Source organism: Vigna angularis, chromosome 4, assembly GCF_016808095.1.
Source record: "Vigna angularis cultivar LongXiaoDou No.4 chromosome 4, ASM1680809v1, whole genome shotgun sequence".
Taxonomy (NCBI): domain Eukaryota; kingdom Viridiplantae; phylum Streptophyta; class Magnoliopsida; order Fabales; family Fabaceae; genus Vigna; species Vigna angularis.
The window spans coordinates 39,030,369-39,174,547 of record NC_068973.1 but is presented as its reverse complement, the minus strand read 5'-3'; the positions used below and the strand labels follow the sequence as shown (position 1 = coordinate 39,174,547).

The following is a 144,179-nucleotide window of genomic DNA, read 5'->3' as shown; positions in this document are numbered from 1 at the left end:
CCCAATGTTTTTTTATCCACTTAAAACATGTCCATAAATCACAAGACCAGTTACAAATACAAACTTCCGAGGGATTAAAAAGAAAAATATATTAAAAAATAAAAAATTTATTGGGAAAAAATGATAAAAAATAAATCATATTCAGGCATTTATTATCAATTAATAAATAGATAATCACTTCACGACTATCATTAAATAATAGATTTTTATTATTATTATTAAGGACCAAACAAGACAAATATTAAAGACCACATACAGAATTCACTAATTTATGCAAATCAAAAAGTTATTGAAACCTTAAATTTTATTAGTTATATTACCTTATAGTGAATATTGCATATTTTTAAATTTGTTTGGCTGGCTTTTTAGTATAGGAAGGTATATATAAAATTATTTCCAATAAGCTAGAGAAGAAATTGAGTAGTAAGAAGGGGGTAATCTAAACTTATTTGTGAACTAGGATGATATAGTATTTTTGGATTATAATATATATATATATATATATATATATATATATATATATATATATATATATATATATTATTTATGTGTATTAGGATTATTATTTATTTAGTTAAAATTTTAAAGTAACAGTAGATTTATGATTAAGGACATAATTATTGTAACATCCCAAAAATACAGTAATAAACTATATAATAGAGTAATTACTTTAATAATAATCTAGATCAGTCTTACATTAGAGTCGAGCGTACGCTCATGGCCGAACGGCCTTACAAAAAGGATTACAAATTTAAAACGTACAAGATAAGCAAACCTGACCGAACGGTTTACAAAAGAAAAATACCGAACGGTCATTCTTAACGAAAGGGAAGGTGATCGAATGACCACCTCACTATAACTAGACAATGGACCGAACGTTCCACTGTTCGATCTTTGCTTCAACTTCTTCCAAATATTCTTCTTCCAGCGCCTCTTCCAACCGCTCGTCCCCTTCTGCTCACATCCACACGGATGATCATTGCAATGACAAGGACGGACGTACAAAACCAGACACGACAGGAAACGCAGGGTAAGCTTATGTAATTTAATTCAAGTATAAACATACATTTCTCACATTCAAACACATAATATACATTTCAACATATGTTCAATCAAATCCTATTACTAGACTGACTGTCCGGACGGTATGAAATCTGTGTAGCTACAGGCGTTCGTGCACCCGAGTGATGTAGTAACTGGAATACTCTCATCAGCTGCCACCCGAGGTTAGTCATATTCATCCAAAGTACCCCTAAGGACGGGACCTCTTGTCGTTTCCACACATGACCTACCCTCCTCTACATGAGGACGAGTACCCACGAAACATCAGGATGAACTGCCAGCACTAGCATAACCACAGTCATACTTTACAAATCTCAATTCTCAATCCTGAGTCGTTCCTCCCTGGAACGCTCGTACAAATCCACAACATTCCATTCATTTCATATTTTCTTCATCATTCATTATCAATCATCTCAAGTTTGTCTTTCATTACCAATCATTTTAGTTTCATCTTTCATTATCAATCATTTCAATTTCCTCTTTGATCAAAAGTTTATAAAAGACACCAAATATCGAACGTTAATCCTCACTCAGAACGAGGACGAACACTTGAGACAAGACAGATAGGTCTCCAGTTCCATAATAGAATAAGACCGAGAGGTTTACTGTTGGTTTGAGAGAGAAACTGAGTGTAATAGATATAGCAAGGAACGAATGAACTGAACGTTCGTTACAAAGTGAATCAATTATATGAACTGACTCTTGATAACTCTGACCGAACGCTGAAAAGACCTCGCCAAAGGCTACGACTCTATGCTGGAACCAATCGATACAGACACTTCAAGATATTCCAATAATAATACTTAGAAGAATTCTCATGAAGAAACCGAACGCTTATGAATATTTAACTTATTTGATTTTACATCAAGAAATCCGAATGCCAGTAAATGACCGAGCACGGTAGAGAAGAAAATTCTATTGAAGTTAGACGAACACTATTTTCATCAAGATAGATTATACAAGAAATGAGTACGAGCTCTTGGTGTAAGACCGGGCACTACTCAGTACGAGCGCTTGGTGTAAGACCGAGCACTACTCAGTACGAGCGCTTGGTGTAAGACCGAGCACTACTCAGTACGTGCGCTTGGTGTAAGACCGAACACTACTAAACTTATAATAAAAGGCTTGATAAATATAATAAGATACTATCGAAGTAGTGTTTACGAACAACGGAAATATACCATTATATATATACATATATATATATAGATATATATACATATATATATATAGATATATATATATATATATATATAGATATATATATATATATATATATATATATATATATATATATATATATAAATTGAGTTTATCACATGATACCCAAATACAACTGTGTTTGACCGAACGCTCAAGCATAGTATTACCACCCGAGGACGCTCGTCCTCAACTAGGATTCTCTCCAAATGAAAGAATCTCGTTTCAACTCGGTTCACCAGGAAAACCAAACGGTCAATGACCGTTCAGTAACGAACGTACACTTTTATATGAGAAATTTCATACCAGACTCATTTATTTTCAAACTCATTTCTTAACATATAGTTTCATAACTTTATTCATTCATATCATAATCAACTTTCATACTTCATACAATCCATATCATATAACTTTCATATATTTCATACATCAGAACATGGCAACCATCATAGATCATATAGTCAAATATCACAATAATCATACTTCACTTTAATTTAGTAACTCAACGAACGTTCATGCAGCACAGGAAACAAACTAAATTAAATTAAATAAGCTTCCCTTACCTCTGAGCATGACCGAACGTTCCAGACGCAGAAATACAATTTCACCACTACCGGTTTCCTAACCTTAACGCTCGAAAATTCCAACTACACCAAAAGACAACCCAACACTATTAGAATCACTCATTTTAAGAATGACAATCAACACACGAACCCGGAACTGGGTTTGCATGTTTAGGAAAACGAACAACAGAGCGAATAGAAAGACTTACCAGCCCAGCTTCACAAACCGAACGGTTTATCTGGAAGCTCTTGACGCCGGAAGTGCTTCTACGGTGTCGGAATAGTGATCGGAGGAGAGAAAGTAAGTGTTTTCTTAGAGAGAAGATGAAGAGGATGTAGAGAGAAGGAGGAGATAATGGGATTTTTCAGAAATTTGAAAAGAGGGTGCATGCAGAGAGTGGGGTAGATTTTTCTGAAAATTCACGTTTTTCTCCACACGTTAGAACGAATGTCCCCTCTTCAGTCGACACCTGTTTTTCACTAACAGATTTTCGGATCCTCTTCGCTTGACACCTGTCGTCCGTCATTTGAGTGTCGAGCCTCCCTCTTGACACATGAATTCCACTAAGCGATACGTGCGTGGATTTTACTGGTTCTGACAATTATCATAATAGGTTATGATGTAGATACCATAAAATGATATTCTAACTTGATGAGAGATGAAATTGAAATTATTAAAATCTGAAAAGTAATTGACAAAAGTTACCAAATGGATTATGGTCTTATTTGGAAGGAAGGTAATATTACAAATTTTATTCTATATCTCTCTTCATCGCCGCTAAGAGAGAAAAATAAAAACTATTATAAGAATGAAGAATTGATTTGAAATATTATTATCACAATTCAATAAATGTACTTGATGTATGAGGATTTGGATATGTAATTTTGTTTTTCGCATATATGAATATTTACTGGACATTTGTGGATGTAAGTTAAAAAACTAAAAGCTTATATGTAGTGGTTTTATTTATTTTACTCTTGTACACGAGTGGGTTTAAGCCATGGAGTAGAAGTATATGTGATCTTTTATAGGAGGGTAGAAAAGTATATGGCATTGGTTCTTTGAAGTCCGACCAAGGGAAATCAATGATTGGAGAGGGACACTCCCGCACACTGCCATAGTTTATCCTACACGTCAAAGGTGCAGATCAGACCTAGAAATCACAAACTTTTTATTCAACAATACACTGCTACTTGGTTACTTTTTAAAGAGGAAGGTAAACTTTTTAAGACCAAATAAGAAATTTCTCAGGCGTCAAAACAAATAACAGTTGTGTATTGGTTGTTAAATGATGAGTTATGAAATGGAAAAACTGATTAGAAAAAAAAGTGATTGGACCACGTAATATAAGTTATTGATAGAAACGTTTTGACAGTATGTGGAGCTTTGTTTTTTAAGGAAACGTGATGTGGAAGAGTGCGAAGGGAAAACAAAAGAAAGACGAAAGTATATTATTTAAAAAAACTAAAGAGAGATGAGAGGTGGGTGAGGCCCTACGCTTTGAATGTGTATCAAACGCAACTATCCTAAACTCCAACTTTCCCATCACTCTGACAACTGACTGCCTCACTTTCGGATAGACCCACACTGTTCTCCGCCTATCTCGCATATTCTTTTAACATAATTCAAATATCAATTTTTTGTGGGCTGCTTTTCTGCTCAATTCTTCCTTATCTCCATATCCACTTGTTACCACTCTTCTCTTCTGCTACTCCTCAACTCAAACATTACTCTTTCTTTCTTGGGCCACTGCTGTTCTCATCATTTCCTCATTTTTTCACTTCTCATCCAGATAACACACGCAGGGTTCCAAACACTACATATGAATATCAAATTACCCAATTTATCACTACATACATATATGCATAAAGAAAATCTGCAACAACAATAATTTCATTTCGATTGTGACCAGTCCAACCAACAGATACATATCTCGTTACATATTACATGTTTACAACACACCACCGACCTAGAAAAGACCACATCCTATGCTACCAGTCTACGACTTCGGCATACACATTGAAAAAAAAGGAAAAAATCTGTTACACGATCTCATTCGATTGGTTAAGAGCTAAACTTTGTTCTTCTAGAAGTGAGCGATACATGTATGAGTTACTCACTCACCTCATGAATAAGTTAGCCTCGTCTCCGGTGTGTGTGTGTGTGTATTTCTTCCTAGAGGTTCTAATTTAAAGTAAAGTGGAAGAAAATATGAAATATATACCCAGATATATGATATGAGAATAATTCTATATAAAGGTTTTGAAACATAAAGGATCGCTGGAAACTAATCTTCGGGTTTTGGATACTCGTTCAAGTCTGGTTTGTCAGAGCTGACGTGGCTGGAATTAGCGGAGTGGGACGACGATGATTGAAGCGCGGTTTGGAGCGCGTCGACTCTCGCGCCGACTTGGGTCGCTTTCTTGCGTATACAGTCAGCGGACATGTTGCCCTCTTGGGTTGAAACGTCGTCGTCTTGGAACAACAGTTCGGGGAAATTGAGTCGGGCGGAAGGGCCTCTGAGGTAGAAGACGGCGGTGTCGTAGGCGCGTGCGGCAGCGACAGGGGTGGCGTAAGAACCCAGCCAGATCCTGGACCTCTTGTTGGGTTCTCTAATCTCCGCCACCCACTTCCCCCACTTCCTCATCCTTATTCCTCTGTATGGTTTGTCTTGGTGTTGTTGCTGCTTCCGTTTCTGGGTTTTCCTGGTGGTGGTGGAGTTGGAGGAACAGCAGTCTCCTAAACCTTCTTCCATATCTGCTATGGAAATCCCCTTGACAGCTACCACACCTACCGACTACCTATCGAAAACCATGTTTCTGTATATGATAATTTCTGTGTGCAGCTGGGAAGTGGAAGGAAACGGTTTTGATAGGGTCCGTGAAGAGAGTGAAACGATGTTGCTGTTGTATTGGTTCGTATTTATATGGAGGTTGGAAAATGGGAAATAGTTTGTGTGGAAAGGAATATTAATATTATATTATTGAAGGAATGATGAATGAATGGGGGAGAAGAGGGTGAAGAGAAGGGAATGAGTTTCCCACTTGGCTTCTAGTCTGTCGTCTGGTACGGCCGCCACGTTGAGCTTTCTTTAAGATAAATCCAAAGATGGCCGACACAATCCATCACACCTATCTCTCTCTCATTTCAAAGCCCCATTTTTTGTTCCTATTTCATACATTACACGTACCTCTTCTGCCCAATGTCATCCGTTGCCGACGTGGACGGGTCACGCCTCTCTATACTCTCTACTCTCTCACTCTATCTCATCACTCATATCTTTTCATATTTTACTTTACTTATCTCTATACATTTTTTTCATCTTCGATACTTAATATATTCAATAACTATTTAACAGGTGTTACTTCACCACATCAATTTTAAGTTTTAATATTTTAATATAAATACTTAAATATTGTTTTTAGAAAATAAATTGTATTCATAAAATGTACTAAAAATTTAAAAGTGTTTATTTCACAAAAAAATACAAATTTAATATGATAGTTTCATTATACTTTTTTTATTCACGTTATGTTTAGGCAAATTTGAGGTCAAGCAACTTCAATACCTACATAATTTCTTTTAGGAAGTCGTTTGGTTTGGTTTCTAATCTTCGCTTACATTCCGTCGTTCGGATGTATACCTGTCTAAGGTTCTCCGATGTTTAAGTCAGTTGGTTATCCGTACGGAAGCTCAATGCAACAATAGTAAATATGTAGTAAATAGGAACACTTATCTTTTATCTTTGACCTGTATTTATAATTTTTAGCATGGGCTTGAGATTAGCGAAATCTTAATCAGGCCCAATCTTAGCTCAGCCCAATATCTATAGTCATTGATTACCTTAATCTGTGTGAGAACCTAATCATTGACTGAGATCGGCCGTTCCACCTACGACCGGATAGTCATATCTACTAATTTTGTTGTCACTCAGTTACTCTAGCGTATTCCTGTCCTGTAAAACCGTCCAAACCAACTTGGTATCGTGGTGTCTGTGTGGCCAATCCGGTACACATATTTTATCATATAATAAAATTATTATGTTTAAAAGAATCGTAAAAAAATCTATACATATTTTATAATCACAAAAAATATCATATAATAATAAAAGTAATAAAATATATTTTTAAATGACAAATATAAAATCTGGTAATATTTTAAAGACTGCATGTCAGAAAATTATTAAAAACAGAATGCAAAATTTAAAAAAAAAAAACATATTTTAGCTTTATTTCATTATATGTTTCTTTTCATTTGTCGCCAGAGTTCATCTTCTTTCTTGGTTTTTAAAAATATTACGGATATCTTTTCAAGAAGATTCATTTCTTTAATTGTCAAATAAATTTTAGGATGTCTTCACAAAAAAATATTGTGAATAATGTTCAAATTGCTTGGAAAGGGGTGGTAGCGTTGCTAAACAGTTGACTACGCAAAGAATTGAGAATTCACGAATATATCGTTCCCTAGAAGTTTTTTTTTAATTGGTTACAATTTGAAAATATATATATTAAAAAGTATTGGAGCATTAAAATTTAGGTCAAATGCGAAATTTTAAAATTAAATCAAGAGTAAAACAAGAAAATTACTTTTGGTTCAAAGCGTTGTAATTATCATTTGGATAATCTTATACATTTTTAATTGATAGAAAAGAATAAATGCATATTATGTTTTGAAATCAAATATATCTTAAATATATGATGAAGATATAACATTTGTCTAGAGGTAAAAGTAGATGGACGATGGATAAGTCTACGGGTTTGAATCCATCTTTTAGAAAAACTAATATATTAATTTGTTGATAAAAAAAATACTAAATGTATAAATTTAATTTAAAATACATTTACAATATAAAGAGTAATCTTTCATTAAATTATAAACTATAAAGTGTTGTGTATGTTAAAATTGCTATTTTTGTATGATAATTAATTACTTCAAATTTTCATATATCTTTAACAATACTTAAGTAATTAATTACAGAGAAAGAAAACATATTTATTCAGTATTAGGAGCATCATCTATCAGTGAGATATTTAGAAGAATAGAATATTAGTGAATGATTAAATAAGGGATTAGTTAAGCGTTTGTTTGTCGGAATGATACAATATGATGTTGGTGGATGGGTTGACGCTTAACTTAATGGAGAATCGAACGGATGAAATAAAAAGTACGACAATAGTCGGTGGCAATGGACGGACGGATGGGTGCCAATAGAGGAAGACTTTCCGTCCACGCAATATTAAAAACACTCTGTTGCATAATTGCATTTCTTCAAATTTCTTGGTTGACAGCTATAATATGAATTTTTCTTAGTTCAACAATTTAATTAATTAGCAAGAAATCGCATGCAATGACCACTCCAGGTTCAAGCTAACATAAAAATATTTAGTATCCGAAATTCTTAACATGCACCACAATATTTACTAATTTTTAATTATAATATAATAATAACGTAAATTGTTTCTTACTTAATAACGATGGAACAATATAAAAAGCAGCAATAAACAATTTTGAACTCTTTAATTTATCATTAGTCTCAGTTCTTCAATAATCCTTTCATGTTCTAATATTTTCAAATTAATGTTTCCAACGCCAACTTGACTTTCATTTTTTCATATAATTAGTTCTTTATAATTAGTTAGGTTTAATAGGTTCGGAAGTCCCTATATTTACGGTTTCGTTTCAATTGGGTCCTTCAATTTTGGAAGTGATCAATTGAGTCCCCACCACCGACCTAATTTAATATTTTTAATAATTTCTAATTATATTTTCATTTATTAATATATTTAACAATTAAAAATGTTAAAAATTCATCTATACAGTTCAAACGGTGCCACCTGGAAGCCATCAATATTTAACGAAAATGCTATTATTGAATCAAATTGACCAAAATTAAGGACCCAATTTATCACTTCCAAAATTAGAGGACCCAATTGAAACGAACCTGCAAATATAGGGACCTCCGAACCTATTAAACCTAATTAGTTATTTATAATTTAATTTTTAGGTATATGACTGTGTTAAAATTTTTCAAACAATATTATTTTTTGCATTAAGATCCTTGTATTAATGAGTTTTGTTTTCTAAATTTGCATAGTAATTCCTCCAAACTTAAACGTTGTGAAATTCCAAAATTATTTTGATGATCAAAGTCTACATTTTCTACTAGGAGTGTAAGTTACTTTATTGCCATACCAAATTTTTTAGCCATATTTAATTACACTAAAGTTTTGGTCGACCTTAGAAAAAAATAAAACACGCATCATCAACCATCCAATACAAACACATCTTAACTAATCCTGTTATCAAGTTTTCGTTTCAAATTTTACTTTCTATGTTTTAAAAAATAGTTTTCCATATTTTCAATTTGCTCCTGTTTTGGTTAATTGTGTACATAATTTAAATTGTTTTTTAACATATGTTTATAAATATATTTTACAGCTACAGAGAAAAGACAACCTAGAAGATGTTTACAAACTTTTAAAGGAGAAATGAAATACATATACAAGGCTTGAATGTTTGTTTCTGCAGATTTGGTCTCAAAAGATAGACAGCTTCTTAACTGATTAACGGCTTGTTGACATCAGCGCCATTAAATTTGGTAAGCATGGATTGCCGATGAACCACAATTTTCTCACCGACATACTGCTAAATATGTTGACTTCTGCATCTTATAAGCACTAAAACAGCCGCCACCTTAAAAGACTAAACTAAACACTGCATATACTTTGCGGCAAAGGAACCACAAAAACCAGCGAAAAGAGCTTTAACTAAACTATTAAAAGACACGAAGATGGAACATGATAATTCCATTTAATAATTGGAATACATGATGATTTTAGGGACCTTAAATAATTTTAAGGGGATAACTTACATATTCTCATTTTTTTTTCTTTTTGCAATCCTTTTAATACTCGATTAATTTTGTTCATGTCTGTCATTAAATGAGGAAGAGTCAAGGAACTTATAACACAAAACAGGTTATTAATCAATTTTCTAAAAACCAATTAATCTTTCAATAAGGATTTTGTTTAAACGAACCAATGCATCATTTATTAGCCGTCTTAATTAGTTAAAAATATAAATAATGTATAGCTTTAATTTTTTTTAAATTAAATAGTTTATTTTTTGTTTACAGTTTACTATGCGTTGTAAAGACCTGTGTTACTAAGAAATTTAAAACAGTTAATACGTTTGATAAATAATTTTTTTTTTCTGAAAGACGTAGGATTGAAGCACATATTATCATTAAATAAAAAGTTAATATATGTGTATAATATTTTTGCAGTACAAATATATTATATATTTTTTAAGTAGATATTTAGGAGTAATATTATAATGGTTTCATAAGAAATTTTTTCACAACTTCTAAGGGTGTTTAGAAAGCAATTTTGGATAGTCTATGACTTTTCAAAATGTTTTTTTAATAATATAAACCCTAAACCGACCATAGACTTAGGGCTTTTTAATGCCGTGCAAAGAATTAATCATCAAAACTGTGACTAAAATTACGCTGGTATTTTAAAACAAATCATAAAATCGAATATTGTAAAAATGATAATAATTGGGTGAAGAAACTTCCTTAAGAGTGATTGATCAGGTTTTAATTACAAATAATCAAAGATTAATAAATTCAGTAAACATTTTTCATTAGTATAATAATAAAATAGTCTATTTATGAATTTGAACATGTTTAATTCCACTGTTTGTTTTAAAAAAATTGGTTTGCAAGAAAAGATATTTACGGAGAAAATGTACTTCTAGAATATTATGCTATTTTATTAAGAATATAAACCATATTTAAAATTTTTTTAATCCTTCGTAAACTTGACAATTTTATTAACAGTCATTAATAAAAAAATCATTTTGATCTTGAGATTGTATTTAACATCTGTCTTTAGTAGTATTTATTAAGTCATAAGCTTTTTATTAAGTGACTTGACATCAACTGAGTAGGACTACCGCTTGTAATTAATTTGATTGCCTTTGTTTCCTAGAAACTTTTTAGATTTTGTTTCTAGTCTTCAATAAATTTTTTACCTTTTTAGTTCTATAAAATTTTTGTTTTTGTTATTATTTATTGGCATCTTTTAAGTGGTAATTTGCTTGTTAAGTGAATATATATATATATATATATATATATATATATATCAGTGACTAATACGATTGATGCCTCTAATATTTATTTATTTATTGTATAAAGGAAGAGAATTAATAAATATGTGATGCAAAATATGTTATTTTTCTTCCACTAGAGTTTGCATCTCTTTTTCTTCCAAATTTTCCGATCTGACTATGAAATGGAAGATGAAAATTAAGAGGCATAAGACTTTATTCAAGATTTTCTATTTTTGTTACCGTCAATTTGGGGAAACTAAATAATAAGATACCCAAACTCTAAAAGAATGGAAACAAGACAGATTACATTATATTCGATATTTAAATAAAATTTTATTTTACAAAAATACAGGTATCAGTCTTATTTGATCACTAAGCAACTCATAATTTAAAAGATGTCAATAAATAACATAGATCAAAACAAAGTAAAAATTCATAGATAATCAGAAAGAGAAGAAAAAATCAGAGGAGAAAAAATATAAAAATTATTGGAAATTAAAAGGAAAAAAATTGTGCTAGTCCTACTTTAGCTAGTGACATTGTCACTCAATAGATAATAGATGGTACACAATTCATTACTTAATTAAATTTTGTGAATAATGACTAAAACAGAAATAAATTAAAAATTATAGGATGATGAAAATGAAAAAAAAAATTATTGAGTGTTATAAGATGAAAGATTTACAAGTTTATTTGGACCGAAAATAAGAAAACATGCGTTAATATTAAAAAAATCAAGAATTAAATAGGATTAATCCTATTTAATTCTTGATTTTTTTTTATCATCCCAGTTTAATTCTTGATTTGTTACTTAATTAGCAGATAACTCGTTACTTAATAGAACCATTAGAAATAATTTTATACTAAAAGCCAAAACAAATTTCATTTTATTGAGAATCATAACCAAAATCTGCAAATAAACGGGATATCAGAAAATTATTTGGACCATTTTAAAATAATGTGATAAAAATTGAAACATGTTTTTTACATACGTGACATTGGATTAAATATGGATTTTTATTGGGTAAAAAAGGAAAAGTAAATTGAGTCAAGGTGATTATGTTAAGAAGAATGTTACTCTTTCGTGTAAAAGAATAAAAAAATATCAATACAAGAAAGATTTTCAGCGCTACAGATACATCAGTACGAGGATGAACTATCTTTATAAATATTCTATCTCAACTACATAGTCACAAACAACTATACTGTGCATATACTCAATGATTTTCTTGTACAAATACCAATAAAAGAATTCATCGTTCATTAAACTGACGACAATCCAAATACTAAGGTTTGGAAAGGATATTTCTTTTCTCTCAAAGATGGTGGTTACTTTTCCTCCGACGGCATTCAATGATTAATGATCTCAAATTGATTCAACAGGATAAGGACGAGGAGATGATCGATTTAGAATTCAACGTTCCACTAACGACAATATCAAAATCCTGCAACTACATATCCATCAAGAGTTAGGTTAGGATCATACAAAAAAATTTCGGCTTGGTTAGAACAATTTCTGTAACAGTTAAAATAAATAACTTCATTAATAAAATGTATTTTGTTCTGATCCAAGAAGGAGAATTAGAATAGGACCTTGTAGACGTGAGTTCTGATGAATAATTAGAAGATTAATGAGGGAATACATATCATAAATCGGCTGAATTGCTAGTGTGTAAGATGTTGTGTCCTTATCATGGAGATAAAGATTCACCAAAACGATCACTCCCAACAGCAGACATCCTTTTCTTGAACTCCATTTAGAAACAAGTGAATATATTATCTAGTTTGATTTTTTAATCTTTCTTTTTCTTTAGATTTTTAGCTTGTTCTATCGTTTACAACCTGACAAAATACTTTGGAAGAAAAAGAAAAAGAAAAAGAAAAAGAATCAGAAACAACTTTTACGCTATGTTTGTCGAGCCTCACGAAAGAACTGAGGCCTTATGGAAAAATTGATAAAACCCTAGCGAGCTAGTTTGTATTTTTCCCTTGTAAGGATATTGACAGATTGAATTCAATGTATGATGTAATAGTAAGAAGAAGGAACGGTGGAAAATGAGCTGAAGCAGAAAAGGTGGGGTCCACCTAACTGTCGAAGATGGAGGAAGTTAACTAGTCGGCAGTCCAAGTTGTCCACTAATTAATGACATTATTATATTAAAATTCTGAAATTATTTAACCTAGAAAATGATGACGAATTTGACATTACCATCCAGTGTCTTTGTCCTTGGCTAAACACATCCAATTCAATAAAGGAAAACCAAACTTGGCTTCTTCCTAATTTGATACTCAGGATTTGCAGCAGCAGTATTAAAGAGAGATGCATGAATTGGAAATAATGGTCAAGTCTGCAAGTTGATGCAGTTGCTTCAGAAACTGAACATATTAACCACAATGGAACAATCCAACAGTCATAAATACATGAAAACGCATGTTTCGCGGCGACGAGACAATCAGAAAAATCCCATATTGCTATCAGGACAGAATTTGAACATGGCTAGTCCCCACCCAACTTCTTCATCAATTAATGTATAGTTAATACAGGGCGCATGTGAATACATACTTCCTTTGTTTTTACACTACTTTTAGAGTTAATTTCAGTGCCTATTTATTTCACTAATTTCCTTTTAAATGTAATTTATAAGATTATTTCTGAATAAAAAAAGATAAATATAAGAAAAATAAAAAGGGGTATTCTTTTAATTCACAAATTAATTTACCCAGGTTGTTTCCTGAATGTCGGTAAAATCAACTGAAAAATCAATTGTATCATTTTTTTGTTTCATGTGTATGGAAGCAATTAAAAGAAGAACGAGATTAGATAAAACTGATAAAGTCAGCATTCGATTAATGGAAATTCTACAAGAGCAATGTTGTTGTGACATTGAAGGAAAAGAAACAAACACTATAGCCGATCAAATAATGTAGGTTTGTAACTAAACTTATGAGATTTAAAAGTAAGCTTATGTTACACTTCATTAGAATTTCACGTGTACTACAATTTACTTGAATTAATTGGCATATGCAAGCCTAAAAAATACACTTAGAAATTGGAAAAGAAAACATTTTATCGTCCAAAATGAAAAAAACAATAATAATAATTAAAGTGGTATTGTTTTCTATTTCTAAAGTCACAGGAAGAATTGTCCAAAACATTTTCTCAAAGCCTAACTTGTCTATTCTTTTTAAAGTCACACAGGAAGAGTTATCAATAACATTTTCCTTTTCTTCCATCGATTTTTGTACCTGGTTTTTTTCCTTATTATTTTTTCTTTTATATAATATTTAAAGAAAATAAAGTAAATTATGATACTTATATATTGAATTAAAAATACATTTTTTGTTGAAGAAGTAACTAAATGTAATAATACATTATTGTTCTTATCGAAAAGCAGTGTGTGACATGATGGAAAAAGATTGACCATCGAAGGAACACCAAATCAAATTTTTTTTTTATTAACTAAGACACCTTAAGAGATAAAAATAAAATAAAAATAAAAAATAAAATAAACTCACACATCTATTATGAAGCAATTCAGAAGGCTAAAATTGATCAAACAATTTAATATTTAAAAAAGGAACTCTAAAGAACGACATATTAAGATTATATGTGGTCTAAAAACTCATAAATAAATAAATAGATAATATAATTACTAGTACTATAAAAGCACATATATTAGACAATTGAATATTAACATTATTTATAACAAATTAACTTTTAGATATGTTATATATAATTGTTTATTAAATCTCACCAACTATCCTCCCACGAATGCACATCTTTCTACTATACTAATAAAGAGGCCTTTACAAATAGAACTACTAACACTTCTATGTTTTCAGTGGTTACCGAACAAAAACTATCATAAAAATCAAATGAAAATATAACTGTGGTCAAAAGACAGTTGTCTAGTTTTTTTATTAATATCTTAAAATTACTATAACTAACGGGTTAAAAAAAATTAAACATATGGATATGTTGTGTTTTAAAATTGAGATTGAATTATGCTTTCAATTTTTTAAATATTTTTTCTCATAACCTTTAAAAAAAATTAACCTTAATTATCATTTTTATTATAATAAAAGATAGATATGTATTTTCAGTAGTTGTTTATAATGAGTTTAATGTTCTTCTGGATTTCTTTTCTTAAAAGTAGTGGGCTAGTGGGATAGGCCCGAAGGGCTGCATTCGACTAGCGTAGTGTTTGTTTGGACATAAATTTATGCAATCCAATCTAAATAGTAAGGGTGTTACTCCCTCCACCACCACAACTTGCTTCCTCCACCACCCCATTCCTTTTTTACCCTTTTCTTTATTTTTTCATTTCTATTTTACCCTTATTAAAATTTTAGGGTTAATATTATTTAAAATCTCACGTGGACATTCATTCTCTTTATCATTCTTCCCTCTTTCTCTTTATTATTTTTCCCAGGTTGTCTCTTCCGTTCCATTACCCTTGGGTTGTCTCTCATGTTCCATTTCTTCTCTTTTATAGAATTGTGACGTGAGAGTGTGGTGGACTTTGTGTTTAGTAAGATTGAAAGTGGGGAAAACAATTCATCTTCAGCCATGAGTGTGGTGGTGCTTCAAGGTGATGGTTCAGAGGCGTGAGAGGTTCAGAGGCGTGAGAGGTTCAGAGGCGTGAAGGTGCGTAATAAAATCCTAAAATATAAACCGTATAATCTTTAAACCGTATAATCTTTAAACGGATGTGAGCATCCGTCGTTTAAGGGAAAACGGATGTCGACATCCATTTCAGATCCAAACGGATACCCGACATCCATTTTTGGCCTGGTTATCTTCTTCCTTTCTCCCAACACACGCACACAACAAAAAATGCAGAGCACAACACAGAACACCGCATATAGATATATGCATTGCATTTTAAAAAAAATTAAAAAATATCATCACTAACCTTGTGGGAGAACGCACCGCCACACCTCACCGTCGCACCACCGCGCCGCATCGCTGCACTGCCGCGTCGCGCACCGCCCCCACCGCCGAACCGCTGAAGGAGAAAGAAAACGGATATGGAGGAAAAATGGAAGATGAGAAATGGATGTGATGGAGTTTGGGTGAGAATTTGACAGGGTTGGGAGGTGGGTGAGAAGGGGTAGAAAGATAGATTTTAGGGTTAAAGTAAATAATTAGGATTAAAAAGTAAAAAGGTTATTTTTGTAATTATAAAAGGTTAGTTTTGTAATTCAAAAAATATGTAATAGAATTGGGGAGGTGAAGGGAGAAGATGTGGTGGTGGAAGGAGAAAATGTGATAGTGGAGGGAGTAACACCCAAATAGTAATAACTACCCCAAAAGTGACAATTCATAATTTTTTTTATACAAATCTCTAATTATTTTTAACTTTTATTTGATCAAATGTTATTGTTTTTAAATGAAAACCTAAAGTTACGGATTTGGTAAAATGGTAGAATGAAAATTATACATTTTTTTTCTTTTATATTGAAGAAGTTAGTGTCTGAAATGAGAATTGGATAGAGTTGTTTGTAGACGCTCTCACTCGTTGACCTGTTTAAAATGTCGGGCTACCATTACCTTTCTATGGGCAGTTATTTTTTGCACCTCCATATCTTTCTTTCTTCACCTCATAAATTTCGTATATTATATAACTAACTAGTGAATGTTGGTCAAGTTTCGTATATTATATAAATGTAAGTTCAAAACTTCACGCTAATATAAGAACTTTATTGGCGGACTTGTAAGAGATTCTGAATTTGAAGACATATTTAATTTTAATTAGTTCTAAGAACCTAATTTATCAAAATTTCAAAAACAAAACATATCTATGATATTTAAACAAAATAAAAGAAATAGTAGATAAGATTATTATCTAATAACACTTTTTGTGTGCACTCATTACAGATTGTTGGATGAAGTAGCTCAGATACACTGGTAGCTTGTACTGTATATAGTGCTGTTTGGTATTCAAAACTCGCACTCTCATTATACATATTTTATGCAGACAGAGAGTGCATCAGGTACTCATGCTCGTTAATTAACCCTTCTGCTGACGCATACGTGACATTGATTAACATGTCATATTCTTTTATTTTGTTGATTAATGTTTTTGAATTGGAAACCCATCCTTTCTGCAACCAACTTCAGCATTTTTGGTCTGCAAAAGAGGAAGACAAAGGAGATAATGAGCTCTTAAAATGCTGTAACATTTTGAAAGTTCGAGAGAGAACAAGTGACAGAAAGAAATTATCTATCTGCGTTGCAAATTATGAACTTGTGCATACCATCTCATAATTTAAGCAATTAGTTTATGAGTTACACCTATTACAGATGATATCTAACATTTTAATTCTGCTAGGAAATAGCCCTTTTTCCATATGCTGCTCTGATCATTATTATCAGTTTCCCTTTTGCTTTATTCGAAAAAGAAGAGCCTTTTGTTTCATACTTTCATTTTCTTCCTTTGCATGTGACTGCGATTCATCTTTCTTTATACTTTTATTAGTCAGAATCTGGTCTTCAAATATTTGGGAGACTGCACCCTCTTATGATGTTCATTTCTTTTGGCAGTTATCTGTATGTTTGTAAAAAGAGTCTTTACATTTATATAACCAGATATTGTATCTTCCAATAAATAAAGATGCAAAAAGAACATTAAAAAGTGGGTAGTAGAATAAAATTATCATCTTGACTTCCGACTCGCATAATCACATAGTTATATTAGTATTTTTCTTTTTTTAGATTCGGAAATATGATGTATTGAAATAAGCAATTACGTTTCAGTCAAATGAAAAACACACTACAAATTAGTTAATATTTAACTTTGAGACCACCGATTAAACTAAAATAGTTATGTACTAAACTATAGACTCCAAAATTAATACTTATTTCTAGAAAATCGTTGTAAACATACATAAATAAATCAAATAGAAGATACAAGTCAAAGGTAAAATAAGTATAAAACTAATGAATGAAAGATAGAAAAATTTATGTAAAAAGTAACTTTAAGTATAATTCAATTAAAGTGAAATAATAAACTCAATAAATATTAAATTTTTGTTAAAATATATTATAATTCATATTCTGATATCGAATTTTAAATTTAATTTTTACAAAATTAATTTATTAGATAATATTATTCACTTCTATATTGTGAATTAGTTTTATACGAAATTTTCAACATGTTTATGATTCATATCTACTAAAATTAATATTATATATATATATATATATATATATATATATATATATATATATATATATAATTTGGATATACAATTTGAACTTTAAAATTAACCAGATAGCTTTTATATTTTAAATTAAATCCCTTTATAAATAACAATACCCTAAAGAACGAATGTAACTACTCAAGGATTAAAATCCTATGTTTAACTGATATAAAGATGTTACCATAGTACATTTGAATGTTCTACTTGGGTATTTTCGAACCCTAAAAAATCTATACGTAAATCATTACCAAAAGATCATCTTTAATTATTTTTTCTAAAACTAATAAAAGTACGATATAATAGCACATACATGTAGGAAAATTACACGTGAATGATATTATAAATTTATAAGTTAAAATACATGTGTGCATATATAAGTATAGTTTATAGATTATATTGAAGATTTTTCATACGGATTGGTACTTTATATTGAGTTTGATGTACTATAAGGTGGTGCGTTTTCATTGAATATTGAACACTGTTTCTCAAAGTATTAGGTTCCACCAAATTTCAAAATTAAATATGAAATCTAATTCAGTTCAATAGTATTACATTCCACCAAATTTCAAAATTAAATATGAAATCTAATTCAGTTCAATAGTATTACATTCCACCAAATTTCAAAATTAAATATGAAATCTAATTCAGTTCAATAGGATTTTTTTTAATATTTAAATTATTTATTTTAATATTTTATCAAATTGAAAAGGATCATAAACAAATGACACGGTGATTGGCTTAAAGTATGCATAATGTAATTGCTCTCTTTAAACTCGACTAATCTATCAAAAGGGAAAGTAGGATATAAATATATGCAATTAGTATTTTTTTATTCAGAGTAATAAAAAGGAAAAAAAAATTAAAATATTGAATTAATAATAATTATTATTCTTAACAAGTATTTACTTATACTCTTATTAGGTTAACGCAGCATTCATTGACAGTGCACAATAAATAATTAACAATAGGTTGGTAGAATGTAGCGTGTTTTTCTTCCGGGAATGGGATAGTCCGAAGAAATTCTCATGCAAAAATTCTCACTTATATGCATAATGTTTCTATATGGTTTTTTTTGGTGAAAAATTAGAGTTATAACAACGATACTACAGATAATTTTTTTTCTATTATTAAAAGATTGGGTGTTAAAAAAATTAAATTTTAGAAAAGTATTTAAACTAAACAAGTAAAATAAGTCCGTTGGTATAAAAGTGTTTTTATATTGATTATAAGTTAAAGTTATTGATCCTATGTATTTTAATTTTTTTATATGCTCCCATAACACGTGTGTATATATATGTATATCATGTGTTTTTAAATATTATACGAAAATTCAATAATTAAATATATTATTCATATTGCACTGAAGTTATGCTATATTAAACAAATTAATTATATAAAATCATACATTATAAACTTTTACAATTCAATAGTTACTTTCTTTTTAATCTGAATTTATCCTTGTTAACAAATAGGTTTTTCTTTTCTGTTCCACTATATTTTAATGTTATTACATATTGAAATATTATTAAAAATTAAAATAGAAAAACAAGTAGTGTATATTAAATTGGAAAATCTCTTATACATATTGTTATAAATTTATTTTCGGAATTTATATATTGTAAGATAGTAAATACAAAATTAAGATGCATTAAATGTAATAATTAATTAAAATAATGTTATTAAAGAATTTGCTGTCAGAATACTGATATCAGTTTAGGGAAGAAGAAAAAAAAGGTTTAGTCACTTAAACTCTTGCGTTGCTTAGTAAGAATTTTTTTTATACACTTAATAGTATCTTATCCTTTAAGTATTAAGATAAAAATAATTTATAAACTTGGCTATGTCTTTGAATGACAATTTTACGATGAATTTTTAATGTATATAAGGTGAAAAGTTTACTTTTTTTTTTCTATTTGATACATAATTGTTTTTTATTTTGTGAAATCAACTTGTTTAAAGACAAAATGATATTATAATGATGATTTTACTTTTTAATAAAAAAATAAAATCTCAACTTTTAAATCTAATTGAGAAATTCCAACACCTAACCATTTATGACAACTACTTTTGGCTTAATGACTAGCCATTGGCATCTCAAAAGTTTACAAAGGCACACTACCTGTATCTGCTGCCTCATAAAAGTTCTTCTTATCTTCACCTTCTTCATTTCATTCTTACTTTTCCTCTTTTCTCAAATGATTGCAACCCTCCCTCCATTTGTCAATTCTTTCAGTTTTAGTTATAATTCTCGAATTTGTGAAAGGAAAATAAAATATATTATAGTATTTTTCATTTCAAATTTTAAAGTTTGATATAATATTAATTATTAATCACAATTTTATCAATCATCATACCATCTACAAAATAGCTAAAAGTAAAAGTGAATTTTCGAAGATGAACTTGAATATTTATTATTAAAATAAAAGTTTATAAATAGAAAAACTGATTGCTCAATTTTCATTTTATAAAAAATTTCATTTATTTAAGACTTTTTTTTTCTTTTTTAAATTTATTTCTAGATGTCTAATATATTTCTTCATTTATTTGAATATTAGAGATTACCATCAAGATTTTGGTGTAAAGTAGAATGATTTTGTTTTTATTAAATTTTCATCAAAGTAAGTCTATCTTTACCCTTTCTCTTGAGTATTTTAAAAAGTTTTGGATGTGTATGTTATAGAATGGTTGTATGTGGCTTAAAATGGTTAAGATGAGCCTTTGTTTGTTTGTGAATACTAAATCATGTTCGGATTGTTAGATTTAAGTTTTTATTATGTGTAAGTATGGACTTTTAAAACTCAAATAAGACCAAAAGACTTAATTCAAATAAGGAAACTAATTGTTTGTTAATAGTACTTTATGTTTTTCTCAGCATTTATCACTTATGATACATTATCTTAGTCAATTAATTCTATCTTAAGTGGCTTTTTAACTAATTATAGAAATTTTAACATGAGAAAATAATATATTTTCTTAGATAGACCAATTGATTGATTACATATATTTGTTAAGTTTCTAAAATTATGCAAATTTGTTAAGTGAATTAGTCATTTTCTAAGCAAAATTCTTCAATTTATGGAAATTCAAAGAGCTCAACTTACTTTACTTGTTAAACGAGCATTTGAGAAAAGTTCCAAAATGTTTGGCTTGCTAAGTGAGTAAATCATCTGTTGAGAAAAAATTGTTTTATATAAATTCAGAGAGTTTAGAGTGGTTGGGTCACTGTGTGAGTCAGATTTTGAAATATTTTGATATAAGCTCTCAGTACTTGCTTGTTAGGTGAGTCAATTCACTTTAGCAAAATTCATTTAATTAAATTCAAAAGGCTTAGGGGAGTTTAGTTGTTAAGCGAGCTAAGTGTTTGTTAGGCGTGTATACCTCTAGAAGTGTCTTACTAAGTAAGTAAGGATGTTCAATATGAGTGAGCCTTAGTTTTAAAATTCCAAACTCTATGTTGTTGGGCAATTTTATATGCTTGTTGAGTGAGAGGGAAAGATTTTGGACATAAAAATAATATTTTTGTAGTCTATTTAAAATAAAAATGTGTAGATGTCAAGGTATTATCCATAATCTACTATTTTGTGTGGGTGTGTGTGACTGAGTGGAGTCAAAGTGTTGACCATAATCTACTGTTGCTATGTGTTTGAGACTGAGTATTGCTAGCACATATGTTATAAGATATTGTAGATGTTGATGTGATGTAAATATAGTTATTTTCAAGAAGAAAATTATACATTGTTGTAGTTTGTGTATTGAATGAAGATTATCTAACTCACAAAAATAAATAAATTGAATGATGAGATTTAATTTGCAATGTAAAAAATTGTGTCTAATAGATCATAAAGAATTTACTTTGTCATATGAGGAGAACATACTCTATGTGAGTGAATGTAATATGATGGGTACAAAACTTTTGAATCTAATTCAATACACTAGTTTTTTAAAAGAATAGTCAAGTGTTTATAATGATGCATGAGTAAGTTAATTGCACTAATAGATAGACAAATTATTTTGATTATTTGTGATTGATAGTCTATAATACGTGAAATAATTAAATTAAATTGTATAATATTTTAAAAATAATTACGGTGACTTGTCTTATAATCTAATAATTTATGTTGATTTCCATTGCAAAGATAATGTGAAATGAAGTAAATGATGTTTTATGTTGGAGTGTTATGTAGTAATTAGCTGAGAAGAAGTAATATATATATATATATATATATATATATATATATATATATATATATATATATATATATATATATATATATATATATATATATATTATTCTCATGAATGAATAATGAATTTTTATTTTAAAAATTTGTGCGTGTACATGTTTCGGAGATAAATAATGTAAGACGTTATAGTTATTTTTTTGTATTTCATATTTATCTAATTTACACATATTATTATGGTGTAAAAATGAAAAAAACATAAAATAAAAAATTCCGTATACGTATTTTTCAATTGAAAAATATATTACATTTTTTTATTTTTATATAAAAACTTAAAAAAAAAGAACGGTAGGAGTATGTATCACAAAAATTCTTCTATATCTGTAACAACGTGTAAAATTTTCTTTTAAACAACAATCACATGTAACGTGATTAATAGGAGAAGACAGAAAGTATTTTTCTTAAACTTATCTATCCATTGAAAAGTAAACATATTAACATGCAAATAACTCTTATTGGCCAAGCCTTTAAGATAGATCACTGTCTTAAGAAATATATAACACCATAAAGTTGTTAGCTATAATTTAAATAATACTTAAATGGGATTTTACTCTCAATAAATTAAAAAATGTATATTCATTTAGGTATTTACAATTCAATAATTAAAAATAAAAAATGGTTAATTTTAAGTTTTCTAAAATATATGAATTTTATTTTTACCTTCTCTATAATATTTTTTTCTTTTTTCTAAACCTAAATAATTGATTTCATGCCTGATGTCTATTCTAGAGTAACATATATATTTTATAAACTTTAATTCTTTTAGAAAAAGTATTATTTACCTAAGTTATATATATTAGTTAAAACGATATTTTGACTCTTCATTCAATACACAAAAAAATTACCTAATATTAAAATTAAAACAATACTTTTTAATTTTAAAAAGATTAAAAGCATAAAAGTATTTAGCAAAAATGAAAATAAAAGAAATAAGAAAACGCTCAGGACTAACATATTTACGCCTATAATGATGCGCACTTTTCACGGCTGCATCAATCTGAAAAAAGAAATTAAATTATGTATCATCATCAGATTAATTGGCCATAGAATGATTATCAATTATTGGGTTCATTCCTCCTTCATGCTTTATATATATATATATATATATATATATATATATATATATATATATATATATATATATATATATATATATATATATATATATGAATAAAACCAATATAAAGCTATATTTTGACCAAGTTTAATTTATATTATAATTTATGAAAGTGTTTTTAATTAAGACTAACACTTGATTCTTAAATTATAAAAAACTATAAAATAGTTTACTTGACATGAGAAGTTAAATATTAGGGAAACTTTTTTAAAGCGTGAAGTATAAGATTTAATTTTAATTTATTGATTTTTTTTTTAAATTATCAAACAAAAGAGAATACTTCAACCTATAGCCATTAATAAACCTTTTGATTAAGTTTGATTTCAAGGTCAGAAGACGAATACGCTAATATGATAGTAAAACATAGTAAAACATCGCGTTCCATGTTGAATATTTCCTCCAAAGATTTTGTTTTGACAGTCAAATTCATTAAAATTGGAACACAAAATATGATTTATCAAACATAAATTACCGTTACCAGATAATCCCTGTTACTGTTATACAGTGTCATAAAAGTATATGAAAAAAATAAGGCAACAAAAACCCTCCGGCAGGCACCCCATATTTCACATTCCAAAATTTTCAATAATCCCTTATTTGTTAGAGATTGGGGAAATGGAAATAAAAAATAATATCATAATTTGATTTAGAAAAATTAGAAAAAAAAATATGTAATTCAGTTTATTATTTATCACCTGATTTAAGAACATATTTTACTTTTTCTTTATTTAATAGCAAATTAATTAAATTATATGCTTTTATTTTTTTAAAAAAATCTGTATTTTTCACCGACCACAGTAACCATACCTATCTGTCCAACCTTCGTAATACAGAAGTCGTATCTCTCTGTCGATCCTCCAAATAAATAGTTCATGTAAGACGACTGATATATTCACATAAAAAATGACTTTATAACAACCTTTTTTAATCGAGAAAAGTAATAGTGATAATTTTTCTTTACTCACAACCATAATTATATAATTTTATTATTAAAAAATTATCTGGATCAAAAAATGATTTTCCTTCATTAATAAAGTCATAGTGTTATATTTATTCGGCTGCTTCAAATTTGGGCCCACCACGGTCCATGCATGGCCATAATTTAAGGACAGTCCCTCGCAATGAGTTTGCCATCTGGAAGAGAGAACCATTATTCATGGAATGAGACAAATTCTACATGTGAAAGTGTTTTTCTCTCAAACCTTAATTAGTTAGTATTAAACATATAACAATGAATTATGATGTCAGGTGCATCAGTGGCAGAGTGCATTCACTCGAAAAAAAAACCTCCACTGTATTCAAATGGAATGTTGTAAGTCTATTCCTTCTCGAATCATTACAATTCAATTTTTTTCATAACTAAATTTTATATTCGATATTTATGTTGACTATATTTTTTAAATCAATTATGTATTCAATAAGAGATTGATTAAACTACATATTATCCTTCTTAATGACAATATACAAAACTATAATAATTGTTTTTTAATAATTAATGAGAAAAAACAGTTTTTTTTAATACATATACATTCACGTCTCCCTTGATTTTTGTTGCAAATTTTATTTAATAATAATAATAATATCTTAATACACACACACACACACACATATATATATATATATATATATATATATATATATATAATTAAGCTAAAACACATGTTTATTTGATGAAGACAGAAAAGGAAAAAAAAAAAGAGAGAAAAAAAAGTGTGTTGGATAAGTGTTTGCAATATGTGAATCATTGTCCTTTCATGTTATGGTGTCTTTCATGTACGTTCTTGTATTTTTTTTTTTTTCAGTTTTTATTAGCCTCGTTTTTCTGGCATCCTAGTGGACCACGAGTTCTATGTGAAAATCTGTTTTTTTCTTTTTATTCAAATTATTTTGGTTGTAGAAGACTATTGGACCAGTAGACCCAGAGAACAGAAGTATTTGATCAAAAATGGTAATACAAGATGGAGAGAACCCAACCAAAATGTCTGTGCCAGATGAATAAGAACTCAGAAAAAACAATCATTAACATTTCCAACTTTCTGAAAAGCCTACGTTCTCTTGCCATCCACAAGATAACAAGAAAATCGACATTTTCTTTCATAAATTTCGTGTTTATTTTAACAGGTAAAAACTGTCATCTTTGCTAATAATTATAATTATTTTCTTACATTCTATAGTTATACTCTTTTACTTCTTCATTATTAGACCTTTCTTCTTTAATCATTGCGTTTATTATTATGAAACTATTTTCCTATATCTCTCTTCTCTTCACATTAGTAATTTTATTCCTCAATTCTATTAGGATAGCCGTGCTGCTTATTTTAGTTCTTCCTCACATTCTAATTTTTACATTTATTTGTTATATCTTTTATGTTTCCATTTTCATTTTTTCTTCTTCTTCTATTTTTAATTGATTGGCCTTTTATTATTCAAGTCATGATCAATTTTTAAAATATTTAATAAAATATTAAATTATTACCCTAATTTAATAATATTTATTTAGAGTACTTAAAAGATATTTATAAATTTTATTTTATAAATTGATTTTATAAAATTAAGTTAAATTTAAAATCTGGATATAAGAACTTTTTGGTAAAAATTATATACATGAAATGTATAGAACTCAGTTTACTGAACCAAATGGCCTCACTTTACAAACAATTTGTTAAATTTGCAATCTCTGTAGATCCTTAACTTGTTTAATTTAAATACGGGATTCGATCTCCAATTAGAGATAGAGTGGCAGCTGAAGATACGTGTATGTTAAATTTTTATTCTGTTTATGTTTTCAAGAAGAATAATGTATTAAATAAGGTTAAAAAAACTTTTTATTTTACTGCCTGAGGTCATAATTTGAGTTTCTGGAAGTGCTTGCTAATGGAAAGCAGAAGCAACTCAACCACAGTTCTTATTAGTCTTCTTGCTTTGCTCTCTCTCTTTCTCTCTCTCCTTTGAAATGAGAAGACACAATAAATCGTCAAACGCGTTGTTTGCTTAACGAGGAGAGTTTGTCGGTTCCCACAGTATTAAATTATAGGGAACTGCCAAACAATTCTTAATCAAACAAAAACGCTACCTTACCCTTACCTCGTCGTGTGTCCTTCTAGTAGTAATGCTACATCTCTTCTATTCTCCCCTCTTCTCTTCTCCTCCTGCATGCTTTCTTTGATTGAACCGGTCTTAGTCCACGCCCGCCTCCACGCCACCCAACCCGTTTCATAATTTCAATTTCCCCTCTCTCACTCATTCCTTTCTCCCTTACCCATCACTCCACCTATTCTTTTATTTTTTATTTTTTATTTTCTCATCACACCAACAAACTATCTATGCATACAACCCCGCAAACCAAACAAACCCAATTCAAATCCAACACTTGAAGGAACAGATGAGGCAGTGGATACACGTCGCGGTGGCCGCAGCCGCCGTCGGATGCGTCTCCACCCTTACGTTGGTCTTTCTCTTCCGTTGGTGTCGCAAAAGAAATGGCACGAATTTCGTTGAACCGACTAGTTTGACCAGGGTGGAGAGTGTGCAGGGAGGGATTTCAGTTTCCAGGATCCATCAGCAACCTTTTCAGTTGGATCAGGGGAGCAAGAACGGCAACAAGGGTAATTACAATTACTATGTTTTTCGCGGCGGTGGGGTGTCGGGGAAAAGAAGCGTCTTCAATTGGGGTGATCATCCATCCATGGCTTCTGATGCTGTTGAAAATGGATGGTCACGATTTGCCTTCACGGGGTACAAGAGTTACACGCCGTCTCCTTCGAAAAGATCGGCACTTTTGGGAGCGTGTGCCGCACCGGGAGGGAGTGATTTTGGGAGAGAATCAGAGGCTGAGATAAGCTGGGAAGTGGCACGTGGATCTGCTGAGTTTATGCAGAAGGTCAGATTGAATCCTGGTATAAAAAAGTCTCATCAAGGCAACAACAATAATGGTTCTCTGGGCGTTGCTTCTATCATTAGAGGGGCTTTGCCTTTGCCTGGCCCTCCCCTGGGGAATTGTGCGTTCCCACAAGAAGCATATTTTGAGATTACCATTTTGTATTCACGTGGCGATGAGTGTGAATCTGTTGGAAAGAGTGGGGAAGGTGAGAAGACCAAGCTTTTGGTTCAAGGGAACTCCAATGGCAAAGGGAATTCCGAAGCTTTGGTTCATGTTACCAGTGGGAATGGAAGTAATAAAATCAACAATGTTGAAGGAGAGAGTGGGAAAGGTGAATCTGTGATGTTCTCGTTGGGGTTAACAGCAGGGGGTTCTGTTCCTTTGAGAGTCCCCGGTAGCTATCCCGGCAGCATTGGCTTCAACTCCAACGGTTCTCTCTATCTTGATGGTAACCATTAACTCATAAATCATTAACCTGCTATTAGATTACTGATTCACCTTCGTTTGTTTGCTACCATTTGACCAAATTAGGTACAGTTTTGTAGACCAGATTAGGTGAAGTTGTAGTAGTTTGTAACAACCATGAATTTTTTTTTCGTTTTGTTATTTTGTTTTGTCTATTGGGGTTAAAACAGCGAGTAGAAAACGATACATATACTCAGGGTGTCTTTCAAAAGCTGTCTGTGGTTTTCGGAATGCAATGATTAAAGAAGGCTGTTTACACAACTGATGGAGGGTGGTGTGAGAGATAGAGATGCAAGAACAAAACGGGCTGCTTTTGCTTTTTAGTTTTGAAAAACTTATTTTAAATACAATTAAAAAATTAAGAACTTTTGGATGAGAAATTGGTTGTTAAATGGTGGCAGATTGTTTAGAAAATGGCTTTCAGAACAAAAAATCTGTGAAGGGAATCAAAGATGGTGTTACTTTTACTTACAACATGCAATTTATATTTCCGGTATGTATCTTTTTGAGACATCTAAGTATGAAAATTGGTTACAGGAATGAAACTTGTACGTGAATCGGAGAAGGCAGAGTGGGTGGGAACTGATAAAGTGATCGGTTGTGGATTTGATCCAAGGCAGAAGAAGGTTTTCTTCACAATAGACTCTGATCTGATGCATGTAATCCACTGCCAGACAGAGGAGTTTGGCACACCACTTTTTCCGATCATGGCTGCAAATATAGACATTATGGTGTTAGTTAATTTTGGACAAAGTGCATTCAAATATGCACCTGCGAATGCCCAGAGAACACCAAATCCATGCTTCATAGCCCCACTTGTAAATTCCCCTGCAGCTACCTTGGGCTACGATGACAGCAAGGAGCTATTCTCAATGGGAAGGATCGATTCTCAATGGCTCAATCGCTCCACAACCAAAGGAAGCCACAATAATAATAATAACCATAACCATAATCGAACATTGGATTTTGACGAGGAGTCTGAGGCTGATCTGTTTGAAATCGTCATAGATGGTTCTGGAAAATATCCGAACACAATATCATAGATTACAGCAAAGAGTGCACGTTGGTAACATCATCGTTCCTTGCTGTTCCTTGCTGATCCAAATGGAACATGGCTTTGCTGCACATGCATTGTGTAGAAGAATGTTTGATGTACCACATCTGAATGGGATCTTCGGCATGGGTTAGTTCTATACAAATATAGAGAACACACAAAGAGATATTGATACACATGAAACAGTACTTTATCTATCATCAGCAACGGTGGAGGCTTAACATTGACTAACTAGTCAGATACAGTTTCTTTCGTTTTCTTCTTCTTTCTGAGTTCCCAGGCTTTTCATTTTTTACATTTGGAAGAGAACATCACATAAGCACTCCCCTGTAAATATTGTATTCTCATATAATAAAAAAAAAATGTCCAGGCTTCTACTGTCTGTGAAAATTAATATTATTTTGCCTTATCCAGTGAATGGTTAATAAAATCAATATCTAGAAATAAAAAGGAACGGAATGGTTATAACTAAATTCAACAACTTTTTTAGCTTCTAGAAAGGACATGGTTCAATGTTCCATAATTAGAGATGGAAAAACTAGTTAGGATCTGTGGATTAGTCTTTCAAATTAGTGAGCCGTCAGCCTATTTTTTTAAAATAAATTTTATATATTATTATTTAAAAGATATAAGTATAAAATAACATTATAATTTAAATGTACTTAACAATGTTTAATTTTAATAGAATAATTTAATTTAATATATAAAGATAATAATTATTTTATTTAAGATATTAATTAATAATTAAAAATTAAAAATTAAAATTATATTTTTAGTATATATATATATATATATATATATATATATATATATAGAAAGGGATTTTCTTCATGTTAATCTTTACTTTTAACTTTTACCATTTAAATAGTTTTTTAAATTAAAACAATTATTTTCTCAATTTTGTTTTTTAAGTAATTATTTCTTTAAGTTTAATCGATTTTTATAATTTTATTGTCTTTTGAACTTAACCATTTTTTAATTATACCTATAAATAAAAATAAAATACCATTTACAATAAACTATACAAATTATTTATATTCAATTTTATAATTATAATAATATACAATAATAATACATTTATATTTTTTTATTATTTATCTATTATCTATTATTTTATAATATAAGAAAATAATATAATAAGAAAAATATTTTTTTATCCATGTTTATTTAATTAATAAGTGTTCCAACTGTTAATTTTTTAGTCATTTGATATTTTTAATGTTTTTCTTTTTCTATCACATTAATCTATAAATGTAATTTACGTTTTTATCCATGATTTATATTTAAGATATTTTTTTATAATTATTTGGTTATTTAATATAATTTTTAGTTATTTGATTATTTACGTTTTTATCCATTATTTATATTAAAAATATTATTTTTTTATAATTATTTGTGCGTTTGATATAATTTCTAATTATTTATTTATTTACGTTTTTATTCAAATTTTATATTTAAAATACTTTTTTTATAATTAGTTGATCATTTAATATAATTTATAATTATCTGATTATTCAATATATTTTACTTTTATTTCATAAAATAATATAATTTTTAAATTAATTATTTTTTATATTACTTTTTTCTATGATATTTCATTACTTGATCATTTAATAAAATTAAATTAAAAAATATCTTTTAGTTCTATTTTGTAAAATACTATTATTTAAAAATAGTAATAATAATTTTATCTTTAAAAAATTATCAACAATCTATATTAAATTATAATATAAATTTTCTTATTATCAAATATGATTGATATTTTAATATGTAAATTTTAAATTGATATTATATAATAAATAATTACACTTATAATGTGTGCATAGAACTTTTAACAAATATTGTATTTAGTTGATTTCAAAGGTTAATATATATATATATATATATATATATATATATATATATATATATATATATATATAATTTTAATTTTATTTTATTATCTATATTTATTTTGTGTATAAGTATTTTAAAATTTATTTTCTTAATTTATTATTTATTTATTTATATTTATTTTGTTGTTAGAGTTGTTTACCTTCTTTAATTTTAAATTGATTTGTCTTTAATATAAAAATACATTTATATACTATTTTATTTTCATTCTTAATTTTATTTTTTTATAATTTTTTATTACTTTGACACTTAAGAAAAATATGTTAATACATTACTTAAAAGATTCTTGAAACACTTAGATGTTTATTTATTTATTTATATATATATATATATATATATATATATATATATATATAAATTAGACAAATCTAACAATATATTTTAGAGTATATTTTAGATGATTTTATTCATATACATATTAGATGAATTTATTAATATATATTAAACAACTTGATTCATTATCTGATTAAATTATTTTTGCAATATACATAATATTAATTAGACCAGTCTAACAATTTACATTAAACGAGTCTAATAAAACACATTAGATAAGTGTGTTTATATATTGATTAGACAAATTTAACAATACATATTAAACGAATTTAACCATATATATTAGACGAGTTTGTGAGTACACTAATTAGATAAGTCTAACAAATATATATTAGATCAGTCTTTTCATACATCGATTTATATTTTTAGCGAGTTTTCTCTACATATTTATGTATATCTTTTATATTTTTAGAAGAGTTTTCTCTACATATTTATGTATATCTTTTATATTTTTAGAAGATATACTCTATTTTTGTGCATGTTTTATTCTTTATAGTTTTACTAAATCTACTATTTATATTTTTTAAAATATATTAACTTTTAAAATATATAAATTAACTTTTATGTTAATTCTATTCAAAATTTATTTATAAACTTAAAAATATTTTTTATTTATTTTCTCAATCTCTAATTTTTTTTAATAAGCACTGAAACAAACACCAAACACCCACGTATGCATAGACAAAGTTTAAAACTAGTTATAAAAGAAAGTCATGCAGTAACTTTTATATTTTCACTAGTATATGTAACTACTTTCGAAATTAAAAAAGGTTCACAAGTCAATTCATCAACTTAATAGTTTATACTTTAACACATATTATCTCACTTCATTTTTAAGGATCAATAACAAGTAAACCAAAATGTGATGGACTGACTATTTTTTTTTATCTTTATCTAAAAACCGGTTAAAAAACTGACTTATAAGAATTATTAAAAGAAGATGTAAAAAGAAAGATGATAATATATATAACTACTTTCAAAATTTTAAAAAAATAAAAATTAACAAATCAATCCCACATGCTAGTTTATATTTTGATACCGGCTTGTCTCACTTAATACCAAGTAAAATAAAGTCTTAAATGCTTACTTCGTCTTCATTAGGTGAATTTATGTTTAGTACTCGGCGTTAAGTCCATGGTGATGTGACCTTACTTTTTCTCTTCTCTCTTCTGGTGTCTAGCTGTTTTTTTTCTCTTCTTTAGCTTTTTCTTTGATAATTTGTTAAACTTGTTTTTTTTTGTGGACCTTATTGATATTTTTTTCATAATATAGGACTCAATGTCTTCATTTTAAAAACCGGGTATTTAACAGAAATTCAGCTCTTAACATAAAGACGAAGTAAGTATTTAAGCCTAAAATAAATGAGATGAATTTATTACTATTTTTATCCCTATCAAAAACTGACTTATAAAATTATTTAAAAAATTAATTAAAAGCTCAAAACTCGTAATTAAAATGATTAAAGAAGACGTGAAAAGGAAGATGATTTGAGGATGATATTTAGTTAATATTTTAATATACTAAATATTTTTTAAGAGTGATTAAATTATATCTTTTGTTATTTTTAACAAATTTTATACCATCGATAATTTTATATTTAAAAATAATCGATCAGACTCTTAAGTTATATTTGTACCTTATTCGAACTATCAATGTTATTTTTTATTAAAATTAAAATTGACGATCAAATATATTTTAAATTTTTAAAAAAGTATATTAAGTCAATTTTGATATAAAGTTTAGTCTAATATAATTTAACGGTAAATTTTTATAAAACACAATTCAATAAAAAAATATTAACATTTATTTAAAAAAAATGTCTGATGTAATTTATTTTCTCTCCAATTTTCTTCAGAGATACCGTAAGTTAATAATAAAAAAATTGATTTAATTATATTTGTTGAGTTTCTGTGTCCTTAAAACACTGATTAACATTTGCTATTTTGTATTCTAAGAAACAGATAAACAGATTAAAACTCATAGGTGAGTCTTAATAATCGAACTTTTCAAAACAGTCATTTCAAACAAACAAAAACTGAAGAGAAACTTTAAATTAATACAGAACATTAAATTAGTAGTTTTCCAAAAAGAAGGATTTATGATTCTTTTCCTCTTTCTTCTTTTTCTCATTCTTCTTCAGCTGATGGAAATGTGGTGGTCGTGGATATTTGTGGCTATGACTTTCAATTGGTAGAACATTGAAGGAGAAGCTGAGGAAGCATGAGCACAGAAAAAGGCAAGGATATTCATAATTATAGCAAAAGGTATTGTTACTCAAATATATATTCTTTCTTTAGTGCCATTGTAATGATTCATATGTTTGGTAAAAATCGTGTAACTTTGAATCCAAAACTAATAATTACAGTCTGAGTTAATGAAATTAAACTATATAAAATAGAGTTTTAAAATACTCAAAAAAATAAAACAAAAGTAGCGTAGCTGTAATATTTTGCGTGAGAAAACCTATCATGGAGAATTGATTCTTTCACGATTGATTATTCAATCGTTGAAATTTCTATTTTATTCGAATATTAGTATTTTTCAAATTGGAGAAGTATTTTCAAGAAAGATAATTTCTTTTTTTTTAAAGATTTTACCTTCCACAACACAATTAAAGGACACATTTTTAAGTGAATTAACGAGATCTATTTTGATAAGCCAACCCAATTAAATTTAATTAATCTCTTCATTTAAACATATGTTCCATTTTCCTAAGGATGTTTGTAAGGGCTTGTTGGAATGAAAATTCTTCTTGAGTTTTGATGTTAGATTTAGGGTTTGACTTTGATGGCCACATAAGAAGAATTTCATAAATTCTACACCTGTGCCTTTCATGTTTGGCAACTGGGCATCTATTAACCTACACATTAAACAGGATCATATACCAAAGAAAAAAAATAAATATAATTATAAAATTATCATAAAAGAAATCACGTGTCAAACTATCCATCCTTAGTTAAAATTCGTCAAAGGTCAGAATAAAGTTTTTCCTTTCTCAGTGGTCAAAAACAGAATAATAAAATAAAACTACTTTCTAATATTTTATTTTTACTATCAAAACCACTAACCTAATTGTTCTACTCTCTTGTCAATTTTTTCTCCAAAAATAAATAAAAAAATAAAGCAGTGATATATATATATATATATATATATATATATATATATATATATATGTTTAATTTGGACCTTTATATATAAAAAGTTGTTGCATATTTATAGGTTTTTTTCAACGATGGAGGTATAAACTCCTGTTAAAGATGTTCTTAAGGTCTGCGTGTGCAGTGTAATGCACATTAGAGGGTTCAAAACTTCTGTTGCCTTATTAATGTGGTGTGTGGTTAAATTCTATAATTAAATAAATATGAAAGTAAAATATGGTTAAAAGTATATAAATAATATAAATATTATCACATCGTGTAAATAAAACAAGTAGTTAAAATAATAATAATAAATTCAAAATATCAAATATATGATCTGTTCTTTTTGCACTTTCCTTTAGTACTTTATATAGTGCGTAAAATAAATTTACACAGCTTGACAAATACATTGACATGACTTATCTATATGATTGCTAGAATTGTATTTAACTAAACATATTTTCATAATTTTCTTACAAACTCCAAATATTTTTTATTGAAGATAATTTTAAGTTGAATAGGACCATTATAGATGATAGAACTCTCACTGTCTCCCTCATAATATTTAACTCATCTTCTTTCTCATGATCCAAAGACAATACTCTTAAATTAGAACAATCTGCCAGTTGGTTATAAGAAAAGGAAATCATTAAATAGAATGTGGGACTCACAAATGTTTATAATATTTAATAAATTTCAATAAATTATGTTCAAAAGAGTAAGTGATGAATTTCTAATATTTTCCTTATCATTAATTAATAAGTACTTATTAATTTATAAATGTGTAAACATGTGACATGAGATGGATTTATTAGTAATCTATATCTATCTATCTAAATATGTAAATTTTATTATTAGATTGAATTAAATGTTTTTTAAAATCATATTCAATGTTAATTATAATTGAATAAAAAAATGATTTTTGGTTTGTCCATTTTTTAATTTATGTGATTTAAAATTTTGTAAACATGGCAGAGTCGTTGGATAGTGTCATTTATGAGAAATATCAACCAAAAGAACATTTAAGGTCCTTTCATTTTGCTAGATGTGACATGAAGGCCTCTTTTGTTTTTAGCAATAATAGGGTTTTTCCTAATATATTTTGTAGATGGGATAGTTTGTATTGTTGGACTGTTTGGGTACAAATAAAATCTCACATCGGATAAAATAAAAGATGAACATTGATTTATATACACATAAGAGGTCTTTTGGAGTGGTACTAAAAATAAATCCGTGAGGGCTTGGTCCAAAGCAGACAATATCTTACCAATGTGGAGATCTGTATGTGTGTGTTGTCCCTCCCTACATGGTCACTAAAATATCCCAAAGCCTTTATAGATACAAAGTAGAAACCCTCGATAGTTTGCTAAAGCAAGATTGATAACTTCTTTGCCTTTAATTATGGGCCACTAAAATACCCCAAAGCCTTGATAGATACAGATATCTATCACTGATATGAGTTTGTAGAAAACCTCTTATGACATTTATATGTTAACCAGTTCTTAATATAGATGATCTTATTGTTTAATTTATGTGACATTTACATGTCCGGACTAGACATTTTTAAAATTAATATATTATTTGTTTTGGATTGTGGAAAACTTATTTTTTCTATTTCAATATACTTGATTTTTTCTTTCATTTTAAAAATTTTATCTAATTTTTATTTGGAAATGAAAAAAAAAAGTGTGAGGATAATTATAAATGACAAAAATATATTGGGAATATAATTTTAGAAAAAATGATGTAAGTTGAAGTTCATTTTCACCATGTACTAGAAAATGGAATTCTAACATGTTACCTTATATATCTTTGAAACATAAAGAGATTCCTATTAAAAATCTTATTATAATTGTTTGGTTTTTTTCATAATACTGTGATTTAGTTTTTTATGCAACAAAAATAAATTTGCACTTAAGGTATTTATATTACAAATCTTTTTATAACCGTTCAATTTTCATGAGAATATTGTGATTTAGTTTTTGATGTAGTAAGTGGGAAAAAATAATTCTTAATTGTTGGCTAAAAAAAGTACTGCAATAAGAGTTCATTACAAAGTAGTAATGCAATAAGAGTTTGTTACAAGGTAGTAAGACCATTTATGTAGGTTAACGTATGTCTAGTGCCGCAAGGTCAAGGAAGTTAGTGACTTGATGACACTGACGATTTGGACACTGAAAAGAAACTCAATGACATAAAGCGCCTTGTAGGGTAGATGGAAGAATGAGTATTATTGAGAATGGTAGGATGAATGTTTCATTATCAGTCCCATAACTCGATGACATAAAGCGCCTTGTAGGGTAGATGGAGAAATGAGTATTATTGAGTGTGGTAGGATGAATGTTTCATTATCAGTCCCACATTGGGCATTGATGTTCTTATTCCAAGTTCACCCTACATTGGAGCTCCATCACGATTTTGTTCTTAAAAGACATGGGAGAGAGACTCTCTAAAATAGACATGTCTTTGAACAATTTTTCTTAGGATTGACTTTGGACTTTTCTTATGAAGAAATATTTAAATTGCCTTTAACCTCTATTTTTAGGCGATATGAAACTATTGGTAAGAACACATAAGTTCCATTGAAAGACTTAAGAGATCGAATATTTCATTATCGGTCTCACATTAGGTCAACTTTCCAATCCCAAGTCTACTATACATTGAGATATTGTCTTCTGGAACTTTCAAATGATCTATTATCGGTTTCACGGTAAGGTCAATATTTCAATACTAAGTCTAGCATACATTCGAGATTTAAAACTCATTATGATTTTGTTTAAAAGACACCTCAAAATGAAAGAAAAAATAAATATTTAAATTGCCTTAAGCCTCAATTTCTAAACTATGTAAAACTATTGGATGTGAAAGGAGTAATAACTAATTTTGAAAAACTAAATTTAAGAATAAAGAAACTTCCCTCTCTAACACGAGTGATTCATACTGCATTTCTTTTATCAGAGGTGGAATCAGGGTACTGGAACCCATTCACAGCATAGCTCATCTATTTCCTGAAAACTGAAGGCACAACTTTCTAAACACAAACACACCAGCTCGACGGATTTCAAATCGGTGGTGCAAGAACTACAACAAATAATAACAGTATATTCTGGGATTCAAGTTACAAGCATTAATATAATAGTACATGGTAAGTTATCAATTCACAGATGAAACGGCAATGAAAATAAAATTGAGAGGATGAAAAAGATGCGGCTAATGTGCATTCCAAAACTATAGCTTGCGCAGGAAGAGCTTGGAATGCTAACGTAGGGTTCGTGAAATTGTAGAATGCAAAAGCCTTAAACCTGATAACCTTGAACTTAGAGTAAGTTCTTTTTACCACAAGAAAGACATGACAAAGGTATGTGTTGTTGAAGGTTGGTGCTTCTTATCCTTCCTATTTTTTTAATTTTAAATTATATATCTATAAAATTCATTATTTTCGCTTTGGATTATATGATAAGACTAAAAATCGATTTTATTTATTTGCAGAGACTAATATATTAAACAAATTAGAAGTGAAAAACAAAATCTAAAATTCAGGAACTAGAGAAATGAATGATTCTAAAAAAATATTTAAATTCGAGGATATATGTTTAAATTTGTTATATATGAAGGAGCTTAATGTTTTTTGTAAGTATTTTTACCTTTTAAACACGTGTGGCACTGGCACAATGTTGGTTTTTTGTCTAACATTATACTGGGCCGGGTTGTAATAGTTACCCATGAATTGAAGAGAGTTGTTTCCTTCACCACCACCAACCACTCCCTGCACCATCTCATATCTAATTTGTCCTTTTATAAAATGGATGTCAATATCCGTTTCACCTTCAACGAATGTTATTATCCGTTTACATATTTTATATTTTAATTTATTATTTTTATTTAAAAAAAAACTTCAACGGATGTGGTCACATCCGTTTAATAGATTTTTAAAAAGTATTTTATTTATCATTTAAATAATAATATATAAATTAAATTAATGATTATTATTTTATTAAATAAAATAAATTTAATTTATAAATAATTAAGTAATAATTTTAAAAATTAAATAATATTTATATATTAATTTAAAATATAAAAAAATAAAAAACTAAAAACTAAAAAAAAAAAACTAATTCAACGGATGTCGCCACATCCGTTCTGTTTAGTAGATTTATAACAAAATTTTTAATTATTATTTAAATAATAATACATAAATTAAAATTCATAATAATTATTTTATTAAATAAAATAAAATTAATTTATAAATAATTAAGTAATAATTTTAAAAAAATTAAATAATATTTATATATTAATTTAAAATACAATAAATTAAAAAATTAAAAATTTAAAAAAAAAAGGAAACTCAACGGATGTGACACATCCATTGAAGAATTTTTTGTAATGTTGATATCCGTCGAAGAAAAGAGGTGGGGTGTAGGATATTTTAAAATATAAAGGATAATTTTTGAATTTAAAAAAAATGTGATGGTGCAAGGAGCAAAGTAGGGCGGTGTAGGGAGTAACCCTCCGAATTGAAAAGTCGGTCCAGAATACAGAGTTGTTGGATCATGTCAATAAACCACAAAGCCAGACTCTAGATTAGTCTACGCCACTCTTTTTTTTTCTCCACCCCCAGAATTTCTAACTGTTCTTAAAATTTAAAATGATCAGTTTGTCTTCAGTAAAAGTTATTTATGGATTTCTCGTTATAAAATTTTTCAGAAATCGTGGAGCATGATTTTCACAACAAAATACCTAGAATAGGATTTCTTCAAACGCATTTTAGAATGGATTTCACGGAGTAGAATTTCAAAAACATATATGATACTTTTCAGAATAAACTTTCTAAATCGAAATTTTCTAATTATTTAAAAGTGTTCCATAATGAGTTTTTTAATGCAGAATTTTCAAAATAAACTTTCTAAAACATAAACGATAGATTTTAGAACAAGTTTTCCAAAATAAGCTCTTTTCTGGAACAAGGTGTTGCTTCTCATTTTCTTCCCCTCACAGAATGCAAAGGAGAACTTAGGTGTAATGGCTGTTATGACACAGCGACAGATATAATGGTTTTAACTTTTTTTATTAGTATAAAGGTGCATTTAATAATAAAGAGGTGCAAAAGAAAACAGCGTCATCTCGGACAATTCTTATAGCCCAAACAACTTCTTCAATGTCCAGTAACAAGGATTATCCTAACTCGAATTTTACTAGCCCAATATTACAAATTTAACAGACCTGGTTCTTCACCCTACAATATTTTCCTTCAGTCGGTAGCTAAACATGCATACTTTTAGACAAAATAAGTTTTTAGATTACAGCGTCTATTAAGAATGTTGGTTGTTAGTGTATGATTTCTGAGTGTGCATGTAATTATGCTTTAATTTGTTAGACAAAATTCATTTTGATGGTCCTTATTTTTTTTATTTTTTATTTATTTATTTTACATTTCTAAAGGAATTCATGAAACATTTGAAAACTAGTTTGAGTTTAACAAAATGATTTATAACCTTCCCTTGTAGTAATTCTTAGATTTATGTTAACGAGTTCCACGTTAATAAGTTAAGCACTTGAGGTCACGAATAAACCAATATTTATTAAAAACTTATATACTGCAAGTACTTAAAAAACTGTAAAATGCATTCCTAGTATGTTTGCGTATGGAGTTACTTTCTGTATTAGATTTTTTTCATAGAAAATCGCTAATGCTTTGTATGTAAATATATGTTCATTGTCACAAATTGTTCAGATATAACGCATAAAGTGTGCAGATACTCTATTACTTAATATAATATTTATAATCTATACTATACAATATTCATATTATTCTATAAAATATAATAATAATATAAATTATCCTGTTAAGATAACTGACAATTAATGTTAGAGAGGGTATAATAGTTAATTTACCTGACTATGGTTGATGGAAAACCTATGCTATATTCATGCACTTTTAAAAAGTTAGCCCTAAATTAATTTTAATTACACACTTTGCCACGTGGACCCAGACTGATAATGATTACTTCTTTTTTCTACCAATCTATGGTTTCTTTGCATTAATCCCATTAGTTTCAAAGTTACAGGTTTTTGGTTAGTTTATGATTGCAAACCCCCGTGTTTGTATTTCTATTGCAGCAACATTTCTTTCATTAATTGCTCACCATGCTGGGTGCTATTTAGGAATGAACATCATTACTAAGATTCTGTTTTCAAGTTCTTGTAAGTTTTTAGGTTTCGATTTTTAAGCATAAATTCAAAACAAAACCTGTTCTGTTAAAAGAGGAACGAAATGAACTTTAAAATATATTTTATATATATTGCAACTATAAATGTTTATAATAAAAATATCACAGTAAAATCGATTAATTTTAGTTATATAGAGTTATCTTGAAGATTATATTATATATTGGCGATTTGAGATTAAGTTGATGAAGTAAAATCTTTAATGAAACTCATTAGTATAACCAAATAAAAATATTTAATGAAGCAATTCATTCAGATAATCACAAATTGCTACTAACTAATGGATGGATAAATTGGAATATATATATAGATTAATCCACGCACATCAAATGAACATGTAATAAGAAAAAGGTTAAAATTTTGATTATATTAACTACATAATAAATGGTTGTAAATTTGTATTTATGAATTCTCAAAATTTCTACCCGATGATAGATTGCTTGATAAAATTACTAGATAAAAAAAATCATTTAGCAACGTAACTGTGAAGTTAGCATCAGACGTTGTAATGATTTACTTGATCATTTTAATCCTTGATAATAAGGGTATAGTAATTCCTCGAACTTCAGTAAGAGTCATCTTAATACATAACTTTGACAGGTATTAATTATTTTAATCATTGACATTATTACATACTAATTAATTTTACCAGGCACCGGAACAGGGAATAGAAGTTAAGTTTTGGAGACAAAATTTGACAGTAATAATTATCCAATACACGAAGGAATTCAATTGATTTTGCAATGATAGGAACCGAATTAATTGGTATTAGCAATCTCAGAAGTTACGGTGATTAACAAACATGAAAGTTAAGAACTGTTGATGAAAATTGTCGGTAATGAATGGAGATAATTGTCTGATCCAATTGACAATGATTGTAGAAACTTATTTTGTTGAAGCAAGTGTGTATTGGAGTTATTAGGGGATAAAAATAGTTGATAATGAAACTGGTGCATAATAAGGTGGAGAATGAAATTAAGCAGTGCATACCGACGAGAGAGAGAGAGAGATAGACGTTTGGTTTGTTGTTTAGTGAGCATTAAGGACAAAAGAGATGGTTTGGTGAAGGTTTTGATGAGAAATGAATAAAGAGGTGTATGTTTTATGTTTAGTTGTGTAGATTTTCCATTTAGAATGAGATACCAAGAAGAAACAGTGTGAGAAAGTTGAGGTGATGTTACTTGCATGTGTGGATTTAACTACAAGAGCTAAAAAGGACGTTGGAAGCTGAGATAAACAGTTAATGGGGACCACTCTCTGGTTGCTTTCTTAATTGCTTCTCAGATGCCAAAATCCAATGAATGAAGAGTTAGGTTGGATTGCAGGGAAGCTTGAGGTTGGGGTTTTTACGCACCCACCCTTTCCTCTTCTTGTAACAAAAATAATAATATTTTAATAATATTTTTTTAACAATATTTTAATATTATTTATGAGTTATTACGTGATTGATCTATGTTAATATTTATAATTATTATTATTAATTTTAAAATAATTTTGAATCAATTATATAATAACACATAAATAATATTAAAATATTGTGAAAGAAACACTATCAAAGTATCGTTATCACTGAAAAAAATACCTTTGCTTTCCTTGCAGTCCACCACCACACATGAACATAAAATTAAAGCCACAAACAGAGGAGACGTCATTTTCTCCCATTTCTCATTCAACAATAAAATAATCCAAAATCTTCTATCAACGACTAAGCTACAACTACATCTCTACTACCAGTATTCCACTAAAATTATTGCCCAATGTTTAGTTTTCAAAACTATCCATTTCAAGTAATTTCATTATCTCTGCTCAAAAATGTAAGACACACTCACCAGCACAATCATGCGTTCATTGGAAACTTTGGTTAGACCTCTTCCTAATAAGAATCATTATTTTAGTCTCTGTCTACTCAAATTCACTACAACTTCATTGCTGAATAATTCAATGTATACTTACATCATCAAATTACCTTCAACCATCTCATTATTAAACCACCAACATTATATTAATAGGTCAACATGCATTTAAATCGTAAAAAAAAATAAAAAAGTGAATATGCATATATGGTGAATGAATCATACATTATAAAGGTAAAGTAGTTATAAAAATGTAAATATATTTTATATTTATAAAAATAATAGTGAATGATATTATCATAAATTTGTTATTGGTCTCGCAGAAGGAAGTATCATTTGGGCGAGTTTGATTTACACATATTTAAGTATGGCAAAAGTATTTTATATAGATATTTGAATTCAACTTATTATTAAGACTTCGTATTAATAAATAAGGTGGTAAAACAATTAAATTGTGTAAAAATAAGTTTCATATTAAACATGTATTTATATCACAGAGTAAGCTGTGTGAATCTTCTATTTAAAGCACATGGTGTATAGGCATCACATACATGTCAAATACTATTAAAATGAAAGTCACTGTTTATTTATTTGCTTATAGAGGTCCTCTGTTTATAAAAGACAAGATTTTCGTAGGTTTTTGGTTGTCTGCAGGTGATGGACCTGCAAATAAATGTAAAGAAAGTTGTTGGATCCACATGTCCATCATGCATATGCTCTCTAGAACTACGTAACTATAGCAGACACAGTATTTGATCAAACTTAGCTCTGTTTATCGTGCAAAATGTTAATGTTGTATTATCATTAAATTTTGATATATTTGATTATGTTGCAGCACATAAATTTATTCTGTTTGAGTGAAGTGGTTCATGCACCCGAAAACAAAGTCAGAAAATTGTGTTAATTTGTGTGGATTAACAGTTCTATATTTGACTAACATTGTGCTACAACCAAAGATAAAGAAATACACCTTAATTGATCAAAGTTATCTTAATGTTATACCATTAACATAACTAGAAAAACACCATTAATAAATATAGCTGCATTACAATATTTTCTATTTAAAAGCATTTAAGTTTAAGTTGATATGATATTTGGAGATGTTTTGAGTTTTTTTTTTTTAATTTGTATCTTTCAAATTGAACATAGAAAATAATAATTTATAATATGAATTAACTACAATATTAGTGGATATTATTAAAGAGTATTTATTGAGAATTAATGTGAAATTTTGAGGATTTTATTTAATTTATCCTATAAAAGGATATACTTGTAATACAATATAGACATATATAAATTTTAATAAAGAAATATTTTTTTTATTTATGAAGTGTTGTGGATTGAGTTATAAGAATTATAATTTTGATCCTATGGGATAACCTATCAATCCCATTACTTATCATTTATATTCTCATTTGGTATTAGATTTTTGGCTTTTGATATTAAGTGAGAGAAAAAGAAAGTATATAAGAGGGTGAGAGAAAAAGAAAACAAAGAGAAGTTAAAAGAAAAAGAAATTAAAGAAGATGAGTTTAGAGAAAAATAAAAAATAAAGAAGAAGAGTTGAAAGAAAAAGAGATTATAGAAGAAAAGAAAAAAAAAGGAATAAGTGGAAAAAAAAGTGACTAGCAAAGAAAAAAAAATAATTATACAAATATTGTTATTTTGTTCATTCAATAACTCAAGAAAAAGTTATTTATTATGAGATGTCTCAACACCTAAAACACATCATTTAGTTTCAATCAATCAATTATCATAGATTTTAATTTTGGAAGGAAAATCAATAAAAAATAAATATTTAATCTAAATGTTATGTTTCTTTTCGAAGTAGTGTATCCATAACATTGGAACATTTACGTAAAAAAGAGAATATAACAAAAATCTTTTATATTTGAAGGATTTTCTTTAATTCATCCCATAAAATGATATACTTACAATACAATATAGACATACATAAATTTTGATTGAAAATTAAACTTTTCTTTTATGAGAGTTTTATAAAATTTATAATTATCAAAACTTTAATTTTGATAAATATCTTACCTTGAAATTCTTGGCATAAGTAAAATAAAAAGAAAAAAAACTATAACTACAGACAAAATTAACATGGACGCATTAATTATAATTTTTTTTACAACACATCTATTATAAATTATATAACTCATGTTTTTTTAATCTGTATTGAACAAATAAATTTTCCTTTTGTTATATCTAAGTTTGATGAAAGTATATACACCAATAGTAACAATAAAGGAGAATTCATCCCATAACTTTCATTATATGAAACTAAATTAAATATACATGTAACTCGATTAAAATCATTTGTCTCTATTTTGTGTTTCCTTCTCTCCCTCCAATAAATTTTCTGTCGATATGATTGTTAAATTTCATTTGATATTATATATCAATTGATGTGGGAAATAATTTTCTCTCCCTCCAATAAATAAAAGCGTAGAGGAAGCATGATGGACCCATAACCCATAGGTACAGGATCGGGACTTGGCTCTGATACCATATTGGACCTGGCTCTGATACCATATTTAAAATGATTTTTAAGCCTAACTCAATCTTACAAAATTGGTTTTTAAAGTAAGGTTTGCATCTATTTATATATGATAAATTAATCTTATCTCTAGTCAATGTGAGACTTCCAACACACCATTTTCACGCCGAGATATAGACACCTCGAACATAAGAGTAGAATTAATGGGTGGTCTGATAGCCCCGATAGCAAGTGGAACATAATGTCACATAGATCTCGCTAGCATAGGCTCTAACCATGCTCTGATATCATATAAAAAGTTTAAAGAATAATTCTTATATATTATTTCAAATAGTAGAGTACCATATCTATATATATATATATATATATATATATATATATATATATATATATATATATATATATATATATATATATATATAAGATCCTATAATCTTTCCTCTGTTAAAGACACGTGTACAAATCTGTTAAAGACAGGTGTACAAATCTGCACAAATTATAATAATATATAAATTATAACTAACATAATATTTAATTTTCTAATATCCGTTAATAAAATATTTGACATATCTTAAGACAGGGAGAAACAATTTTAATCCATATTAATTAATATATGTTTTATTTTATTAATTTCAATTTTCAAATGCTTAAACTAATTTATAATATGCCTAAACTAATTTCAATTTCAATCCATATCAGAGGCACATGTATGTATGCATACTCGGACGTGCACGGTGAACTTTTAATTTAATGTGTTGCATAAAATTGAATGGAAATATCATATATGTGGTCTCAGAGACAAGATAATGGGATGAAGTGGACTCATTCAATCCAGATATATGTTTTATTCAGATTTTCAACTTATCTTATATTATCAACTTACATCTAATTTGTTTATAATTATCAATTGAAAAAAAAAGGTGAGAAAAAGATAATGTTACACAATTTTTAACGTAGAAATATAAAAACTGAATATAAGACCAAAATACAGTTTTTTGTATTCAAGAATTAAAGTTTTGTTTGTGATCAGACCTCTTTATCTTCTATCACAAAAAATGGACATTTAAACTTTTATTAATAGATTCCTACAGTAAAAATTAACTTTTTAAAATATATAAACTAAACAAAAAAATTTAAGAGACATCCACTTCTATACATGGGAAGTTGATTCCTACTTCAATAACGTTACTTGCGTACGTGCCGAAATAATTTGTGTCACATAGTAATAAGTAGACAGTTGTACAATGAAAATGATATGTTTTTCCACTTGTGAACATGTGATGTGTGAATATAAAGGGAATCACGAATGAGCAACAAATGTTAGAAGAAAAGAAAGAATGAAAATTGTCTATCTTATTTCATAATAAGGAGAGACTATAATTAATATATAGCTGTTTAAAACAATATAAAAACAAAATATAAATATAAAAATAGAATATAAATATATGAACATAAATGCACATATATGAAAGGAAAATAAATTAAATCTAATATCTCCCTCAAGCTGCAGTATATATATCCTTAATGCTCAATTTAGACAATAAAGATTGAAATTGTCTGGATGCAAAGCTTTAGTATGAATGTCTGTAAGTTGGGCTGAAGTAGAAATGGGCAGGAGCTTAATTACACCAGCTTGAACTTTATCCCTTATGAAATGACAATCAATTTCAATATGCTTTGTCATTTCATGCATGGCTGGATTCTGTGCAATTTGTATAGCAGATTGATTGTCACAAAATAGAGGAACTGGTTGTGGTAGAGGTTGTTTCAAATAATGGAACAAATACAGAAGCCATTGAATTTCACATGTTGTGGAAGCTAAGGCTCTATATTCTGCTTCGGTTGATGATCTAGATATAGTACCTTGCTTCTTGGATTTCCAGCTGATTAAGGATGCACCATAGAACACATTAAAATCAGTCACAGACCTTCTAGTGTCAAGGCAAGCAGCCCAATCAGAATCAATAAAAGCTTTGAGAGCATGTTTTGTGTTGGAGGGAAAGAATAACCCTTGTCCTAGATTGTTCTTGATATATCTCAGGATCCTTATTGTTGTTGCATAGTGTTCTTCCAAAGGATTGGAAAGAAATTGACTAAGAGTACTAACAACAAAACATAAATCCGGTCTCGTGTTGGTTAGATATAATAACCTGTCAAGAAGTCTTCTATAGGCATGCACATCTGAATAGAGTTTCCCTTCTGTCTTGGAAAATTTTGTGCCTGACTGTATGAGAGTAGAAACAGATTGACATCCCAACAATCCTACATCTTATAGTAACTCTAGAGCATACTTCCTTTGTGACAAATTAATGCCCTGTTGAAATCTTGCAATTTCTAAGCCCAGAAGATACTTGAGTTGGCCTAGGTCTTTAATCTTGAACTTTTCATTCAATAGAGTCTTCAGAGTTTGGATTTCCTGTATGTCATCACCTGCCAAGATTATATCATCTACATAAACAAGTAAGATGGTGATATGCGCAGAATCACTTTTGACAAAAAGTGAATAATCTAATTTTGATTGTATGTAACCCAAAGAAAGTAAAGTAGTTGTCAACTTATAATTCCATTGTCTAGAGGCCTGCTTGAGTCCATATAAAGACTTCAGCAACTTGCAAACTTGTCTTGGTTTTTCTGTTTTGTAGCCAAGAGGAAGAGACATGTATACTTCTTCATCTAGATCCCCATGTAAAAAAGCATTATTTACATCTAGTTGATGTAAATACCAATGTTTAGAAGCTGTTAAAGCCATAACCAATCTTATTGTTGTGAGTTTGACAACAGGTGAAAAAGTTTCAAAGTAATCTAAACCTTGTTGCTGTGTGTAGCCTTTGGCTACTAACCTTGCCTTGTATCATTCAATACTTCCATCAGCATGCCTCTTTATTTTGTATACTCCGATAGGTTGCTTTCCATAAGGTAGATCAGTCAAAATTCAAGTTTTGGTATTTTCTAAAGCTGCAATTTCTTGATCCATGGCATTTCTCCAACAATCATGTTTGATGGCTTGGTTATAGGTTTTAGGTTCACTAACTTGGGAAAGATTAAGGACATATGATTTATGAAGAGATGATAATGCATCATATGAGAGATATGAAGAGATAGGATATAAGGTACCTGTGGATGACTAAGTGGCAGAAGAAGTAGATAACATGTTGCAATGATAGTTCTGCAGATAAGATGGTTTATGTTTTGGCCTGGTTGATTTCCTTTGTGGAGTAGCAGTGGCAGGTTCAACAGAAACAGGTTGAGAAGGAGGAGATGTAGGTGGTAAAGAGGGTTGATCAGTAACTTCTGAGAAAAGAGGTGATGGAGAGGAAATGATTTTGGTGACAGAATCCAAGGAATTTTGTGTATCAATAGGTGAATGCTTGTCACTAATAAGAAAAGGAAATATGTTTTCATAAAATACTACATTCCTTGATAAAAAAATTTCCCTTGAGTTGAAATCTAACAAAAGGTAGCCTTTCACTCCGATTTTAAAACCAAGTAAAACACATTTTCTTGCACGAGATTGAAATTTTGTTCTATGAGCTTGAAGAGTTGAAGCATAGCAAAGTGAGCCAAAAACTCGTAAGTAAGTAATATTAGGTTTAACATTGTGTAACAGTTGAGATGGAGAAAAATATGCCAAAACTTTGGAAGGTAAAAGATTAATGAGTTGCACAACATAACGAACAGTAAAAGACCAGAAAATTATGGGCAAATGGGATTGAAACATTAAAGATCTAACAACATTGAGAATGTGTTGATGCTTTCTCTCAACAACTCCATTTTGTTGAGGTGTTTCAACACACGATAATTGATGTTGTATCCCTTTTTGTCTATAAAAATCTATCATTGCAAACTCATTACCATTATCTGATCTAATAGCTTTTACATCAATGCCAAATTGTGTTTTGATATAAGAAACAAAGTCAATAAGTTGTGATCTTGTATCTGACTTACTTGCCATCAATTTAATCCATGTGAATCTAAACCTATCATCCACTATAGTTAAAAAATATTTGAAACCATCAACAGAAGAAGTACCATAGGCCCCCAAATATTAACATGAATTAAATCAAAAGGAGCTTTTGAAACAGTAGTACTTAATTGAAAATGCAATTTTCTTTGCTTAGAATAGTGACAAGTATCACAATGAGTGTATTTTGTATCAGGTAAAGTGGCATACATGGTATGTAGTTTGATATAACAAGAAGAAGAAGGACGCCCTAGTCTAGAGTGTCAAATATCTATAGAGTTAGGTCTTATTGTAGAGCAAGCAATAGAATTCTCAGGAGTAATAGCAGTTGGTGAACCAAGGGGTGCGGATGCAGGAACTATCATGACATACAAGCCATCTCTTTCTTCAGCTTTCCCAATCATCTGCAAGGTTGACTTGTCCTGTATTTCACATGAAAATTCAGAAATGGTAATTTTACAAGAGAGAGATTTAGTTAACTTTGTAACCGAAATAAGATTGACTGAAAAATTAGGAACAAATAAGACATTATGTAAAGTAAGGTGTGGGCCAAGAGAAACTACGCCAGAAAAATGAGCAAATGAAGAGTTCTTATTGGGTAGAGATACTGTAATTGGTGAGATTCTATGATAAGAAATAAAATGAGACAAAGAACTGGATATATAATCAGTAGCACCTGTGTCTAGAATCCATTGGGAATAGATATTACCTTGATCCTGAGAAGAAGTATAAACATTATGAGAACTCACTAGACCAATAGAATGCGTGACTGTGGGATTAGATTGAGGAAGAAGTGCCAATAGACCATGAATTTGCTCTTGAGAAAGTCCTAGAGTTGAGGAATGTGACTGCGCCTGAGAATTATTAGAAGAAGGAACAACGGTAGATGCCATTGATTTTTACAACCTCAAATTGGACAAAAATGGCAGAACCCGAAACTCCGAAAACTCCTTCAGATTCCTCAAAAATCAATCCAGGTTACGAGAGATGAAAACCGGCTTGTAGAGTGAGGTTTGCACCTCACTTATATATTATAATTTGGTCTTATCTCTAGTCGATGTGAGACTTCCAACACACTCCTTTCTAGGATAGGCTCTAACTTGGCTCTGATACCATGTTAGAAATGGACTTTAAGTCTAACTCAATCCCACAAAATCGACTTGTAGGGTGAGATTTGCATCTCACTTATATTATAATTTGGTCTTATCTCTAGTCGATGTCGAACTTTCAACAATAAAAATTGACTGAATTTTATGTTTTCTTTATACATAAAATAATAGCGACGTAGACGTTGTATGACTAAAGTTTTATATTGGTCGGTGTTGGAACAGAACCGTTGGAATTTTTATGTTTTGGGTGATTGTAAGTGTATTTTTTGGGTATGCTAATTGTTGTTGAATATTACGTGTGGAATAATAAAGGATGAGAAAATGAGCTGGTTTTACAGGTATACATAGAGGAGCGAGGGTTGAGGGTGACACCATGCTTAAAGTGGCACACTACAAAGATGAATTTATGAGCTGCCACTGCCACAGATTGTGGGGTCCATCAGTGCCCCTAATGGGCCCCACCATATCATTGAGACTTAGCTTTGAGCCATGTGATGCAGGACACTAACCTAGCTGGATGTGCCCAATCTGTTATCCCAATCCAAACCTTTTACATCATACTCTTGCTTTACCTGAATCGAAAAAAAAAAGTAATTAAGACCACATTTTCAAAATATAACATAACCCACCAACAATCTATTCCTAATATATTTTTACATTCTCTCTTATAATGTCATTTTAGATGTAACTTTATTCTTGATTTCTAAAGAGATATTCACTTTTTTATTTATTATAACGCATTTTAATATTATCTCCATTTTTCACTTTTAACTTTTCAATATATATTTTTTCATATACAAGTAAGAATCTAAGTTTTTAAATAAAAAAAGAGTTTTATTATAAGGAAAACTATTGAGCTTCTCATACCAGATCGTTTGGTGCAGTAAATGACTAAAATTTTGGGTCAAAATACCACGTTACATTTAATTAGTAAGAAAGTTGTATAAACATTTTTTTAAAAATATTTACCATCACACAATCCTAAAATTATAATTTATCTATTTAATTGATTCATAATAATCACGATTTTAATATATATGTATAAATTCTTCACATTAAATACTAACTGCCTTGTTGTTTAAACATTAGAAATGCCTTTTTTCTTTAAATTGTCAAAGGAAAAAGAATAAGATGAGTTTGGTTCAGTCTTTTTTATGAAGTCACTTAAAAAGGATAAATTAATTCAATCTTTTTTTAAATGGTCCATAAATTACAACCTTTTATTATCATAATATCTTTTTGTCCATATCGGTCTTGTACTGATGTTTTTTTTTCTTTCTTTTTAGTTTAAATTAGTATAAGATTGATTGGGAGTAAAAATATGTCATTAGATCCAATGAATGTGGTAAAATCGTATGTAAGACTATATCAGGATAAGTTAAAATCAAACACTAGAATCTTATAAATAATTTAGTGTCTCAATTTAATTGTAAAAAACGGTTAAAGTCTTGTGAATAGTACGCACTTAAGATTAGGTACTTAAAATAATAATAATTTTTTAATTTTATAATATAAATAAACCCATTTTAGATCAGACAACATAGGTTGTAATTTTTAACTCAAATTAATTTACGTATTTTTAAGGTGAATATTTGACTAACCTTATTTTAACAATCTTATTATTTGGCAGTAGTTGACCCACAGAATTTAACTATAATATATAATTACACTAAATATATCTTTAATGGTAATCTTAGTAATCAAGTAAAACTGTATGTATCTCACAGAAGCTCCATATGTAAATTTATGAAGTAACTACTCTTTATTAAATTACAAAACAATAACGTCATGTTTATTTATTTTAATTGAACTTCTCTTTTTGTTTCTTTATTATTGTCTATCATGTCTGATTCGTGTAAATAATTGTTTTTAAAAATACTAAAAAAGTATAATTATAACATGTAAGATTTGATATTTGAAATATTAAATATAAAACATTATTTAAAATATTTTCAACTTAAATGTCAATCTTAATCCGTGCTATTGTTAATTTCACGTGAAACAATTCTTTGTCTTATTTTCAAGTATCCTCATTTTTAAATCTTTGTTATTATTTAACTGTTGATTTTAAAGGTTCAAGAGATAATATTAGTTATTTTTCTTTATTTATATTCTTATTTATTACTTAACAATTACGTTATATATATATATATATATATATATGTTCATTGTAAAAATAAAAAATAAAATAGAAAAATTTATAGATATGTTAAAGTAAAAAAATATTAAACGATAATGAAAAGAAGACAGATTATCTTTTCATAACAGGCAATCTTGTTTGAATGAAATAAAATATTATAAAAAATAATTTTCTTTAAAAAATTTGGCACATTTGTAGAGTTACTCGTAACATAAAAATAAATTCATTAATGAGAGAAAGACAAATTAAAAATGTACCAGCATGTACATGTTAACGTGTACCCAGATTCTACGATAGAAAAATCTGGGGGCATATATAACATAAGTGCGTGGAAGTAGGATGAGAAGTTAAAAGCATAAAATGTTTTTCACCAAGCAAAGACGGTGAGAGAAAAAAAAAAAAGAAAGAAAAGAAAATGAGAAGGATGTACATATATACTATGGCACCTGTGAAATGTGGACGTGAGTGACGATGACTGGGTACCGGCAAAGACGCAAACCTCCCTCCTTTCTCTCCATAATGGTGTCTGTATGTGGTTCCGCGTCACGTGGCTTTGTGCGTTGCGTTATTCCTTTTCCTACCTTTGTTCTCAAATCCACATCCCAACTAGATTACGTTAGCTTTCCTCCATTTTCTCTCCCTTCATCTTTTTCAAGCTCTGCCCCTTTCATTTACTTTTTCATTTTCTTCAATGTAAAAAAATTAGGTGAATTCATCTACCATTTTTCTAAAATTTGGACCACATCCAATATTCTTTTTTTTTATAACTTTTTCAAAAGTAAAAGAATAACTATAAATATACCCCCCAGTTTGGTTTATTAATAACAAATCAAGAGTTTCTTTAGTTTGGTAATAACATAAAATGTTTACGCGTAACCATTTCTCTTAAATATATATACTGTTTGTGCATATAACGTGTAGGCTTGAGAGATGTATTTTTCTTACTTAACATGCTCTGCTCGCTTGTATTCTTAATCATGACAGGTATATGCAAAAGACACGTTTAAATCTGATCATAGGAAGTATATGCAAAAGACACGTTTAAGTTAAGAGTAATTTAGTAAATTGTTTAATATAATTGAATATTTTGGGTCTAGTCGTTTTTGGTCTTGACTTTATATTTATAAATCATCTCATGGATTTTAAACTAGCACAAATTCAATAAAATAAAAATAAACTTACATTTAAACTCGATTAGTTACTAATAAACGGTTTATCAATATTTTTAATCAGATATCTTTGATTATTTATCGTCTGCTCGATTATTGGTCCAATAATAACTTAAACGCTGATTCAATTATAACCCAACATTGTTGATGTAGGTCATTAATGTTAACCATTCGATATATATTATATACTATACATATACAATTAGGTATTTCATTGCTATATTATTTATTAAAAAAAATTAAGGTAAATTTGTCTAATGCATGTGTATATAAGAAACAGTATCTGTCAAAAGAGTTTAATCAGTTAATTACTTTGTATAATTAATGCCTAACTTTCTGTTAAGAAATAACTTTTTCGAATAAAAAAAAACAGTTCTTTTTATTTTCTTGGCGTTTTCTTTCATTTTCCTTCTAGTTAAACAGGTAGATGAAATACATTATTATGTATATTTAAATTAATGACGTTAATATTTGAGATATCTATTTAATGGCTTTTTAGTTGGACGTACGTACTAATGGGACAATTAAATACGCTTTCATACACTAAAATGATTGTTTGGTCATTAAGAAAATGAAGGTGTGGGTAAAATGGTAAAAGCGGGAAGAGAAACTTTGATGCGGGAGTACAGTTGGAGAGGGTCGTTGTGGAGGGGTAAATTGGGAAAGAAGGTGAGAAAAGGTTGAAAGCACGCGACCACAATGCAGTGAAGGTGAAGGGAAAATGATGGTGGTTGTTGTTCTTACAGATGCCTGGCGCGGCTCGCTTATGAGACCCTTTCGTTTCCACAACTACCCTTTTTCCCACACGCCCTCTCTCTCCACTTCTAATTATATTGCTTTCTCTCTCTAACATTGTCGGAGAACACACACTCTTTTTTTTTCTCTCTCTCTCTCTTCTTCACACTTTCTTTCTCGAGCAACTGAATTCGTCTCCGATTCGCTCTCCTCTGCGTCTCTCTGTTACAACGCTGCTTCCCCATGGAAGCAGGGGAAGATTGCTGCGTTAAGGTCGCGGTCCATGTTCGGCCACTCATCGCCGATGAGAAGCTTCAAGGATGCAAAGATTGCGTCACCGTCGTTTCTGGGAAGCCGCAGGTTCACTTACTTACTCACTCTCAGCTCAATGCTGTCGTTTAAACTTCGCCATTGGCGAATGTGAAAATGAACAGAGCGCATTGTCGTTGACTGTTGACACTGTTTGAGTTCCGCTGTTAGCTACTATTAATTTCCTCTTACGCGAGAGATCTGGATCCGAAACTGCTTACGTTATCAAACATGTGTTACAGAGTTTGGAATTGGAATTACTTTTGTTTGTGATCTGACAAACTTACCTAATTTGGATATTTGACTTGTGTCTATTTCTGACTCCTGACATTCTAGCCTAGGCTTGATTCGTAAGTTTCTGAAACGTTATTTTGGGGAAATAGACAGGGTTTGTTTTTGGTAACTATATTTCGACTAGTGTTTTCAATGAGAGAAGGAGAAGAAGGCTTTTATCCAGTTTTACAGTTTCACCTTTTTTTCGTACGATCCATAACCCGTCAGTTACTAAGATACAGTGTTTTAAACAGTACACATATGTGTGTGTATTATGATAATAATTCGCCTATTCTTCTCAACTTTGGTAAGGCACACTAATTGAACATGATTCATTAGCAAGGGCAGGGAGATTTAGGAAATAAAAATAGCTCTACAGTTTCTCTGTGTCATCAGAACCTCGGTTCAGTTGCTTGCTGCATTATTTTTTTGCCTTTTTCTCGGTTTCCAATTTAAATTTGCACTGTATGCATCGTGTCTGATATTATCATCTTCATTTTTTTTTCTGTAATAGTAGGTCCTAATTTCGTCTTCTTATTAATAAAGCTATTACAGTGGAATATGTCAGTCATTCTCTTATTTTCAAAGAAATCTAGCAGCTAGCGTTCAGTATAATTTTCATGTAACTTACATATTTGCATAGACCCAAACTGCGTATGGTTTATTTTCAAGTCACTGGGACTCCATCATCGGAAAATGAACCCACTAATAATAATAATAATAATATATTTTTAAGTGGCTAAAAAATTGGCTGGGGATTCATATGCTAATAATTGTTACCACAATACAGGTACAAATTGGTGCTCACTCCTTTACATTTGATCATGTTTATGGAAGCACTGGTTCTCCCTCAAGTGCCATGTTTGAAGAATGTGTTGCTCCCCTTGTTGATGGTTTGTTTCAAGGATATAACGCTACTGTTCTCGCTTATGGTCAGGTATACTTACTATGAAAGTGAACGGAAGTTACATGCCACTACAATGGTCTCTTTTTGCATTTTACAGTTTCAGTCTACTGCAGACAGGTTCTGGGAAAACGTACACCATGGGAACTGGCTTTAAAGATGGTTGCCAAACAGGAATAATACCTCAAGTTATGAACGTTTTGTTTAGCAAAATTGGGACCCTAAAGCACCAGATTGATTTTCAGTTGCATGTGTCTTTTATTGAGGTTTGTTGATCAGTTCATTATTTGCAGCATGAGTTTCATAATTTGATTGTTCTTTAGTTAATGAAGCTAATAAAAAATTTATATGTTAAAAAACATTTAGATTAAGTATTTGACAATAACCTTTAATTGTGAAAAGATTCTTAAAGAAGAAGTAAGAGACTTGTTGGACCCCTCGTCCATGAACAAACCAGAAACTGCAAATGGACATTCAGGAAAAATTACCTCTCCTGGGAAGCCACCAATACAAATTCGTGAGACATCAAATGGTGTCATCACCCTTGCAGGATCCACTGAAGTCAGTGTTACAACACTAAAGGAAATGGCTGCTTGCCTGGAACAGGGATCATTGAGCAGGGCAACTGGGAGCACAAATATGAACAACCAATCCAGGTAGACGATTCATTTTTCTTCTCTTCTTTGAACTACCTATAACTAAATGTTAAAATTGGATACACCTTTAAAGTGTGCCGGCTGTTTTTAAGCATCTGACGGTAAGGCTGACTTTGTAATAAGCCATGTAGAAATGTTTTAACTTTTGGATCTCTGGTTACCAGTGAATAGCTGAATAGTTAAATTTCTATGCACTAAATGCAAAAATCTGACACTGTCAATCAAACATAAATTATCGTTTTTATAACTTTAAAAACAGTTATTATAAAAGCCTATAAACTTATTATACACAACAGTATGTGATTGAATGATAGTGTGAAAGACTTTTACATCAGAGCATACAAATTTTACTTCGTGGTACTAGTCTATGATAAAAAAAAATGCCTTAAACGGCTGTTCCTGTTTATTCTACTGGAGTTTTATTACTTATTCTTCTTTTTATGTAGTCGATCTCATGCCATCTTCACCATCACCCTAGAACAAATGCGAAAGCTGAATAGTCCTGGTGAGAGTGGTTTAAATGATACCATGAATGAAGAGTATCTTTGTGCCAAGTTACACTTAGTAGATCTTGCTGGATCAGAACGAGCTAAAAGAACAGGGTCTGATGGTCTGCGTTTTAAGGAAGGTTAGTTTGGGACATTTTTTTCACCTTAAGTTAAGTATGTTTTTGAGAAAACATATTCACCAGTCATTTAATCTTTCAAACAGGAGTTCACATTAACAAAGGCCTTCTAGCCCTTGGCAATGTTATTAGTGCACTTGGTGATGAAAAGAAGCGAAAGGAAGGTGTTCATGTTCCTTATAGGGATAGTAAGCTTACTAGGCTTTTGCAGGTTTGATATCTTTATATACACACCTTTCAGTTTTCTGTACTCACTTTTCTTTATTATGAAGTATGTGGTACTTTTTTTGGATAATAATCATTGTGCCCTCTATTTGTCATTTCTCAAAAAACATCAACATATAATTTCATAGGAAGCTCTTTCACAGCATGAGCTTTAAACAAATACTGCCGAAACGAAATTCTGTAAGAATACAATATATCAAAGAAGGCTCCTCTGCCAACACCCCAAATCTTTCCCCAAAATATGAAGCCCCCTTCCCCTAGCACTCCATTTTCATATTATCGTTCCCTTGCATGATCCAAAAGTCCTCCATCTCCAATGTCCTTATGACAGCGCCCATTTTGTTAGATCTCTCCACTTCCTCTCTAACAGAATTGAGATTTTTTATTCCGAATTATGTCCCTTTTCCGTCCCTTGGTCAAATGGTATGTTGGGTGATTCTCAACTGAAATATTACAATTGCTTTTGTGAAAAGAAATAATTATTGCTAATAAAAGAAGACAATATAAAGTAAATATGTATGTAAAGTATTTTGTATTTGGTTTTCTTTGATATTACAATTGCTTTGCTGAAAAGAAATAATTATTGCTAATAAAAGAAGACAATATAAAGTAAATATGTATGTAAAGTATTTTGTATTTGGTTTTCATTCTTTGATCTTTAGTTTGATTATTTTATATTTAAAGATGAAAGTTAAATGATTCTGCAGGATTCACTAGGAGGTAACAGCAGAACTGTCATGATTGGTTAGTTGTTTCTCTTTCTTTCTTGTATTCCAATAACTTCTACATTTCTTGGGTATCTTAAGCGGCATTTGGCTCCAAAGAAACATTTCTAATCTTCAGGATGCCAATCTGTTTTTTTAGCCTTTTTAAATTCTTTAATCTTAATATTCCAGGGTGGCTTGATATGTTATAAATTATTAACAAATTTCATGATAACACATAAACTATGATTTTATGTTTTTCATTCTCAAACTTTTTCCTACTCTGGAAATAATTATTTTTCAGCAGATTTGAACTTCTTGCATCTCCTCTTTGGTAATAAATGATTGAAGGCAAGAATAATGATGCTCTGTTCTGTTTTACCGATTTCGTCCAAACCTTTCGTGTTTCATCTAATATAAGCTGCTGTTAATTTCTTCTTCTTCTTCTTACGTAAAACAATATTTCTGTCAGCTTGTATAAGTCCTGCTGATATTAATGCTGAGGAAACCCTTAACACTTTGAAGTACGCAAATCGTGCACGCAATATCCAAAATAAGCCTGTTGTAAGTATCTGCAAAAAAAAAAATCTGTTCTTTTCTTTTGGAAAAATTGAGATAATTTTATTTTGATTTATGTTTGCTTATTGATTCTTCTGTAGATCAATAGAGACCCCATGTCCAATGAGATGCTAAAAATGCGACAACAGCTAGAGTATTTGCAGGCAGAACTTTGTGCTCGAGCTGGTGGCTCTTCTGAGGAAGTTCAGGTAGTGGGATCCAGTTAACTTCAATCTTAAGAGATTGATGTCTTGATTACTTCAATATACTTCCTATAATGGGCTAGTAGTACCATGGATGATTTGCATTTATCATAAATATAATAATTTTATAACTTATTATATAGGTCCTTAAGGAAAGAATTGCTTGGCTTGAAGCTGCTAATGAAGATCTTTGCCGTGAACTTCATGAATACCGTAGTAGATGTTCTATTGCAGAACCAGGTGAAAGGGAAGCTTATGTATGTCTCTTACTTTGTCTTACTTTTCATATTCAACTAAGGATATTTTTCTCAGTTTCTGTTTTGATGCGTCTGTCCTTTCATCTCATCTTGGTATTCACAGTCCACTTAATGAAGTGAGTTCAGGATATTGGCTTGATAATGTATGCATGCGTGGTTTAAAACTATTTTCCAGGATGGTAACACATACATTGTGAAGACTGATGCAATTAAGAGGAGCTTACCTATCATAGAAGCTGAGTATCCAATGAGTGAAACAGTGGGTAAGCCTCTTCTTTGGCATTTCTAAAATATTGTTGCTGCTATTTAGTCAAATGTGGTTTGAACTGCAATGATTCAGGGTTTTATTTGCCCTTTTAGCAGGTGATTCTAGGGAAATAGAAGAAGTAGCAAAAGAGTGGGAGCACACACTTCTGCAGAATAGTATGGATAGAGAGTTACATGAATTGAATAAACGCTTGCAACAGAAAGAGGTTGTTGCAATGTCTACGTGAATGCATACCCGTGACACACTATGCATCAATCAGTAGTGTATTTTTATGTACCATGAGCAACTTCTTGTCTCTAATTTGGTGAACCTTATTATGAGAAACTTATTTCTGCTGCTTAATACTGTTTCCACTTGTGTTATACTTGAATCCATTTTTTTTGTAACTAAGTCACATATCTTCTTAAGGTTGTTATGCTACTGAAAATGATCAGATTATCTTATCATACGGGAACTTAATAATTTAACAAGAGAAACAAAAGCTAAAACATATCACTAAAGCTGTAAAATGTTTCTTTTACAACGTTATCATTATGCTCTCTTAGAAATTTCTTCCATGTCTTCACCTGTCGCGTATTTTATTTTATTAATTTAAATTTTTTTTATTAATATCTGGGCAGTCCGAGATGAAGCTTTTTGGAATATCTGATGCCGAAGTACTCAAGCAGCATTTTGGTAGAAAGATAACGGAATTGGAAGATGAGAAGAGAGTAGTGCAGGTTCGATATAAGTTACGCAAATTTATTTTACGCTACTTAAAAATTATATTGATTTGTGCACTTGATTTATGAATGCAGCGAGAGAGAGATTGTCTTTTGGCAGAAGTTGAAAATCTCGCTGCCAATTCTGATGGACAAACACAGAAATTAGAGGATATTCACGCCCAAAAATTGAAAGCACTTGAAGCACAGGTGCCTCCTTCTCAATTTTCGCATTAATATTTAAATTTATTTTCAGTTCCAGATTTAAATTGAAAGATATTCTAAATTACGAAAAAAATTTCAAAACCCTGCCCAAAAGATTATGGATCTGAAGAAGAAGCAAGAGAGTCAGGTCCAGCTTCTGAAGCAAAAGCAAAAAAGTGATGAAGCAGCAAAGAGACTGCAAGATGAAATACAGTGTATAAAGGCTCAAAAGGTTGACTGTTGTATTTCTTCAAATCAAGGTTATAAAAATCTCTTAATATATTATCTCTGTTATAACCTGAATAATATTGCAGGTTCAATTGCAGCAAAGGATAAAACAAGAATCGGAACAGTTTCGGCAGTGGAAGGCTTCAAGAGAGAAAGAGTTGTTGCAAGTATGACAAGCTTTTTCTTTTTTTCAATTAACTGAATAAACATCTTAAAATGCTTTATTTTTTTTTTCCCAAATTGAAATATTTTCTTCATGACTAATTTGATGTTTCTTTGTAAAATAATAAACATCAATTCATGCATAATTTAAAGTTTCAAGACCTGACTGCTCAAAAGTTTGCAAATAACAAATAAAGAAGTTAGATGTAGAGGCCATGATCACTTCATATATTTACTGTAAACATGATAATTGATCACTTTTTCTTTGCAAAACAGTTAAAGAAGGAGGGAAGAAGAAATGAGTATGAAAGACACAAGCTGCAAGCTTTAAATCAGCGGCAGAAATTGGCAAGTATTTCTAAGTTGTTTCATTGCTACTATGTTTTAGATAATGGTTTTGCTTTTCATTATAAAATTAATTTAATATGCGATATGAAATTGAGTTTTTATATGTTTGGCAAATTGGAGTGGTTTTTAAGCGTTTATAGGCTGGCCTCCCCTAAGCGTTTACTCCTGCAAGTATTTAAAATGTATGCGTACTTTTTAGCAATAGATACACTTTGAACTTTGATATTGACAAAATTGCTTACCTCAAATTATTAATAATTTTTAATCTTCAAGAATGATGATTTTGTTTACATTATGGATAAATATCACTGAGGAAACTGGTGGGACAGTTCCCCCCGGCCTACCCAGTGGCTTTATTTAGCAGGGAGTTGGGGAACTTTTTGCATGTGGCACGTGTTAATTACCAAGAGACTGTTAAAGTCTGCCTTTCTATTTTATGTTTGAGCTTTTTATTCAAATAAAGGTAATGAAAAGAAAAGAAAATATGCTATAATGCATCGAAGTCTTTATTCTGAACCGCAAGATGGAACGAATTGCCAAGGTAACCAAATTGCTGTTGCATGGTATCGTGTCAGTTAATTTAATCAATAATGCATAGTTATTTTCAAAATATTATTTCAAATAGGTTACATGTGAGAATGGTAACATAAGCAGATTTAGGAAACTGGTGCACTATCTTCGAAAACGTTTTCCCCAAAATAAATCATGTTTAAAAAAGAAGTTGAATGCATGCATTTCATAATGTTTCCTCGATCTTAAAATTACATACAGAAATTCAGTTCTTGTTTTTAAGTTGAATAAAACATATTTCTATTTTTGTGATTTGAAATTGTAAATCGAATAGACATGTGGTAAATTCTTCCGTTTATCTTTTCCGCTAAAAAGTGCATAAATCTTTGTATAGGAAAAAGGAAAAGATTCACAGAACCACAAATTGATGTTATTGTTGATTTTTGTGATTGTCAAGACTGATGCAAAGTGTGTATATATATTTCAGGTTCTTCAGAGAAAAACTGAAGAAGCTGCGATGGCTACCAAGAGGTTAAAGGAGTTGTTAGAAGCACGTAAAACTTCCGGCCGAGAGACTTCAGGTGTGATTTTTTTTTACGTGGACGGACGATGCTTATTTATTTATTTATTTTTATATATATTTTCATCCGTATGGGATATTAAAAGAATCAGGTGTGGCTTAAATGTGATGTGCTTTTGAAATGTCTAAATAGGAAAACAGTCCACAGTCCACTAATGAATTGCATGGTAGTATCATTGCATTTACTCTTTTGTTATTTTTCTAATTATTTTTCATCTTTCAGTTACAACGAATGGAAGTGGAACAAATGCTCAGGTAATGAGCTCTTCTTCTTTCTCTTAGATTTGCTTTAGTATCATGTGGTCTTAACAAAGTTTTTGAGCTTCATGTTTAGAGCAATGAGAAGTCTTTACAACGGTGGCTTGATCATGAGCTAGAAGTTATGGTAAAGGAGCACGAAGTCCGTTTTGAGTATGAGAAACAGAGCCAAGTGTATGTAACACACGTCCAGTACTTATTTTTGCTTCTGATTGATCTATATTGGATAGTCTATAATATTATGGTGCAATCTTCAGGCGAGCTGCCCTTGCAGATGAATTAGCCATGCTGAAGCAAGTAAATGAGTTTGCTGCAAAGGGTCTCAGTCCTCCAAGAAAGAATGGATTTGCCAGGTACTATTTCTTTTGAAAAAAAGTTAATTTAATTTGTCAAGTCTTCCTCTTAAGTTCTCAAAAATATTTGATCTTTGAGGTAGTGATGCATAGAATATATGATGGATAACGTGTTTTCCTGGCTGCTTTTAAAATTGTATTTCCCAGGGCATCCTCCATGTCACCAAATGCAAGAATGGCCAGAATAGCTTCCCTTGAGAACATGCTGAGTATATCATCTAATTCACTTGTTGCAATGGCTTCTCAACTTTCTGAGGCAGAAGAACGAGAAAGAGCCTTCTCTAATCGTGGACGCTGGAATCAATTGCGTTCAATGGGAGAAGCGAAGAATTTGCTTCAATATATGTTTAATTCTGTTGCAGATGCTAGGTCCTTTGACCTATACCTTTTCTCTCGATCATTAATTATATTTTTTTCTTTCAATTCTCTATAAATAAGATAACTAAACAATTTTCTAATTGAACAAGGCACAATTGTGATACTGTATACCGTTATGAATTTCTGTGTTGACAATAGGTGCCAACTCTGGGAGAAGGACATGGAGATCAGGGAAATGAAAGATCAAATAAAAGAACTCGTTGGTCTCTTACGGCAAAGTGAGATGAAGAGAAAAGAAGTTGAGAAGGAACTAAAAGTGAGAGAACAAGCTAATGGAAGCACACTGGCTACACCACCTTCGGTAAGACTTGCTACTCGGTGAGGCATCATATGCCAATAAGAAGCCTGTGATTTTGGGAGACATTCTGGAGATATACTTCGGTGCCTAAATATGGAATGAGTGCTGCTCCCTCGATGTGAACAGTGCAAAATTAGATTTAGGATTGGATGGATTTTATAACAGATTCAAGCGAGAATCAAATATGGTTTAAAATAAATATATAACTAATTGTTGAGTCGTCTGCTAACTAAGCCTATAATTAGGGAACAGAGGTACTTGAACTCTTACATTTTTGTGCTTAGTTATTGATTTTGAGTAGTGCTCCCGGCTGTAAGCAGTCGGCAAATTTTGGATTTAGGATTTGATGGGTTCTAGAGTAGATTCAAGCCAAAACCGACTGGGATTTAAAAGAATAATAATTGTTGTGTTGTCTGTCAAAGAGTCGGATCCAGGCAGCTGACTGAGTCGAAAAAAAAAATTAGGCTTATAGCAGTATTAACTCTGTTAGCGTACCTTAAGTTCTTCAGTTATTGGGTATCACATAAAAGGTCGTTAGTTCATCACACCTCTTGGTGACACGGAGAGACAAAATATTATTTGGCTGGATAGAGTCAAAGAAAAGTCGTATTCCACCATCAGCCACTCCCTATTTGTTGTTTTACAAGTGCAAAGCTTGACCAAAGTTTCCATCTTATTTTCAATTCCTCATTAACTCAACCGACTATGCCTCACGACTTGACCTTCTAAATCTTGACAAAATTATCAAAATACTTCTAAGGACTATAATATGAACAGAAGTAACAACTGGCTAATTCTAATCCTTGTACCTTCAAATATCAAGTCTAGTAATTTCTTGAACTAGTAGAATCAAGCCCAGAAATCGAAGTAAACCAAAATAGTGAGATTCTTTGATCTTTAGGCTTACACTTCATCGATGTTTCTGTTACCTGAATACAAGACCTTCGGTGCTTGATTAAAAATGAATTTAAGTTGAAGGTTAACATCTATTTAGTATAATTTTAAGGTTTATAGTAATTATTAGTAGCAAAGGACAATCATGTTACATTGCTTAAACTATAATTGAGGATGTTCTGATAGCTTCATACTTTATCATGAGTCAGAACTGTCTCCTCCATTAGGATTCTGCTAATTATTGTCTTGATGAATTGCAGCTGATATTTTGTGATGGTTGCAGCAAACTTTTGGTTGCGTTATTTTACTTTTGTATATCATAGCAGTGGTTATCAAGTTATTGCTTCCTTTGCAAGTAGTTAGCTACTTAATTTATCATCATTCAACTTCAACAGGGTGACTCCCCTAATCCATTGAAACAACAAGCTGAAGACATGAAAGGGCCTTTATCTCCAATGTCTATGCCAGTGCCTAAACAGCTAAAATACACGCCAGGGGTTGCCAATGGGTTGGTGAGGGAATCGGCAGCATTTGTAGATCAGGGTAGAAGGGTAAGTTAATCTTCATTCTTCACTTGAATCGGTTTACGGCTTTTATTGGGCACGGTTGTGAATTTACTGTTAATGTAGATGATACCCATCGGACACCTGTCAATGAAAAAACTAGCAATGGTAGGACAAGCTTCTGGAAAGTTATGGAGGTGGAAAAGAAGTCATCACCAGTGGCTGCTACAATTCAAGTGGAAATGGCAGAAACCATGGAGACTTTCAGAATGGATACGACATAGTGATGAGACGATCATGAGAACAAAACCACGCTCACAGGCTTTGCCACGTATCAGGTGATCTGTTTTAGGATCAGCCTATTCATGTGGCTCGGTATTTTTCGAACCACAAAAATTATCCTAGATACATGGCATTGGAAATAACAGAGCACTAGGTACAGGTAAATTAGTGATGACCATTCTTTTTTAAATTTGTCTTCAGTTAAAACTTCTTGCAAACCACTGCCAAACCTGTGGTCTCGAGAAAAATTGTATAGTCCAATATTCTTTAAACGAATACATATCCGACCTTTCAATTTTTCATTTTTGCTATATTTTGTGCTAATTATTAGTTATATATAACTCGAACATTATTATCCAAAAAAGTTTAGTATGGTATTGATCTGACATTCATCGTTTCTTGCAACAGTGTAATATAATTGGTTGCTGAAGCAATGTATATACCTGCCAGTCTTGAATAATGCTGTCCAGATCTTTGGAAATTTTGCCATAATTTTGTGCATAGGGATGATCTTGGAGGTATGTTGCAATGTAATGTTTGGACAGCGCACCCAAATAATGAAAAACAAAGATGTCGCTTGCTTGAAGACAATCGTAGATTCTGGACAGACAAACTATCTTGGAAAATAGTCTGTTCATACTAACAGTACAAGAAACAAAGGAAAGAATTTTTTGTCAAGTCTTGGGAAGCTTATTGTGTATGTTATTCTTTATTGCAAGCTCTTACGGTCCTATTGTGTTTAAGAAAATTGATTTTTGTTTATAGGTTCTATTTTGTAGCATTTGTCACATAACAGAAGGAAATTCCTGGGTAGTTTTTTAGTTCTCTAGTGCTTCGTGTGTGTAAAGAAAGTTAGCTGCTATATTGAAAGATATTTTACCATACAGATTGTATTATAATAACGTAAGCTACTGTTTCATCTTATCATCGTAAACCTCCTATTACGCGTACTGAATTAAATTGAGATATTAAAATATCAATTTACTAGTAAATTTTAAGGATTACATGTGTGAGAAATCTAATAAGTTTTCTTAAAAAAAATTTGTGCATTTTAAACGGTGTGTAAGGGACTGATTACATGTTGGGCTGGGAAAAGTCAACGTGCTGTTGCACTACTGTAATCTAGTCGAAATATATTTTAAGAGTGTTTGTTTTTGTATCTCTACATTTTTAAAATAATCTTTTTTAATAAATTTTGAAATCAGTTGAAGTTTTCAAAAAAAATTATTGAAAGTTCTTTTTGAACGAATTTCAAAATTCATAAAGTGTAGGACTTTTTAAAATATAAGAATAGTTTTAGAATTTTTTAAAATATAAGAATACAGGAAGAAATGTGGAGAAATACTCGTACTTTAACCCGTTGGAGAAACCCTTGTCTTCTTACTACTATTAAGATGAGTTAATTAACAGAGGACAAAATCAAATTAAAAAGTTTAGTAATCATGGCATGAAGTGTTTACTGGATATATAAGCTTGAATATTGGTCAATCCAATCTTAGGATAAAAAAAGTCTAATATATTTTGATTTCGAAAATTGAACTCAAGACCCACTTAAGAAAAGAAAATCTTAATTTTATTTATTCTTATTTCACATACCCACAACCTCTCTATTTTTATAATAAGAATGGATGGTAACTATTTCTAACTCTATAAACATAACTTCTCAGTTAACATTGTGAGGGGGAGAACATTTGAATATTTCTGGCTTAAACATTTTTCCAGTCTTAACAGGAACAAATACAAATAAGATGGTTGAGATTCTCGTATTAGAAGAAATTATTATTTTTAGAAGGCGTTAATTTGTTTTCCTTATAAACTTATAACTATGAAGTGACTTTTCATCAAGTTAAAAATTGGTATTTGTTGTGATGAGTATCTAAGGCAAACGTGAGATGTCACATCTTGCATATAAGATGTCAGTTCCTCTGCCATACTTGCCCACATCATCTAGGTTATCCGACACAAATGTTTCTCATTATGTTGACGATACGATCAACTAAGGCTCGTCGTCTTCTTTTGAACTTTTCACCAATTCATTACACATTCTGGTTTCCACATCATTCCAAAACATGTTGATCGTCATCTTCAATTTAGACGTATCACAACATTTAACCAATTTCAAGCAAATTCATGATATTTATAGGATCATTTTCGCAGTATGTAGATTAGGCAAGAGAAGTTGTTTTTTTATTTATTTGTATTGTTGATTTTTTTTATATATTGTCCTACAATTTTAAAAAAATAATCATACCTGTGGTTTAATTATTAATTATACATGCGGTTTACTTTTTAATTTAATTTATTTAAATTCCAAACCGCACAATTTTTAAAGTACTAATAAAGTTTAATTTATTAAAATATAAAAATCAATAAACATGTAAATAAATAGTGGATTAAAATTATAATTTTAAGTATGAAACAAAAATACTAAAAGTGCATGTACTAAAATTGTGAATCAATAACTGAAAATTAATTTCATTTTAATGTAAAGAAATAAACCTTATTCTCAGGAGAGATTGAAATGAGCGATGAATTATCATTTTATAAAAAAAAAACAAATTTCATAATTTCAAAGACATATTATAACAACCAATAATTTCATGATATAAATTGACCATTAACTGACTAAGTCATTTGAAAATGGCAGGTAGTGAATTCCCAGTCTTTTAGATAAATCATCCCTTAATTGATAGCCTTTTAGGTAGAGTTTCATAATACGACTAAACAAAAACTCTGGAAAAGAAAGAAGAATGAAAAATATTTACTCTCCAGCAGCAATATACAAGCCCAAAATGGGACGTTATGAACCCTCCACAATCTACCAAGATGGTAAAGTCTATTTAAGTAGTACAACAAAGTATAATTTATGGATTTCTTTCTTAAATTTTTTACCCCAGTTTACTAATATTTTGTCCATCTATCCACAGTTTATCACATAATTAAACCGAAAATTTTTGGAAAAATAAAATAGAATAAGACTAAGGCATGTCATCACCACTGCGCAGTTCCAATTCACTGGTATCCTCCAATAGTACAATTTCTTTGATTTCCTGCAACATCTTCAAGACCTGCCACATAGTTGGCCTCTGCTCCGGTGAGGTCAAGCTACAAGTTGTAGCCACCTGAAGAAGCATGTCCATTCGGCTATCTTCGCCCCCATTGTCATCCCTTATGGACCTCACCCAACTTGACATGTCACCAGGAACCATAAATGGAAGCTCTGAGGGAAATTTCCCAGTCAGAAGCTCAAGCAACAAAATCCCGTAGGCATAAACATCAGATTTGTGGGTTGGCTGATGATTGGGGTTGCGAGTTTCTGGAGCTCTGTACGCTGCTGAATCGCCATCTTCATCAAATGTGGATGGGTGTGTCAACACGGAGAGGCAGTAATCTGTGATGCATGCCTCGAAATCAGGTCCAAGAAGAACATTCGTGGACTTCAGATTGCCATGGACCAGTCTCCATGCCTGGTGGATGAAGGCCAGACCTTGTGCTACGTCCTCTGCTATTTTTAAGCATGATGTCCAGTGTAATGGCCTTGCCCTGCTTGATCTCGATCCTGCACAAAAAATTACCAATTATCAACAAACTATTTCTTCTATAATGTTATGTTTGTTCATTATGCGTCTGAGCATGAATCACACCATTAAAGTATGTATTGGATTACTCATTTTGACAGCATAATAGGAAATTAAAAGCAACAATCAAGCCTAATGCTAATACAAAAAGATAAAAAGAAATATGAAGTTAGGTATAAATATTGGTAGTTGATTCATCGCATTGTGGTTGCATCTAGGGAAATTCAATTCAACACCGAAGCCCCCACAGAGATCAGTTTACGATCTCACAGTTTTCACCGAGGAAATACAGTACAAGCGATAGAAGCAGAAAAAAACAGAAGTAGTTTGATTCAGTGATCAGATAAACGTCAGAAATTTAAAAATCAGACAGACAAACGTCAGAAATTTAAAATCTCCACCGCCTGCATACGGCCAAAAGGGTTCAGTGATTTTGAAACTCCTAAATCAAAAGGTCAGATCTTTTTCCAGTTCAACGGCTATAAAGACTTAATGGTTTATGAATGCACGTACCATCATCAGCCCCACACAGTGATGCCCATCTTTACCTTTCAATGGAATCTACCTGTCCTGAATTCAACAGGAATCTGCCAATACAATTAACAAGCTACCCGCCCCAACTGCCAAAGTCCAAATACCATTGCCATCTATTAGCTGGTGTTACAAAGAAAAAGCATTCTCCAGTAATACCATCTGTCCTCATCGCTTACACAGGCATAGGACCGAAAAAAAAGAAAGGTGAAAACAGCTAGCTGGCTAAACGACACGGACCAGACACTTCAAAAAGACTATTCAGTAGCCAATAGACCCATGCTTTCTTTAATTATAAATTAAAATTCCCCGTCCAATCTTAAAATAATCCACTGATCCACATATAACAAAACCAATTCCTATTCCCACGTAGTCACTAGTCAACAAGATTCTCGCTGCTGGATGAAAAGCTTAACCGCTATCAAATCCAAAAATGCAATCACATGCAAAACAGAATTTCAAAAACTTTCCACGCACAAATACATTTAATAATTTTGTTTTTATTATTAAAATTTAAAATGGGTGAAACGAGTCAGAGTGGCGAAGGTTCGCTCGCTAACTCAGTGAGTTTGAGAAGGGTACCATACCGTGTATGAGGGAGAAGAGACTGCCATTGGGCTGAAAGTCATAGATAATGAGCCTCTCTTGCTTGGCCTGGAAATACGCCTTAAGAGGAACCAAATTGGAGTGTCGAAGCCCACCCACGGATTCCATGTGTCGCTCGAACACTTCCTTCGTTGCATGGGCAGCCATTTTCCCCGCATCAAGGCGCTTCACCGTCACCATCAGACGGTTATCAAGAGCTGCCTTGTAAGTGGTTCCCAAACACCCTCTCCCTAAAAGCTCCGCGGAACCCTTCATCAACTGGTCCAGCGTATACACCTGCGCCTCACCCGCACAGAATACCAAACTCCCACTCTTCGCCACCTCCGCTCTCTTCACCTTCTCTTCCAACTCTCTCTCCATCTCCATCCGCATCACTGCCGCGGCCTCCGCCGTCGCTGCCGCATCCGCCGCCATCATCCCGCACGGCCGGTCCTTATTGCACCGGCTTCTCTGCTTCCTCACCGCCGCCGCGAAGCACACCAGCGAACAAACTAGAACGAACACGCCGGCGGAGAATCCGATTATCACAGCCCGTCGGTCGCGCCGCTTCTTCGCGTACGGCTGTCTGATTAAGCCACTGACGCCGTGCACCTGCGCGCTCTGACCGAGTGGCGCCTTAGGTGGCCCAGCGGACCCGAAGAAAGGCTGCGCAGGACGGCATTGCACGCGGATGATTTCACCGCAGAGGTTAGGGTTGAACGCAAAGGAAGACGGCGGAAAACGAAACAGCGTCGGCGTCACCGGAATCGCGCCGGAGAGGTTGTTGCGGGAGATTTCAAGTATTCTGAGAGAGGACTGGTTAAACGGAGGGACTGAACCGCTAAAAGCGTTATAACTAAGACGGAGTGTGTGAAGACGATCTAGGTTAGTGAAGGCAGCAGAGATAGGTCCAGAGAGATTGTTGTGAGAGAAATCCAAGTTTCGTAAACGGTGGAGAGAGAAGAGTGAAGGAGGGAGAGAACCGGTGAATTGGTTGTTGTCGAGGAAGAGGCTTTTGAGATTGGAGAGAGCGCTGAGGTCCGGGATAGTTCCCGTGAGTGAGTTGTTCTGTAAACTGAGAACTCGGAGCTGGTCGAGACGCGTGAGTGTGTTTGGAGCCCAAACGCCGCCGAGATCTAAGCCCTGGAGAATGAGACGCTCTACTTTGGGGCCGTTGCATAGGACGCCCTGCCACGTGCAGAAGCGGAGGCCGCGCGTGAGGGGGGAGAAGTCAAGGTGGTCGTTTACGTCGGCTTTAAGTTTGAAGGCGAGGAGAGCGTGGGCGTCCGTGAAAACTAACGGCGGAATATGACGATGGAGTTGGGAGGAATGTGCGTAGGAAGAAGCGTGCAGTGGCAGGAGCAGAAGCAGTACCAGTAATGGGAATGGATGGTTTGTGTTCGGCATTGTCGGAGCAACCTCAGAACAGGGTGGCGAAGACTGAATGAAGTTTTTGGTGTGTTGATAAAGCAATTGGGGATTTGTCCATTCGATACGCTCCGCTTGGCTACTAGGAATGGAGTTTTTGCGTTTTAGAAGAGAGAGAACAGGTGACAAGAACAGGATGCAGATGTCTGACCACATAGGTCAGACATCACGTGAAAATAGGTACAGAGGGAGCAACATCTAAACTTACATCTATGGCGCTTTGCCTCCTCTCTTCACAATATTAAGCTATGTTTCCATTCAAAAATATTTCTCCCCACTACTCACTATCCATTTTCAATAACAAAATTAGTATTTATTTATCTATTTATTATTGGAAATTATAGTTTTATTAGAAAGTGTTCATTAATTACCTTGATTCCTAAACGAAAATTATATTATTTATACTAATTTTACTCATCTTTGAACTGTAATCGTAGTATAATGAAACATGAAAAAAAAAACTTCATTTGACACGATTAAGTTTATTAGCACTCAGCCTTAATTTTATAGGTATATAAAAACCTATGCAAAAACCTAGTTTTGTCTTATTGTTAACTTAAACAAAACTTTAGCATCCACTCTAAAATGTGGCAGTCGTATCACATGCATTCAGAAAAAAGATGTCGTGATAACCATTTTTTTCTACAGGAAAACGATAAGTTTACAACCTTTTCTATATACAATTAATTGATAATTAATTTGTAATATGATGATGATAATAATAATATATAAATATTTGTTTTCTAATGATTTAATTCACGCTTTGGCAGACGGGCTTTTGTCAGTGAGCATTTGATCATGAGTAATCTGCCTAATAAGGAAAGAAGGCTAAGGAGGAACATGATACTGAAACTGATGGACAAAGTAAGATTGACATCATTGGCAGATGCCAAACAACCGTATCTTCCTGGTTCCAGATTATCATGTTCTCAATTCTCCGTTCAAACCTAGGTCAACGCTGTAATATACCAGCCGGAATGTTCCAGATATTATCATACCACATTACAGAAAGCATTCTACCCACGAAATAGGATGAAAATCCATGATAGTTGAGCACTCTCAAACTTTAGGAAGAGATCAATGACGTTCGAGTTCACACCAGGATGAAATCTTGATGAAAAAACTTAATAACATCATAGACATCTCTTCCGATGATATTCGTGATAAAACAAACTACATGCGCAATCCAAACAGTAAAAATTAACTGAAGAGGGAATTGACGACAGTTTGACCAGTCCAGTCCAAAAGTCAAGGCAATCGTCGTTACACATGCCACTGTCAATCAATTGTGGAAAATTATACTCTTTTTCCAAATCCTTTTGTTTTAGCAAAGTGGTTTTTGATCTTCAGATTAAAAAAATATTCTAACCCGTGGAACTAAAATAAGTATTTTCATATTGATCTTCTATTTTATAAATAAAAATTAATTATCCTTTTTATACATTTCACTTTTCAAAACCTGCTTATCTACTGTCATTCTATTTCTTTGCCAAATAGAGGCAGAGAAATAGCTTAAATTGACAATGTGATTGAAACGCGTGTTACGTGGTAAAGGAAAATAACATTTATCATTATAAATGTAATTTTGAAACTTGTAATTTAAAATTGCATTAAAATATTTTCAATTAAATTTTATTTTGTTAAGCTTATTCTTAATGGTTAATTGCTATAAACATGTCTAGAAAAGTGATTTGTCATGTCCTTAAGCATCAAAACAAATACGGCGTAATTAGTGGCTTGGTGCTTTTGATTGTTGGGCGGTAGGGGCACGTGAGTTTATGTGTGCCTTCATCTGTGCGCGGTGCAGCTCAACTAATTCAATGTTTCACTTCCAGAAAAACACCATTAAAAGTGCTTCTACTCTCATAATTCTCAATACAAAGTTTTGTTTTTTTAATTATTTTGAATTAAATGTTTGAATAAAATTCATTTTAAATTGATAAATCTAATGAAAATGTTTTATATATTCAAATTTACCTCAATGAAATTCGTAGTGCAAAAAAAAGTGACACTGCGTGCTCAAGGTAAATTGATACCCGTGAGTGGTTTCTGTTCCAAGTGAGCGTGAGTTGCTTTTTATTCGAATGCTTTATAGAAATAGTAATTTGTATTATGTTAGGTACAAAAAACATATAATAAGGTACACATGGTTGGTCTCATAAACGGGACAGTGGTTGAACAGATATATATCTGATAGTTGGATAATCAATTGCTAAATCTTTGTTCTTTTCATATCTTTGTTCTATTTAATGTTAAAAGTCTCAGATTTGAGAAAAAACTAGATTTCTTTTCTGGATAATGGCAGAAGCAGGATATATAGAAAAGCAATTTCGATGGAAGAAATTCTAATACTAAAAAAAGATAAAACGTATAATCAGATATTTCAATATATCCTTATAATTCTTGTGTGTGATTTCAGGTTAAAATTAATGCTATCATTAGTTGGAGGGTTGATGGGAAAAAATAAGAGCAGTAAAATTAATGGAATTTGTTTGGTAGGTTGAAAATGAGGAGATAAATAGAAAGGAAATGTAGTTATATTTTACTCGCATACATATTTTTATTCATTTTTTATTTTTATTTTATATTTTTTACTCAACATATTTCATTTCTTTTTTGCTTTATCACTTATTGTTTGTACTCATTTTATATTAGTTTTTTTGTCAATTGAAAATGTTTTTCAGTCTTATTCGCAGTTTTAGTAGATAATTTTGTTATTAGCTTGTCGTATTTTTTTAAATATTAACTTTTACTCTTTTTTTTGTTATTTTTTATATTTATTATATTAAATAATATGTTTTTAGTCATCATATTAATTAGTATTACTTAAGTTTTAGGCTTATAATCAAGCGATGATTGCTCAAACATTAAATGAGAAATTAAGTAAGGGATATAAATTATCTCGAGTGATGTTGGATTGTTCAAATAAAGAAGTCTTCATTGATCCAATGAATAAGATTCCTAAATAGATATAAGGATGCTCAAATGATATACATTTATTCAAACAATATCTATATGATATTAATGACAATGTTTAATAATGAACATGTTATATATATACACACTACAAAAACATTGCATTTTAGCGAACACCGTTTTCGGTAGCTAAAATATTAAAATGAGTCACTAGACCTTTTAGCGTTAAAAATTAAACAGAAAATATATAGTTAGAACAAATTATAGTGACAAAACCTTTAGTAATCGATTTTTAAATTAGTCACTAAATAATCATCAATTTTTTGGTAGTTAATTGATCATTAAAATATTAGTCTATTATAAATATATGTGACCAATTTGTGATCGAAACGTATTGGGTAGTTTCAACCACTAATTCGGTCACCAAAATAAAAAGTTTAACGTTTTTTTTTTCATACGCTTATGAGGGAAAATGGATTAAATTTTTCAAAAAGAATGACCACTAATTTGGTCTCTAAATAACAATGCAAATTTTGGTTAACTAATGACTGAGTTTTTTTAATTTAATTTATATTTTCTTTAGTGGTTAAATCAGCCACAAAAAACAGAAATATGTAACGACTACCAACTTTTGATTACTAAATAACAAATTTAAATATTTTAGTGACCAAAAGTTCGGTAGCTATGTACAAGACTTTGATCTGATTTTAAATAATATTTGATTTATTTGTAAATAATTTCCTAACCTGCTTGTAAATACTAAATAATAATCAACTCTGTAAAATATAATAAAAGGTAATATAAAAATTTTATATATATATATATATATATATATATATATATATATATATATATATATATATATATATTATAATCTAATATACATCATAATAGTTCTAAATAAATATGTAATGATATAATAAAGGTTGATTTTTAACATCAGATTTATCAACATACATTATTAAACCAGATAAGCGTGGTTTACTTCTAGATCGTTAAATTTGAAGGTTTAGTCATCCTCACAAATTATTTGAAATGATATATTGAGATTGTCAAAATTTATTGAAAGGCTCAGACAAATTTTAATATCTCAATAATTGATATTTTCGTGCAATATTACTAATAAAATAATAATTCAAATTACACACAATCATCACACAACACGAATATAATGTTGATGTTGTAAACTTTTTTTTTCAAAACCAAAAGTAGTAAAATTAGAAGGAAAAACATCAAACTAAATAATATAATAGAAAATAATTTGTTTTAAATAATCTGGCAACAAAAAAGGTGAGGGCGAACGGTTAGCATTCAAGACCGATCGGTCTATCTACTGTAGCAGCGCTCATCGATAACAACGCTTGTCAGCACGGTCACAAACCGCAACAGCGCTCGTCAACCAGACAACGCTCGTCAGCCAGGTCAAACCGCGACAACGCTCGTAAATTATGTAGATACCGAACGGTCATACACTCAGCACCGTTCGGTCACCACTAACAGTCAAAGATATTTGATTAAAAGATATTCATAAAGTTGTTTATGAGCAACCGCCCGAATTTTAAGGGAAATTTGTTTCCAGCCACTCGGATTTTAAGGTAAGTTTGTTTGGCTTATGACAACTTATAAATACAAGGTCACGGACATCAACCAGATAGGCTCAATTTGCACTCCAAAACATTTCATTTACATTCTACTCATGCTCTACTAAGTTCATAATACTCAATTACCATAATATCCATTTGTGAGCAACAACTCCTTCAACATACGCCTAGCTTGAGCGTCAGAGTGCCTTTTGTAGGTACCTCCCCCCTCAGCTCGGACTTGAAGAACTTGGAGCAGGAGATTCAGAGGTCAGGAGAAGGAAAGCCACATCAGAAAGGTTAGTGTCTCAGTCCCACAAAAATATCTACCGAAACATTTTGGCGCCCACCGTGGGGCCGAGAGCAAGCAGAAGAAGCCCAAATGGTGACCACGAGGAGCATGGATGAACAACAGAATACCAGAGATTTAATAGCATAAATGCAAGCATAGATACAAGCCCAAGCAAGAACCATACAGGCACAGGCGCAAGCACAACAGGAGTTGCAGCGAAAGCATGCAGAGGAGATTGCGGCGCTTAGAGCGGAACGAGCCTGTACTGAGCGCACCGCCTCAAACAGGAGAATGAAAATGAGAGAAGTCGTAATTGGTAGCCATCCCAACACATTAACCCGAACGGTCGAGGAAGGAGAGAACCATCGCCCTTCCAAACCGTTCGGCCTAACAGTTTACTCACTTTTACGGCAAAAATCATACAAACTCCAATGCCGGAGAAGAATCCTCCTACATTAGAGAAGTATGATGGCTCGACAGATCCCGACAATCATCTCAGGATCTTCACCACGCAATGGCGTTCTACACGGACAGTGATTCGGTCATATGCAAAGTCTTTTCCTTATCACTTAAGGACGAGGCATTGGAGTGGTATAACACTCTTCTCCCAAACACAGTGGATTGTTTCGCCACCGTAGAAACCCTATTCAGAAGGCAATACGCCTCCAATCAAAAACAAGAGATAACCCCGGCGGAATTGGTAAACACTAAACAGGAGAAAGGGAAAACTTTAAAGGCCTTCATGAAAAGGTACAACGAAACCGCACGGCAGGTTAAAGAGAACTCCAAGAAAGAGTAACTGAGTTCATCCGTATTGAGGACATGTGAATCTCACAAAGAAAGAAACAAGAAATCTCTACAAGTGGAAGCAAGAAAGAAGGTAGGCAGTCATTCAACAGTAATGACATGAATGGAGGTACGTTTCACAAGGATTTCGTCCGAACACCCAGGTATAATCATTACACTCCCCTCAACACACCCAGGGTAAAAGTTCTTGAGGAAGCTCTAAATATTGAGCTTCTTACAATTCGGAAAAGGTATTCTCCAAAAGACACTGACGAAAGGAAAAGTTGTCGATTTCATCTAAACCGAGGACATAGTACAAAGGAATGTGATGCATTAAAGGATGAGATAGAAAGACTCATCCGAGGGGGGCATCTGCAGAGATTTGTAGAAGAAAGAACTCGAACAAAAAGTCCTACCAGGAAAAAGTCTCAGCATAGAGAAACCGAATGGTCATATCAAAGGACCGAACGAAGACACAAACGAAGTCGTAGCCGCAGTCAGAGCCCTTACCGCTCAATTCGGGACTGTATCGACTAAAACAGATGATAAAAATTCCTTCCTAACATGTGATGTGCAACAAGTCTCAAAGTTTACGTGAACATTACTATCATGCTTATTTCAATTTCTTAAGGCATAGACTTTTGTTGTTTAAATTCTTTTGTTGGAATAAAACGTTAATGACACTGCCATCACGCTTTATCAAATGCATTTGACCGTTCGGTCTTACATGTATTCAGCCATTCGGCATCCCATGCATTCGATTATGTCGTTCGGCCATCAGGCCTCATAGGCGCTCGACCATCAGGCCTCACAGGAGTTCTACCATCCGGCCTCACAGGCACTCGGCCATCAGGCCTCACAAGCGTTCTGCCATCCGGCCTCACAGGCGCTCGATCCCGTTGGCTTCACGGGTACTCGACCAATCGACCTTACAGGGTCGTCCACAAAACTCAGGGAACGTTCAAAACCGAACGGCAAAAACAGTCCCCCATGGACTATAAATCAAAGACAGTCCCCCATAGACTATAAATCAAAGACAGTCCCCCATGGACTATAAATCAAAGACAGTCCCCCATGGACTATAAATCAAAAACAGTCCCCCATGGACTATAAATCAAATACACTCCCCCATGGACTATAAACCGAGCAGTAAAGACAGTCCCCCATGGACTATAAACCGAGCGGTAACGATAGTCCTCCCTGAACTATATAAACCAAGCGGTGAAGACAGTCTCTCATGGACTATCATCCGAATGATAAAGGCATTTCCCCGATGAACGCTCGCTCATACGCATTCACAAGTACACGGCCATTCGGCCTCAAAAGTGCTCAGCCATGCAGCCTCACAAGTACTAGACCGTTCGGCTTCACAAACATTCGACCATTTGGTCCAAAAAGTATTCAGTTAGTCGACTTCATATTGTAGGTAAACAAAAAGGCTATCAAAGTCACTAGTCAACATAGGGAAAAAGTTCTAAAAAGAACTCTCATCACAAGCCGATCGACCAATAGAACACGGACGACCTTCCCCAAGCTCATATAAGTCCTATACTTAACCTTGGCTAAAGCCAAACGGTTAACTCGGACTTGGGGGGCATTATGTATAGTATGATATCTAGGCCGAACGGTTAGCATCCAAGACCGATCGGTCTATCTACTATAGCAGCGCTCATCGTTAACAACGCTCGTCAGCACGGCCACAAACCGCAACAGCGTTCGTCAACCAGACAACGCTTGTCGGCCAGGTCAAACCGCGACAACGCTCGTCAATTATGTAGATACCGAACGGTCATACACTCAGCATCGTTCGGTCACCACTAACAGTCAAAGATATATGATTAAAAGATATTTATAAAGTTGTTTATGAGCAACCGCCCGAATTTTAAGGGAAATCTGTTTTCAACCGCCCGGATTTTAAGGTAAGTCTGTTTGGCTTGTGACAACTTATAAATACAAGGTCAGGGACATTAACCAGGTAGGCTCAATTCAAATTCCAAAACATTTCATTTACATTCTACTCATGCTCTAATGAGTTCATAATACTCAATTACCATAATATCCATTTGTGAGCAACAACTCCTTGAATAGACGCCTAACTTGAGCGTCGAGCCTTTTGCAGATACCTCCCCTTTGGCTCGGGCTTGAAAAACTTGGAATAGAAAATTCAGAGATCAGAAAAAAGAAAGTCACATCAGAAAGGTTAGTGTCTCGGTCCCACAAAAATATTTATCGAAACACTAACAAAATAAGAAACTCATATAAAAATATCCAAATAAAACTTAATTAATCTTTTTATTATATAACATTCGGTAAGAATACCAGTTATTTATCTTAATCACAACATCAATCAAATGATCTAAACCCAATGCCATTTATTGAATTGTGTTTTAACTTCTATATTAACCTAAAATGTGCATTTAAAAAAATATATATTATGAAGTTATATTTATAGACATAAGTTGTTTTAAAATACAAACAATATAGTTGATTCAGTCTGACTTTGTTGAAGTTTGGCTTGTGTAGGCTCAATTAAATTTAATTAAATATCCAAATTATTTTATTGAGTTTTAGATTGAAATTGGATGTTGAACAAATATACTCAAAGGACTATTACACTATTTTCCAAGCAAAATATTCAAATACATTTTGATTTTACAATTAAAAAGTTCACTTAAACAATAACTTTTCCGCTGCAAAATACTTTTGCTTATTTAAAATGGACTTCTTTACTTATGAAGCAGAGTGAGAATGACAGACGTATGATTTAGTTTTATATGCCCTCGCCATTCATGAGCGCTCAATCACCTTTATTTTATTCGTTTAATAGCAATAATCAAAGTTATCAACATTAATTATTATAAAATGATGACGTCTGAACTTATAAATGCCCATTTCCTCCCACTCCTGCAATCACCAAAAATATCGAAACAAAAAAAGAAAATGCGGACAAGTAGATCTTCCGCGCCTACGATCCTCATCGTGCTCTTCACGGTCTTCACAGTGTCTTCCGCGTTGGACCTGTCCATAATCTCATACGACAGAACCACCTACGCCGACAAGACAGCCCGGAGAAGCGACAAGGAGGTGAGAACCATATACGAGGAGTGGCTTGTGAAGAATGGCAAGCTGCATACCACCCTCGACCAGAAAGAGAAGAGGTTTCAGATTTTCAAAGACAACCTCAAGTTTATCGACGACCACAATGCTGAAAACCGGACATACAAGGTTGGACTGAACCGGTTCGCCGATCTTAACAACGATGAATACCGGTCCAAGTACCTGACAACCAAGATTAACCCCCAGAGGATGATGGCAAAGCCAAGTAACCGTTACGCTGGGCGCGTGGATGACAACTTGCCGGAATCTGTTGATTGGAGGAAAGAAGGTGCTGTGGTGAGAGTCAAAGACCAAGCAGAGTGCGGTAAGTACTGTACTCTACTATTATATTATTATTGCATACTTTCTTTTCCTCTTATTCTCTGTTCTCTTACACTCCTTTGACCAATAATTTATCTATTCTTCTCCCATGTTTTTCTTGAGAACATTATATTTTAAGTTTGGATAATATTTTATAGTTATGATAACTGGCTTATATTAAGTTAAAACATTCCTTTAATTATTTGATGTTTTTAATATAATAGTAAAGTTAATTTAAAAATAAAGATGAAAATGATAAATTTAAGTGTAAGAAATTAAAATGTCAAGTATATTTATAAAGATGAAAGAAGACTGATTTAAATAGTCATTTTCTTAAACTAGTTGTTTCCTCAAATTAGATTTGAAATTAAAACAAAAGGGTATGTTTTTTAAATTAATACAAATTAAATGTAAGTACTTAATACATAAGATCGGTATAAAACACATGTCTCCTTTCTCGTGATACGACATTTCACCTTCAAGTTATGTTCCTATTTACAGTTAAAATTACAGTGTATATATACTTTATTTGTTCCTACTCCAATGAAAAATGAATTTAGTAATAATATTTTGTGTAGTTCTAATAAAGGCGTTTAAGACTAAATTAAACAAGACTCAAACTTATAAATCTAATTTTTATAGAATAGTCTTCAATCTCGCACCCAAGATTTCTTAGATATTAAAGTCCTCCATAACACTTTCCTTATATGATAAATTTATTTAATGTAGTCCATTTTCATTTTCTTATCCTAAAACTTTGGTAAGATTTTAAAAAAGATTTGGATTGTATTTCATGGTAGCTTTGTTTTCGATGTTATTGGAACCGTGTATAAACTTAAAACCTCAGTTTTTAATGTTCATACAGAGGGCTGCTGTCTAAGTTACTGTTTTTCTGATACAGATGGTTGCTGGGCATTCTCAGCAATTGCCGCAGTGGAAGGGATTAACAAGATAGTAACAGGCAATCTAACTGCATTATCAGAGCAAGAACTGTTGGACTGTGACAGAACAGTAAACGCAGGTTGTAGTGGCGGACTTGTGGACTATGCCTTCGAGTACATTATAAACAATGGTGGCATTGACACTGAAGATGATTACCCCTTTCAAGGCGCTGATGGTATATGCGATCAATATAAGGTTCGTTTTTAACTCTATTATTTGTTAATTTGGTTAATGTTTTCAATAGGTTGCAGCTATTGCTTATATACTTTTTTTCTCATCTTTAGCAAAATGCTAGAGCTGTTACAATTGATGGTTATGAACGTGTTCCTGCCTACGATGAGTTAGCCTTGAAAAAGGCAGTAGCAAATCAACCGGTGAGCGTTGCCATTGAAGCATATGGCAGAGAGTTTCAGTTATATGAATCTGTAAGTTTGTAATCAATTTTATCTGAAAAGTATAACCTACATTCTTCTGAGTAATAACATTGCTTCTAGATTCCTGGAGTCATATTATGAATTTATTTGTCTGCATTTTACTAGGGTATATTCACAGGAACATGTGGTACTTTTATCGATCATGGTGTAGCAGCTGTTGGTTACGGCACAGAAAATGGAACTGACTATTGGATCGTGAAGAATTCATGGGGTGAGAAATGGGGAGAAGCAGGTTATGTAAGAATGGAACGCAATATAGCAGAAGACACTGCAGGGAAGTGCGGAATTGCGATTCTGTCATTCTATCCCATAAAGAGGGGCCAAAATCTCTCAAACCCTGTCAACCCACTGGGAATTTACATGTAGGAACAAGATGAACTTAAGCAAATGATGACCAACTTAGTTCTCAATTTCGATTTTTTTTATCTTTCTGTGAAAAAAACAAACACCACAAAATGTTTTGGCATAGGAATACCGCACGGCGAATTAATGATATGTCATTTCACTCTACTGTTGGATGATGCATCATTATATGTGATAGAAATCTGAATCAGCAAACATGCGTTGTTTATTATTAGTTTCATACTTGTTAGTTTCGAATTCTAGAGTAGTAAAGTTCGAATAAAGTTGGATATTTTACGATTTAAAGTATAACATGTCGGACATATTTGTAACTGTTAAGATCATTGGATTTTTATTCTAAGTTTTAGATAGTATACATAGTGCTAAAGTTCGAATTAGATTGACGAGAGAATAAAAAAAAAGTTTAAGAATCTTAGAAGCGTAGACAATCATTAATAAAAGTTTAATTATAAAAACTCAAGGGCAGTTGGTTTTACTAATAATGATCACTGATTAACCTCCTTTATCAGAGTTTCGTTTCTTTCTTAGTATATGCCCAACAATTTTGAACCCTTTTTTCAAGTTTTAACCTCTAAAGAAATTCATTTTATAATATTAGAATAAGAGATATTGCATGATTTATTTTGTAATTTTTTTCTTGTAATTCTAATTTAGTTTCTTACTTTTCTCTTTGTTTATGCTTTTAGGAAATAGCAGAAATACTAAATAAAAGAGTTTTAGATTTCTGTCTTTAGAGGTGGAAGAGGCCCATGAAAAAATAAGTTGGATTTTTCCTCCTCTCTGTATCTAAGAATACGAGAAGAATATCAGGGTGTAAACTCAAATACCATTTATTTAGCTGAAAACGGCTATTCCAAACTAACAGACCTCGTAATTGAAGCAACTCCACAAGATATCATTCTAAACAGACACATATTAAAGAAGATATTTTCCAGGAAACATTGAGCCTCGAATGGAATGATAAGGAATTGTGTAAGAAGTAGTGAAGTTTAACGCAAGGCGCAGTATAAATGGGTCCAGATAGTAATTCCTGACAAGAATATCTAAGAAAGTGTGTCTGTGAGAGTTTGTGTACACATGAATTCACACACGTAACTTTCACACACTCGAGTTGTCAAGGAAACAGTACTGTGTTGGGGACCAGGGCTCAAATACCAATTGTCGCACAGAGCAGCTTGACGTTGAGTTGCTGACTTCAATTATCACTCCCTTCTTCACTCTCCTTTTCAACACAGCCCCACGAGATGGAACACCACACTTCAAACCATGCCCTACCATCTCCATCATCTCCCCACCACGCTATTCTCATCTCTAACCACACACCCTTCCTTTATTCATCTTAATACCATATTATTTCCCCTTTAATTTTCAATTATTGCGTCCTATTAACTTTCTAGCAGGGAGTTAGGCACCATCCATATCTTTTTGACATGATACAAAAAGTTCCACTGCTTAATCAAGTTCTGTTCTAGATAATGTCTGTTTTGCATTCATCATTACATAAATGCGCGCAGAAAGAAACACCAACAGTGATCGCTATGATTGATAGATTGTCGGCCACCAATAAACATACCACAATACATAGTGCCCACCACACAAAATAAATAGCTTACCGTTTTCTTAATCTATACTAACTACTCTGATTAAGTGTCATTACGGTCGAATCCATGCTACTCGTTCAAGGAAGGAACCTTTCCCTTGTGATCACCGTCATGGGTAGGATAAAATTCGCAGTCCTCAATCTTCACTCTCTCGATGGTGCTGCTCTGTGTCCCAGAATTAGGGACTTGATTATGCAGTGGGATTCCAGATGGTAACTTCGATAGCAAAGCTCCAAAACTGCAAGGCATGGTTGGTAATGGTAATGGTAATGGTAATGGTAATTGTAAAGGTGGAGAACCTGAACAAAGAGATGGGCCTGGTGCTCCAATTTGAGGGTTGTTCCAGGCCATGTCATATGGAGGCATTCCATTGCTTTCTATGAAACTGGGCTTCACAATGTATGGATGTTGAATCGGTAGGTATGATCTTTGAATACCAAACACACCCGGTATGCTTTGGAGGTAGCTGAATTGTCTTTGTATGCTGATCACCAGATTCAGGTCCTCTGCAATCTGAAGAACTTGTGGACTGATTAATAATATGGAGATATTGCAAAAATTGGGAAACACCAGGGGTGAGAAAGTGATGCACCTTGTTAAAAGAACCCAATTGCACAACGCCTTCTCTGACTGCTATTATGACTATACTCTACCAAAGTGAATTATAATTGTTAGAAGTCATTAGCTTTTTGTATTGTGTGGAGTTTGTGAACGAATTTTTACCAACCTGAATGCCTGAATTGAACTGAGACTCCCATGCCTTTGGTTGCTGTTAAGTATCATCAAGACAAATACAACGAATATTAAAAAAAGAAAGAAAAGGGTGAAGAGATGGGCGAAAGGTGGAGAAATATATTACACATTTCAATTATTTATGTTTATAACAATGACTTCTTACAGGCTCTACCGAAGTGTTCCATGTAGCAATATAGCTAGCTTCACACTCGTTGTTGTGACTCTCGTTGTAAACCCATTTGTGACCATTATCTGCGGCAACTTTTCCCACTAGTCTGCAGATATATAGAGATCAAAATATAGATTATCTTGCCCCTCTTGCTTCACTTGAAATTTGCAATGCTACTTTTGGAAAACAGAGGAAAAGATAATGAATCTTGTTATGGCAAGAAAATGTAAAGGTAATGTCAACGCTCACCCCTCTCCATAATTGTAAACCTCATGCGACATTTTGAAGAATACGTCAGCTCCAAATCTACCGTTCAAATAACCGCTACCACTCTTCCTCTGTTCGCATTCGTTAAAATCGCAGAACCCATCTTCCCAGACAAGAATCCTAACCAAGGAAACCTTCTTTCTGTTGATAAAAGAAGAACTCTACAAAAACGAAACATTTGCAAAGTTGCATACAAAATTACCAGTTCCTTTTATTTCCTTTGGAGAGATCAAGCGCAGTTCCTCCAAATTCCCACCTATGGGAAACCAGACAAAGAAAACTCATCAGCAACAGAATAAGTTATTTATAATTTAAAAATAGAAGCCGTCAGTAAAATTTGAATGAGCGACTAATTTTTGTTTTGGTTATAGTGTTTGACATTGTTGTTGTATGTAGCACATGCATTAGTTATGACCTTGGTGGAGGAAAGTTTCGAGGCAGTATCCTCCAGAAGACAGCATAAACCCACTTAGAAGAAGTGGAAGAATTGGAAGAAGTGCAAATGGTTCTGAGAGTCTGCTGCAAGAGACAGTTAAGCAAAGGTAATCCACTTTCCATCTTCTAAGGACAAGGAGTAAAGAGAGTGGGGAAATGAATGGGGGCAACAAGATTAAAATTTAAAAGGCAATATGCAAACAAACTGAGGATGGTACCCACTGGTCTCTTGCAGGCACCAACACTCACACACCCTTCTAAAAGACAATTCAACTTGTTCTAATTTTACAGTGGGACCTTAGCATTCACATTTCCCTTTCCTCTTTCCATGATTGGTGAAGGCATTTATAACAAAATTTATATCCTCATACTCAATTGGTTACACTTTGATATTTCCACTGCAATAGCAGTATCATGCGTAGGAAACCCTTATTTATCATATGCTTCCTTCACTTGTCACTTTTTAACCCTTCGCATTTCTCCTCCTCCTTCGTTTCTCTGTATTGATAAGATATTGTCGTTCTATGTCAAACTTTCTAAATTTACTTTTGATACGTTGGAACAGGTAATTAGAGTTAAATGTAGGGATGGGGTGTCCTAGTAGCGTTGTCTGTAGTGGAAATGGTCCTGTTGTTGGATGATAATTGATTTCAGCACTTGGTGTTCCACCCGTAGTAACAAAGTGGCTTTTCTTTTGGGGCATGATGGACCTTCTAAACATGGGGCCATAACCCCTTCTTCACTTAATATTACTACGACTTAAGTGTTGCACTTGGACAAAAACCACAAGTTTAAGCCAGTCAATATATCAATGTCCCTTCAATCTAACTTCTTTCCGTCTCCTAATTATCTTTTTAGTCAAGATAATTATTCTTATCCTGCCTAATACAAGTTTATTTTAGTATAATCAGTTAATTAGATGAATTTACACACATGTTCATCTCCCCACTTTAAAACTCGTTCTACCATATTCTATATTACACAAACTCATACTCTTCAATTATCACTTGTTGATAAAAATAGATTAGTATATATTTTGATTCTCTAGCAACCTTCAAAAACATTTCTTTCAATTTATAACTCTAAAATAACCGATCGAGTAGTCGAGTGGTCAGACTAAATTCAAATTAATACTAAAAATATTATGTTAAGTCTAAGCAAAATCATTATTAATTGGATTATAATTTTAATTTGAAATCCATCTCAATATTTATAAATATAGGTTTCTAATATTGTAATAGGTTGCTTACACCTAAATTTTATTAAACTCTTACTTTAACATCGAATACTTCCTAGATTAACTCTTTCTTAGACCAAATAGTACAAAGCTTCTAATGAAAAAGAATTTTGACGTACTTAAAGTTGAAAAACTATATAAAAAAAAAGGTTTAACCTAAAAAAAAATAATTAGATTGACTTAAAAATTTAATATAAAAGGTGATAAACGAGAGTAAAAAAAATAATCTGGAAGCAATCGTCCTTTCAAAAAGAAAAAATCCAAATGTGTAACGAGATAGAATTTAAATTCTTATTGAGTGTTTTATATTTTTATGTTAATTTTTTTTTGTCTTTTAAAATATATCTAGACACTAACTTACTGATTTTAATGTTCTAGAATATATTAAAAACTATTTTAGTACACCAACATTAATTGTATTTTAAAAATTCAGCATATGAATAACATAGAAAAAATCTAATAAAAATCCAAATTTCTTACCTAACTTTATACATTCCAATCGCTCCCGGTCCACTGCCTCAATAATTTCAGGGCACTTTTTTAAACAATCCCATATTTTCTTTTCACACCTGTAATATAAGAAATGACTTATATATTCTTCACATAAAAATTCATCATCAATTGAAACTATATTCTAAATCAAAATTACTTAATGTAATTAGAATAGACTTTAAGGTTATAAAATTTAAAATATTATTTTAAATTACATAATCTGTGATATAATTTTGTAATTATAACGTAACTCTGAATTATAAAATCTCAAATATGATTATACGATTATAGATTATACAATGTAAAATATAGTTTCATATTACACAATCTCTAAAATTGTATTCTTTATTATATAATTTGAAACCACAATTCAAAACTATACTATATATGGATCATTCAATCTGAACACAAATATACAACTCTGAATTGCTAAACCTGAATATAGATTAAAAAAACCCAATTCAAGTTGCCTGATTCGTAAATCATTATTAGAATAACAATTACAAATTTCTGAAAATAATAAATTCATAATGTATTTTCATATAAACTATTCTAAAACTTATTCATGTAACCCAGAAGATCTTTATTTTATCTAAAGAACACACCTAAATATTTTGGTAAATGGATTAATAGCGTGGGAAAAGGAAAAACGAAAACAGAGAAAAAAATGTCTTATGTAAAACATTAAACCGTAGTTTTCGTTCTTAAATATCAAATCAAATAAAAAATATTTTTTTAGTATCATTTTAATTCCTAAAAATATTATAACATTATTATTCAAATTAAAATAATTATAGCTTTTCAATTTCAATTAAATTTCCAGATATATTTTTTAAATATGTCAATTCTAGATTCTAAAGTAACAATATCTCACATTTTTTTAACTAAGAAAATGGATATTCACTCGTGTTTCAACACGTGTTGTGTAAAATAATATAAGTTGATATGTGGAAAAACTTCATTTGTTTTATAACTAAATGTGTTTTTAGTTTCTTTTATTTCTTTAACCGTTGATACAAAATCATTTAGCTAATATATAAGTAAAAAAATTCAAACATTTATGTTATTTTTTTATTTCTCAAAATTAATTTTGACTAATAATAATTATCTGAATTATTATATAGTTAATTATTCTTGCTAAATTTTAGAGATTTTATTTTGCATTCATTATCTTCATTTTTTTTTTTCAATTTTTATTCGCTCATCCGATTCGTTAAAATGTTAATATGTGTCACAAAAATAATAAAAAATAAATAAACCGTAACGATATTTCGTTTTTTAAAATGAATCTTTTTAATATTTTTATATTTTATATTAGAGATTTCAAAATGCTAACACTTAGCCAATTTGATTTTTGGGGTTAGGTGGAAAAAAAATGAGTTAAATTAATTCTGTCGTGCTTAACTCATAACTAACAACTGTTTATTATTTTTTTATCATTTTTCTAAAGTTTTCATTATAACTATTTAATAGGTACATTCCTTCCATTCGAAAAATAATATCAAATCAATATAATTATTTTCATGATATCCTGTATATATTATTTTTATAATAAATACAATTATAATATACACAAATCTCATTAAATGTAATATATATATATAGAAATAATAAATTAAATGAAATATAATTTATTCTTATTTTTAATTGTGTATATTGATATATTATTTTTATAAATATTAAAATAATGTTTAAATAAATTTTTTAATAAAATTTAAATAATTTAAATATTTAATTTATTTGTTTGTTAAATTATATACGTAAATTCATACTTTAATTTGTAAATTTTATAATAATATTTAGTGAATCAGTGAAAACTTTTATTATAGTGTTATAAACAAAATGAGTTAAGTTAATTTAATTTAATTGTATGCAATAATTATATAAAATAAAAACCTGAGTGACAAGTCGTATTATATTATATTATATCATATTATATTATATTATTTTATATATATATATATATTCGTCATACATTATTAATTAACTAAAAAATAAATTGCGTTAAAATTGAGAAAAAATAACGATAAAATAGGAAAAAGAATTAAAAGATAAAATTTACAAAATAATAATAGTTGAATGTTAAATGTGGGCTTAACTCTTATGTATAGTGAAAGAAATAACTGAGAGTGTAAACAAGTTGTACAGTAGGTTAATGGAGAAGTTTTTTCTTATATATAATTCATAAGTCATAATAATAATAAAAGTAAAAATCGGTTTAACTAGAAATGCAACAAAACATGATTATCCTTTAGGTATTGTTAGGCGTGAAAGCATGAATGAATGAAAGAAAGTTGTGTTTGGGTGACCTCTTCAAATGGATCAGGTATAATAGGGCTGGGTATGTGCAAGTCACGGTGGCTGCAACATAGACGCACTGTTCGGTGCCCACATCGGACGTGCTGGTCATCCCTGTCTGTCACCCTTTCACACTTCCAAACCTTCACTATCTCCAACTTCGCACACCCACCACCCAACATCAACGCCGACACTCCCTCATCAGAAATAGGGCAACCCTCCATGTACACTTCTCTCAGCGCTCCACATTTCGCCGCCATGCATTTCATCTCACTGTCACCAACCGTTTCACTTCCACACACCGCCAATTGCTTCAAACCCTTGCAATTCGAAACCAACATTTCCAAACACTCTTTGCTCAGATTCACGCCAATCAGGACCAGTTGCTCAACATTAACGCAATACTCAGCGACACCCATCAAACCTCTGCTACCTATTTCCTCCATGTCCCACCCAACACGAAGTTTTCTTAAACTCCTGTTGCAACCCTTTGCAACTGCAACCAGTCCTTTGTCAGTGCACTTAGGCGTCCTTGTCAGATGGAGAACTTCTAAATTCGAACATTTTGCAATCGCTTCCAAACCAATATCGCTGATTTCGAGCATCACGAGGTGGAGTTCCACTATGCCAGTAACCTCATTCGTCAATACATGAAAAAGAGTATTCAAGTCCCCGTGGCACCGGACGAGCTTCAATACCCGCAGATTCTTGGCGCCGAGAAAAGGATAGAATAAAACGGTGTCCTTGAGAGAAATGGCTTTGAGTTTCAGCTTTGGCAGTGCAACACTCGACGCGTTTTCTGTTCCACGAAAACCGTCGAGGGAGAGGTCTTCCAGAGCCTTGCAATGATCCATAAATGCGTTCATGCCTCCGCCTCCCAAAAAGTTGGACCTTAACTGCAACTTCTTCAAAGCCTTGCAATTCCTGGCGAGGAGTTGGAGGTCTTGGTCGGTGAGAAAGCAGGAGGCCTGGACTTGGAGGCGCGTGAGATTAGGGCAGAGTTGGGAGATACGGATGAGAGTTTCGGCGCCGATGGTCTCGTCTTCGTAGCCGAAATATCTGAGACTGACTTCGGTGACGGTATTGAAGCGAAGGAAAAGAGAGGGGATGAAGTCAGAGAGATGTGATTCGGCGGTGAGGGAGAGAGAGTGACGATTGTGTCCGTCCACCTTCAACCACCGCCGACACACAAGCGAACAACTGTTGCGATCGACGGTGCCAAGTAACCGGAAAACGGAAGCCAAACAGTCGTCGGCAAGGTCATCAATACTGGTAGGTAAGCGTTTAGCCTTTTTGGAAGGGTAATCCATTCCGTTGAAACCCATTATTTGCCTTCATAAGAGAAAGAATCCAATATTTTAACAACTATTTTTTAACAAAATTTTTTGAAGATATATTACGTCTTACTGTTTTACAGTTTCGTATCTTTGAAACAGATAATCACATGAATAGTTTCCAAAGAATTGTCAACAAAAAAATTGTTAAAAAAACATTTTACTAAGAAAATATATATATTTTCTAAAATCGGTTTTCATAATAAGTTATCATTTTTAGCCGATTTTTCTCTCATCTCAAAAATGTTATATTTTCCAACTTTCAGTTGCATATCCTTTTATATCAATACTTCCCGTTTGAGTTCGCTTTTGTTTCTCAGTTATGCATCTAAAATTTGAATCCTTCTAAAAATATTAGTTATACGTTTTTATTTCTTTTTTTTAAAAAAAAAATCAATAGTTAGTATGTCATATATTTACTAAATAGGAATTTTTTAAAACACGTTTGTGATGTATATTAATTTCAATTATTTATTCATGCAAATCTTAGCAACTGATTTTATCATCACTAACCCATATTTCAGCATATTCAATTAGTAATTGAATATTATATGTGTGTATATATATTAATGATTGATCAAAATTGTTTAATTTGGAAAATTTGAATCTGTATGTGTAAATATGTGGTGATAGCAATTCATGGAGTGATTCGAGACTCGTTATTACTTTTAGATGAACTTTTTCTTCGTATGTATTCTTAAAAGTAAATAATTTGTATTTATTGATACATTAAAAAATTTAAATAGTGATAGAATTTTGTGATAGGAAAGAATCCCTCACGAATATTTTGTTATATGTATTATGCACAATTTGTTTATTAATAAGAAAAAATATGATGTAAAATAGTGATTTTATGTAAATATTATAATATGATTTTATGTTATCGTCTCTATAATACAATAGTTGATTGATTATATAATTAAATTTTATTTCATAAACATTTTTTTTAAACGTATAACATTTAATTTGTAATGGTTAGGAAAGTTCTTGTATAGTGATAGGTAAAATAATGGTTTCTGGATAGATTTGTCTGAGTTCATATGAATATAACATTTTACTAATGTTACCATTAAAATGTTGCGAAGATAAAAATAATTAAAGATAAAAGTTTTATAAAAATATAAACCTAGGAAAAAAAAAGGAGAATAAAAATTAAATGCTAAAACATTTTAACTTAAAACATAGAGCTAATATTCCAAAGATCTTTCATATTAGCTTTCACGAAATCATATTTTTAACTTTATATGAAACTTAATTGAGGAACTCTCATATTTAAACCAACCCCCAAAAATAATCCTCACAATTTCTCTCCTATTTAATTATATGACCTTTTGTTATTTTCACAATGTCAATAGCAATACTATTGTCGTTTAAAACACTGGACACTAATTTATTTAATACCTTCTAAAATAACGAAAGTCGAAATCTACTTTTAGACGAAAAGCATATTCAAATTACTGAGTTTCGTTCTACGAAGAACCAAAAAACTAAGTGATCAATCCAACAAGAGAAGTGTGAATAGTAACAAAAACTCATGAACAAAAACATGATCAATGATTGTAAAAAATAATTTGCATGACTACTTATTGTACGCCAAAAGCATAAGCAATAAATCAAGACAATGATATATATTAACCCAACATAACCAATTATGGATACATTGAGACACATAATTTATCAAGCACAAGACTATAATCAGATATAATCGGTCATTATGCACCAACTTCTCATTATAGTCTATCATTCATATCATTTGACAATTATTTATTTATTTATGATTTTATAAATAGTGAACGGATATCCGATTTCGTTAACAAATGGGCTGGCAACACACTGTGTCGGGTTGGGTCTATAATGAATTTGAGTGAACCATTACAAGAGGATTCTTTCTGTAATTTATGTTTTCGTACTGAACCCATAATCCTAATGAAATGACTTAGCTATTCCTTATTAAAAGTTTTGCATCCTTCTTTCAAATTTACAGATTGTACAATGTAGTATGTGTTTTTTTATTTTAGATTATATTGTAAATTTGCTAAATTTTAGATTATCCTCCACATTTATATTAAGGACTGAATAATCCAAAAGATGTAAATTTGTAATATAGATTTTACAATCCAAGATGTAATTTACATTTTGAATTGTCTTTTAAACTTATGTATATTTGAATCACAATTTGTATAATTTATAAAATGTAATTTACGTTTTGAATTATCTTTCAAAATTACATTACAAATTATATAATTTAAAATGTAAATTTGCATTAGGATTGTATGATTGTATAATCCCAAATATCTACAAATTTCACAGAATCTCTAACTATAACTAAAACACAAAAAAAGTAGACACTATAACTTTTTATTAATTCATTTAATTATTTGGATGTCTTCATTTTTTAAAAAGTTTTAATTGCGTCATAACTTTTGAAAAAAATGTGTCAATTGGGTTATTTTTGAATAAAAAATTACTAACCCCATTAACCAAATGTCAAGTCAATATGTAATTTTTCAAATTTATTTTGTATTTTTTTAGTTGCCAGTCCTTAGACGTGACAGTGTCATGTGATAGTTTGTCTTTTTTTTTTTAATTTAGTTTTATATTTGTCTTTTGATTCAATTTGATAGTAATTTTTCTCATGATGAAATAATATTGTTCCTCTCAAAATTAAGATAAAATTAATTAGTTGTATAAATGTTATAATTACATTTGTGTTAAAAATGAATTTTTAACACATCATAGTGTATATTATTCACTTATGTTTTAATTTCAATTTAATTTTCATATATGTTTTTTTTGTTTAAATTTAATCTCAAATTTTCTCAAACAATATTATCGTTATTTAAATTGAGACAAAATTTATTTGTTGTATAAATATTATATTAATATTTTTATTAAAAATACTTTTTTAACATATTACGTAATTATTATTATATATATTATTAATTTATATTTTTCTTAATTCATGTTTCTTTTATAAGATTAAAATTAATTAAGTATATATATTTTTTAAATAAAAGAATATTTAAAACTAATATATTATTAGCCAATGTGTTTTTTATAAAAATAAATTAATTAAAACTATTTATATAAATAATAAATGTGTTATACTAATATATTATATAATAATTTAATAGTTAAAATACAAAAACTAAATTTAGAACTTTGTTTTTCGTCCCTTAAGTATCACACGATTTTGGTTTTAATCCCTACTGATGGTTTTTAGTCCTCGTAGTTTTGAAACTCTTAGTATTAGTCCTTAAAAATGGATAGCGCTAAGTTTTAGTAGATGTGGCAAACGGCGAGGCCAGGTTTGATGTCAGCTGTCGTGCCACATTTATTGTTTCATTTTTCAAGTTGAACCTAACTTCGTCTTCTACGGCGTTCAGAAGCTTCCCGTCTCTGCTCCACGCCCTCCACCGTGGAAGAATATGATGACAGAAACAACCTCAGAGCTCACAGGTTTCTCAAGCTCAAGAGTGCTCACTGGACGCTCCTCTCCCTCAGCAGGACGATATATTCGAGTAAGGAGATTGGTTTCACGGTCAACAATGACATCAAAAGAGAACACTTCATCCATGGGGTTCGCATTTGCCGGAACTTTCTGATCAAGGAACTCTGCCAAGTCCCGGTTGAAAGTGCCATCAGGAAGACGAAGAAGATTGTATGCCAATTTGAAATTTGAGATCAAAACCCACATATTCAGCGGAACCACCATCTACACCAATTTTATTTTCATTTAAAAAAATAAAAGAAATGGATAATAATAATAATAGGAAGAAGAAAATAATTTAAACCGAGGATAATTAGAAACGGAGAATAAATCCAATAAACCCCATAATTTTGGGAAAACCGATGAATCCAACTTCCCAAATCAGCACATTGAATGACAAACCCTAAACAGTGAAACCGCGTTAGGTGGAACAAGGAACTGATCCAACCAAAACTGGAAATTATTTCACAAACAGAGGGTGTGGAGGGCGTGGAGGGCGAGGGGCAGAGACGGGAAGCTTCTGGCTCGTGGTAAAGGACGAAGTTAGATTCAACTTGAAAAATAAACAATCAACGTGGCACAACAGTTGGCATCAAATCTGGCTTCGTCGTTTGCCACATCCATTAAAACTTAACGCCATCCATTTTTAATGACTAATACTAAGAGTTTCAAAACTACAAGGACTAAAAACCATCAAAGTTTTGAGTAGGAACTAAAACCAAAATTGTGTGATACTTAAGGGACGAAAAACATATTTAACCCAAACTATTTATATAAATAATAAATTTGATTGGGCCAAATTTATTATTTGTATAAATGTTATACTAATATATTATATAATAATTTAATAGTTAAAATACAAAAACTAAATTTAGAACTTTGTTTTTTAAAAGAATAAAAAAAATTGAGAAAAAAAAAAACCACCATTAACACGTGACATGTCAAATGAAACTTTTTTTAAAAGTGGAAACAGTTTGATATACACTCCCACTAATTGGAACCTATCATGCCTTATTAATTTCAGCGTGGGTACATTTGAAATTTTAGAAAGTATAGGATGGAGGAAGAAAATACGGGGTGCAGGAAGAAATTCCCATTACGAGATTATCAGCACTCACCACGCCACCATAAACCAAAACCCCATAACCCATGGCTGCTCCTCTTATTTTCAGACAGGCTCTCCTCCTTCGAGTTTGTTTCCATAACTACCAAAGCTTCACCGCCGGGGCTGTCGCGGCGCGTCACAGGCCGTTGTGCAGCGCCACCGCCAACTTATCGTCGGACGAAGCCGGCGAGAAAACAAAATCTAGCGGCATTAGCAACAACTCCTTTGTGCGGAAAGCTCAGTTCCCGTCAAGTCAGTCGCGGTGGGAAGATGACCCTGACTACCGGAAGTGGAAGGACAAAAAAGAGGAGATTCTGAAGGACATCGAGCCTATCATTATGCTCGCCAAGGACATTCTCCACTCCGGAAGGTCGCTTCCGAATTTCATTTCTACAAATATCTCAAGTTGATTTTATTTGTTTCTTAATATATTATGTGTCTCACACTTCAGGTACATGGACGGAGAGCGATTGAATATGGAGGACGAGAAAGCGGTTGTTGAGAAGCTTCTTGCGTACCATCCACAATCTGAAGATAAGGTTGGATGCGGCCTTGAATCTATTATGGTAAGCGCGCGGTCTGAATAATGTCTTCGTTGCGTACGTCGTCGTTTTGTAATAGAAATGCTGTTTTCTCTGTGATGTGAATGTGTCATTACTGTGGTGGCTTTACTATTTCTTATCTTATCAGTTTGCAACTTCTGACTGTAGTAGTTGTTCTAAGTGCTTGTTATTTCTGACTGGTTAAAAACTACTTAAAATATTCCAATCGTGCAATTTTTTGTGTTTTTATATCATAATATTGGCAAGATCGTATGTTTCTCACCCATTTCATATTTAAGTAAACGTCTTTTAACCTGAATTTTAATTTACATTTCTTTGATAAGCATTTCTAAGACTTTCATTTCAACATGTTTGGTGGCTTGTTTTCATCTACACCCCTTGGAATATATTTTTTTTTCCTTTTGGAGGGTGTGTATCTGTCACAAGTCACATGACATCACTTTAACAAGAATGTCCGAGCTTTGTTTGAGCACGGTGGTGGTTGCTCTGTGAGGGTTAGAACCTGTGTAAAACGGTAAAACTATGGTTCCTGAACTGGCAGGTAGACTTGTGGTTTACTTCTGTAAGATACTGAAATCCATTAAACGTTCTCCACACCGGCCAATAAGGTTTCACTCAACTGCCAAGATTGAACAATGTCCACAATCCACTAGAAGGTCCTGGGTTCATCCTTTCTGTTTTTCTTTCCTTGAAAGGTCGTTGTAAGTACTTCTGCAAGACTTTGCTTAGTCATCTTGCTTATCTTATCCTTAGAACAGGGCCTCTTCTCCCAAACTTTTTTTTCTGCCAAAAAAAATAAAACCTATATCATGGCTCTTTTCATGTTGGTTTATGAACTTTGTTCCTTTAATTTGTCTGGCTGTTTTAGTTTTTTTTTTTCTGCACTAAGTTGCCAATGATGGTGTAAATTTTGGTGGTGAGTGAAAGAGATGGGCAATTTGTCTTCTGGATTAGCAGGGGTTAGCTTTGTTAGCAAAGGAGGAGAGTGGAGAATCCAAATTTAATTTGTTTGGCTAGAATAGGTTGCCTACTCTGTTATTACCCACACCTAATCGAGCCAAGTATTATTCCCTTCAATTTACCCAATGTTACTGTTCATGGCATTTAAACAGCCACTAATCAGTTCTTTGAACCATCCCATGGCTTCTAAGTTCACCATATCGTCACATATATCTATCTAATGTTTTAGGTTTGAATTAGAGACGTTAAATCACAATGATGAACCAACTACTATAACCTTTACCCGTCTAAACTAAAGATGCGGGTTTCATTCTCACCACTTGATTATAATCTATATTTATTCTATTTAAATTTATCTTTTTCTGAAAGAATGAATTTAGAATTTTTAATAATCGATGTATTCTCGGCCATTGATCCACCTCTAATCCAGACTCATTAAATCCGAAGCCCTTTCCTTGATGTCAAATGTAGCCTTGATACTTTGTTACTCTTAACAAATAAGCTTATTTATGAGGGACATTTAATCACATGATAAGGCAGACATGCTTAAATGTTTTAAACTTATATTCTGGCCCTTCATTTGATTTTTTTCAACCTTGGGTTATTACCTATGTAACACGGATACTGAAACGAACACTAGACACAGGCACAAATACTTCGACTCAAAATGTAGAACATGAGACACGAATATGTATATTAGGTCATTATGGATTATTTAATTAGCAACCAATATTTATGTATTCAAAATCATATAAACAAGGTTTGTCAAATATAATACTCTGAACAAATTGTCAGTACAAAAATGAATCTAATCCATCTATCTAACATCCAAAAAGTGAAAAGAGGATATAATTCATATAGGACATTTCATCCCCTTCTTGATCACCATCATTGAAAAAAACATTTTAGTTAAAATTCATTTAAGACGAATTAACAACTTAAAAAAATTCCACATTACATGAAGATATGATAGGAGATTAAATAAAAAAATTATCAATAATAATATGTAGTCTAAATATTCGAGATCACATAAGATATTTTCCTTATTCTTACAATCACAATAGAAACTTATGCAATAAGTTTACAAGTTTATGGGTTTTTTTAGAAAATAATTGTATTTGTCCTTATTAACATTGTGTTGGAGTCATGTCAAAATTTTGGAAAAAAAATGTCTTTTGAATTGGACATTTCACATATACATGTCAGACATGGAGACAAACCTATCGAGAGGCATGTATGAGCTTCATAGGTTATTACAAATTGTTGACCGGCTACTCACCTTAATCAAATAATTATAGATGAAGATTGTTGTTTCAATTACCACTCACTATCAAGCTATTGCGAGTTGAACTAACCGTGAGGATAGGCGTTGATCTAGATATTGGGAAACACACATTATGAAGTGAATAGTTAAGCAGTTAGGAATTAATTTTATCTAACTCGTTATTTTTTTATTACCACCAATTCTTTCATTCAAATGCAGTAGAACAGGTAGGATCCAGTAGTTTCATGAAAACTTTTTCTTTTATTCGAATCATATTTCTTATATGAAACTCAAGTAAAAAGAAATATTAGATTTTAATCCCCGATATCTGAAAGATACAGTTCCTAATCCACATCTAGCCTTTAATCCAATGACCAAATACCATTTGTAATTCAAAACGTAAGTATCAATTCAGTGGTGATCAATCAAAGGAAAGATTGACAGCAAAATTAGAAAGAAACATCGACCGAATAAAATTGATCTAAACTCTAGAAGAGTAACTCTATTCAAGGTCAAGTAGAATTCATCCTTAATTATCCCAGGGAAAGTTAGAAATACATGATAAAATGAACAAAAACAAGGAAAATAGAGATGAGAAAAGAATCACGGTAGCTGCAGGAGTTAGTCCTAGGATGAGTCTTCACTAGAAGATGACATATTGTAATTTGGAGTAACATCCCGTGCAAAAGTTCAAATTTTGGGTTTGAATTGTGTTTTGGTATTGTTATATTTAAGTATGATTGCTTAGCAAAGAAAATTCAGCATCGACTGATTTTTTGAAAAAAGATCAGACTGTTGTGGGCAAAAATTTTAGACAACTATAAGAGAAACAGACCTGGCAATGACAAGCTTCAACAGATTTTGCATGTTGAGCAGTCTTCACTAAGCAATAATGATGGAACATGGGATCTTAAAAAATAAAGGAAATTTAAGATAAAATTGTGATATCCCTATAAAAAGCCAAACAAACATTTAGTAGAACTCTTAATGCTAATATATATCCTCAAATACTCGTAACCTGTCTCCTGATAATTACTAATTGTGCAAAATGTACATTTAATTGCCAATAATATATTTAAGAAACTCTTTACATGACTGCCAGAGTTTATATTTCCCATCTCTTTTGCTTTTTATAAATTTAGTTCGAGCCTTGATTAGACTACATGTCTAAAAGCTGAAATTATGAATAGAATTTTTAAATAATTGATATTTGCCCTCCCATTCATGTGGAACGATTTGGTGGCCCAATTTAAATGGCTGCTTGATTTCTTCTTCATCACTAGACCAAAACTATAATATGTAAAATGCTAGTTAATTATTTTTTTTATCAGCATGCTAGTTCATTAGTAGTTTGTTGAATACTAGTTTCCATGAACCGATACTGTATATTTAAAGTTGTAAATGATTTCCTTTTGATAAATCTTCAAATTAATGTAGAAGTTATGTCAGAACCATATTGACAAAAAGATTCGGCCCCTTTATCTACTCAAGTAAAATACTAGGTTTAATTGTACTTTTAAGCTCTTTAAACATTTTCCCAATTCAATTGCAAAGTTTTATCCTTTAAGTTTTCAGATTGTTTCGAGTAACTCCCTTTATCGCCCACCTTGTTATTAAAGAGATTCTCTTTTGATTATTGGTGGCATTATGCAATACCATTTAATTGTAAGCAAAATCATTGAAAAAAGGAGTTCCTCAAACGAATTTGATTTCTTTCCAGCGAAAAAAAATGTGTTTTTGTGGAGCTCATTGCAAACCTGACATAGGGAGTAATTTATAGTTAGTATAACTATGCGGACAATGTTGTAGAAATTAAACTAGAGTAAAAATCAAATTGCAAAAGTTAAAATTGCAAAAGGATCTTTTATAGACTATGCATTTCTGTCAGTTTTGAGCTTGGTAAGGTGTTAAGATTTTTCATTCTTTCTTACTTTCCTTGCCTTTTGAAGGAGCTGTGATCTTCTATTACTAATTTACTATCTACGTTACCTCCTCAGTTAGATCAAATATACTTACTGATGCACCTCTCATAAATAATACATTATGTATATTTGTGTGGGTCTTTCTGAATTTTCAGATATTCTCATTTACATTTTAGCAAAATAGATATACTTTTGTTTTTTTATTGGCTTGTTATGTTAATTTTGATCAAATGATTTTGTGCTGATCGGTTCTTGTTTAAGTGATCCTAAAAGTCTGTCTTCCAAAACGCATTATTGTGGAATAAAGCACTTCTTCCTTTCTGGATTTCACTTCATCCTTTAAAAATGTGATTGATTTGATAATCATTTCTGAAGACCAAACCCCCTCCTTTCCAATTAAAATTTGGTAAATAAGGTCATTAATCTTGTAAGATGTCCATGTCCTTATACTTTGCAAGAGTAAAATCCTTTATCTCATTTTATTTTTAAACTATCAACTCCTATGTATTTCCCGTACATTTTCCATTTTATTAAAATTTACATGATTCGAACATAAGACTGGAACTTCAGCCATTATTATTTTTTGGATTTTCTTGTCAGTGTTCTGCTTTGGTTACACCCCAAAGCGGAAAAATAGTGCAGGATATGGATATGTGACTTATTTTGTTGTAGGTTGACCGCCATCCCCAATATCGACAGTCAAGGTGTCTTTTTATTGTAAGAACTGATGGTGGCTGGGTTGATTTCTCCTATCAAAAGTGCCTTCGGGAATACATTAGAGATAAGTACCCTACTCATGCGGAAAGGTTTATTCGAAGACATTTTAAACGTGGCAGTGGTTGATGTATATATAATGGAATTTGGTTACTTTGGTGTGATCATAGCTTTTTACATATGCTTTTCCATCTAATTGCTCTCTGGCCTACCTATACTGTCAATTGCAGTAGATACCCATTGATTGACTGGGATATCAAGCTTATTATGAAAGAAACAGAAAATTATTGAAGTGGGCTTCACTTTGTTGAATTATAAGTTTTGTAAAACATTTTATTGGGCATGCAAATTGGTGGTTGGGTAACATTCTGGTTGGCAGTAAGGAATGGAATTTTGTTGTCTAATGACCTGTAATATTGTAAGAAATTTACTAAAATTCAATGTCATTCTATAGTCAGAGCATATTTTTATTGTTGCGTGGGCTTCAGCATTTGAATTTAACCCCGAAATTTTTGGAGGATGCTTTCAACCTGAATTTGGATTCATTCCCAGAGATTCACATAATCGCCACAACGAGGTTAGAAAACACCCGGAACCCGTAAAAGTCTATAAAGTGAGAGGGAAGCCTAGGGTTGTACTGCGTACCAACTCTGGATTATGGGTCTTGATTGCGGTGTCCTATATCCAGCTATATTAGTCACGGGACATTTTGGAGTAGTTGAGATTCGACATGTACGTGTCAATACTCGGCAAGGGTCAAGCTCAACTAGGTTCAGTAGGAACCTCTGCACAAGTCAAAACGAAGAGAAACTATGTCTGGCTGCTTTGAGATTTTTAACTGAATCATGTTAGTCTTGATGACAGGTCAAACATTCGAACTGTTACTATGGGCTCATAACCAACCGAACGGTAAAGGTGTAGAGGAGTCTCTAAGTTATTGAGCTCATAGCCGACCGATGGTACCTCCTAGGCAAATGAACTGAGCGGACAAACAGTTAACCGTTCGGTAAAATGGGCTCGTAACCGACCGAACGGTAAAGGTGTAGATTTTGAGCTCATGTCCGACCGATGGTACCTCCTAGGCAAATGAACTGAGCGGGCAAACAGTTAACCGCTCGGTAAAATGGGCTCATAGCCGACCGAATGGTAAAGATGCAGAAGAGTCGGCTGACCGATGATACCTCTCAGGTCAATGAATCGAGCGGTAAAAACAGCCGTTAAGGTTACGCAAAGTCACTGACTTGAGCGTTAGAGTGTCTTTTGTAGGCACCTCCCCAGCGGCTTGAACAAGAAGAAGAGATAAAACAGCTCAACTGAACATCGGAACAGACAACTTTAAATATTTTGGATTAGGATTCTAAATCCTGCCGAAACACGAACAAATTTCCTCTCAATCAGTATTACTGTCAACAACATATTCCCCAGGCTAATATGGCTTATAACTTCACCAAGGGCTTAGAATCAATGCCTACAAACTAGAATGATTTTTGATTCTAAACCTTAACAAAAATTTGAAACTTTAGCATCAATAATTAATAGGAAATAACATAGCCCTACGGTCTCCAATTAAGCTACTAACTTCTTTTGTCTCATATACCTCCCATACTCCAAATATTGATAGCAAGGATAGAAAATAACGTGATCGACTAACCTACTATGGTCAGAGTGGTGGGGTCCAGTGAAGATGTGACTCGGTCTTTTGGTAGATTCACAGTATTGGAGGCCAAGATGGTGGAGGGAGGTTGGGGATTAGCCAGAAAAAGGATGTTCTTTCACTTTATAAAATAATTGACACATAATATAGCGGTGTTTCGCTTAGATTTTTTTTTTTTTTTACATTTTAATGAGCATTATTATGAGTGTGGATATTCTTTTTTTGCTTCAGGTTTGAAAGTTCGATTTGGTCGTGGGTGTTAACCAAGTGACTTCAACTCGAGGGGAGGTACGTTTGATTGTGAATAATCTTTAAAAATTTGCAAAACTTAGAAAGAATAATTTCAAGAACCAATATGAGATTAATTTGGCAGTACCTAGATGGATATAAAATCACTAACGCATTGATCAGATAGCAAAATAATGACTGAACTTTTATTATTGGATTCAGACCAAATGTGAAGGATACCTGTAAACTTACTATATCGTTGCAAAGGATGCCTAATAATGACAAACCATTAACAAAATTCACAACCCAAAGGCAAGTATTTTAAGAGTAAACTCAATTTACCTATTCATTAAGAATGTATTTGGGCGAACTGACTTCTTAGGAAAAATATTCTTTGTAAATTAAAATTGATATATGTATGAATTAAAAATAAAATTTTAAATCATTATATAAAAGGGCTTATAAAACTGTAACTTTTCTTTTTCATCTTCAAAATCTAAAATTAAAAATAAAATAAAAGATCAGCTAAATATCTAAATTTAGAAACCACGTGGTTCAGCATTTCTGCAGATATGATCGTATTTTATTTTCTCCCTTGGGTAAATGGGGTTCCCATAGTAATAGCATTTCTCAATCTTATGAGAATGAAAAATGATTTTTTTAGGCTCTTAAATTTTTTACATTCATTTAACAGTATTTTTATTCATTTTTTATTTTCTTTTTTCTTAAAAAAATACATAAATGTATACTTTTATATAATTATTTTACCTTTATATTATATGTTAAATAAATATAAAAATATGTCATCATATCGGTTTTTTTATGAAAATTAAGCCGTTTTTTTATGAAAATTAAGCCGAGAAGATCACTCTCTTCGAGAGACTAATATAAAACCACATTATTTAGAATAAAATAGTAATTTAATCAAATTAACTTAAATAATATTTAAATTGCAAAACGCATGTCACGAATATGGAATCGAGCAACAAACACTGCGTCAATGACTCACCAATGATATCATGAGAAGATACTTTTTCACTTAGCATTAAGTTTTGATTATTTTCTATATGCACATGCAAGAATGGCAAAATCTGTAGCAAGAAGAAAAAATCCATTTAAACTTAAAAAAACTCTTAGAACTTAACAGAGTAACATGACATCGTTATAACTGTGATGTTATTTACCAAAACCCTTCACTTTCTAACCTGCTGCAGACTTATGTCAAGTATTATGATTTGGGTGGTTTGCCACTTAAATCAAGCAGGTTGTGATTATAATAATCAGACGAAGTTCTTCTTTACTCATAACAAAGTCCTTTTTTAAAAAATAAATAAATAAATCCTGTTTAACCTAATCAGTTAAAATTCCCCCTTTTAGTCAAAAGTCTTTATGCATGTCCATTCCGTGATATATTCATTAGGTAAAGCTGCAATTTAGCCTTTGATATATTTATTTGAGAAAGATCTTTATCCCCTTTAAAGCAGTTAAAATGGATTGTCAATGAGTCAATTATTTATTATATACAGTTAAATAACTATTTCTATACAAGAAAAATTAGTAGAAAAGTTAAAAATATAAAATTAATTTTTCTGTAAACTAAACTTAATTTAAGTGCAAGCTGATCTATATTTACAAGGAATTAATTTATAAACAAATTAATTTCAATTTATAAAAATATGACTCTTTTATTTAATTTTCTTATAAGTACTTGAACATGCCATAAACAATAATTGAGCGTCTGCAAGCATATGCTTGGGCAACTACTATTTGTGGATGGAGTGGCGAAGTTCTTCTACAATAATGCAACAATATGAATCCTCAGTGCAATTGACTTATGCCATGACTAAATAAAGAGCAAAATTTCCACACTTTTAACATGACCATTGACCACTATTACACGTCGATTTCAATCTATCTTAGTCGTTTGTTACCTTTTATTACTTTTATTACATATACAATGGTCAATATTTTAATAGATGGTCATGGACAAAGATTTACAATCTTCTACATCAATAATAAACTTTTTTTATTTATTTTATAATGAAATTTGTGTTGGGTGAAAAAGTGAAAAAGAGAGGTAAAAAGCAAGAGGTGATGGAAGTGAACATTATTTGAGTTCATTCATGGTAGTTATGTTATGTTACCTGTGTAGCAATTATGTAGTGTTGTGGTATTTTATGATTACTGTGAAAACATTATGATTAAGCTCTGACTCTGTTGCGGACCCTTCTTCACTCTTCAACCAGCTGGATGAAGATCTTTGTGGCCCATCGTCTTCCATAACTCACACACTCAAACACTGTTTTTTTCTTAGTACAACTTCCCAGGGAGGGATCCTCAGTTTTGGACAAATCAATAAATTCAAAGAATTATTGTACCTCAAAATAACCTTCTCATTTTCTCATCCCTTCTTTTCATTCCCACAACTTTAATATTATAATCATTTTTCTTTCAACACCTCTCCTCCCCCTTACCATCATGCTTTAATTCATTATGGCCAAATTTATATCTTATATTTTAGGCGTTTGGTTAAATAAAATTAATGCACACAAGTTTTATGAATTTTAAAATTTTGTGGAAAAAATCAAGATATATAACATTTACTTTGTAAAATTTACGAACGTGCAACTTAGCTCGTAATATAAATCGGTTATCGATAAATAAAAATAAAACGTGTGTCATACATAATTTTATATCCTTTGAAATCGGTGAAAATTACTTGTATAGATAATTATTTTTGTTTGACGTTTATATCAAGTGCATGGGAGACAATGTAAATGTTCACAAAAGATAAACTATTTTTAAGTTAAATGATTTATTAGTCGAAATGTTTATTAGAGTAAGAAATAATTGAATTGTTTAAAGCTAGGTAGAACATGGTTAAAAAAAATAAACTTTAGACTAACTCAAATTTATAAAATTGATATGTTTTTTTTGTCTTGTATTTATTCGATATGAGATTGTTAATACACTTATTTATATATATATATATATATATATATATATATATATTTTACATAACTAAACATTAATTAATTGTAAGTGAATAAAATAATATATTTAATAAACAATAAATTTTACTAAGATATTATCTATAACTCTAAGTTAAGAAATAAAAATTTTAAACTTAATTAAACTTAAATTCAATTTTTTTATCATAATATCAAAACCTAATGTTTACCTCAATAAAGTTTATCAGTTTAACAAAAAGTTTATTCATGTGCTTAGTCATCCTGTATTGATAAGATATATAAACATATGGAATATGATAAAAAAAATGCATGACAATCCATAAAATTTTGAAAATTATAAGAAACATACTCGCAGACAATATCAGCGTGCAAAGTTTGAACAAAAGTTTCAAATGATTTTTAATTTCAATTTCATTGTTAGATGTTCAAAATACTGAAAACAACACAAAACCATTTTTCATTAAAATCAATCTAATCCCTATTGAAATATCATCCATAAAAAAAGAAAAAAATCTTAAAATCTTAAATTTATCTTAACACCATTTGTTCTAAAATGTCAAAATGAGTTAGGTCAATGAGTTTTATTTCATTTTTACATTGCAATATAAATTACGTAAAAATTAAAGGTATAATTTATAAAAAAAAATCATTAATATTACTTTAACTTTTAAAATATTAAAAAATAGTTCAAAAATTCTTCAACGTGATAATAATTGACCGAGTACCTTTTAATAATTAAATGCCTTATTCTGTCTGTTATTTTAATTATCATACAAGAGATTAAGTACCTAGAGAAAATGGTGAAATGATAACTTGCTATATAATATTATTAATTGTCCAGAGCAATAATTACCTTGTCGAGTATCAAAAACAAAATCGAAAAGGTTGACTTGATAAATAATTTACCTTTCTACGTACCTTTTTATCCTTTTTGTATGAAGGAAAAAAAACAATTTAAGCTAGAGAAAAAATAAAAAATATTTTAAGTTAGAGAAAAAAAAAAGATAAATAACTGAAATTAGGGAAAATAAAAAAAATTGAAGTTAAATAGGAATTAAAAAAATCAAGATAGAAAAAAAAAGAAGTTGGAGAAAAAATAAAATAGAAAATATTATCATTTTCGTGTTCTATTTCATTTTCGTTAGTTCCCATCAAATAAAATAAGATAAATTATTTTTTAAACTTTGTTTTTTTTTTCACTCATACATTCTCATTTTCTCCTATATTTTCCTCCAACAAAACAATGTGTTATTAACAAAGTATATATGATACCAGAAAGTTTCCTTTTCATAGTAATTTATTCATATGTTTTTAACCAAATGTTCATTTTAATAAATCCGTGAACAATTATTTTGTAGGTATTCTTATGAGACACACAAATGTAGTTTTCTTTTTTTGAAAAAAAAAGAGAGTATAATTTTTGTTTTATTCACCCTGCATAGATCATTTAGACTGACAAGTGCACGTATAATTTATTCTTTGAGAGTAATTTCATATCATCCTACAAAATCTAAGTACAGTTTTATGAGATGAGCGAGTCAACGATATAGTGTTTAGAAAGGTAACAATTGATTAAATCAGTCTATAACCATATATATTATTCTATCAATCAATCTCCAACATTATAAACAAATAACAATAATAACATTAATAATAATAAATAAATAACATTAATAATAATAATAATTACATTGAATGATCGACCGGTCCTTAATTGATTGGGTGATCAACGTTTTTATCCGTATTTATCTCACAAATTAGATGAATCTCACTAAAGAGTGAGTAACTAATCGGTAAAATATATGTTACTTAATCATATTACAAATTAAACATCTTTATAGATAAAATATATTTATCAGTTTTTGGGTTGTGATTAAATCAATTTTAGTTAAAAGTCTATTTTGAAACATATAAATTAAGACTTTACTATGCTAACTGAACACTTGAGTGTCGGAGTATCTTTAAGATGTAATTACCCAGACAACATGGTCAATGAGTGAGGAGAGTGAAAACAATTGGACTTTGGAGACAGTTTTGAATTTGAGTGTGATGTGTAAGGATGACAACCGGTCGGGTTAGACATAGATAATGCCTACCCGCACGGATACCGTTTAAAAAATACCCGTGAATATTTTAAAACTCACATTTATCTCCAAATATTTAAAAAATTTCAAAAATAAAATTTCAAAAAACATATAAAATATAATATAAATTAAAATTTAATTTTAATTAAATATAATATATAAAATATAAATTAATTTTAATTTTAATTAAATTGAACTTAATAAAATATAAATTAAATTTTTATTTTTTACTAAGAACAAATATCTATAAGTATTAGTAATATAATAGTCACACCCAAATAGATATTAAAATATTTGTTACATGTTTATGAAAAATAAATCCCCCCAAATATTAACTATACAAAAGGGATTTTATCTAAAAAAAAAAAGTATGGACACAAATATTTTTCTGTCCTTAACAATTTGATTGTAATCTCCCCAAACAATGATTATTATGATAATAATTATAATAAAAATAATAATAATAATAATAGTGGTAGTAGTAGGATGTGTGGAAAGGGTTGATGAGTCCCAATAAAGGTTATGTTCCTTTATTTTCCTGCTCTGAGATATAATTGGAAGAAGAAATGAAGATCTGTGATCGTGGAGGGAGTGGACATGTCTGAGTTTGACCAGTATAAAGTGCGTGTCGCTGTTTTTGTCTTAGAAAGAAACGATACATACACTAGCACACTACTTTTGGGAGAAAGTTAGGAAGAAAAGAAAAGAAAACTGATAATCATGTTGTGATAAGAAAGGGTTGATTGCAAAAAATGGGCGAAATGAATGAATGAATGAAAAGTGTTAATTAATTAAACACAGTGAAAGAGTGAGTAAGTGGTGAGATTTCGTACCATAGTTTGGTGTGCTGTAAACCACAAATTCACCTTTCACTCACTCATTCTGTCTCTTCTCACACCTTCTTCCACTATCACACTAATCACTATGTTTACCTAGCTACTCCTCCTCTTTCCTCGGACATCGAGCCTACAAAACAACCATGTAAATTTCAAAAACAAAACAAAGAAAGCAACGTCTCATCACACCACCACATACTTAATTACACCTATAACCATGCCTCTAATTTTATTTACTTCTCTCTACCTCTGTTGTCTCACCATTTAAGACATGTTTTTAAGGCTTCATCAACTTTATAATCGTTAATAATTTTGACATGCATGGCATGGCTAAGTACCTAGCTCTGAATCAGTCCTATTCCTACGGCTCGCTGCTCTGTTCCAACAATTTATTGTGATGGGGCAATTGCAGAGACATCTCTTTATCGTACGACGAAAAGAAGAACTCAGTTGTCCTTGTGTTGTGTTATATATTAGTAGTAAATTATGTTGGGAAGTGTATCCTTCCGTATTTGTCACATTGCGTTATAGTTTTGGGTATCTGAAGCACAGGGAATGATACTCACGAATCACGAATCCAAATCACATTTTTCACCCTTTCTATTTAACTCTCTTTCTAAAATCTCAAATACATCCACTCATGCAAACAACCTAAACGCCACGGGGATAGGATAACTCTTTTTCTTCCTCAATTCTTTTTACTTTTACAAATTATTAAATTATTAATTTCATTTCTAATTCTACAAATCCCATTTTATTTACTTTATATAAATTATAAAACAAATAATTAATATCTTATAATCATTATTAGAGAATCATACTTATACACTATTTATATATAAACTCAAATAGTATTATATTTGTTTTTTAAGATTACTTTATCTTCTAAATTCTTCATGTTTTTTTTTGGGGAATCATAAACTACAAAACAAGAGAAATTAAAATTATCTTCACTAAATAAAATTTACATTAAGGTAAGTTTTTTTTTCCTATTTGATTTTCGACTTTTTCTTTCTCTCTCTAAACTAAAGGTTTTATTTGCACAAGAAATTTACAATTTAAAAAAAAATTGCCTTTATATTTTAATTTGTTTAACTTCTAAAATATTTTCATAGATTTTTTTTTAAGTTTTAGTTTGTTTATTTGAATACAATATTTGAATTACTATCCGATACAAAAAATATCGTATAAATGACATAAAAAAATAATATTGGTTTTCGACAATATATTTGTAACAACAATTAAATATCCTTTTATTTTTATTTTTTATGATTTATAATTCTTTCTATTTTATTTTTTAACAATAAATAATAATATAATAATAAATAATTATATTAACAGAGGTCAAATCATCATCTTCTAAACCATATTATTACTAGTCTAACGGAAAATAACAAAACTAATTATTGAATGTCTTAACATTCATGGAAAAATAATATTACTCATGTTGATAAAGAAAATACTAACAAACATTAATATATAATAATTTCAATGAAAAAAAAAAACTAAGTATATTGTATATCTATGTCAAATTGAATGTCTGTTTTAAGAATATTTTGAATATCAAAACTACATTATTTTTAATACGTGGAAAAAGCTTTTGCTACGGTGAGATAGAGAATTTGCCGTGTGGAAACGATTATACAAATTGAATTTGATGTTCCCAAAATATATAGAATCCCTAAGTCTTCATCGTTGTCGTATCATCTTAATTTGCACTACATCCCTTCGCAAAGGTCAATAGACAAATTTGAGATTTTAAATTGGGAACACAAACCAAAGCTAACAAGGTCCATGACATGCATATTCATTTCATGAAACAAAATTAAACGTATTCATTTTCTTAGGCCAATGTATTAAAAAATTGTATACATACTGATTAAAAATCCTGCTTAATTCACCATAATCTTTATCTATAATGGTAAAGTTTATACGAAAGACCACATCGCAAGCTATTGTTATTATAAATAGAAGTATATAAGTATAACGAAATTACCATTAACACTAATTATTTTAGAGAAAAGTGTGATTATTAATAATTAAATCGTAATTATATTGTTATTAATCTGAAATTTATTCTGAAAATTATAAATACAAATTTGAGGTAGAAATGTTAGTGATTGTATTTAATACTTATTAATTACTCAAACCGCTATCTCTTACTGATTTTGATATCATAATACTTTTTGTAGTTAACTTGCATTCAAGAAAGACTTAAACTCTAAGGAGAAACATTAATCAATAAATAATTAACCTCCACCTATAACCAGAATAATTTTACTGAAATCCTATTTGTTTTAAATTTTAGTATCAATACTAAAAAATAATTAAGACGATGTTATATTCTCATAATATAACTATGAGAAAATAATAAAGTAAAAATTAAATTTAATGGATCAAATCTATATATTTATTAAAGATTTTATATCTTTTTTTGCCATTCTTTGCTGTTTTGTAAAGGGAGATATTATTATTGCAAGGTTTGGTATTTAGTTTAGAAATTATAAGTAGTTGGATAGAACCTATGAAAGTCAGAAAGAAAATATTTCCGTATAGACACTCTCTCTAGGTTAATTATAGGTTTTATGTCTGAATAGCGTTATTATTGAAGTGATGAGCAAGTGAAAACTAACTGTTTATGCAATTATCAACTAATACGAAGATAATTATTACTAATTGATGTTCTATAATGATTTAATCACAATATACATAATATACACATGTTAAATCTATAATTGTTATTCTATGTTGTTTGTAAAATATTTTATAGGTTAATATTTCTTATACAATAACATATAGTTAAAACGACACTCTTACGGCAAATACATAAATCACTCAAAAGATAAGATATACGGACATTGAAATAACATGAATTTTAAGTTTAAGCAATATAATCTAAAATTGAAATGATAATTTGATGCTTGATCAAAAGATAGTTCTAAACAACTATCTCTCGTTTTGATTTTTATGTACTCAAACATTAAATATTTGTGATGATATATAGATTGTTAGAAGATGAGAGACCAAATAATCACGTTAGTGCTCACAACGAATGTATTTTTTGTGATTTAACATTTTGTATTACTATATCTAAAATTTAAGATTCTGTGATATATGACAAAATATCTTACCGAATGAAAATGACATTATAATCGGTGTTGAAAATTTCTTAAAAATCATTTTATAATTGTTTTTTTAATTGTAAGTAACCACGTTAACAAAAAAATTGATAATAATTTTTATGATAATGTTTTCGATTGATAAATGTTAGTTTCAAGCAGAATAAACTTTATATAACTTTTTCAGAAAATGTTAAGTGTAGAAAATTATATAGTTTCATTCACGTGTAATTTAGAAATCTTATCAATTCAAAGTGATTGAATTGTTGTTTATTATTCTTGGTTTGTTAATATATACATATTTTTGTGTTTGATGTAGATGTTATTCCCTGTCATTATTCTTTTAAAATTAAATCATCCTATATGTCTTCGTGTATTGTTGTAATCCATAAAATTAAATATTTTTTCTTTAATTTTAACGTATTTGTTATTTTTCAAAATTTTGTATCACTTTTGATATAATTTATTATTGTTAGTTTTAAAAATTTTCTTCACCAGGTAATTTATTTTGAAAAAATATCGTTCAAATATGTAAAGAAAATTACTTTTGTTCTTAGAAAATATTGTGAAAATCAGAATAATATCAGTAATAATTGTAAAAATTATATTGGTATTTTTTAAATACGAAAACTCAAACTCAACAACAACAATAATGAAATTAATTACTTTATTAATGACAATAACTATGTGCAAAAATTTTATATACCAAATTTTAGATAATATATTATTATTGTTTAAGAAAATTAATTTTTTCGCTTATAATAAATTATTGTTACATGAAATAATTTTTTCATAATAAATGCATTATGAATTTAACTTAAATATAAACAAATTAAATATTTATAAGATAAAAGATCTATAAATATATTATTTAAAAAATTTAAATAAAAATTAGTGTCAAATATCGCAAAGGAGTTTTTATCATAAACCCAACAAATACAGTATAACATAAATAATGAGGATATTATGAGATATATTTTAATATGATTTGAAAAATAATTAAAATTATCAATAAAATGAATACAAAATGCATAACTATAATAATAATGCATTATTCGTGACATATATATGAGTTTGCTAACTTGCGTATGCTTGTTTATGAGTTGGTATATTTTAGCAACGTGTACCGGATTTTAGTAGATAAAAATACTCTCATATATTATGGTTTCTAAGTTTTAAGGTCAAGAGTATTTGAATAATTTTATTCTCAAAACTAAAAAAAAAGAAACCCCAAAACCCTTACTCATCTCCATGATTTCTATCAACCCTTTCTCTTTCATTTCTCTCACTCTAACATTTTCTCTGTAACCCAAAGTGAAAAAATCAGAAACATTCGCTGTTAAACAAATTGCCTTTGTAAATAGTCGAGTTATTGACATATTCACCTTCAGCCAAAGGTTCATTCAATATCTCTTCAATTTCATCATCTTCATTAACCTCTCTAATTTCATCATCTGCAAATGTGGAATCATCATTTCAAAAAAAACCCTCCAAGCCAATTACCAATTCTTTCGGAGGTCATTATGCTTGTGAAAATGAAATAAAATTAAATAAGACAAAAAAATTATAAAATGAAAACTCATTATAAAATCATTTTTTGTAAGAATTTGTTTAACAACAGAGTGTTTATGATTTTTTGTAGGCCAATTACCAATTCTTTTTATGTCATCATGCTTGTAAAAATTAGATAAAATTATATAAGACAAAAATTATAAAATTAAAACTCATTATAAAATTATTTTTTTGTAAGAACTTGTTTAACAACGAGTATTTCTGATTTTTTCCACATCAATTACAAATTCCTTCATATGTCATTATGCTTGTGAAAATTAGATAAAATCAAATAAAATCAGATAAGACAAAAATTATAAAATGAAAACTCATTATAAAATCATTTTTTTATTGTTTAACAATTAGAGTTTTTGATTTTTTTTTTCAGTTGGGGCTACTATAGGATGCAGAAAAAATGTTGGAGTGAGAGAGATGAAAGAGAAAAGGTTGAGAGGAATGAAGTAGGTGAACAAGGGTGTGAGGTTTATTTTAATTGAGAATGAAAATTATTCAAATACCCTTCACCTTAAAACTTAGAATCCATAATATATGAGAGTATTTTTGTCTACTAAAACTTAGTACACATCACTAAAATGTACCAACTGAAAAACAAACATACACAAATTAACAAACCTATATATATATATATATATATATATATATATATATATATATATATATATATATATATATATATATATTAGTTATAAAACATATAATAAACTTTATTCTCAAAGTCGTTAAATATTTTCAATAGTCTTTATCAACATCTTAGAGTTTAAAATTTTAAGATCTCGCCTGTAGTATCTTAATTATACACATGTTCGATTAGAATATAATTATTAAATGTTAACAATAAAATTGATTACTTTTAAAGTGATCAAAGAAAAAAATCATAAAAAAAATATATGAAGAAACTAAACAAACAATTTTACAACTCCAACCCATGTTTTTAATTTTATTTATGCTTCGACATTTAATAAATCATTTTAGATTCAAAAATGTTACGGTTCAATTTTTTTTAATCATTTGTTCAAAATTGTTGAGAAGATATTTACGTAATATAATTTAATATTAAATTTAACTATTTAATAGTTCAAATATTAAAGATTCAATAAATACAATTATTTATTTTTTTATCTCAAATTTATATTTTTAAATACTAATTATATTTTATATTTTAAGTTATTCAATATTAAAATTAATTATTTTAATAATTAACTAATCTTTAGATTTTTAAAATAACAATTTACTTATATGTCTCACTAATAGTTGTCAGACCGTTTTCATAATTCTAATGTGTTGTTTACATTTTATGACATCACAGACACATAATATATATAAATACAGCTAACCAAACCCATTTCTTTTGGAAGAGCAGCTAACTTTCTATCATTCTATTATTTCCTAAACCAAAGTACAGACATTAAAACTAATTACTTCAATCATAATAATAATAATTTATCAGTACATTTCATTAACAATCAGACAATCATATTATACATAACCTATCATTTTTCTAATGTCACCAGAGACATCACAGACACATAATATATATAAAGACAACCAAACCCATTTTTTTAAAGAGCAGCTAACTTTCTTGCATTCTATTATTTCCTAAACCAAAGTACAGACATTAAATAAGAAGGTTAAAAGAGTGGGGTTACATAATTCAATCCCTTTACTGTGTAACTGGGCAGTCAGTGACTGGTGATTAAGAATGCTTCAATGGAATTAGGTAAAGTTAGTTTAACATCTTTCCATTAGGGTGATTTTTTTTTTATGATTAGTTTATTACTAATTAAGATTTGCATGAGTGTGAGAACGAAGAGCATCTAACCCTAGCTTGTTCCCAACCGTCGCTTCACTTCTGAAGCCATAAACACATGAAGGAGTCGAGTTCCAGCCAATAAATACACCACAAAAACAGATAGATAAAATATTCTGCATTCTCATATGACAGCTCATTCTGTAAAGATACTTTAATGTCCAAAACGAATACAATTTGTATGTATATGTATACGTATATGTATGTATTGTGAAACGAAAGGATGCAGCAGGACTGGGATGACTTGTCAAACCTTGGTGGAGGCTTTGCCATTCTGTCTCAAATCAGATATCAGATATCAGATAGAGAGAGATATGTTTGAACATGTTCTTTTCACGTGTAGCCCACTGTGTTTCTTTTAATTCCCGCGCGCGCCACTTTCTTCATTTCTCTCTTTTACCAATAAAATCATATATTATTATTTCAATGTTATATTCAACTCAGTTAGTATCTTTTATATTTAGGCATTATATAAATAAATATGTTTTAAGTCTTCAAGCCTATTTTTATTATGAAGAGTCTGATATTCAATTTACAAAAATTCTACGATAAATATTTAGTAAAATTCCAATGTCGTGGTAATTTGTAAGGAATTTGGTTAAATAAGTTTAAGTCTTCCATTTTTCTTTTTACAGAAAATTTATATATTGAGAGTTTTGGGTACAGGTGATAAGAATGTTTTTTAATATAATATTTTTAAATATATTTTTTTTAATAATTCATTTTTAATGTTGGGTAGGGTTTAATTTACATAAATTTTGAGTTTATAGGGGGTTGATCCCTTATAATTAAATCAAGTTACTTGTTATTCATATTAACTAATTTATCTATGGTCATTAATAAATACATTTTAAATGAGCTCTATAAGACTTTTGTGTCATTTATTTTAAGACTCTGTATACTGTTAATATATTTATAAAAAAAATAGTGAAATATAATTTATCATAAAAAAATTATTAAAAAAGATTGTTAACTTATCAGCGTGCTTTGTTTTTGTAAGAGACTAATCGGGTTTTTAGAAGAGGTGTCAGGGATGGAGGGGCATTAGAAGTAAAAAAGTACCGTTAGTTGTGATGGGATTGTACAGTGTACCTCAACCAGGGTTTAAACATTCTATAAATAAATTGGTAAGCAGTAATAGTAACACAGAACATAACATAACACGATGTTTAGGAGGAAGGGATGAAAGAGGGATCCATTAATTTGTAGGGTACATTTGTCACGTGTCGAGTAATTGTGGTGCATGGCCCATCTTTCATACGCCTCTGGAGCTACCGCCAGAACCTCACAACAAATAAAATAATACTTCGTTTCGTTTGGGGAATAAATAACAATAACACGCTCTTTTTTATCGTCACTGCTCACTGCCAGTGGTCACGCACAGACACTCCTTCTCAATTCTCTCTTCTCTTCTCTTCTCTTCTCATAAAACACAATGGAGGACCTTCTTCTTTCTCTCTCTCTTCTCTCCATCGCTTAGAACTTCCCTCATCCAACATGGCTAATCACCACCACCATCATCATGCGCACGACACCAACCTCAAATCCCTTCTCGACACCCTATACTGCTCCGAAGAGCATTGGGAGGAAAACGTCGGGGAAGATGAATTAGACCAAGCAGAGGATGATTACCCAACAGCTAATGATATTACTAATAATAACGCTACCAGTAGCACCACCCTAATTAACTCCCTTCACTCCCCTCATGCGTTGTTCGAAAGCGACATGTTTTGTGACGAACAGGAGTTGACATCGCTGCTGGGGAAAGAAAAACACAACCCTCTAACCACTTTCCTCCGAAGCAACCCTGCGCTCGAGTGTGCTCACAGGGAAGGCGTGGAATGGATGCTCAGAGTGAACGCTCACTACTCCTTCTCTGCTCTCACAGCTCTTCTTGCCGTCAACTACTTTGACCGCTTCCTCTCCACCTTCCGCTTTCAGGATGGCAAGCCGTGGATGACACATCTCACTGCCGTCGCTTGCCTCTCCCTCGCTGCCAAAGTGGAGGAGACACAAGTTCCCCTTCTCCTAGACCTTCAGGTATCTTCCTTTCTCCACTCTCTCACATTACCAACAAACGAAACTCTTACATCTTAACTCAAAAGAATTACGAGAGGAGAACTTTTTACTTCTTCTCTAACATTTTCTATAATAAATGTGGGATTTCAGCTTTACAAGAGTTGTCTCCATTTACTTCTTATGTTTTCTACCTATTTATACATGTCTTGATTCTGATTGTTCTCTGAATTGTGCAGGTGGAAGAGGGTAGATACTTGTTCGAAGCCAAAACGATTAAAAGGATGGAAATTTTGGTCCTTTCCACTCTTGGATGGAAGATGAACCCGCCTACCCCTCTCTCCTTTCTTGATTACATCACAAGAAGACTTGGATTGAAGGATAATCACTGCTGGGACTTCCTTAGGAAGTGCGAAGGCGTTCTTGTCTCTGTCCTCGGAGGTAATTTGGTTACACCTTCATGGTTAGAAGAAACACTGAATCAGCAAACAAGCTGAAAGACAATTTTCGCTTCTGATAGTTCATTACAATTCGATGATTTCTTGTATTGTGAGTTCTCCCTCTTGATTATGTTTATATTTAAGTTTTATTTTCCAACATTGCAGATTGGAGATTAATGGGTTATCTACCGTCTGAACTGGCAAGTGCGACGATGATACACGTAGTGAAAAGCGTGGAGCCTTGTCTAGAAGGCGAATACCATAGACAACTCTTGGGTATTCTAAGATTCGACAAGGTTGGTGGAGGTTTATTTTTAATTTGGTTTTTATGTTTGATTTGGAGGTTGGTAGGAATAAGAAATAAAAATGTGGAATGTATGCGTACAGGAGAAGGTGAATGAGTGTGGGAAAGTGTTGGAATTGTGGTCAGGATACGAGAAGCAGGGGAGACAATGCATGAAAAGGAAATTTGGAAGCGTTCCGGGAAGTCCAAACGGCGTGATGGAGATGTCGTTTAGCTGTGATAGCTCGAACGAGGAGGTGTGGAGAGTAGTTGCTGGTGGTTCGGTGTGTTGTTCGCCGAAGAAGAGTAGAAGTGAAGTAAAGCGATAAAGGAAAATGTTGTGGGCAGCCATTAATTTCAACTACCCTCTCACTCCTAATGGAAACATATATAGTCTTTCCCTGCTTTAATAACTGCGTATCTTTCTCTTTCTCTTTTTGACCACCAAGTTAAATTGCCAACCATCTCTGCCTCGCACTACTTCCATTCACCCCTCATTTACTAATCGGATTATAGATTTAGACCTTCCACGCAACCTCACATCCCTCTTCCTGTCAAGGACTGCAACCAGATATTGTTGGCATTTTATGAAGAACTATTTTATATAATTCATTACCATTAATAATATACTAATACTATATATTTATATCAACAAAAACACCACCTTAATGTATTTTTTCTATTCTCTTTTCCTTTCAAGCGATGAGATATTACAATTATTAATTTCATGTTCAATCCACCAATAACAAAAAAGCATTTGTGGAAAGATTTGGGTGAATGAAATTTTGTTTTGCTTGTGAAGAGAGAAACACAGTGTCGGCCAGCGGCAGATATGAGGGAGTGAGTGATTATTATTTATTTGTTGGGGGTGTTGTGTTGACCTCTTTGGGTTGAGCTCGGCTTCCGTTTGTATAGCAATTATGGTAAAAAGTAATCATACAATGAGCCATCCAGCTGTAAACCATCCTTTTATGTCTCTATCGCTTTCTTTTTAAGTTTTTTAATGCTTCTTCATTTATTCTCATTTTTCAAAATTTTCTCCTTTCCTTCTGTCTTTTTGTCATCGCAAAAAGCCAAAGCGGACCCTTGTCTTCCCCATCTTGCTGCTTCTTCTTCTGCTCCCCAATTCAAACCATAATAATGTCATTATTAAAAGAAAAACCATTTCTTCTATAGACGTGGATCTTCTTTATTTGTGTTCTAAACTAAAATCAAATCATCTTAACATTTTAAATAGGTTGTCGGTTACGTTAAACATCACGACATCGATTTCGAAGATACTATAGTCTGTCGGATATCCTTCCGAGATAGAGAAGTTTGTGACATCCGCGGCAAGTGTTGCACTTAGCATGTATTATTGTTTGTCTATTTTTCCTTTAACTGGAAAAAAAGGTCAATTACCATTGTGCATTTATTTTTTTAACGAGCAAAAGAAAGCAGAGGAAAATAAAAGGCGTGCCAATAATCTTTTACTTTCCCTACGTTAAAAGAAAGCGTTTGTTGGTAGGTATGCCAGTGGATTTTCGATTTTTGAAGCTCTCGAGTGCAAAATTCGTCTCCGATATCCATCCTTTCTCGGAAGCACCGCAAATCGAATAATAAAACAAGACCAAGTCAAAATGAGTGCAAAACAAACAGTTGTTTTCTCAGATCTCAACCAAGAATAAAAGTGTGATATTTTTACTGCATTAACTCCTCGTAATAACAACTTCTACAGAGCTTTTGCAGCATTCCTTTACAATTCAGTGGTAAAAGATAATGTTTCCTAATTGCAGCAGAACAGCATCTTGAATTAAAAAAAATTATAAACTGGCCGTCTACGAAACCTTGTTGGTTCACTTGGATCAGTCACAAAAAAAAAAAAAAGAGACAATAAGAAAATATTTGAGTTTAAGAATTGGTTTGCTCAGCAGAACAATTTTCTTTTGTAGTGGATCTTGGTTCTGTCTTGTTCATAGCACGCAAAAGACAGCCATGAAAGCCCCTGCATATGCTTTCCCTACCTTATTAAAGGGGACCATTGCTTGACTTTATTCCCTTTCTCTATATACGTGCTGCTTTGAGTTTTTTTTTCAAGGGAGATTGAGTGTTGTTGTTGAAATGACATTGAGAAGAAACAAAAACTTTTCAATTCCACCAAATACTTCCACATTTCATATATTATGTTACCACTAACAAGACAACATCTTATTATTTTAATAATGAACTCATAATGTGTATATACTGCATCATGATATGTGTTTCCAAAAACTAAAATGTTTTTTTTCCCTTTCAAGCACATTCTTCCACCCCAATCTAACTGAAAATTTTGTAGTATATGTGATGAATATTTTTTTTATCTAACTCTGCATCAATTCAATTAAAATTGACGTAAAGTAGAAGAATTTATAAATCTTCCATCGTATAAAAAAAATTGTATAAAATAATTTTTAATGATATAAAGCGTATATGAATTAAAAAGAAGAAGGAAGAAAAAGACAACCACGGAATAGTATAGACTATTGGCGAAAAGAGAAACATGTTTCTTCTTTCTCGGTATAATTTATTTAAGTACACTTTTTTTTTTACTCAATTGTTTTAGTATATTTCAATGTTTGAAATAGGCAAAGAGATGATGGGGAGCAGTGTGGCACCCTTTGACCTGTTCAGTTATTTACTCCTATTGTGAATGGAGTGCTATCACAAGCCTTTTCTTTTTAGTGCTCAGAATAGTTTCAATGATTTATCAGTTTATGCTGATGGTTAATTCTTGGTAGATAACTGTAAGATTTTTTTTTTCACAAAGTATAATTATTTTTCTCAAACAAACAACGTAAATATAAAAGTACAGTGGAAACTAAATTCTATATAAAATTTACTATGGTCATAGGTCTAACACTGAAATTTAAAATAATTAAACATTGTTATTAATATTTTTGTTTTGTGTGTTCGAATTTGCTGTGGAAAGAGAAGGAGGGGTCCAGAGAATATGGAGCCCACTACACTTTTAATATGATTGTGCAGTCAAAAGTGTGGGTTTTGTGATTTCACCGCGTGAATGCATTAAAAGAGAGAATGTAAATTCGAATTGCACGCTATATGATTGAAGTGGGGAAATAATTGATCCTATCCGAGGAACTGTGGAAGATTGTGTGTGAAATATGATTATTATAAATGAGAATTGAAAGGGAGAGAGACAATTGGAATTGTGAAGTTAGGAGGAGATACACATTCCGTGCGTGAGTGTTATAATGGTGAAGGACCCCTCTAAGGGTCTTCACATGGGGCACGGGATAACATTGGAATGGGCTTCTGGGCTTGGGCCGCATGCTGCTGTCTGTTGGAAGCTGTCACTGTCCGAAGCAGGCTAATGCCAAACACTGCTGCTACTCAGTACACTTGTTCATTAACTGCATCTGCCATCTTCTCCTATTGTCTTTGCCTCCAAAGGGATCCACCTCTTCTACCATCATTTACCAAACTTTCATTCAATTTCATTTACCACATGCATTCCACTCACCTATTACTATACTCACACTCAATAATTTGTTCACTCTCCTTAGGAAATCTAATCCTTAAAACCTAATTAATAGGGCCATCAGAAAATCTTGTAATTTTTTCTTGAAATTGAGTTGAATTCAAGAAAGATGGATGGAGGAGTGAAGAGAGAGTGCCAGTTAAAGAGTTAACATCAAGGGCAGAGTTGGGTCAGTGGCATTGTCTATTTCCTAAACAAAGTTTTTGTCTTGTTGAAAAGGAAAGTGACATTAATAAACGTCACAGGTCACAGACCTAGCCATGGATTTGGCCACCGCCACCATAATCATCAACAACTAACTATACTCTACATCTTTCAAAGATAAAAGATCAAGAATATGTGAACCAACATTCACTGCTCTTTGCCTCCATCTCACCTTTCCTTTTCAAAATCTCCATTTCGACACAATGCCAAATCACCCATTCAATACATGTTTTAAACACATGTCATTTATAAAAATCTATAATTTCTATATATATATATATATATATATTTTTTGTTGAAATTTCGTTTTCATCTTTGATTTCTTAAGGATTTATTTCTTAGTCTTTGTTTAATTTCGATCGATGTTGTCTTTTTAAGCACTGACCTCTTTTAAAGTGTAAAAGACTAAAATAAATCTTTTAAAGTTACAAGTTGAAAATTAATAAGTATATAAAAGAAATATTTTAGTCCATTTTTTAAGAAAGGGACTACCGAGTGACAGAGATGAAACTGAGCCTTTTTGTGTTAATGTTAGCAATTCCTTGTGCAATTGGGTTGGACCGAGAACTCAAGCCCAATAAACATGGCCTGCTTTGGAGTGGAGTTGGGGAAAACAATTTCAGGCCTAGCGGTCATGTATTCTTTTAATGATTAACAGTGTTTTGGTCCACATTATTATAAAATGTTTTAATATAATTCAAATTGGTAAGATCTAAATGAGTTTAAATATTTCAATTATACGATAATTAAATTAATAATATATATTTTTAAATTATAAAATATAATCTATACATACACACACACACACACACACACACACACACACACATATATATATATATATATATATATATATATATATATATATATATATATATATATATATATATATATATAATAAGAACTATTTATGTTAAGCTCTAATAAACCAATTCAATTTGAGTTAAATTTTTTTAGAAAATGCTATTTGTTTTCTTAGACTAACTTATCTTAGAAACTAATAAATTAGTTTGAAAATTGACATATCAAATTAGTTTGAAAATATTTATTGACATAATATTCACCAGGACATTTCATAAACTTCAATTATTCCTTAAAAGAAGTACTTTTTATAAAATCAACAAGCGTTAAATATATTTCGAACATATTCTTAATATTTAATTGAATTTATAGATAACAATCGGGTATGACGAACCCACTAAATTTACCGGACTTATTTGCTATTTTCTGTTTTATTGGATTTATCAAATTGGTGGATTAGAGGTGGAGTGGAACAGTCTAATCCATTAAGTTTTTTTAAAATAAAAAATAATCTAAAAATTTGATATTTATATATCATATTATTTGAAGATTGTAAATACATAATAATATTATAATTTAAATTATTAATCTTTATAGATTGCATTTTAATTATTAATTATAAATGTATATTTAATATGTAAAAATAATAATTATTTTAATATAGATATTAATTAATTAATTAAAATTTAAAAGATATTTATGATGTACTTTTAATATATACATATATATATATATACATATATATGTATATATATATATAATTAAAGAAGATAAAATAAAATAAAGCATACTAGCGGGTCACATCACCTATCCTTCTTTAGGTAGAATGGGCCAGAATTTCTAAACTTTTTTTTTCTTCCGAAACCTGACCTTGGATGTTTTTGGCGAATCAATAACAGACTAAGATTGTCCCCTTAGTTGAATTATGTTTAATCATGCAACATTTTTCAACAAGTTTGTAAAACATTTTCATGTAATAATTTATATGAACAGATACTATTATTATATTGGATATAATTATAGATTTGAAATAGAATTAAGACAGAGCAAAATATTGATAGAAATAAACAATAGGTGATTTTTTAATAAGGAACATTTAAGACATTTTGAATGTAGATTTATCTAAAATAATGATAAAAAAGGGAAATTCAAAGTGTTCCTATGGGCTCAAAGCCGATCCAACGGTAAAGGTACATAAGAGTCGGCCGACCGATGATATCTCTCAGGTCAATTAACCGATCGGTAAAATCAGCCGTTAAGGTAATCAATAGTAATAACTGTCGGGGAGTTAATGAAAATAATTTTCATTTATTGACAATTAATATTGTCATTCATTGGTGGTTAATGAGTCAGACTTAACGGTAAGCTCATTATAAGTTATAAATATTTGTCTCGCAAAAAGACAGTGAACTTTGAACTGAACTTAGAGCTCTGATAACTAATCTTGATTACAAGATTAGTACGCGAGGTCACTGACTTGAGCATAAGAGTGTCTTTTGCAGATACCCTCCCCCGCAACTTGGATAAGAAGAAGAGAAAAAACAGCACAACTAAACATCAGAACAGATAACTTTGAATGTTTTTTATTAGAATTCTAAATTCTGTCGAAACACAAAGGAATACCAATAAGAAGAAACAGTACTTGGTTGTTATAAAATTAAAGTGATGCGACATTGAAACACGAAAAGAGATTTCAGCATACGCGGAAGATAGCCTCAGAATCAGTTTTGTTGGCCATTAAACGGCAAAAACATTTTTAAGAAAATACACGATCGTATGGAAATTGCATTACCGTTCACGTTCTTTTCCATTCGTACATTGTTAACTTCAACGTAAAACATCTTCGTTTTCAATGGTTGCTTTGGTTGAAATGCATAACTCAATGTCAACGTGCCATCAATTGACACTGCCTAACTCTGTTAAGGTGCGAGTTTCACGTTACTAATTTATTCATATTATTTATCTTACTCCACACTATTCCTATTCAACCATTCTTCCTTCAAATTTAAAACTAACACAACAAAACATATTTTATTTTACAATCAATTTACAATAACCACACATCTCATATGTTTCTGAGTCAAAAATTAACTCTCCATTATACATACTACTGCAAACATATATATTGGGGTAATTTTAGGTTTAAGAATTTGATCTTATAAATACGGAATTATGTTGTATAGAAAAGCTTTTAAAATATACCATCAGTTTCCAAGATAAAAAACATATTTTTCAATTTAAATATAGTAAATAAATCGATTTTTAAAGTTAGAAATTGGTGCGCTAACACCAAGAAGAAGCAAATAAATGATGCTATATATAGTTGGAATAATCGATGCGTTAACACCAACAAGAAGAAAATAAATGATGCTATAGAATGAAGTCGACTTCCAATAATGTAGCCAATTAAGACTTGAATATGAGGAAGGAATGATATCCACGTATAATACTTAATGCTATCTTCATTAAAATTGTTTTCAACTTAAGATACGTGTTGGGGAAAAAGAAAAGAAGAAGGAGGTTAGAACGATACCATAAACAGCAAGTGAAAACCTTCAACTTGGGGGTGTTTCACATGGGCTTCTTCACATAACGTGGAAAATGTGCAGTCAGAACTAGATTCTAAGGTCACATTCTCACAAAAGAAGCATCAAAACTGTAACCACGTAAATAGGTAGATGAAATAATATAACGGGGTTAGATTATATTTTCTTTTTTTATTTCCTAAAATTAGATTGGGATACTTCTAAGATGGGATTATGTCAAGAATTATGGGTTTATTTAATCATATGATATTTTTATTATTTTGTATTTTATTTTCATAGATTAGTTTATTAATCAAGGGTCATTTGAATTTTCACATGATCGATTAGTTTTAGCTCTGTAACTTTCCCAGTTTGTTTTCATGAGCTATTTCGACCAAGCATGACATACCAACCAACTTTGGAAAGTAATTATGTTCAATCATTTTCCAATTCTTTTACTGCGCTTTTAAATGATACCTACTCAAATATGAATTTTGTTATTTCTTATCTTAGACAAACCAACTTTACCTTCCTGACTATGACCACAACCAAACCTTCGTTCAACAGGAATTCTTCTGTCCACCACCACTGTCTCGTAACTGATCTAAGTTAATTTCTACAGAATTGACTTATAAATAAAATTAATATTTATATATATATTTTTTAAATTAGTTTTATTTTTGGTAGATATAACAAATTTAATATTATATAACAAATAATTTTATTATATTTGAGAAATTGTAAATCCTATGCTACATTTTGTACATAAAAATTCTCAATTTTCTGGATGACAGAAGAAATGTATTTTCGCTCTGTCTCTGCACATATATCTTCTACTTTTTAAAAACAAATAAAGTAGCAATTTTCCAAACCATTCAGGTACGAACTAGCTAGCACAGCACATGGGACCAGGAGAAACGTGGTGCAGTACATGAAGAAGAAGACTACAGTTTTTTTTTCATTAAAATGGTTCACTCTAATCTCAATTTAGATATTCTGACAGGTTTTTAAATTAAAATTTGGACGTACAATTTTATCATCAACTTGGTCACCTAAATAAGGATTTTGATTTTTTTTTCTGGTTTATTTTATGAATAGTTAGATATTTAGAAATTAAGCCAATTTAGATGATAACTTTTGAATCCTTTTTTGTACTTAGACTTGCTCAATCGAGATTTCTTCATTAAAAGATGAAATAAACTATGGTATATAAAGATTTGGAGATCGGACATGATAGTATATTATTCAATAATGTGCCTCTGATATAATAGTTCAGCACATTCGTAATTTTTATATGATTCAAAGTTCATTGCGTTACTTCTTAAATCCTAGTTTTTGTTAAAGTTAAGCATCAAAGACTTCAAAATATTGCATGATGATTATTCAAGTACCCATACTTTTCAAATAAAAAATATCAAGTTATTTTGCTATTGCACAAAATAGAGATCACAGGATCTTTCCTCCAGTATTTATAATTGTTAAAAGGTAAAATAAACGAGACACTTTGTTGAACTTTTGGCAAGCGTACCAATAGTCAATTGTAGTATAATGATTTTTAAGTTAGAGTGTCGATCTCACGAGGAACAACTTCAATTAAATAGATAAATTTATCTCAAACAGCATATATACAAGGGTATTCAAATTGATTCATAATGGATTTTGATAATTTATACTACGTTGCGTAAAAGTAAAATATTAACAGCAGATAAGTTAAAGAAAGTTTAATACGAGAAGTTGGGATTGAATTCATCTATCTCACTCGTCTGCAATCTAAATGAATATAAACATATAACAACTGAAATTACCAATATTGATGCAACACACAAAAGTCATTTATACCGATTCCTCGGGTATAAAATTCATAAGATCAATTCCTTAAATATTGATTTCTCACATATTCAACAAACTGTCCAACATTATATTCAAGTGTAGCATCACAGGATATCAAGCATTCTTGTTCAGATCATATTTTAGAAATACTTTTCAGTCAAATCTAAAACCCATATTCATGAAATTATTGATTAGATAGAATCAAGCACTAAGAGCATAACAAAAATACCAATATTGAATAAAACAAAAATGCTATATATAAATATCACCAGATTACATCCGAGTTCGAATCAATAACATTCAATCCCAAGAGAGAAGATCACCCACTCATCGTAGCCATTAGCATTCTAAGCGATGAAGAAGAAGATCCTACAACTAAAGTGGAAGAAAAACTCTTTGGGTAACTTCTTTCTCCGCATCTCTCTGTCTCTTCCTATCTTTCTGACTCGTGAGTATATATATTGTCTGAATTCTCGCTTAAGCTAGATGATTATCGCTTAAGCGAGAAGAAACTTCTTGGAGAAGATAGTCATTTTCGCTTAAGCGAAAATGACTTTTAAATCAATGGCTTCCTGATGAATCTAGCTTAAGCGAGATCATTTTAGTTTGGGTGAATTGTTGCAGGATTTGCTCTTCTCTCTTTTCTCTTCTCTCTTAATTTACCTGGAACATATACAAAATAGGGATAAAATGATTTCCTTTTAATCAACAACTCGAAAACATATGATTACATTTCATCTTTTTTATATTGGGGCGAGTTGATACAAATGTACATAATTTAAAACATAAGTGCCAAAATTTCATATAAAAATTTACTATTTTTTTGGACTTATCACACTAGTGTGTTCTTTTAACTTGGACAATAATATGTAGCACATCGGTAAAACTTATGCACTATGGAAACAATTAAATATACAACTGAACTCATTCATTTAAACCCACACCCGCATAAATTTACATTAAAAAAATTCTTATTGTATAATCTGCATGAACTTCAATTTTATCACATACCTACTCTCACAAAAATTCTCATGTTATATAATATAATTGAAAATAGTATTAATACATTTCAAAAATACTTTAAGCTTTATTAAATTAAAATTAAATACGAAGTACACTGAAAATTATATGACACAATAACATATAAAAAAATCCAAAATTAAGACATAATAAAATAAATTTATATGCATCTATTATCTTTGATCTTATACATAAAAGAAATTGTGAAAAGACCTAGGTGCAACGTGGTTGTAAGTATTGTGGAAAGGAATCAAGTGTCTGATGTTGGAATTCAAATTGTGTAATACGTGTTGAAAAGTGAGTTAAAACACTAAACTAAGAGAGAAATCGGAAAATTTTTCTTTTAAGACATAAATGTGACAATGAAAATTGGACATAAACAAAATTAAATTAAAAAAAATCATTACAATTCGGAATTATATATTAGTCATTAAATTTTTATCAACTTACATAAAATAAAACTTTTCAAAAAATTTTGATTTAAAAAAAATTGAAATTAACCTCTTAATAAAATATAAATTATTATGTGAGCCACGATTTCTTCGTGAATATATTCTTCATGATGAAATTTCATACACACGTATAAAAAACAAGTCCAAATCTTATAATTTGATATCAAAATTGCACTGTCTTAGTGGAAAAAATGAATACAAGGATATTAAAAGTTTGAAAAGTATTTTTATAAATTTAAAAAATGGAAAATTTCAGTGCTTTAAATGGAGAAAGAAATAAAATTTATTAATAAATATATTTTTTAAATTTCTTGGTACGAAATTGAATCATAAAAAAGATATCATTAATCGCTGTCACTCTTGTGTTACTGGCCTACCCAAAAAAGTAGCCTACCCCAAAAGTTGGGAAGTGCTGGTCAATTTCCTATCAGCACGGGCTATTTTTATATATTCAAGACAGTATCAGTTTTTTTTTTTGGAATATTTTTATTTTATATTAATTTGATGTCATTAAATTTTCTCAATCAATCATGAAAAATATAACCTGTAATAAAAAACTTTAGAAGGAAAACACAATTATGAGTATTTTTCAAATTGACAAATATTGAAAGAAGAAATCCATTCAATTTAACATTATTTGAGATTTTGGAAACATTATTTACTTTTGAATGAACTTTAGATGATTATATAAATAAAGTGGAGTAAAAGCATTATTTGATAATTTTATGGCATATATTAAGTATTTTTTATAATTGGAGATTAAAAAGTAAAGAAGATAAGATATCTTAGTTTGGGTTTGTATTGGTGAGAGCTACAATGGTTGGGTCCACACAAGTTCGTAGCATTATCTCTTAATATCTATGGCGATCATTAGTCATCTTAAACAGCCAATCACAACCTTATCTTTCCCTTAATCAATTATTATAATCATAAATTTTCTAAATAATTTCATAATCCAAATTGAGATTTGTTTATTAAGTTAAGGGTTGAGCCAGTTAATAAGTAAGCACGTGCATAACGCATCAGCTGTGACTTATCGTGTTAATTAGTCACCGATCTTACCCGATTTTCTATAGCCGCCTCAACTTTCTACTGGAATCCATCTCACCAGTATTCATTTAAATAAACAATAAACTCAAAACTTCTTATAAATAATGTTACCAATTTTATATTTACTTTTCAACATAATTCATTTAAACTTTTATTTAAAACATAATTTAAGTAATATTTTATTATTATTTGTTTTCTTGTACCGAACCAATCAAATCATATTTGCTTTTATTTTGTCATATCTCTATGTTATTTTATTAGTATATCATGTTTTATTATATTTAATTATTAAACAATATTTTATATTATAAAATTTAATAAGTAGCTAAAATTATTATTCGTGATCCAACGATTATATTGTTTATATTATTATCATAATTTTCATTTTATCTAACTTTTAATTAGTTTTTATATATAAAAAGTAAAAAAAAAAATTATGAACATGTTATTAAAATTATGAAAAAATATTACTATTTTTAATTTTGAAAATATATAAGTAAAACTTAAAACGAAATAGGAAAATTGAAACACTTGAAAGTCAATCAGAGTTTTCAGGACCCTGCAGAAATATCACTGTGGCTTTTTTTTTTGTCTTTTCTAAAGTGTATTGGTTCTATAAATTCTTAATCCGCTATAATAATCTGCATTAAGTTGTAGAAATTGAAATTTTTTGTCAAAGCATTTAGAAATGAAATTGTTATAACACGTAGTATCAAATTTGAAGGTGAAACTATATTATAATAATAATTTTATTGAGTTTTTTAATTCTGTTATCTTACCTTTTGATTAATATTAGTTAAAATGTATGGAAAAATAAACTTAATAATGATTCAGGTCACACTTCCCGGTGAACCAACGGGATTCCAGATTCCCTCGTTTAAATAAAATTATCGGTACTGCAAGATTCTTCTGAAAAAATACTGTATACGTGCAGTGACGATAAAAAACAAAATAAAGAAGTTCAAATTGGACATTTTGCACCCGAGTTTTACTGTAAAATGATTAATTAAACCGAGATATTATAAATCAATGTCCTATAATAATTCTTAGAATAAAAAAATGAAAATTAAATAAAAACATGGTATGTTTTACGTAAAAAGTGGTTATGGTATTTTCATTTCAATTTTTTTAAGGAGGAAAACCGTGTTTAAAACATGGTCAAACATAGATGTTGTAATAATATCCTTGCCAAAAGTCTTGGGGATCATACTATCTGTTTTGGCATTTTAATTTTTTTAAAATAATCAAAAGTACTCCGTTTGTTGTTAAGAACAGTCCATGACGACGGGAGACAATTTGCTGCGAACAGACATGTCTGCTTCAACTAACCATTTTTTAACATTTTTCGAGGACTCAATTTTCTCAAATAGACATTTTAAAGCAATAATTATTACCATAAAAAGATTTGTTTAATTTTACTGACCATTATACTTAAGTCATCAATGTATTTCTCAAATTATTCATTGTCCAAACGAATATACATTTATTACAAGAGAAAATCATTTAGTAGTTTCTAAAGTAATTAATTTTTTAATAATTATGTTTAATGTCTTAATTACTATATCTTGATAAATTTTGATAAAACATATTTATCTCTATTACAGATAACTGTCACAATAATATATTTGTTATTATAAAAAAAATAACAATATTATTATCTGATTATCATAATTTGTTTTCTTTCATTTAATGTTTTATTCTTCTATTATTTACATAGTTTTGAGAAGTTATTTTTTGTTTTTTTATTAGATTACACTTATGATAATGTCTAAGTGAAAATCAAGTGTAACAGATAAAATTTCTTTTAGTATAGGTTTCTTTTTTATTTCATAGATTTTTCTCATTTGTATTTTTTAAAACTTTTACAGTAAAGGTTTATAATTTTACATAATTAGTAAGATGAGAAATGGGCATCTCAATTAGTTTAATGTGTTATTTGTATTTTGGTGGTTTGAAGGTTATCTAGATTACAAAAGTCTCAAAATATATAGTTTTAACTTCCTTCATATTCTAACATTTTTTGTTCTTGGTTGAAGAACAATCACATTTTAGATAAGAAAAATTAAATTTATTTGTCGGATTAATTGATTTTGCTAGTATAGGTAATCATAAGTTATTGAGGATTGGTTTTGATGCTGGACTTGTAAATTTTCTTAGAATGTGCTTGTATGAGAAGATTTTGTATCTCAAATATATAGTTGGGTTTTGAATAATAAAATTGAGAATGCATGACTGTATGAAAATTTTATGGGAACAAATTAGCATAAAAATATTTGAATATTGATAAAAGTGAACTTAGATAACTTAAGGTTTGTCGGAAAATATTGACTTTTAAACTGGATTAATATAAACCATTTTAGAGTCTTTTCGTATAGATGTTGAATTTTAAATTGTCATAAATTGTTTGAGTTGAATATAAAATAAATTTAAAATTGTTGTTTAAAACTTGATATATAAGTTACAATGGGTTGTTTGGGGATGATATGTCTTTTAGACATATCTTACTTATCACATGATATTTTCACCAAATGAATTATGTAAATTTATCAAACAAATGAGATTTTTGTGTAGTGAATTTCAATTCTAGAACAATTATTAATTTTGATTAATTGCATCTACTCAGTGAAATGAAATTTGCTTGCAAAAAATGGGTTATAATATAAGTTGAATAAAATGAAATATATATACATTTTTATGTCTTCAAAGTTTAACTTTCTTAACATTCATTATTTGAATTTGAGTTAAGTGATATTACATGAATATTGATTATGTAATTACATGTATATTATGGAGATACTGCTGAGCTAATAATAATTTTGTGTGGATATTATGTTACGGGCTAGATGAGATTTGAGGTTTAAATAAAACACTGAAACAAATGAAAAAAAATATCATGTAGAGAAATATAAGGAAGACTTGAAGACTTGGCATCAGATTAATAGTGAAAAGTCATTGATATTTAACTATACGTGTAAAAGTCACGATAAGATAATTACACAAGATTTACATCATAATACTCTCAAGTAAGTCAGATGTTATGATAGGTCATAATTTATAAATTCAAACTTAAAAATATTTTTATTTTAAAAAATAATTATTATTATATCTCTTTGCGGATGTGATGGATAGCCTTTGACAAGCTTTTTTTTATTCAATAACATTATAAAAATCTTTACATAGATGAATAAGTTTTTTTCACACCAGATATTTAAAACATATTAAAAAATATATATTTTTTAAAATTATATATTAATTTTTTATAATATATAAAAATTTAGAGCGACAAAGATCTGTCTTAGCTTCCACAATGAGGTTTTATATAAAAAAGAACATCGAAGTATACATATTTGACATAAATTATATATGTTATATATTTAATTAATACGTATTTATAATATTATTTTTTATATGTATGCATATATTTATTTAGTTAAGATAACCATATACTCTAATTTGGCAATATACAACAACAATATGTAATGTAATGTGCATATTATTTATTAAACTGAATAATCTTTACATTTTTGCATTATATGTATGTTATCTACTAAAAGGGGGTAAAATTAAATATGTACTTTTAACCAATGCAAACATAGGTTTAACCAATTTGTGTTTATATGTTTTTTATGATAATAAAAATTGAAAAGTAATGTTAGTCATTAATAATCATTATCAAAGTAAACTAAAAAAAATAGAAACCGTCATTACAAAATATTTCTTACATATCATAACAAATTATGTTGACTTTGAAAACTATTTATAGTTTGGAGCATGATTTATTAAAAAAATTTCAAAAACTTTAGTTGAAGAATGATTTTTTTTAGTTTCTCATAATTTTTTGGATTAATGAATAGTTTTAAGAGATTTAGAGAAAAATAATGTTAGTGTTTGTATTTTTGTAAGTAAGTGTAATTCAAAAAATTTCTTTTTTTCTTTAGGAAAATCATTATCATGATAAATTAGTTAATTTAGTTTTGATTAATAGAGAATAATATTAATGATTTAGCGTTTTATCTTTATGTATTTATTTTAATTTTTTTATAGATATAATTTTCATATCTTTTATGAATATTTTGTTATAATAGATATATTTTTTTGTGTGTTTTAATTTGGTGTGATCTTTTAATGTTTTGTATTTTTTTTATCTTATTTTTTATTAAATTTTCGTATAATGGCAAATTGTTATTATGAGTGAGATGTTGAATGTTTGTTTGATACATATGAATAGTATTAAATATATTAAATTACATAATTTCATAAAAAATTACTTCATTGAGTTTCGAATACAAGAAAAAATAAGTTTAGTGTTATTCTCAAAATATAAATAATTATGAATTAGTTTGATTGATGAAATATATCTAAAATGTGATTTAGTTAATATAATAAAGGTAAATGTGTTAATTGAAGGGATTGTATTTAATGAATAATAATGATTAATTTAAAGCATGAAAAGAATAAGTTGAATCTTGGCCCCTCCCATATCCAATAGTGAGAGGAAAACAGGGACAGAAGAGAGCAGCGTTGGACACCGAAGTCTGACTAATTCTGCACAAACTGGGGAAAGGGCAAGTTCGGAATACGCACCCTTCCTTCGTAGTTGATAAGGAATCCGAGTTGTCCAAGTCAGGGACAACAACTCTCATGCATCCGAAACGACCGCGTACCACTTTCCCTCCCTCAACCCTAACCCAGATTTAACTACACCAGATAATCACTTTCAAGTCCGAATTTCCCTATAAAACCACCAACCAACTTCTACCCCAAACACAACACAAAACGATAAACAACTGCATACATAGAATAAAGAGAAATAATATCATGGGGGGCTGGGCAATAGCGGTGCATGGTGGCGCAGGCGTGGATCCTAATCTCCCACCGCACCGTCAGGAGCAAGCCAAACAACTCCTTACTCGCTGTCTTAATCTTGGCATCTCTGCCCTTCGTTCCAATGCTTCCGCCGTCGACGTTGTCGAACTTGTCGTACGTAATTCTTTCCTCTCTCTCTCTCTCTCTCTCTCTCTCCCTCTTGCATGTCCTTTCTTTGCCCTTACCATTTTCCAAACGAATCTATACCCATTCGTGCCATGGCGTTCTCTCGCGATTCTCGGACCAATTTTGCATTTAAATCTGTGGAAAACGCTGAAAGATTTTAATTTAACAGAAAATGTTTTCCGGCGGCTTCCTGCATGCCTAGTTCTCCATGCATGCATTCTTTAACCGAGTACAAGAAATACAGAACCCGTGGAATGAATAACAGTATAATAATCAAACTCAAGAAATGTCGTAGCGGTCGCGGTCGCGGTTGCTGTCATAGTTGTGCAGTGTCCAAAATGTTAACGCTTCAATCAAAGTTGCTCTCCGGACCCTTTTATATCAAAACCTTGATGATGATAAATATATCTATTGCCTAAAATGTGATCGAGATTATTTATTTATTCTATGAATTGGTGTTTATTTAGTGGCGTCGGAGTGATTTGGTATTGTGGATGCAGGTACGGGAACTGGAAACGGATCCCCTGTTTAACTCGGGTCGAGGATCCGCCCTGACAGAAAAGGGAACAGTGGAAATGGAGGCAAGTATCATGGACGGTTCCAAGAGACGATGCGGCGCCGTTTCGGGCCTCACCACCGTCAAAAACCCCGTCTCACTCGCTCGCCTTGTCATGGACAAGTCTCCACATTCCTACCTCGCCTTTAACGGCGCTGAAGAATTCGCCAGACAACAGGTTCTTTCTTCTATTAACGGTTCCTTTTCTTCTGCATACAAGATAAGAAACTGTCACAGCCTCACTGGTGCGACATCATCATCACACCACAGTTTATCACACATGTTCACTTTATTTCAGAGCAAATTTATATATTGTAATATAATAACACAAACAATGTTGGCCGGTTAACAGGGTGTGGAGGTAGTGGAGAACGAATACTTCATTACTCCTGAAAATGTCGGAATGCTGAAACTGGCAAAGGAGGCAAACACAATCCTGGTACGAACACATTTTTTTTTATTGAATAAAATAGAAAATAAATTAAGGAATGTTTTGTTTGGTTTACGATGCAGTTTGATTATCGGATTCCAACGGCTGGATACGATAGTTGCGGTGTGGGGGCCGAGAGTCCGTTGCAGATGAATGGACTGCCAATAAGCGTGTACGCGCCGGAGACGGTGGGGTGTGTGGTGGTGGACAAGGAGGGGAGGTGTGCGGCTGCGACGTCGACAGGAGGTTTGATGAACAAGAAGAGTGGAAGAATCGGTGACTCGCCTCTGATAGGTGCAGGGACTTACGCTTGTGGAGTGTGTGGGGTTTCGTGCACTGGGGAAGGTGAAGCTATCATACGAGGCACGCTGGCGCGTGAGGTGGCTGCAGTGATGGAATACAAAGGACTGCCACTGCAGCAGGCTGTGGACTTTGTGATCAAGCACCGCCTGGACGAAGGGAAAGCAGGGCTGATCGCCGTCTCAAATACCGGTGACGTCGCTTATGGCTTCAACTGTAACGCCATGTTCAGGGGCTGCGCCACCGAGGACGGATTCATGGAGGTCGGAATCTGGGACTAGAAAATACTAAGAAAATAAAACGTTTTTTTTTTCTTCATTTTGGTTTGGTTCTGCACTTTTTATTTATTTTTTATTTTTAAATCAATGTTGGGGTTCTATTACCGGTAGAAATTAGCATTAGCTCTTTTGAATTTCGTTTGGGTGTGACAGAGATGCCATGTTTCCATAAGTACGTCATTCATGTTTTGTTCACATATCCAACAACCGCTAATTTGCTGCAGTTCGTGTCAGCCAGTACAAACCAAGCAAACAAAATTTAATCTGACAACACGAGAAAGAAAAATGTTTTTTAACTTTTGATAATTTATTTTACTGATTGCTCTATTTTAAACTAATAAAATAATGATTCATAAAAAAATTATTAAAAAGATGGTTAAGGTTTTTAAAAAAAATTATTGAGTCATTGAAAATTAAGAATATTTATCATAAATGAAACCTCTAATCAACATTAATTTTTGGTTTAATCATTCACTAAGTCCCTTTTTCTCGTGTGGAATTTCAATTTAGTTCCTTTGTTTTTGAAAATCTCAATTAGATCCCAAATTTATGAAAATTGTAACAATTAGATCATTTCCGTTAAATTGTCTCCAACGGCGTTAGTGTGTGTTTGACGTGGCACGCTGTAGTCAGTTTCTTAACTGACGTGACTGACTGAAGTAGGGCAGCTGAAGCACGTGGATAATTCAATTTTTTAAGTAAAAAAAATGAAAGTTTTAAAGCCAAATTGGGATTGAGAATGTTATTTTATCAAATGAAAGAATAATACTACATTATATTTAGGATTCGTCCCTAAATCCCCAAAATTATACCCCAATTTTTGAACTGGATTGAACTTTGGACGAACCCTAAAAAAAAACTCAGAAGAATCCCAATTCCTAATTTCATTTGTAGAGAGAGAACAGTTGAAAGAATTTGATTTTTGAATAGTGGGTGTGAACATTGAAGTGAAGTGAATACTTCTATACTGCACTTGGTTGGTAGTTAACTTGATTTCTTTCTCAGTCTTAGCTGGTAATTTTTTTTCTCTTAATTTTTATTTGAAATTTTCAGACTTTATTGTAACCTTTGACTCTGGGGAAAGATTCTTCTGATTTCTTCACTTATTTTTATAGTATTATTAAATGAGATTTTGAGCGTTTTGTGTCCGTTTCTCAATTATGAAGCAGAAATCGTTTCTGCATGTTTCTGAGTCTGAGGAAACTGCTTCTGGTTTCTAGTGTTTTGTGATTTGAGCATGAATACACGTTTTTTAAGAATACGAAGGTTTTGCTCTAAGAATATGAACGTTGTCGAGAGTTGTCAAAGCAAAGGTTTGAGTTTGGTTTGTGATCCTTTCTGCCATTTCTGTGCCACTGCTTCAGTGCATGTCTTTGTCAGAGATATACCGATTGAACCCTAAATCCCCAAAATGATACCCCAATTTCTGAACTGGATTGAACTTTGGACGAATCCTAGAAAAACTCAGAAGAATCCTAATCCCTAATTCGATAAAATAATATTTTCAATCCCAATTTTGCTTTAAAACTTTCATTTTTTTTACTTAAAAAATTGAATTATCCATGTGCTTCAGCTGCCCTACTTCAATCAGCCACGTCAGTTAAGAAACTGATTACAACGTGTCACGTCAAACACACATATTAACACCGTTGGAGACAATTTAACGAAAAGGATCCAATTGTTGCAATTTTCATAAATTTAGGACCCAATTGAGATTTCCAAAAATAAAAGGATTAAATTGAGATTTTACGAAAAAAAAAGGGACTTCGTGAATGATTAAACCTTAATTTTTTTATATGTATTTTGTTTGAAGGTTTAAATTGTGATAATTATGCATTAAATTATATGTTTATCTTAACGTAGTAGTAATATTTAAAAGAACAGATCAGTTTTTTTAGTAAATAGTCTATCTAACAGTTTAATTCATTCTTTAAAACATATTTTCAATTTGTTCACAGCATTGCTGCAAACATTCAAACTATATGGTGAATAAGTTTTTGTAGTTGTTTCCAAAGTTATCGGATATATATGAGAAATATTACAATCTAATTAAATTATCGAAATTAAATCATTAATGTAATTAGATTATCAAAATTTGGTCATACATTATTATTATATAAATATTTACATTAACAAATATATCTCAAAATATTTCTTTAATATTTTAGATTAACAAATTAAATAAGTCTTGTTAAATTATGTGACTTAATATACTTGTTAAACTGAATATATACAATAATACTTCAGTAAAAGTATATATATACATCTAAATCGACATAAAATATATATAAAGGAATATAATTTTCAAAAACACGCAATAAGTTAAATGACCATAATTTCTATAACAATATTTAAATCAAGACCAAATGCATAAAGAAATAAACATTCCAATGAAAAGATAATTATGAAAACATATTGAGGTCATAATAGTTTTTTCTTTACTATAAATATTTTTCAAGTAATTTGTGAAATACAACAACAAAAGAAAGTATATTATTGCAGTGGTCTCATTTTGTTAAGTAATACATTTTCTATAATACTATTGTACAGTAAAAAATAAGGTATATGAAGGAAAGAAAACCAATTATATTTAAAGTTTAAATATATGTGTTATCGTATGACCGGACGATCTTGCTCACGACAAGACCGTCTATTCATAGAAGATATATGATCGGTATGAACGGCCGGTCTCATAAGCGCACACAAATGATGATTAAGGAAATTAAAGCAAATCACGAATTAAGCCTACCAGATCAGAATTGGGCCGAGATTAAAACATTCTAATCCTAGGCCCACGCTAGAAAACTATAAAGGTAAGTCAAAGGTAACAGGTAGATGGACACATTTACTTTAATTATTGACTTTGACATCGAAATATCTTTAATAGGTACACACCGACTGAATTAACGAACCATGAACGTGAGGAGAAGGATCGTGAAAGTGTTTAGTGACTCAATCTTATAACTGAAAGATATGTTAAAAAAATTGGTGAACACTACAATGCTTTTTTTGAATAAAAAATAAATGAGTCATTTTGTTTATTCACAACTTAAAGGAACACGAAATAAATTTCGGATGCAATTATTATAAATTATCTTTTATATTCTCAATTGTATATTCCCACTCATCATGTGCAAGTGAATAGTTCTTGAAAAAAAATGCTTATATTGTTATTACTTAAATCATTTAATTTTATGTATACTTTTAAATTAATTGTAAATTTTTGAAGGAATTAACTAGGTAAATACAAACCAACTCTCAGTACTAATTCAAAATTAAAAAATATTATTGATACATAATAATGCATTCTCCATAGTATCCGTGCCGTCCCCTAAATTTCTATAAACAAATATTATTAATTATTTGACCAGTACTTTTATCAGAAGACTCTCTTGATACAACTTACTGCATTAACTATTTCTTTTATATGGGTACAAGAATACTTCTTTGCTTGTAAACAAAATTACTCTTATCATTAATGTGTCTTTAATGCAGAATGCTAACAACAATTTTAAAAGCAATATTACTTCTTTCTATTAATTTTTTTTCATCATAGTTTAAAATCATTAATGTTATGTTAATCTGTAAATTAACATTTACTTTAATCTAATGTTATGATAAATCATTAATGCTAACAACATCATAGTACGAATAATATTTTCAGGAGAAAACTGTGTTTTGTTAATTATGAGATTATGCGAGTATTTCCTTTAAAAAAAGGCTAAATTATGAATTTTAATAATATATTTTTTATCTAAAATGAAGTTATATTGTTTATATACGCACACGCCATTCTATTGTGGACTCGACCGAGTAATAAATTATCAAGTTTTGAAAACCACATTATTGAATTTCGTAGGTCTAATATTATGTTCTCTTAAAGATAATGTTTGAAACGTAGTTTTTACTAAAGAAAATTAATAAAATAAAATAAAGATAAGAAAAGATGGTGTTTATGATGATTTCATAAGGTCCAAAGCCAAACTTGGGTACTCCTCACAAATTACTTGTTTTTGTTAATAATGATTCGTGACATGCATTGTGTCCAGCTGTCTATATTTTATTTCACATAATTCCTAAAATTCAATTTCAAATTCAAAATGTATGAATATAGAATATCTCGGACCGTTGATGCCGTGTTGCTGTTTGCCCACTTTTTCCCTTTTATAGTTATCGCTTCAAAGCCAGTGGAGATTTCTTCTTCTTTCATCAACACCCAAATGCCACATATACTACCATTTTTTTTTATATAAACTAATTCGCTTAATTTAAATAAGTCTTCTTTATTCGTTTTCTAAATATGAATATAGGATAAATTATCATATTTTATTTTATCTTTAAATATTTTAATTCGTATTAACACCTTTCTACGTGACATTGTTTTGGTAATTGCTTTAAGGAGCAAAGAGTTGCTATGTGATTTATTGCTTTTGCTATGTGATTTATTGCTTTTGTAACTTATATTGTAACTTTAACTTATCATCTAATATATAATATACGAGTTTAAAAATAGGAGTAAATAGACTCAATATAAACCCTTAAGATTGAGTTTTGCGTTGGGATTATTGATATTAGATTAAGCTCGAATGAATTATATTAGATTTAAAACAAAAGCATAATGAAGGGTGTGGTCTACTTAAACAAAATATCAATGGATAAGAAGGAAAAATGTCTCCTCCTTCGTTAGTTAAAGACAAAAACATATTTTTTTACAGACCAATTATATGGTATTTGTATAAGATAATCTTAAGTCAAAGTCATTTCAATTTTTAACTTTAACATATAGCAATTAATGCTATAATTAATGAATATAATATATCATCATATCTAAAATTTTTATTTATAGGTTTTATTGTCAACTTTAAAGTTGAACTAATTATAATCCAAAGGTGAATAATACTTTAACCTTCAGTTAATTAATTTTATGGTTAATTTGCATTGGTATTGTTTAGTCTAATTGGTTTAATTTAAGACTAGATAATCTATTAGGTGACTATCCTGGTCCAATGGCTTGTTTGCTAACTTGGTGGTTGACCATCCAAACTAATACACAATTGATCAACCTATTTGATAACCATCCAAGCTCAATGACCAGTTTTTCGAGCTAATGCTTAACTATCAAATGTAATGCATGGTCGACCTGTTTAATAACTTGTCAGGCTTCTTGCCTTGCAATTCTAGTTGAGGGTTCACGATCGATCTAATGCATGGTTGACTAGTCTATTTGGTGACCTGTTAGGCTTGTTGGCTCACTCTCTGGACTTGAGGTTGACTATCTAGTCTGATTCATGGCTGACTGATTTGTTTGGTGACTTGTCGGGCTCACCCGCTTGCTCTTCGCGTAAGGGGTTGACCATCTGGTCTAATGCATGGTCGGTCAATCTCTTTAGTGACCTACTGAGATTGTTGGCTTGCTCTTTGAACTAGTAATTGATCATCTGATTTCTCTAGTAACCGTCTAGGTTCAATCTCACATCACGTGTGCAGTTTGATTATTTATCTGAACTCGTGATTCGTAATCGGTTTTATGATTGGCTATCTGAGTTATTATTGACAACTCTGATTATGATTGATTGAATCATCATACAATAGAAGTGGTATCTTAGTTCAGTAATTGTTAGCTTCTTTTTTGTAAAATTGGTATTGTTCGAGTATACTTTGAATTGAGATTTTAGTAATTAATTGCGTTATATGATAGATGATTTATCATAATGGTAACGGCGAGTAAACTAAGAACTCATACTTTAATTTGAATTTAAATGATTCGTACACTGCTCCAATTTTCTTGCGGAGTTGATGTCTAATTACATGATTGTGTTATAACTATTATGGGTGAAAATGGTAATCGCAAAAGAATGCTGCTATAGGACAGATTTGTGCAAAATTGAGAGAAGTGTCATGAACAAGGGAAGCTTGTAAACACAAAAGGTACAGTTGTAAAGCCTTATGGCCTCGTTACGAATTGGGCTGAGATTGTAATTTAAGTTTGAAGAGGGTACGAACTGAAGGAACGCATCAGCCATCATTTGTCCAAGATGAGCCTGGGCCGGAGTGGAGAGGTGTAGCCCATCGGGCTGAAGAGGCAAACCATGTGCGTCCACAGTCCTCAGGTTGAGGAGGTCAGTGCCCAGTTGGGCTTGTCTCACTATCTCTATGTAAGGGCCTGATCCAGATGCCAATGCTACCTACAAAATCACACAAAATTTGGACCAATCACATTCACGTCTCTTGAATTTGGACACAATATTATAAATAGAGACTGATACCTGTTTTGATAGAGCAGTAATTACATTTTGAATTGACAGGAATCTTCCTATACGAAACCATTTATTATATTGTAAACTCAACCTTACTCTGCTTCAACAGGATAATGGAATTTTAAATCTAGAAAAGCCATATATATATATATATATATATATATATATATATATATATATATATATATATATATATATATATATATATATATATATTGAATCAAATCGGATTTTAATTTTAATGATGTATTGGCACAAAATTATTGAAACAATTTATAAGGTACATAAAATTTGTATATATGATAAAAATTATATATGAAATTAATTTCTTTTTGTTAAACATATATATATAATATTTTATTTATATTAAATAATTTATAAACTAAAACCAAAATGTAAATAGAGAATAATAACAAATAAATTAAAAATAAAAAAATAAAATAATATATTTAACAAAATCAAAATTATGAAATTGTACGAAAATTGAGGATATTTTACTATTGTTCTTGAAAAGTGAAACATATCTCTCCCTCAAAGTCCAAGTAACGTGTTTACATGATTTTATTTTTCGAAGTAAAGTTCTTACTTTAAAAGAGGTCAAGAATTAAATTTATGACTGTATATATTAATTATTTCTTGAAATTTAAATTTTTAATTTCTCAATCAAGGGTTATTATTCATTTTCCAATTTTCTAAAGTGTAACCTGTATATATTAGCAAAATCAAGTGTGATTATTTTAAAAACGGGAAGAATTAATTTCTATAAGATTAACTTTAACTGTTAAACGTAATTAAAGCATATTTTAAATTAATTTTAGTTATATGTTTCACATTAAAAAATTATTCTAAAGATTAGAAAAAAGAGACCTAAATTTTGGTTGGTGAATGGGTTAGTTGACTGGTCATCATGGTTGGAGTAAGTCCACATCATTGATACTGAATGCCTATATTTTACCGTTACAATGACCACCAAGTCTACATTTTAAGTATACTTGCTTCACCAATGACCATAGGTTGCTACACCCAAAAATCATATTATTGATTCTTATTTGCTATGAAGCAGGTATTATAATGAAAATATATAATTAAAGAAAGTAATATGCTTAACAAATTATGATCCAAATTATTTGAGCTATTAAAGTATATGAAAAGGTTGGATTTCTAAATTTATATATTGCCAAAATATATGTTCAGCATAGATTACAAAGAGTGGTTAAACCGTTTATAATGATAACATTAGATAAAAAAAAAACATGAATATTTACAAAATATTTTAAAAAGAAGGAAGATAAAAATAAAAATCGGTGATATAATAAAAAATATATTAAAAAGATTTTATTATATATGGGATTTTCGAGATTTGAAATCTAACAGGGCATATAGTTGGTATCCGAAGTTACCTAGAAAAGGGAGATTCCTCTGTCCCAATCACTAACGAAAAATATAATATTATCTAAGGCCGGCTCAGTCTTTTGTATTTGACCCGACATACGTAAATGGTGGCGGATATTACTTCACTCCGAATTAAAAGAGTTGAAGAAAAAGTTTATATGAGCAGCAACTACTTTGTCTTGAAAGCATGTATTCAACTAACAGAAGGCGAAACCAAACCAAATCTACCAAAATTTAATGAATAATGTAATGTAATGCTTTGAAGAAATAATCGAAAAAGAAAAAAACCTGGATAATAGGAAGCAATGGAGACTGCAGATCATCACGAACATCCAAGAAGAACTTGTGGAGTCGTCGTTGGTACAACTGTGCATCGTGTAGGTTCACCGTATCGGTTTCCCCTTGGTACCAAAGCAAGCCACGAATGGTGCCACCGTCACGCATCGATGCCTTCGAACGCTTTATCGTCTCACTGTAAAGCTCTTTTCCACGTTCCCACTCGCTTATGGTGGTGCCTCCGATCGCGCAAGGGACCAAACCGATTACACCAAATTCTGGGTGTTTTCCCAACACCGAGTTTGCGAATGCCATTCCTGGACCCACTCCGTTGGTCTTCTTATAATCGATGTCCGCGTGGAGCGGCTCACGCGCTTCCACCCACACCAGGTGCGCGTCGAGCTTCAAAATGGAGGGGTTGGAACGGCACTGGGGTGGAACGACGCCGTCCCATGTTGTCACCCCGGTGGCCGTGTCGTTGATTACGCCGCCCCGACCCGCCATGTTGCTTTGACCCGCTAATATGAATATGTTCCTACCGTAGCCCTGTGGCTTCACTGGGCGGGGTTGAATCAGGAATAGCAACAGTAGCAACATTGGCAAGGAAGGCATGTTGTCTGATGGAGGACCTCTTTCTCCACCTGTAGAATAGTATATTTATAATGTTTCTCACTTGCTTTTCGCACTTCATTTGTCAATGCTTATTCTTTAATAGTTTAAATTATTTCACTATTTAATTATACAGATAATTTCATTAGCGCATGAAACGCACCCCTTAAACATGGATTATGGGTTGGCGGACACAATAATGTAATCATCACTGTACGAGGTTAGCAAAATTATTTTTTCAGGACCAAGGGATCAAGGATCTGGTTGCGTTACCAAGTAGAAACATTAGACAAAAGAGTGAAACATAGAAAAAAAAAATCAATAAAAATAGAAATAATGTGATAAAAAATTAAATGTTTAATTAGTGAGGTGCTCCTTGTATTTATATTTTTTTATTCGTTTTTGGTTTTTATAGTAATATTTTATTTAATTGAATCTAAAAGACTCAATATAATTTATTTTGTTAAATTGGTTCCATCTTGTTTGGATGAGAATTCCGTTTTAATAAAATACTTAATAATTTTTTTTTTATATTTTTATTCTTATATTTTTTATTTAATTGAGTTTTTATATTGTTTAAATAGAAATAATACAATTG

The 144,179-nt window shown here is 30.8% G+C and overlaps 11 protein-coding genes across 15 annotated transcripts; 6 read left to right on the top strand and 5 right to left on the bottom strand.

Moving 5' to 3' along the window:
* Positions 1–4,703: 4,703 nt before the first annotated feature.
* LOC108341845 (ethylene-responsive transcription factor RAP2-1) lies at positions 4,704–5,823 on the bottom strand. The gene has a single exon (XM_017579500.2). It carries the CDS (start codon positions 5,579–5,581, stop codon positions 5,114–5,116), a length of 468 nt encoding a protein of 155 aa, XP_017434989.1. The 5' UTR covers positions 5,582–5,823; the 3' UTR covers positions 4,704–5,113.
* Positions 5,824–26,442: 20,619 nt separating this feature from the next.
* Positions 26,443–29,281, top strand: LOC108343589 (uncharacterized). Its single transcript, XM_017581953.2, has 2 exons — positions 26,443–27,833; positions 28,388–29,281. The coding sequence occupies exons 1-2, from the start codon at positions 26,888–26,890 to the stop codon at positions 28,891–28,893; spliced, it is 1,452 nt and encodes a 483-aa protein (XP_017437442.2). The 5' UTR covers positions 26,443–26,887; the 3' UTR covers positions 28,894–29,281.
* Positions 29,282–53,879: 24,598 nt separating this feature from the next.
* On the top strand, positions 53,880–65,567 carry LOC108343013 (kinesin-like protein KIN-4A). Of its 5 annotated transcripts, none has more exons than XM_017581010.2 (26): positions 53,880–54,322; positions 55,335–55,481; positions 55,565–55,714; positions 55,851–56,104; positions 56,551–56,732; positions 56,816–56,940; positions 57,662–57,698; positions 58,131–58,222; positions 58,318–58,425; positions 58,563–58,676; positions 58,852–58,939; positions 59,040–59,149; positions 59,565–59,663; positions 59,742–59,855; positions 59,965–60,081; positions 60,164–60,244; positions 60,516–60,587; positions 61,585–61,678; positions 61,901–61,932; positions 62,012–62,109; positions 62,193–62,288; positions 62,436–62,657; positions 62,805–62,967; positions 64,254–64,409; positions 64,488–64,699; positions 65,052–65,567. In XM_017581010.2, the coding sequence occupies exons 1-26, from the start codon at positions 54,206–54,208 to the stop codon at positions 65,059–65,061; spliced, it is 3,090 nt and encodes a 1,029-aa protein (XP_017436499.1). In that variant the 5' UTR covers positions 53,880–54,205; the 3' UTR covers positions 65,062–65,567. The 5 variants fall into 5 exon arrangements, 2 of the variants coding, with proteins under 2 accessions (XP_017436499.1, XP_017436498.1); XM_017581009.2 differs by having other exon boundaries at positions 59,037–59,149; XR_001833458.2 differs by having other exon boundaries at positions 53,881–54,322; positions 59,037–59,149; positions 64,488–64,797.
* A 1,810-nt stretch (positions 65,568–67,377) lies between these two features.
* On the bottom strand, positions 67,378–71,043 carry LOC108341030 (probable inactive receptor kinase At5g67200). Its single transcript, XM_017578635.2, has 2 exons — positions 69,340–71,043; positions 67,378–68,202 (listed from the first exon to the last, which is right to left on the bottom strand). Exons 1-2 carry the CDS (start codon positions 70,919–70,921, stop codon positions 67,622–67,624), a joined length of 2,163 nt encoding a protein of 720 aa, XP_017434124.1. The 5' UTR covers positions 70,922–71,043; the 3' UTR covers positions 67,378–67,621.
* An 8,203-nt stretch (positions 71,044–79,246) lies between these two features.
* LOC108342117 (cysteine proteinase mucunain) lies at positions 79,247–81,780 on the top strand. Its single transcript, XM_017579824.2, has 4 exons — positions 79,247–79,760; positions 80,658–80,893; positions 80,983–81,123; positions 81,238–81,780. Exons 1-4 carry the CDS (start codon positions 79,280–79,282, stop codon positions 81,496–81,498), a joined length of 1,119 nt encoding a protein of 372 aa, XP_017435313.1. The 5' UTR covers positions 79,247–79,279; the 3' UTR covers positions 81,499–81,780.
* A 717-nt stretch (positions 81,781–82,497) lies between these two features.
* Positions 82,498–84,945, bottom strand: LOC108342417 (protein RICE SALT SENSITIVE 3). The gene is made up of 7 exons (XM_017580192.2): positions 84,683–84,945; positions 84,470–84,523; positions 84,250–84,387; positions 83,995–84,106; positions 83,824–83,865; positions 83,689–83,745; positions 82,498–83,609 (listed from the first exon to the last, which is right to left on the bottom strand). The coding sequence occupies exons 1-7, from the start codon at positions 84,823–84,825 to the stop codon at positions 83,166–83,168; spliced, it is 990 nt and encodes a 329-aa protein (XP_017435681.1). The 5' UTR covers positions 84,826–84,945; the 3' UTR covers positions 82,498–83,165.
* A 3,747-nt stretch (positions 84,946–88,692) lies between these two features.
* Positions 88,693–90,054, bottom strand: LOC108341272 (F-box protein SKIP2). The gene has a single exon (XM_017578968.1). It carries the CDS (start codon positions 90,052–90,054, stop codon positions 88,693–88,695), a length of 1,362 nt encoding a protein of 453 aa, XP_017434457.1.
* Positions 90,055–94,644: 4,590 nt separating this feature from the next.
* On the top strand, positions 94,645–100,537 carry LOC108343399 (protein DCL homolog, chloroplastic). Its single transcript, XM_017581658.2, has 3 exons — positions 94,645–95,028; positions 95,110–95,224; positions 100,040–100,537. The coding sequence occupies exons 1-3, from the start codon at positions 94,703–94,705 to the stop codon at positions 100,208–100,210; spliced, it is 612 nt and encodes a 203-aa protein (XP_017437147.1). The 5' UTR covers positions 94,645–94,702; the 3' UTR covers positions 100,211–100,537.
* Positions 100,538–115,678: 15,141 nt separating this feature from the next.
* Positions 115,679–117,719, top strand: LOC108342122 (cyclin-D3-3). The gene is made up of 4 exons (XM_017579828.2): positions 115,679–116,393; positions 116,609–116,810; positions 116,975–117,105; positions 117,197–117,719. Exons 1-4 carry the CDS (start codon positions 115,851–115,853, stop codon positions 117,419–117,421), a joined length of 1,101 nt encoding a protein of 366 aa, XP_017435317.1. The 5' UTR covers positions 115,679–115,850; the 3' UTR covers positions 117,422–117,719.
* Positions 117,720–133,124: 15,405 nt separating this feature from the next.
* On the top strand, positions 133,125–135,270 carry LOC108342393 (probable isoaspartyl peptidase/L-asparaginase 2). Its single transcript, XM_017580166.2, has 4 exons — positions 133,125–133,471; positions 133,984–134,217; positions 134,392–134,478; positions 134,553–135,270. The coding sequence occupies exons 1-4, from the start codon at positions 133,310–133,312 to the stop codon at positions 135,048–135,050; spliced, it is 981 nt and encodes a 326-aa protein (XP_017435655.1). The 5' UTR covers positions 133,125–133,309; the 3' UTR covers positions 135,051–135,270.
* A 5,495-nt stretch (positions 135,271–140,765) lies between these two features.
* LOC108342479 (probable carbohydrate esterase At4g34215) lies at positions 140,766–143,643 on the bottom strand. Its single transcript, XM_017580263.2, has 2 exons — positions 142,985–143,643; positions 140,766–141,232 (listed from the first exon to the last, which is right to left on the bottom strand). Exons 1-2 carry the CDS (start codon positions 143,582–143,584, stop codon positions 140,909–140,911), a joined length of 924 nt encoding a protein of 307 aa, XP_017435752.1. The 5' UTR covers positions 143,585–143,643; the 3' UTR covers positions 140,766–140,908.
* Between the last annotated feature and the right edge of the window lie 536 nt (positions 143,644–144,179).

Coding starts and splice junctions, on each gene's coding strand:
- LOC108342117 (XM_017579824.2), top strand. CDS start 79,280: ATGCGGACAAGTAGATCTTCCGCGCCTACGATCCTCATCGTGCTCTTC. Junction 80,894..80,982: donor GTATATGCGATCAATATAAG/GTTCGTTTTTAA, acceptor TCTCATCTTTAG/CAAAATGCTAGAGCTGTTAC. Junction 81,124..81,237: donor AGTTTCAGTTATATGAATCT/GTAAGTTTGTAA, acceptor GCATTTTACTAG/GGTATATTCACAGGAACATG.
- LOC108342393 (XM_017580166.2), top strand. CDS start 133,310: ATGGGGGGCTGGGCAATAGCGGTGCATGGTGGCGCAGGCGTGGATCCT. Junction 133,472..133,983: donor TCGACGTTGTCGAACTTGTC/GTACGTAATTCT, acceptor TTGTGGATGCAG/GTACGGGAACTGGAAACGGA. Junction 134,218..134,391: donor AAGAATTCGCCAGACAACAG/GTTCTTTCTTCT, acceptor GCCGGTTAACAG/GGTGTGGAGGTAGTGGAGAA.
- LOC108341030 (XM_017578635.2), bottom strand. CDS start 70,921: ATGTGGTCAGACATCTGCATCCTGTTCTTGTCACCTGTTCTCTCTCTT. Junction 68,203..69,339: donor TCTCTTCTCCCTCATACACG/GTATGGTACCCT, acceptor TTTTTTGTGCAG/GATCGAGATCAAGCAGGGCA.
- LOC108342122 (XM_017579828.2), top strand. CDS start 115,851: ATGGCTAATCACCACCACCATCATCATGCGCACGACACCAACCTCAAA. Junction 116,811..116,974: donor TCTTGTCTCTGTCCTCGGAG/GTAATTTGGTTA, acceptor CCAACATTGCAG/ATTGGAGATTAATGGGTTAT. Junction 117,106..117,196: donor GTATTCTAAGATTCGACAAG/GTTGGTGGAGGT, acceptor GTATGCGTACAG/GAGAAGGTGAATGAGTGTGG.
- LOC108343399 (XM_017581658.2), top strand. CDS start 94,703: ATGGCTGCTCCTCTTATTTTCAGACAGGCTCTCCTCCTTCGAGTTTGT. Junction 95,029..95,109: donor GACATTCTCCACTCCGGAAG/GTCGCTTCCGAA, acceptor CTCACACTTCAG/GTACATGGACGGAGAGCGAT. Junction 95,225..100,039: donor GCGGCCTTGAATCTATTATG/GTAAGCGCGCGG, acceptor ATTTTGTTGTAG/GTTGACCGCCATCCCCAATA.
- LOC108343589 (XM_017581953.2), top strand. CDS start 26,888: ATGAGGCAGTGGATACACGTCGCGGTGGCCGCAGCCGCCGTCGGATGC. Junction 27,834..28,387: donor CGGTTCTCTCTATCTTGATG/GTAACCATTAAC, acceptor AATTGGTTACAG/GAATGAAACTTGTACGTGAA.
- LOC108341845 (XM_017579500.2), bottom strand. CDS start 5,581: ATGGAAGAAGGTTTAGGAGACTGCTGTTCCTCCAACTCCACCACCACC.
- LOC108342479 (XM_017580263.2), bottom strand. CDS start 143,584: ATGCCTTCCTTGCCAATGTTGCTACTGTTGCTATTCCTGATTCAACCC. Junction 141,233..142,984: donor CATTGCTTCCTATTATCCAG/GTTTTTTTCTTT, acceptor GTGATTTTGTAG/GTAGCATTGGCATCTGGATC.
- LOC108343013 (XM_017581009.2), top strand. CDS start 54,206: ATGGAAGCAGGGGAAGATTGCTGCGTTAAGGTCGCGGTCCATGTTCGG. Junction 55,715..55,850: donor TGCATGTGTCTTTTATTGAG/GTTTGTTGATCA, acceptor AATTGTGAAAAG/ATTCTTAAAGAAGAAGTAAG. Junction 59,856..59,964: donor TGAAAGCACTTGAAGCACAG/GTGCCTCCTTCT, acceptor CCTGCCCAAAAG/ATTATGGATCTGAAGAAGAA.
- LOC108341272 (XM_017578968.1), bottom strand. CDS start 90,054: ATGGGTTTCAACGGAATGGATTACCCTTCCAAAAAGGCTAAACGCTTA.
- LOC108342417 (XM_017580192.2), bottom strand. CDS start 84,825: ATGGAAAGTGGATTACCTTTGCTTAACTGTCTCTTGCAGCAGACTCTC. Junction 84,388..84,469: donor AAAGGAAATAAAAGGAACTG/GTAATTTTGTAT, acceptor TTCCTTGGTTAG/GATTCTTGTCTGGGAAGATG. Junction 84,107..84,249: donor GTTTACAATTATGGAGAGGG/GTGAGCGTTGAC, acceptor ATATATCTGCAG/ACTAGTGGGAAAAGTTGCCG.